Genomic DNA, 144179 nt, shown 5'->3' on the forward strand with positions numbered 1-144179 from the left:
GCATCACACAGTGGCAGACAAAAAAAAAATTATCACTGTCCACAAGAGGGTGGTTGGCCTCTGAGACACTCCCAGGGAAAGTTACCCTTTCCACTGCATTGGACAGGACAGCGATTCAGCCCTGCGGCTAGGGCCATGGAGTGGACTAGTTCTCCTGTTGCTTAGGGTGGCAACAGGGAGAGTTCTGGGTAAAAGGGCAAAACTGCCGCATTAAGCGGCATGACAGAAGGTGAGTTGAAGCAACCGCTGCATTCATTCCTTCCTTCCTTGTATTTATTGAGTGCTGAACTCAGCACTGTACTACGCACTTGGGAGAGTACAATGTTCTTTCAATCGTATTTACTGAGCACTTACTGTGTGAAGAGCACTGTACTAAGCGCTTAATAATGTAACAGGCATATTTCTGTCCACAACAAGCTCACAGTCTAGTGAGGGAGACATATATTAAAATAAATAGATAATAAATAAATTACAGATGAATACAGATTCAGACATATACACACAGAATCTGGCTACTGAGAATTCTTCTGGTTGTTGCTCTCCTTGCTGTAATGACAGCTCTGAGAAGTTAATGGTAACTGCACTCAGTTCTTGCTATCAGTGTATGCCAAGCACATGAGCCTTTGTCTAGGAATCAGTTTCTGGCTCAGGGAGTATCTTCTCCCAGACTGGCTACCTGTGTCTTTCTCTGCCTCCCCCTGTGTCCATTGCTCCCTTGCCTGACCACCTGGACATACCTGGTTCTCTCCCTCTCTTCTCACCTGCCCCACTTTTGCACCAGAGGAAATCTCACAGACTTAACTCCTGGGCGACATCTATGGTGTTTGCTGCTTGAATGGACTTTAAAACCCTCTGGGGTGGTGGTGGGAATTTCTTCCCTGCTCCCAGGCCCACAGCACTCATGTCCACAGCTGCAATCTATTTATATTAATATGTGTCTCCCCGCCACCCCTCCACCTAAAACTATAAGCTCATTGTGGGCAGGGAATGTGTCCGTTTATTGTTGCACTGTACTCTCCCAAGTGCTTAGTACAGTACTCTGCACCCAGTAAGTGCTCAATAAATATGACTGAATGTCTGATTTACAGGGAGAGAGGTGGCCCACCAATGGGAGGGCTACAGGCTCCAATGTAAAATGGGGTGGGTGGGGTGGGGTGGGGTGGGGTGGGGTGGGGGGTCACCTTATAGACTTGCAAACCTGTACAGTACACACAGACTTGCCAGCTTTTTCTTTGGATCTGTAGAAACAAAAAACTTGAGAAAAATCAAATTGATCAATCAGTGGTATTTATTGAGAGCTTACTACGTGCAGAGCACAGTACTAAGCACTTGGGACAGAGTAACAACAGAGTTTGGTAGACATATTCACTGCCCACAAGGAGCTTACAGACTAAAACGCTCAGACAAGGCAGCGTTCCTTTTTTTGTCCCACCGCTCAAGGAAATTAAATTCCCAGGTTAAAGTGACCCAAAATAGGCAAGTCTAATTGTTCAACATTCTGTTTATTTTACAAAACATGAAAATTGATAAAAAGAATAAAGTGAAAAAGTAGCACACGAGCAGTTTTTGAGGTGCACTGAAAACCACACTAAACTTGCCCCCTTGTTCATATCAGCTGTTAGATTGGCCAAACTGTCCCTTTAACTCTACTTTCTTAATGCAAAGTGTCATCTGAATAGCTAAGACAGGGGAAAATGCAACACAAACGGACATTCAAAAACCTCTGAAAGTACTCTACATAACTCCGTTATCCTAGTACAAAAATAGTGCCCAGAAACTATATATTTGTTCAACTATTTGGAAAAGGTAAAAGAATAAAAATCGATACCAACATGGCTAGTGATGGATCATTAGGATTCTTTTCATCCAACTATAATATAAATTTATTCATTAAAACTATTTACAGTGTTTTCAGCTACGTTCATTAATATATGAATACACAGGCTTTTGGTAGTCCAAAGGGAGGGGACGGGAGCAGAGTGCTTTTGTTCCTCCACTCTTTTACAGTGGAGCCAAAGGGCCCCGGCAAGAGGATTCCAGGAATCCACCTTCATACCGGGTAGCTCAACAGTTTGAGAACAGTTTTTCTTTCATGAAGGCCTCGGCCCTAGGTGACCCTGAAATATAAAAATCTACATGGTGGAACAGACAATTTCACATGCAAATCTGTTCAGCTAATCAGCTAACCTTCAAATTATAAATCGCCAGAGCCCATAATTAGTGGCTCCATCGCCAAACAGCCCATATCAGTGACCCCATCGCCAAGGCCGCTTCCATGATCAACTTATGAGTTCTAGGAAGCCCGGTCTCTCCAAATGCCCAAGGTTGATAGAGGTGGGGAAACTGAAAGGAAGCGACTTGCCTCAGGTTCCAGAGCTCCAGAGGATTTGGGACCAGCCAACTGTCACCTAGCCTGGGAGCTCATTCTCTGGATCAGTTTTCCTCCCTATTGGCCTACTGGCTCAGATGCCATCTGGGGCTCCAGGGACTGGAGTGGGATCTGCTCAGAGCCCACCATTTTGGCTGCTCGTTCCTCGTCTTTTAGGGAACCCCACCACAGACAGCAAATATGGACCCTCTTCTACCCCGTGGCTCACTTTGGATTTTCGTCCATAGTTAAACCTTTTGTGCCTGTATTTTCCTTTACACACTTATGTACCCAAACACACTGAGACACACTCCTGCAATATCTTATCAGTGCTAGCAGACCTGTGAGTCACCTCATCACAACCCTTGGCAACTGCACTGCACCTTTTCCACTAAAACTCTGCCAAAGGAGTAATTATTACTCTTATTTTCAATGGGAATGGAAAGGGAACTAGGCCACCATAATTTCCCACAGCTCCCTTACTGGGAAAGTGACCTTGCAAACTTCCAGACCTGACTAGATTTTTTTTTTCGATTTCTTATTCTTGTTTCAAAATAGCTCATCCCTCCCAAGGTGGAAAATTGAAAGAAAATAGCCTTCTGAAAACTGGGATAAGAACTGGGGATGAAATTTGGCTTTGGGCACATAGCAATCCCGCTGACACTTGGAGGCGGATGTATCTGGGGGCTCCCCCTTGCCCTGACGATGCCCTGAACCTCCAAATTCTCTAATGCTCCAATCACCTAATTTGGAAAGAAAACAGCTTTCCCCAGGGGGCATCTTCTAAGCTTTTAATACTTAACTAGTACAGGAAACACATATGCTATATAAACATAAACCAAATTCTACTTCTAAGATGAATATCTTGCTTTGGTTTCTGAAAATGAGAAACATGTGAACTTTCCACACTCGATCTACTCTACGCTCTTCAAAAAGTCTTCGGGGAGTGATTTAAAAGGCTAGTGAGGAAGATCTGAGTTATTGTGAATGACCACCACTCTTGTGATAAGAGGATCGTGCTATAACAAGGAACAACACCCCCATTCTCCATTCCCAATCCCGAGGCCAACTACTAAATTGGGGAGGCCAAGAGTCCACTGGCCAAGTAGAGAGCTCACTGCAGTTACACAGCTACTTCTACCCTTGGTGGCCCCTTCCCGGTTTGGAAGTGGGACCCAGTTGGTAGCCCGACTTCACTGCAGCCATCAGGAGCACGAAAGGCTGACAGGGAGCTGACCTGCACTGGGCAGTGGCTCGGAGCTGAGCCAGGTCACCTGTAAGGGGGCTGGAGGAGTGCACACATGTGTGTGTGTGTATATGTGTGTGTGTTGTGTGTGGTGTGCATGCTCTCCCAGTGTTAAGGAACTATTCACTCCTTTGTCATCAAAAAGTGAGGTCACGGCACCTGACTGTACAAAATAGAATAAAAGTAAAACAGTCCAACAAAAAGGTTACATATTCTCAACAAAATGGTGGGGAACTTAATATCTGAGCTACATGCAGATAAAGTACCAGTTGGACCCGCGTTTAACAAGCCTGCTGGTGCCAACTCTGAACAATGGCAAGTCACAAACAGAGTCCCGGATCTGTACTGCAGATAGGCCTGCTCTGCAGAGGGGACCCCTAAAGCCAGTGCTGTCCCCTCTAGGAAGGGTCCAGAAGGGAGACCCCGAGATAAACCAGAGGGGAGCCAGGGACAGGGTTGTGGAGTGAGGGGCAGGAGTGGGAGGTGTTTCTATGTGAGGCTTGGTCAGCAGGGAGCCCAGGTCAGTATGACCAGCTGGTGCCCCGGTCTACTGCACCGACTGGGTACCTTTGGCCGCTGCCATTCCACCCGGCTGAGCAGATTTCTCCCGGAAACTCTGTTGGACCGGGTTCGTGCTCTCAGGTTGCCTGGCTGGACTCAGGGCTCCCTAGAATTCAAGCCTGAGCCAGGCACGAGTCCCGTCCTAACCCGATCTCATCCTCAATTTGTTAGATCAGGTAGCAATCGGTGGCTTACACCTGGCAAGTGAGAGCAAATTCACATTACACATACATATACGTATGAAATATATATACGCCTATGGTACCGACATTTTTACGAGAACAACAGAACTTTATGCAAATGTGAGTGGTAAAACAGCTTTGGAAATAAGTATATTAGTGAAGCTACTATTTCTTCAGCTCAAACAGCGATAGGAGCTCTTGAGGAAATAAGGAGTAGTTGGTTTGGGAAAACAGGCCCATTGGTTTTCCTCCTGCCTCTCCTCCCCACCTCCTCCTGCCATCGCCAACACAAATGGATCCTCGGGAAGGTTACCGACATGCTTGGCTGAGACTGTTCATAGCCCTGTGCACATCTGAGTGCGGAGGCCTGGCTATAGAGACAGACCTCCCCCCAGCAAACCTAGCCCAAGTCCTCTCCCCAAAGTCCTGCCGGGAGAACAGGGCGGTTAACCAAACTAGGGGACCTCAAGATGTCGGTGTGTGTTGGACGAATTCCAACCTGCTTTCAAGTTCATTCCAACTCCAACTCGAAATGGGGAGGTGCTTTCAACTCTAAGGAACACCCTTCAAATCCCGGGAACAAAAATCCCAGCCTCAGAGCTGCTCCAGGTTTGGTTGATTCCCTAGTTTAGCTACCCAACTTGAGGGTTTTATCCATGCCGGGGCAACTCTTTTATTTTCCTGTGCATTGTCAGCAATGCCATCAGTTGTCCCCTCGGGTCTGCTTAAGGGCCTTTCAGCCCATTCCAAAGGGGCATAAAGAGCACAGCTTTACATCGAACCTAAATGCCCCATCTCATACGGGACCGTCACTTCTCCCTGTTGTTTCACAACTGCGTTCTGAGCTGCAAGCCATAAAACCGCACAGTGCGGGGAGAGGAAGAACTGAAAGGCGGGAGGATGGATTATAATCCCTCCCACAAAAGACAGCATCAACATCTCTGCTCCCCAAAGTTCGTGAAAGAGTATCTTTTGCCCCAAGGGAGGCCTCCTGAAGAAATGATTCCCTTCTCCACCTGCAGAGGACACAGAGAAATCCTGCCTTTTGCCCTGAATGAATTGGCTCATATCGCCGACTACCAGCAATAGCTTGGCCTCTTGAGCTTTCCCCTTGTATTCTCTCCAGTGGTTTTGAAGCCAACAGCCTGGATACTGTACCACAGATACAGGAAACTTGCTGCTCTGCCCTTCTCCTCTGCCCCTTCATCCCAGTTGAAGCAGCATGGCATAGTGGATAGAGCTTGGGCCTGGGAGTCAGAAGGTCATGGGTTCTAATCTCAGCTCTGCCACTTGTCTGCTGTGTGACCTTGAGCGAGTCAGTTCATTTCTCTGGGCCTCAGTTACCTCATCTGTAAACTGGAGATTGAGACTGTGAGCCCCATGCGGGACAGGGACTGTGTCCAACCAGATTTGCTTGTATCCACCCCAACACTTAGTACAGTGCCTGGCACATAGTAAGCACTTAACAAATGCCATCGTTATTATTATTATTAATTCAGTCCTCTATTTCTATGCTCACAGTCCTCCCAGATGCCAGCTGACTCACAGCACAGTCTTCAACACTCCAAAAATTTCCAAGAGGGGCCAGTGAAGATGCAGGTGTGCACGAAAGGCAAGACTGGCAGGAATATCCAGAATCCCTGCAGCATGTCAATCAATCAACTCCTCCCCATCTCTCACACTTCAATCTATTCAGCAGGAGAGAAGAGAACCTGGCTTTACATCACGAGGAAAAAAGATGCTCAACATTCATTAAGACAGTCGGCAACAATTATACATATGCAGAATTCAAAGGCAAAGGTTTCTCCATGGCAGCAGACCAACTTAACTCGTACCTTTCCATATGACATGATGATGCGAACTGCCTTCTCTTGACTGCGGTGAGTGCACTTTGCACTCAAGTGGCAAAAGAAATATACAAAAGACTTTGCAGCGGTTACCTAAAAATGGTGCATGCTCTGCTCTTAAAAGGTTGTGCAAAAGAGAAAAACCAGGGGTAAAACAAATACAGCAGTGACAAAGTATACACCAAATCTGCTCAGTGTTCCACAAGGTTTAGTATTACAAAACTATGGCATCTTCTCTGTAAACTTAAACTCTGAGTTATCTTTCAACAGTTTCCTCAGTTCCGTTTGGGCTGATTGCTTTCTCCGTTGATCAGATTCTTCTCCTGCTGTTCTGCGAGAGCCTGCCACTTCTGCCTGTTCTTTCTGCAGCCATCCAACAGAGGCAAACAGCCCTCGGATACGTGGGTCAGGGCCTAGAGAAAGGAGAGAGACTCAAACGATGAACGGGAGAGCTTGAGGGTGATTCTAGAAGTTTGGCGAACTCAAAACTAAGTCTAAGGTTTCGGGCCTGGTGGAGGAACCTTCAACACGTGAAGGCTAATCTTGACAAAGGGAGACAGCTCTCTCCTTACTGAGCTAGGAATATTGAAATTAGATGCTATTTGTTCAAAGCAGGGGGCCCCCACTTCTGATCAGAGGAATTGTGAATTCTAGGAAGTTGAAGGATAAGCAAAAGAGCATAACTCAATCCAAAGGAAGTGGGCCCGGTGTATGAGTAAATCTCTCTTGTAAATAATCTCACACAATTTACTGTTATTAATTTCAATTCAATACAAGGCTAGACACCTCTGGGAAAAGAGAAAATAGATCCTCTCTCACACCCAGCATAATGGTCAAAATTGGACACATCTCTGTCAGTAGAAAAGCCCAAAATTCCCAGGAATAAGGATGAATATCTCCACAAGGGATGGGGCAATCAAGAAACTGAAGATTAAGGCCATTATTAGACTTCACATTGAGAGTGGTTTAAAAATGAAATTTTGGAACATGATTTTTTGCATTTTTTTTAAATTTACCCGTGGCTTGTTAAAATAATTCTGCATTGTAACTGGTCAGTGTGGTCTACCTATCTTTGCAGCAAGTTGAGAAGCAGTGTGGCCTCATAGATACAGCATGGACCTGGGACTCAGAAGGATCTGGGTTCTAATTCTGGCTCTGCCACTTGTCTGCTGTGTGACCTTCTTTTCACTACTCTAAGCCTCAGTTACCTCATCTATAAAATAATGATAAAGACTGTGAGCCCCACATGGGGCATGGACTGTGTCCAACCTGATTATCTTGTATCTGCCCTAGCACTTAGGGTAGATCTATATAAGTGTACGAATTAATGAGCAGCTTATGAAATGGGCTATCCATAGACTCAGTAATAATAATAATAATGATGATAATGATGGTATTTGTTAAGTGCTTAACTAAGTGCCAAGCACTGTTCTAAGCGCTTGGGTAGATACAAGGTAACCAGGTTGTCCCACTTGGGACTCACAGTCTTCTTCCCAATTTTACAGATGAGGAAATTGAGGCACAGAGAAGTTGAGTGACTTGCCAAAGTCACACAGCAGACAAGTGGCATGAAATCTATCTTCACCACAAAACATTTCATCTGTTCCAACATGAGATAAGTAAACTACATTCAATTTATTCTGCATCTTTTTGATCAGGGCTAGTAGCAATCTGCCAAGATGACAATGATTCATGGTGTAATCTGATCGTGTGTGTTTGTGTTCTCTTGCGTACATGTCCCATATAATAATAGTGGTATTTGTTAAGCGCTTACTATGACAGAAGCAGCATGGTGTACTGGAGAAAGCAAGGGCCTGGAAGTCAGAAGGTTGTGGGTCCTAATCCTGGCTTGGCCACTTGTCTGCTGTGTGACTTTGGGCAAGTCACTTCACTTCTCTGCACCTCAGTTACCTCATCTGCAAAACGGGGTTTGAGACTGTGCGCCCCATGTGGGAGGGGGACTGTGTCCAACCCAATTTGCTTGTATCCATCCCAGGGCTTAGTAGAGTATCTGGCATACAGTAAAGGCTTAACAGATATCACAATTATTATCATTATTATCATTACCTACCTCGTAGAGTTGTAAGCAGATGGCATCTATGAATCCAACTTGCATACTCGGGATTTTATTTTTCTTCTCTCTGTTCATTAGGTCCTGAAAACAGAAGAAAAATCTGCATTCATTTAAAGGACACGATGGGTGTTAGCTCCTCTAAACTGAAGGCAAAGCAGCAGTTTAGCAGAGGCGGCCCACACAGCCACTGTGCATAAAGAGATCACATCCAATTCTAACTCCTGGAAATGGCCTATTGGAATGATTCTTTGCCTCTTGCTGGGGTGCCTTGAAGTTATCCTTAGGGAAAACCAACTGCAGTGAGGGAATAAAGGGAAGGAAGGAGGAGAGGTTGGTGCTGTCTTGGGAAACAAACCAGAAAATCCATGTGTCCCCAGCTGCGTGTTAGGGCTTAAGGACCACCCACAAGCCTCCCCTACTTACTGTTGGCTCGATGTTGAGCTCTTTTCTCTCCTTGTCTCCTTGGTCAAAAAATTCAGCAGCTACCAGTTCCGCTATCTGCAATAAATAGCACTGACTGATTTAATCCTTTGACAAATGGAAAATCTGCCTGCTTTGAATTAAAAAGACATACAGAAGCAACAGATTTGACAGTCCTAACGGGAAGAGGGAACAAAACCCTCCCAAGAAATAATAAAAAAAAGACTAGACCAAATTTGTTATTTAAAAATAGCTAGCTGCTCAGCCTAAAACTGAAAAACTTCAAGTTTAGCTAGAAAATTCAATGAGACTGCCATTTTATTACATTGGTTCTAAATGAAATTGCAGCAGTGGTCTCTTCCAAGCCAGTATTTAATAATAATAATAATGGTATTTATTAAGAACTTATTAAGTATCAGGCACTGTACTAAGTGCTGGGGTGGATACAAGCAAATTGTATTCGTGTCCCATGTGGGGCTCATAATCACAATCCCATTTTACAGATGAGCTAAATGAGGCACAGAGAAGTGAACTGAATTGCCCAAGATCACACAGAAGACAAGTGGTGGAGCCGGGATTAGAACCCATGACCTCCTGACTCCCAGGTCCATGGTTTATCCACTAAGCCATGCTGCTTCACCTGCTTCATCTGCTGAACCTGCTGTCTGAATATCAAAGTTCCTTTAATGGCTAAACCGGCCCAAAAACTGTTTGCAAGTGATGGACATCAGTGTTGCTGGCAAATAAACAGTAAATTAAGAAAGCAACCCACCCGCTGCTGCACTGGCCACGGCTTGGTGATCGCAGACAAGTCGCACGCAGTCATCAGCATGGCTCTGTTGAGACAAAGATGCAGATGTTTGCAGCAATGAGATTGTGTGTTCTTAGGAAATTTCAACATCACATCAAACATCCTGAAGTTTGTAGGGGTGACAAAGTTAGGAGCAAAGACACAAGGTTTTGAGAAGCAGCGTGGCCTAGGGGATAGAGCATGGGTCTGGGAGTCAGAAGGACCTAGGTTCTAATCCCAGCTCTGCCACTCATCTGCTGTGTGACCCGGGCAAACCACTTCACTTCTCGGGGTCTCAGTTACCTCACGTGTAAAATAGGGACTAAGACTGTGAGCCCCATGTGGGACATCCACCATGTCCAACCTGATTAGCTTATATCTACCTTAGTGCTTAGTACAGTGCCTGGCACATAGTAAGCGCTTAACAAATACCAATAAAAAAATGGGGTTGCTATGAACATGCCTGTCAATTCTGCAGGACTTGGTATAGTACTCTGCATACAGTAAGTGTTCAGTAAATACCACTGATTAACAAATACCACAATTATCATTATTGGAAATTATCCCACATCAGCAACCCCCTGTCTTCAGCAGAGCCTTCGGTCTTTGTTTCCAATTTTATGTCACCCCCTTTAAAGCCCTTACTATACGCTACACATTGTACTAAGCTCTGGAGTAGATACAAGATAATCCACATGGAGCTCACCTAAACAGGAGGGAGAACAGCCATGTACCAGGCTGTCCCTGATTACCCAAATGAATATTCCCCAAACTGAGTCCTAAAATCAGCTCAAACGTTATATTGAGTTTTCCTTATGGAGCTCACTCTTTGGATGAGGAAGTCTAGCTGGTATTTACTCAATGGTGATCTCCAAATGGTTCAGTGTGAGCTAGTCAAAAGAGCTCAGGCCAGGGAGTTAGGTGACCTGGGTTCTAATCGCGGTTTTGTCCCTTGCCAGCTGTTTGATCTTGTATAAGGCACTTAACTTCTCCATGCCTTGATTCCTCATCTGCAAAATGTGACTTAAACACCCGTTTTTATCTCTCCCCCCAGACAGTGAGACAGAGGCTATGACTGACTGGATTATTTTGTATCTATCCCAGTGCTCAGCACTGTGCTTTACACATAGTAAATGCTTAATACCACAATGATTATTATTCTTGTGAGACACATGCACACCTAAGTACACCATCAGTCAATCGATGGTATGTATGAGTGCTTATTATGTGCAGAGCTCTAAGGGCTTGGGAGAGTGAAATACAAGAGTTGAGAGACACATTCCCGGATCACAATGAGTTTATAGTCCAGATGGGGAGGCAGACACTAAAATAGTATGGACTAGGGAAAAGAGCACTAGCTTGTGAATCAGAGGATCCAGGTTCTAATCCCGACCCCAGGAGCTCCCAGCTGTATGACCTGGGGTAGGTCACTTAATTTTGCACTGCCTCAGTTGCCCCATCTATAAAATGGGGATTCAATAGCTGTTCCCCTTCTATTTGGTCCGTGAGCCCCATGTACGACAGGGACTGTGTACTACTTAATTGACATATCTACCCCAGTGCTTAGAACAGTGCTCGACACTTAGTAAGTGCTTACCAAATACCAAATGCTCATAACCGCTGAGTGGGGTGACTATCAAGTGCTTAGAGGGTAAAGATCAAAATGCAAAAAAAAAAAAAGGGAGTCAGAAGGGAAGGGAAAGGGAGTAGGGGAAATGAGGGCTTAGCCAAAGAAAGCCTCTTGGACGAGATGTGATTTTAATAAGGCTTTGAAGGTGGGCAGAGTGGTGATCCATTGACTATACAGGGGGAGAAAACTCCAGGCCAGAGGGAGGATGTGGGCTAGGAGTCAGCAGCGAGATGGACATTCAGTGAGTAGGTTAGTATTAGCGGAGCAAAGTGTGCAGGCTTGGCTATAGTAGGAGATGAGAGGTGAGGTAAGAGCAGACAAGCTGACTGAGCGATTTAAAGTCAATGGTAAGGGGTTTCTGTTCAGTGTGGAGGTGGATGGGCACCACTGGAGGCTCCTGAGGAGTGGGGTGACATGGACTGAATGCTTTTGTAGAAAAATGCACTGGGCAGCAGAGAGAAGTAAGGACTGGAAGAGGGAGAGCCAGGGTGGTCGGCAAGGAGGCTGATGCAGTAGTCAAGGTGGGATATGGTAGGTTCTTTAATCAGCATAGCAGCAGTTTGGATGGAGAGGAAAGAGCAGATTTTAGCAAGGTTATGAAAGCAGAACCGGCAGGATTTGGTGACAGATTAAATATGTGGCTTGAATGAGAGAGATGAATTGAGGATAATGCCGAGGGTATGGGCTCATCAAACAGGGAGGACAGTAATGTTGTCTACCGTGCTGGGAAAGAGGGGGAGGACAGTGTTTGGATAGGAAGATGAGCAGTTCTGTTTTGGACATGTTAAATTTGAGGTGTCAGCAGGACATCCAAGTAGAGATGTCCTGAAGGCAGCAGGAAATGTGAGTCTGCAGAGCGGGAGAGAGGTCAGGGCTGGAGAGGTAGATTTTGGAATCATCTAGATTTTGGAATCCTCTAATCATCTACGAGGAGGTGGTTCCTGAAGCCATGGGAGCGAATGAGTTTTCTAAGGGAGATCTATCATTCATTCATTCAATAGTATTTATTGAGCACCTACTACATGCAGAGCACTGTACTAAGCGCTTGGAATGTACAATTTGGCAACAGAGACAATCCTTGCCCAATGACGGGCTCAGAGTCTAAACGGCGGAGACAAACAGCAAAGACAAACAGAACAAAACAAAAACAAGACAACATCATCAAGATAAATAGAATCAAGGAGATATACACCTCATTAACAAAATAAATAGGGTCATCACCCAAAATGGCCAATGATGTTGGTACTGGCCACCTTGGCAGAGAAACAAACAAAAAAATGACTGGGAAAAGTGAGGCTTCAATTAACTTTCTTTTTCTGCAGGTATCAGCCTCTCTAGGGGGTCAGACTCTACAAAACCACCACACCTGGATGTAGAGGGTTAGTATCTCCAGCTTGGTGGTCTTCCCTAGTATTTTCCCAATGCTCTCATTTTTTCATCCAGATGAATGAAATACACAAGGGACACAATAATCAATTGTAATCACTTACTTCCCCTGGGCAGAGTACTGTATTAAGTGCACGGGAGAGTACACCAACGAATGCATCTATCTGCAAGCTGTTAGCCTATTTACATCAACCTCAAGCACTTGGTTGGCCTAGTGGAAAGAACAAGGAACTAGGAACCAGAAGGGCCAGGTTCTAGGCCTGGTTTCACCACTTGCTTGCTGGGTAACTTCTCCATGCCTCTGTTTTCTCATTTGTAAAATGGGGTTAATCTACCTTGCTTCGACCGTGAGCCCTGTGAGAGGCAGGGACTGGGTCCGATCTGATTATCTTGTTTCTACCCCAGAAATCAGCAAAGTGCTTAGCACATAGTAGGCCTTTAATTCACAACACGATGAACATGTTAGTGGGCTCGGATTCGCTATTTCCTCTCCAAGACAATGAGAGCAGCAAAAGGATGATGAGATTGTCCTACCCACCTTATGAGACCATTTCTTGGACAAAAGCTGTTCACTGGAGTTCAGCAAACCAACCTCTCACAGATGGATAGATCAAAGGCTCTGCCGTCAGAATTGGGCCAGCCTGATATTAAGCCTCAATCCTATTAAATGCCAATGCTGTTGGACTAAAACTGGAAAAGGAGAAAAGTTTCTTGTTTCCAAGACCCCCAGCTTCAACCAGTCACTTACAAAAACAGTTCCTTTTGCAGGGGATCTTCCAAGTTAAATTGCTTCTTCCGTATAAGTTCAAAAAAGTCTCCCCGTCTCCTGGAAAACAATGAAGGCAATACAGGTTAGAGGCCACCTTTCCCTAAGCTGCCATCCTGTTGCCTAACAAAAATTAAAATAACCCAGGAAAATAAAAAGTGCTTGTGGATTTCTTTTTTTTTCTGGAACTAGTTGTGGCCAGACCACCTGAAAAACATTTCCCTTATACGTGCAAAGCAATGGGAGATTTGGAAACACAGATGTCATTAAGTGGAACGTCTTCAGGACGGGGACCATTTTAAAGAACTCTGGCTCCGAGTCATCTGTGCTTACACTCACTTATTCTTATTCTCACTTCTCCTCTGAGATTTCTTTTTCCCAGAAAAAGCAGGACATTTCACCTAATCTGTAGAAGACTGTTAATTAAGAAAGGTCATAAATTTTTCTCTCATCCGGAAGAATCCCAGTAGGTCCAAAACTCCATAGATGTGTTATTGCCCAAAAGAGATGTACATCGTTGCCCGCCTCTAAAATTGCATGTCAAATAACATCTGCCACACAGCAGGGATGCAATTTACGGCCAATTGCTTGGGATAAAGCATCCTGCTTCCGGCCTGCGGAGAACAGGTACAGTATCTTGGGTGTGGGTCTCACAGGGAATGCATGGTGTGTTTTGAAACCTGATTTCGACTGCTGAAAAGGCATGAGGAAATGTTTTAAGGGCCATATGGTAGCCAGAAACCCACACTGGTCTTTGAGAGAGAAACACTCTGCATTAGAATGCAAACAGATTTCACTGCATCCCATTGGTGATGATTAGAAATCACCAAACCCCATTTTAGTTACCAGCTTTAATGTCCTATGTCGACACCAAACCTTTTGCCAGAATGATAAGAAAGGACCAAAGTGACCTGCTTTGAATTTCCTCTCATTCCCCTCTTTAAAGCTGGTGGAGGAGGTAGTAGACGTGAACACCAAAAAGACCAAAAACCTGGACCCGGAAGGAAAAGGAGAAGGAAAGGGCCTGGGAAACACATAAACCAAACCCTCAGCCTCCAAACGGACACGCATCGATTATGTTTGTTCCCTCTGCGCTCCTGGAAGCATGGCAATTTATCTATTTTCAACTATAGTGACTGTCTTGCTCTTTTTATACTTAATAGGGGCTTTTTTGATTCTTTGTGTTTATTTGATCCTGATGCCTCTCTCTCCTGAGATGCTTTCTCCTTTCAACTTACTTAATGTACAGTGCTAAGTCAGTTGCTAGGATGGCCTGCTTGATCATTTTCAGTGTGGTCTTATATTCTTCAATGGAAAGGCCGCTGAGAATTTGGTTACCCTGGGCAGAGGAAAAACAGCATTAGCACTTTGCTGAGTAACAACCTGAGTTTGCAGAGAATAAATAACCATGAACACACACACACACACTTACTGGACTATTCAGGATCATCAGGCACTGGTCAAAATGATGGTGCTCCATTATGGAGTGGCAGTAAAGCTGGGCGAGTGGGTGGTCGCTCCTGAGGAAGAATGTGGTGAGGTGGGAGGGAAAGGGAGAGAAACACCATGTTAATCATCCCCTCCCACTCAGCAAGAGTCAGCCCCTTTATGGACCCCTCCTGCTGGCAAGGAAATTTCCAGAGAGACTGCCCCCAACCCCGCCCCGACTACCTCCTCGAGACACTCTTCTCTGGCTTCCCCATGGAAGAGGTGGGGAAGGAGGTTGGTAGGCTGCTTGAGCGAAATAAACCTAGCCAGAGAGATGGGCTGTGGGACATGACTGCTGTGATAGTTGTTTTGTCAAAATGGAGGCAACGTCATGGGCTCTGGTTTCCATTTCAAACCATTTGTGAGGAAGTAGGCAGGGCATAAGGAACTGGAGCAAAAAGCACAAACACTAAAAATGCAAATATCCTCAAAGAGAACTATCGACACACAGGTACGCCTGCTTGGAAAAGCTCCTCAGAGTGGCTTCTAACCTGAAAATCATGGCCTGCAAGAGGCACATGGCCTGTTCCCCACTGCTCATAGACCACTGGCTCACAGATAATAACAATAATAATAACTATGGCATTTGTTAAGTGCTTACTATGTGCCAGGCACTATACTAAGCGATGTAGGTGGATTCAGGATAATTGGGTTGGGTTGGGGGTTGGTCCCTGTCCCACATAGGGCTCTTGTACTCAAGCCCCATTTTACAGATGAGGTAACTGAGGCCCAGAGAAGGGAAGTGACTTGCCCAAGGTCACACAACAAACGGTGGAGCTGGAATTAGAACCCATGACCTTCTGACTCCCAGGCCCGTAGTCTATCCACTATGCCATGCTGCTTCTCAAGCAGATGGAACAAAGCTGCTGGAACCCGCAGCTACTCACTCTCACCTTGTAAAATCCTTACAGCATCCCTAAGCCATTTATTTGCAGGATTCAACTTGGGAAGGTAATATTTTTCTTGTTGAAAATGGACTCTCTCTCTCAACAGTTGGCCTAAACAAATCCATCACCTTAAACCTACAGGTAATTCAGGCCAAAAGAGAGCTTTCGGGTTAAATTTTCTGGGTAATCTGCTACGTGAACCCTCCCGCTCACCCTGAAGAGCACACTCTTGAATGAAGCTTTATGTCTACATTAAGAGTTGAAAAAATTTGTAGGAACTGATATTTGGCTCCTGTTAGTTCCTCTGGAACTATAAGCAAGCAACAGAGAAGCCATTTTTTAACAAATGCACAGGGTGCCAAAAGATCCTGGTCCCTTACCAGTTCCCTCGGCTTCACTTGCACTCACAGATGGTGAGTGCTGCCGGTAGTGATGTCTTTGGAAATCCTCGTGGGCAGGAATCGTGTGTCTTGCTTCTATTGTACTTTCTCAGGAGCTTAGTACAGTGCTCTACATTTAGTAGGTGCCCAATAAATACCATTATTACTACTACCTTGAAGGATAGATGGGGGTAGGAGGGGTGAGTATCCACACACTTAAACTTTCCTCTCATTTGCAGCAATTTTACCATCTGAGATGCAAAGGCCCAAACCAGAGAAGGCTTGAGGCCGGCTCACTGATAGCTGGAGACATCTGTCAAATTTACCCTCGAAAGTAACATTTCAAGTTCCATCATCTCTTCTACATGGGGCAGCACAGGGTTAATTCCAAAGTCCCACATGCAGTGTTTTGCTGCTTGTTAGGAGTCCTAAAAGTAGGTGGCCCCAGATGGCTAACAACCTTTCCCTTATCAGGCAACGTTCAGTTAGGTTCAGGAACTTTCGGGAGAAAGACTAGGAGGATTTCAAACTGTTTGTATTTGCCTTCCTTACCCAAAAAGGAATAAAATATGTTTAAGAATTTATAATGTTAGGCACACATCCAAAAACCTAAAAATAAAATTGAAACAAACAAGCTTTCCCCAACCGCCTCCATTGAAGAAAGAACACCCTAGCATTTCATGCACATTTGCACATTAATTTACACTTATTTATCTAACTCTCCCAGCTCTAGTGTCTGTAAGCATTTTGTTTGTCAGTCTCTCTTCCCTCCTTCCTCTACTATTAGATTACAAAGTCCTTGACAACAGGGTGCCAGTGGTGATTTACTCAAAAGTACTTTCCCAAGTGCTTAGCATGGTGCTCTGCACACACCACACCCTATTGATTAAATGTTGCAGACTTAGGAAGACAAGGTTAGGGATGGCATAGCTATTAATTGAAAGAAAAAAAGAGGGATAGTGAAAGGTCAATCTCTGATCTTTGGGATAGTTGATGGAGACCAACCATTACAATTTCCTCCAGGCATCCTGCGTGGCCATGGTTGGAGACAGACTGTAAGCTCGATGTGGGCAAGGAATGTGTCTATTGTTGTATTATACTCTCCCAGGGTCTCAGTACAGTGCTCTGCACACAGTAAGTTCTCAATAAATCCAACTGAATGAATGACCAGTGGTCTGGATGGACCATTATTCTGACCCAGGATGACATTTCTTATGTTCTTATTCACCCTAAGGAGTGTTTGCTCTTTTATTATTTTTTCAAAGTCCATTGCTTAAGAAAAAACCTCTTACGCCAATTCTCACTCCCTCACTACCAGAAAAAGAACTCATCCTGGAAAACTTTCAGTCTTCACTAACCATAGGGATTTAGAAAAGAAAATCATCTCCTGAACAGCTTTGGTCAAAGAAGATGTTATTATTGAGCTGTGCTAATCTCTACTTTGTGGCACGTGTGAAGGCAGGATTTTGCTGTGTTTGACTTTTTCCCAGGACATTTTTGAAGAGATGACATTTCTCCAGATGTTTTCCGGCAATTTTTTTTTTTAAATAAACAAAGTAAAAAATAACTGAATGGGCTCATTCTCTGGGAGGGAGCTGCAGCCTTGTCTGGGGGCTTGCGTTTATATCTTCAAAGTTATCAGTCACTCCCCACAAGGGTTGTTTTTTTTTAAATTTAAAGTTATGCATCACAGATGACTCATATCCCCCAAATTTATAAATTTGAAAAAAGAATGTCAACACTGGCTCAAGATGAAAAGGTAATCACATTTTGCTCTACAGACCTTTTCTATTGCTTTTCTATCATTTTCACATTCTTTCTCCTATCTCCCCTGTTGAGATACGAGGGGTCATAGGCCATAACTGTCTTTGGGAAAGCAAGCCTTAGGAGGCCTCTTAAGCCACTTTTTGTCTCAACAGCAAAGACTTGATCTTTACCTCTCAAGCAAGGGCCTTACATCTTTATTCCCAATCCAGACTCAGCATAAGGCACTGTTGCTGCTTCAATACTACACATTTTTTTTTAACCTGAAGCTTTTCATTTAATTAGTCACCAAGGGAAGGGATTGTCAGACCTACCCAGAATTTCACTAATTTGAAAAACAAAAAACAAATCAAAAATGGTGCTTCATAAGAAAATCTGACCACTGATATCTAGGGTTTTTAAGTAAACTCTAGCTGTTGGATTCAATTTTAGATTTTAAGTTTCTTTTAAACCCATAATTTTAAAGCGGACTCTCTGTACGATGTAATGAATTATCCTATGGAGAGGCAGCCTTTTAGCCCTGAATATGTCAATGGAAGTTTCGCTTTGGTAAGTTGAGAGTGCTACTGGAGCCTCTCTTTGAAGGGTTTGGAGGCAGCTAATGCAGGAGATGGATGAGTAATCAATTCAAAGGCAAGTCCTGCTGGCGGTAGGACACTTGTGTACCCTCAGAGTCAGTGACGTCCGAGCAAAGTTCACCTAATGGCAAGGGCCAGAAAGAGTCCATCACTGTATTTTCATGGACAGTGTATGCAGCAGAGTCTCTCTCAAAGCCCTCAGGCTTAACGGGTTCAACCTCAACAGCAACTGCATTCTTTACTGCTACTAAGGAGTGGATTTTCCACCGTAGCTTCTCAGGGTGGCGGATCAGGCTTTGAGTCTAGGCTCATTCTCTAGTCCTTGCCTCTAGTCCTCTAGATTGTAAGCTTGCTGTAGACAGGGAATGTGTCTGTTATATTGCTGTACTGTATTCTCCCAAGCATTTAATACAGAGCCCTGAACGGAGTAAGTGCTCAATAAATACCACTGATGGATCATTCTTGAGATGATTCAGAAGGAGCATAACTACTCCTCCCAGGGAAGCAGCATGGCCTGGTGGATAGAGCACAGGCCTGGGAATCAGAGGACCAGCGTTCTAATCCCAGCTCTGCCACTCGTCTGCTGTGTGACCTTGGGCAAGTCACTGCTCTGGGTCTCAGTTTCCTCATCTGTAAAAATAGGAATTAAGACTGAGCTTCATATGGGATGTGGACTGTGTCCAATCTGATGACCTTGTTCCTACCCCAGCTCTCAGTACAGTGCGTGGCACACAGTAAGAACTTAACAAAGACCAATAAAAAAAAAATCAGGAAGAGTATTCCTACTAGGGAGAAAAACAAAGTCATCCCCCAAAATGTGCTTCTCTCTCCAAAGATCAGGCTTTTGGGTTTTCAAACACTTCAATATACCTGCAAAAACAATTTAACACATCCTTTGAGGCTGTAGTTATCATTTTAATTTTTTTAAAAAATATTTAAGTGCTTACTCTGTGCCAGCTACTGTACTAACTGCTGGGGTAGCTACAAGCTAATCGATTTGGACACAGTCCATCTATGTCCCACATGGGGCTCACAGTCTTAATACCCATTTTACAGATGAGGTGACCAAGGCTCAGAGAAGTGAAATGACTTGCCCACGGTCACACAGCAGATGAATGGCAGAGCCAGAATTAGAACCCAAGTACTGCTGACTCCCAGGCCCGGGCTCTTCCCATTAGGCCACACTGCTTCCCGTGACCTACTGAAAAAAGACCTCCCTCCACCACTGAGGGAAGGAATCCAACTTGTTTTTGTTTGGGAGAATGACTTACCGTTGGATATATGAATTGTTCACACCTCGGTGATCCAAATCGTGGCTCAGGGCCGCAATCAACAATGCCAGGATCTCCAGGTCGGTCAGCTTGTTCTGCATGAAATGACAACAAAAAAGATTTAAATCTCAACAATGCACTGCGTGGGAAAGGGAAATGTAAAGACTAGCAGAGGGGTTTATGTGGCACAGTGATGGTGTTATAGTCTTTTCAGTAATGACAAGTTTTCCCAATATCTGGATCCTATTGTTAGTCACAAAAGACATACATTACAGTAACATTTCCCTTTTCCAATTAATTTGGTTCATTTGTAGGTCACACTTCACTCCAAATGGGAGCAGTAAAAGAACATCAGGAAACATGCAGCACGTGAAAGTGCTTTCCAACATTTTGAACTTGACTGGGAGCTACTGATACCAGTTTTCAATAAATTTGCCTGCTGGGAAAGAAAAAATCTTTACCTTCCTGTTACAAGAATGGTCCCTGGGGAAATGGTCCCCTGGTTGCCAATAGAGTCAAAGGAACACATATGCATCCTTCTTTTTCCCAAAATCATGTTTTGCTTTTCTCTCCATAATCCCAGTTAGGGACCATACTGTCAGAACGTTTCCAAAGAGAATGAATAATAATGTTGGTATTTGTTAAGCACTTACTACATGCAGAGCACTGTTCTAAGCGCTGGGGTAGATACAGGGTAATCAGGTTGTCCCATGTGAGGCTCACAGTTAATCCCCATTTTACAGATGAGGTAACTGAAGCACAGAGAAGTTAAGTGACTTGCCCACAGTCACCCAGCTGACAAGTGGCAGAGCCGGGAGTCGAACTCATGACCTCTGACTCCGAAGCCCAGGCTCTTTCCACTCCCTATCCTATGCCCCATTTACTGAGTTTAAACCGTGTCCCACAAAACCCCCCAAAATGAAGACCGATATGAAGACATCTTTTGGAAGTGAGAATCAAGGCTGGACCAAAAAAAGGAAGATAGTTTTGAAGCAAGCAGATGCCTAAATTAGCAAGGGGCAGAATCAGGGTTCAGTCTCTCGCCCTGTGAAATATTGATCAAAGGAGTAAAATCAGCATCCAAGGGGTACAATCCTGCCCGATCTTAAAATCCGGGGTCTGGGGCTGGGAGGGGATCCCATGTGATATCCCCCACACTGACATCCCCATCTCTGACCCCTTGCTCATGCTGTTCCTCCAGCCCAGAACTCATTTTCCCCACCCACAGCCCAAATCCACCACATCTCGGCCCTCCCCAACTTCTACATTCTCCTAAGATTCCTACCTCTGCTGGCAAACCACTGATTAATTCCCAATGTGCTATGTCTTATTAATCCAATGGCCACCTCTAGGCCCAAGACTTTTATTTTTACCTATCCTCATCAGTTGGGTCTACATGCATATTAAACTGTTCATTACATGATTTATTCTACTATTTGTAAAAATTTCTATACTGGTCTCCATTGGACGGTACTCTCATTGCAGACAGGGAATGTGTCTGGGACTCTGCTGTCCTTTCCTGAGGACAGGGTTCAAATATCATGACTCCTGCTGCTAAGGCTTCATAGGCAGTCGATTTGCCGCATAAGCTCCTGGGATTGATGCCAGTGAAGACACAAGGGCTCTCTTCGCTGTGTGAATGCACTATGCTAATAAGGCAGTGCCTCAACCATTAAATCTGTTGGGGTCACAGTCTCTCCATTACCGAGGAGATCCAAAATGGGGCTGGGGTTGGGGATCTTGCCCAAGCTTGACCCTGTCCCACTTTTCTCTGAACTTCTTAGTACTGAACAAAGGTACACCCTGCTGTAGAATCTGACAGCAGCATTGGCTCTCTGATCGAAGACACAAACCCCCAAAGGGCTTCACTCTGTGGAACTTGGATTCTCTGCCCCTGCATTTCCATATGATTTGTACAGAAGTCTAAGGTCTGCGTTTCATCCACTAGATTTTTGTCACCCATTGTAATCTGATGTCATTCGATCTCCCTCTCTCTCTCTCCACAGAGATATTGCTAGTAGAATGGATCGGCTACTTAAAATGTTGGTCTCAACCCGAAGCTTCCAAGACTTCCAATACTTTAGCTATGAAGGTTTGCATAGCTATAAGTGAGATGTCCAAGCCTGTAGCCCATACCTGAATTTTGCCTGATTTTAAAGCAGCAAACATACACTGTGCTGTATTAAAAGCATGTCTCCAATTATGGTAGGCTACATTCTTCCGGTAATTCTTCTTCACACTTAAAATCCATTTGCAAAGCACCTTAAGGAAATAAAGTATAAGGAAATTTCAAGTTAAATAGGTAAAGAGCTGAAAGAAAACCCACAAGCCATTTAGCTGAAGCATAGGCCTCATATTGATGAACTTCATCTACAATTACACACATGCACACACACACACAGAGCTATTCTGATTATGCACAACACCGAAGGAACCCCCTGGATTAAGGGGGTGACACAAACACCAAGGAAGGGAACATTTGTTGACAGTTTGCCTCTGGGGGGCTGAATGCATTCTACAGGCAGTAAGGTGGCAGTGTGGTCTCGTGGTGAGAGCTAGGAACTGGAAGTCAGGACATGTAGTTCTAGTCCGGGCTTCACCCCTTGCCTGCTGTGACACCTTGGGATGAGTCATTCAACTGCTCTGTGGCTCAGTTTCCTAATCTGTAAAATGAGAAAATAATATCTTTTCTCCCTCCCTCTTAGACCATGGGCCCCATGGGAACAGAATCTGTATCCGATCAGCTCGCATTTACCTCAGTGCTTACAAAAGTGCTGTCTCACAGTAAACGCTTGACAAATGCTATCATCATTCGGGCCAAATGAGGAGATTCAGAAGCTGTCTTCAATCAATAGCCTCCCCTATCTCCCTCTGCCCTTCACCTTCAGGGATGCACCCATTCCCCAAAGGTGGGTGAATCATGGCCTGCCAGCTAGATCCAAACAGTTGATTTGACCGATACCCCGGTCCCAACACTGACCAACAGTTCTGGAGTCCTTGATAGGCAGCAGCTGACGACTGTACCGATGCCAGGCTCAGAGCCATTTATGAACGGCAGAGGCCTAAAGAATCTCCACTTTCGTCTCTCAGAACTCCCCTCTGGTCTCGAGGATGTTGGCCAGGGGCTCTCAGGGTATGCCCTCGATGCCTGGCGGTCTTCCACCCTAAATAACTGTCCCCCTTTGCTCTCCACTGAAATCATAGGCTGGCAGCAGGGCTACCTCCCACAGAGCATTTTCCTTTGAATTCATGAGGAAAGGAAAGCCTCAATGTCTGTTCTAAAAATGCTCCGCTGCCCGGCTCATCTTCCTGCAGAAACGATCTGGGCATGTCACTCCCCTTCTTAAACAACTCCAGTGGTTGCCTATCAACCTCCGCTCCAAACAAAAACTCCTCACTCTAGGCTTCAAGGCTCTCCATCACCTTGCCCCTTCCTACCTCTCCTCCCTTCTCTCTTTCTACTGCCCACCCGGCACGCTCCGCTCCTCTGCCGCCCGCCTCCTCACCGTCCCTCGGTCTTGCCCATCCCGCCGTCGATCCCGGGCCACATCCTCCCGCGGTCCTGGAACGCCCTCCCTCCTCACCTCCGCCAAACTGATTCTCTTCCCCTCTTCAAAACCCTACTTAAAACTCACCTTCTCAGAGGCCTTCCCAGACTGAGCTCCTCTTCTCCCTCTACTCCCTCTACCACCCCCTTTCACCTCTCCGCAGCTTAACCCTCTTTTCCCCCCATTTCCCTCTGCTCCTCCCCCTCTCCCTTCCCATGCCCTCGGCACTGTACTCATCCGCTCAACTGTATATATTTTCATTACCCTATTTATTTTGTTAATGAAATGTACATCGCCTTGATTCTATTTAGTTGCCATTGTTTTTACGAGATGTTCTTCCCCTTGACTCTATTTATTGCCACTGTTCTTGTCTGTCCGTCTCCCCCGATTAGACTGTAAGCCCGTCAAATGGCAGGGGCTATATCTGTTGCCGACTTGTTCATTCCAAGTGCTTAGTACAGTGCTCTGCACAAAGTAAGCGCTCAATAAATACTACTGAATGAATGAATGAACTTGGAAAAAGGGAAAGTCAGTGCCGGGTCTCAGAACTTGAATTTATTTCAACCCCTGAGGAGAGACTCAATAAAATGTCCAACGACTGACTCATGGGCATGAGCAGGGCTACTTTCTGTCTGGATTAGCTGATACGCGCGATGGCAGTCTCTTTGGAGTCTGCCTCACCGAATCCGAATGATTCATGGCAAAGTAGGAGTAAACAGAAAACAGACTTGTGCTCTTCCCAAGCACAAATCCCTCTAGAAGCAGCACAGTTCTTGTAAAGATGGGAGAGAGAGATTAAAAAAAAACCCAAAACAAACCATTTTTTTAAACCCAGGTTCAGGGGCTTCATAACCCCTGAGATAAAATGAGATTCTGCTGTGTTATGTGAAGCTCACTGATCTGGGGTTGAGAATGGGTACTACACTAATAACATCATCTGTTTCATATCTAATTTCTTGTTCCACAACTGGCGTAGTGCTTGTCACATAGCAAAGCCTTAATAAATGCCATTGCTATCATTACTATTCTACCCCAATCCTGGAGGCCTGAGAACCTCTACCCTTTTTGCCCCCTGCAGCCATTCTGAGAGGGCCGACTATGCGGCCTTTAATTCGATATGAAGAATGCAAAGTTAAGCTAGCTACGGAGGGATTGTGAACTATTGCATCTGAACTTTTCTGATGCTTTGCATTAATCACCATCTTTATTCTGAGAGTTGGCGGTTTTCCGCATATGATGCCTCACTCCAATTTGTGACAGTGGGCACCTATGGGAAATTACCGAGTCGGTTGGTTGTCACTGCATTTTCCTTAATTCCTAGGACTCTGCAGTGCCTTTAACTGTGAGAATAATAATAATAACAACGATGGCATTTGTTAAGCACTTACTAAGTGCAAAGCACTGTTCTAAGTGCTGGGGGGGATTCAAGGTGATCGGGTTGTCGCATGTGGGGCTCACAGTCTTAATCCACATTTTACAGATGAGGTAACTGAGGGACAGAGAAATTAAGTGACTTGCCCAAAGTCACACAGCTGACAAGCGGCAGAGCCAGGATTAGAACCCATGACCTCTGACTCCCAAGCCGGGGCTCTTTCCACTGAGCCATGACATTCCTGCTGCTATTGCCGCTGGAGAGAGTGGCGTTGGGGTTTCTGAAGGTGACGTCTCTGTAAAGAGGAACCTCAAAAGTACCGGTCTCAAATCCAGGACAAGATGTTTTGGACAAAGACTATGATCTTTGGGATTTTGACCTCTCAAATTGCTTGGCACTGGGGTTGGGGAGGAAGGAAAAGCTGGGGCGGGAGAATTTACAACTTGGCATGCTGAGCTGCTCCTGTCAGAAAGTGAAGAGAGAGGGTCAATGAGATAGAGTGAGTAGATTCGGAAACAGTGAGATCCAGCAGTGAGAAAGCACAATCCCCTCCTCTCCTTGGGAAATTCCCTTCTTATGGCAAGGTCTTCCCAGCACCCTACATTCAGCCAACACTTCTATCTTTTGCAAACCCTTCCTTCCTCTGGCTGAATTCTCCCCCTCCAAACTTCTCCTTTTCCAAGTAAACTTACTCAGCAATGCTCATTTACATCAAGTGATGGATATTCACCCTGGATCTCCTCTGCACCAGGCAGCTCAAGGAACATGGGGTTGGACTGGCTGCCAGACAAACCCCACTGACTCCTGACCTTTCCCACCTACAAGGGAGGGCAGCAGGGACACAATAAGACATTCCAAGTGGCCAAAGACCTTGATCATGGTTCTGTCTGGACAAAAAAATCAACTAAGCTAATCTGGGGAAGAAATGCCTTAGGGAAGGATGGGACAAATCTTTATGTACATTTTACATTCAAATTGCCAAGGTGGTTTGAGGGGTCAGGGCAATAACTGCTACAGGTAATCATATACTTTAGAATTATATAGCTCAGGATACATACCTCACTGTACCTGATGAAAAATTACTGAGAAATGAGTATGAGGATTTGGAACTTTGCTTCATAGCCACATCAATTTCAAAACAAGCAAGTTTCCAAAACAGTTTAAGACCAAAGGAACTGGACATCTAATGATCTTAATTTTAATAGGATATAAAATAACAAAACCTAATTTTCTTCTCTGACGAAGTGATGGGTTTGTTGGGCTGGGGTAAAGCAACAATTGAAATACACATTAGCAATGACCACTATATGGAAAAGGGGCTCTATTATAGAAAAACAAGGCATTTGGGATTTTTTGCTTGGAGAAGAGGAATCAGAGGGGTGAGTCAATTGCCTTCAAATCTATGATAGATTTTTATATGATAGAAAGGAACTAACAGTCCTGTCCTAAGTGAAAATGGAAAGTAAGAAGAATGCAAAGAGGATTTAGGTTAGAAAGGCTACTGGGTACTTTTGTTGGTTAAACACAACAGATTGTCTCTATCTGTTGCTGAATTGTACATTCCAAGCACTTAGTGCAGTGTTCTGCACATAGTAAGTGCTCAATAAATATGATTGAATGAATAATGGCAGCAAATCTCCCCAGAGCTTTTTAGTCTGCATTCCTAACCTCGCTCGAAGCTGGGATCTGACAAGACCTAGCCATTTCCAATCTGGGATGAAAAGACCCCAAACTGTGGCTTTCTGACCTGTTACTTCTTTGAAGTAAGTCTCCTCCCAGACCCACAGTCCCTTAATTCCCTGCCACAAACGGGTGTCTGAGTTTTTGAAATCTCCAGGAGATAGATTAGACACCCAGTTCACCAGCATGGGTTCGAAGTAGCCCTGATTAGTATTAGATGACTTCCCATAATACCCAGCCTAATGATAATGATATCCAATGTTCTAACAAGACTGGCAGAAAGCAACAAATGTGCACCAAACCACTCAATATCTTGGGGCCTGATTCAAACTAATCACCTACAGGTGGCAGGGCCAGTATAAATTTTCTGGGTGGCTCCGCCGAGTGTCTAAGAACGCTTCCTCTTTTTGAAAATGTATGGGTCGCTTGGCAGAGGACGGAAATGATATCTGACTGTCCCAATTGGGTTCTTGTCCAGCTTTGTCCCTTCCATTCACCAGCAATCCTACCTCATGTTTCATCTGGAAATTCTGGACAAGGTTGAGGTCAGTGAACATTCGAATCGTGCACAGTGTGGTTTCCAAATCGGAGAGCTCGAAGTCACTGAAGCTGAAGTCGATTAACTTGAGAGACTGGGCAGATGGCACAACAGCGGCCTTATGTAGGAAAAAAAATGGAAACAAACAAGGAATTAGTCATAGCAACAATAAAAAGAGGCATATCTCTCCATCATTACAGCAGGCAAAAAAACAACAACTTGGAAACATTCTTTTATGCTATTCATTGCAAATGCTCGTTTCATTATCCTACTCCTTCCTCTCTTGCTTCTGGCTCCCTTTAAAGATCAACGAAGCTTCGCTTGTTCCTGAAACTTATGGCAACTCCCTCTTGGTCCAAAAGAAGAATCCTTCCCAAGACCAAAATTCTCAGGAAAATATGCATTCTAATAAGTCATTTCCTTAGGCTGAAGCAGAGGAAGGGAGGAGGATTTAAGTTGTTTAGATACATAACCTCACTGTTTACGCCAGCGACAAACATCAGAGACGAGAGGCAATCAACACCAGCTGAGCCTGGAAATCTGGAGGTGGGAACGGACCCACCTTATAACTCAGCATACCACTAACAGCTGCTTTAGTTAAACACATTGTGCTCTCCAAGGGAACAGATGTCTTTTCCTTGGGGCATCATTATTCTTAAAGCAGGAAGTCTTTTTTTTCTCCCTCCCTTTGACAAAAGAATATTTTAGAACATACTGAGCCAACACAGCTTGTGCCGCTCTTCATAAACACAACCTCATCCCGAATGTCCAGGATGGCTCTTTTCAGCTTTTCTCCTAGTTGTCACAAGAGAGAAACTTTCCTTTTCTCTCACTCAACCCACCCCACAACCTCTCGGAGCTGACCCACGAGAAGAAAAGAAAACGGTGAAGGGGCCTCGGTTTAGCTCTTGATTCTTGTACAGGCCATGTGAAACCCAGCAAATCTTTATAACTTTCTATGTCTCAAATTCTTGATCTGTGTCATGGGTATTTTGAGCCTTTCACTCTGCCTCAGACCTACTGTCTTCGAAGAGGCTGTAAAGTACGTGGAAAATCTCAGATGAAATACAATGAGGAAATACCAAACTTTTATCTGAACCCTCATCACTCTCTACCTCGTGAAACCTACATCACGTATTCACTCAGTCTGTGTAACTGCCATCAACCAGGGATAAATCAATCAATCGTATTTACCGAGTGCTTACTACGTGCAGTGCAATGTACTAAGTGCTTGGGAGAGTACCATGCTTGCAGCTCTCCACAAGAAGGGTCTAAGAACAAACTTGGATACCAAATCCTCTGATTCTAATGCTGACTTGCTCAACAATCCCCCTAAATAGCCTTTCCAGCCAACTGGGGTGCATTTAAATAGGTGGGGAAATGTTTTAATTCACCATTGAAAAAGCAGCATGGCTTACTAGAAAGAGCCCAGGCCCAGGAGTCTGAGGGCTGGGATTTTAATCCTGGATCTTCCACTTGTCTATGACCTTGGGCAAGTCACTTAAATTCTCGGGGCCTCGGTTTCCTCATCTGTAAAATGGGATTAAATCCTGCTCCCTCCTGCTTAGACCCTGAGCCTCATGTAGGACCTGGATTGGGTCTGAGCTGATTATACTGTATCTACCCCAGTGCTCAGTACAGGGCTTGACATGACTGCAGTAACCGCTTAACAAATACACTGGAAAAAAAAAGATTGTCTTAGTGGCCACATGGCCTGAAGGAGACTACATTTTCACACAACCCACATTCTTCCTCTTCCTATGGTGCAATGGCCCGGAGAACCCAGTTTTTGTGGTTTCTGGGAAAACACCAAAACCCCTCTAGCTCCAGGTGGTAAGTTACTGGAAGATGAGTCTGGGTTCAACCCTGACACTGAATGTGCTAAGCAACCTAGGGAAAAACTGTGTTATTTGAAAGTATGTGGCTCTTGCCTTCTGGGGATTGTCTATCACTGACTGTAAGCTCCGAGGAAGGGGTCTAGGCCTTGACTCTGAGTGTATGTCCCTAAGCGCCTAGTTCATAATTCAGCATGCAGTACCTGCTCAGCAAACAATAGTAATAATAATAATAGTGGTATTTGTTAAGCACTTATTATGTGCCAAGCACTGTTCTAAGCACTGAGGTAGATACAAGGTAATCTAGTCAGACACAGTCCCTGTCCCACATGGGGCTCAGAGTCTTAATCCCCATTTTACAGATGAAGTAACTGAAACACAGAGAAGTTAAGTGACTTGCCCAAGGTCACACAGCAGACATGTGGCAGATTCAGAATTAGAACCCACATCCTCTGACACCCAGGCCCGTGCTCTTTTGATGAGGCTACGCTGATGATGGAAAGGCTCTCTTTACCCAAAACCTGTCGATCGGGGTCAAAAGGGAGTCAGTTTCAGGTTGGTGAAGCAATACCTGGCCCTATTTAGGTGATTCTGCATTTGACCTAGTTTTTCAGCTTATTTTCCCTGTAGCTGTTGCTAAATATTGGAGAAATGGACTCCACAATGAAAACACCGAAACTCCTCTGTTCTAGCAGCAGACATGGGTGTGCCTATTAGATTAGGGAAAGTTTAGTTGCAAATAGAAAGCTGTACTGAGAATTTCAGGAAGTTTTTTAACATCTCCCTGCCAGTGCCAATAGAAATTAAATGAAAAAAAAAAGAAAAAAAGGCTACATCCTGGATGCAGTTGAAACAATATTAACTGCATTAAATTGGGTTTAGTTCAGCAGGCACTTTACTGGTGAACACCAATATAATTGCACCTCTGATCTTTTTCATTCATTCAATAGTATTTATTGCGTGTTTACTATGTGCAGAGCACTGTACTAAGCGCTTGGGATGAACAAGTCGGCAACAGATAGAGACAGTCCCTGCCATTTGACGGGCTTACAGTCTAATCGGGGGAGACGGACAGACAAGAACAATGGCAATAAACAGAGTCAAGGGGAAGAACATCTCGTAAAAACAATGGCAACTAAATAGAATCAAGGCGATGTACAATTCATTAACAAAATAAATAGGGTAACGAAAATATATACAGTTGAGCGGACGAGTACAGTGCTGTGGGGATGGGAAGGGAGAGGTGGAAGAGCAGAGGGAAAAGGGGAAAATGAGGCTTTAGCTGCGGAGAAGTAAAGGGGGATGGCAGAGGGAGTAGAGGGGGAAGAGGAGCTCAGTCTGGGAACGCCTCTTGGAGGAGGTGATTTTTAAGTAGGGTTTTGAAGAGGGAAAGAGAATCAGTTTGGTGGAGGTGAGGAGGGAGGCGTTCCAGGACCGTGGGAGGACGTGACCCAGGGGTCGACGGCGGGATAGGCGAGACCGAGGGACGGTGAGGAGGTGGGCGGCAGAGGAGCGGAGCGTGAGGGGTGGGCGGTAGAAAGAGAGAAGGGAGGAGAGGTAGGAAGGGGCAAGGTGATGGAGAGCCTTGAAGCCTAGAGTGAGGAGTTTTTGTTTGGAGCGGAGGTCGATAGGCAACCACTGGAGTGAGTGACTGTAAATGGAGAACAGAAGAGGGCCAAGAACTGACCCTTGAGGAACTCCAACAGTTAAACAGTGATCTCTCACACACACTGCTTCTCTGTCCTAGAACTCCACTCAGACCCTCATCTGCAAATTGGCCAGACCATAACTCTCCCCATCTTCAAAAGCCTCCTAATATCCCACCTCCTCCAGGGAGCCTTCCTGATTAATAATGATGTATTTGTCTTACTATGTTCAAAGCACTGTTCTAAGCACTGATTAATTCAAAATATTTCAAATCACGTGACTCCAAAAGCCACCCTCAGCCCTTATGTATTTTTTACCCATCCTCAGCACCTGAGACCACATGTATGTTCCAGGTTCTACTCAGCGATATCATCTTACACATGCTCACCATCATCTGCTGTACCGTCGTCCTTTGCCTAAATTCCCATTAGACTGTAAACTCCACAAGGGCAGGGTCCACTTTCACGGGCCTCCTGAGTCCCTGTACCCAGAGGCTCTGAGGAGATGCCCGTCAGTCACAATTGTGTTAATCTTATTAAAAGATTGGATCACCTCCCTCGAGAGGAAGTTGAAACTACTAGCTAAAAGAGTAATCACAGTACTAACTGTGCACCTAAAGAATGCAAGACACTCTACTCAGTGCTTGGAGAAGTTGACCAGAGTCCACAGAGGGAGACAGAGATTAATATAATTACAGGGATGTACATAAATGCTGTGAGGCTGAGAATGGAGTGAATACCAAGTGCCCAAAGGGAAGAAGTGAGTCCTCCCCCTTAGCCTTCCTACAGCACCAGCTCCTCTGCCTCACGGGATTCCTAGTTGGTCACCTCCCTCCCCTCCATACACCACCCCAGGCCACCTGGTCTCATGCTACATGGAAGGATTAACCTGAGACGGCTTTATGTGGCTGACTGATTGATGTGACTTGAATTTGGGGAGTTGATCAAGGAGGCTGGTTGCAGGAGGGGTGTTTTTAGGAGGGCTTTGAAAGCGGGAAGAGCTGGGGTCTGCTGGATCAGGTGGGGAGGGAGCTCCAGGCTGGGGAACAGAGGCAGGGTAATCGAAAGCAAGGGAGAGCTGGAAAGTAGGCTTGGGAGGAAAAAAAAAACAGGCTCAGCTGGAAAGAACCAGATGAAGAGGTTGATACAAATTATATATTTTCCACATCCAATTTTACAATGACTCCTAAGATATTGAGGGAACATCTGCACTGATTTAATGCCCTTTTAGAAGGTCTTGGCCTATTGGCACCAGTATTTCTGAAGTCACAAAAACCCTGGTTGAACTATACCAATGCCCAGATTTATTGGATAAATACTACTCACATCTCCCAAGGATCCTTCTTTTTGAAGGGATGAGCATCCTTATCTCAAATTTAACCCCCCAAATGTGGGGATAACTCAACATACAACTGTAGACATATGAAGGTGACTTAGAGAAAAATTAAAGAAAATATTTGTATCATGCATGTTCTTAAAATACAAGGAGATTTTTCAAGTCTTATATTAACAGAAAACCACTCTCACTCAAAGAGGTTTGTGAGGTAACCAAAGAAAAATATTAATTCTACTTGTTCATCTGAAATTCCTGAGTTTTATTTTTGGTGTGAAGTACTCATAAAAGTCTATATTTAGCCCCTAGTAGTTTGATGTTTGTCTTTGGACCTCAGGCAAAAATTCAGAAATGTAACTAACTGCTACACTTCTGTCCAGCCAGCTACAAAACTCAATCTTGCCATCAGTGGAAGCTCAGCTAGGCCTGAAGGATCAGGTCCCAGGAGCAATCTTAAAAACTATGGAAAACTGGAAGCAGCCCTCTACAGCTCCCCCAGAAAAATGTAATTTGGAAGGGGTCCCTAAAAACATTACCCGGTCAAGAAAGTTGAGTTACTAAAGAGCGGCATCTACTGAACTTTGTCCTCTATAAAATGTCAAATTCTTCCACTTAACTGCAGTGTTTTATTAGGGAATGTTACACTGTATTAAATAAGCATCGAATATTAACTGCAGAAAGAGGAAAACAAGGGATTGCAAAATCAGAGCAGTCCTGAGACTCTCCATCTTGGTGATTCTTTTCTGGACTCAACAGGTCAACAACCAACTTCAGGGGTTATGGATGAAGAGCAGTAATTTTACCGTTCTGGCTTTTTATTGACAGTGCCATTGGCTGGAACATGAAGTGTGCTATAAATGTGGCCAGCTCCCAACCAGGGAGACTGTCTTAGGGTGCAGGATGGATCCTTCCCAGACTGTCAGCTCCTCTGATTCCCCACGGGTCTGGTCCGCTAACTAATCCTCTGAGCCGTCCTTCCACAATACACTGGCTCTTCACTGAGGAAACACTTGGAATTTACATCACGAGGGCCTTACAACCTCTTCACAGGCAGGCAAGCTGGGGGTCCTGGGGTGGGTTTCGGGGTGGGCAACCAACTGAAAAATACATTCTACTAAGGAACGAAACATTTAAGCGTCTGAATCAAATCCTGAGAGAAGTTATATGATAGAAGGGCCAAGATTCCGAATAATGTACATTTTCTTTCCTCACTTCTTGCCTTATTTCTCTTGAGGTTCCTAGACCTCATGTGAACTGTCAATTAGGATAGGGTTATTCTGATTTTACTGTTGGCAAATATTTCAATTTCTGTTGCCCCCAGTAGAATAAAAGCTCCTTGAGAGCAGAGAAATGGGCACATATGTCTGTTGTACCTTCCCATGCACAAACTGCATATAATGCATTCCACTCAGGAGGCTCGCAGTAAATACCATTCCTACCAGTGGTACTCAATGCCTTATTAAAAGCACATCTCCCCCAAGAGGCCTTCCCCAACTAAGCCCCCTTTTTCTTCTCCCACTTCCTTCTGTTACCTCTGCGCTTGGATTTGCACTCGTTAGTCACCCCTCACTCAGCCCCACAGCCCCATCATTCATTTCCATTATTATATATAATATATACATATATTATTCATCATGACATCTGAATGCACCTCTAGGCTGTATGCTCATTGTGGGCAGGGACCGTGCCTGGCAACTCTGTTATTCTGTCCTCTCCCAAGCACTTAGTTTAGTGCTCTGCACACAATAAGCACTCAATAAATCTCATTGATTGGTACAACTACACAGAGATCTCATTTTCACGTCATTCTTTGAAGATATCACAATCATGACTTAAGGAATGTGAATTCTGAGGTACATTCCTTCAGGTTCCATTACAGAACAAGCTTATTTGGGGACTGAATTGATAGTAAATACTGAATTTTAATCAATATATGTTAACCACTTGAAGCTGAGGGCTCAAAGATCCTAACTTTCCTAAAGTGGCTGTCAAAGGTCAGTTATCAGACACAAAAACAGATGATTTCAGATTAAAAGCAAAAAACAGAATGAAACCATTTTCAGCCACTTTATGTTCATTCATTCATTCAATAGTATTTATTGAGTGCTTACTATGTGTAGAGCACTGTACTAAGCGCTTGGAATGAACAAGTCGGCAACAGATAGAGACAGTCCCTGCCCTTTGACGGGCTTACAGTCTAATCGGGGGAGACAAACAGACAAGAACAAAGGCAATAAATAGAGTCAAGGGGAAGAACATCTCGTAAAAACAATGGCAACTAAATAGAATCAAGGCGATGCACATTTCATTAACAAAATAAATAGGGTAATGAAAATATATACAGTTGAGCAGACGAGTACAGTGCTCGTCTGTATGGGATGGGATGGGAAGGTAGAGGGGGAGGAGCAGAGGGAAATGGGGGGAAATTATGTGTTTTATGTGTTTTTCTGTTGCTGAAAATCATACTGCTGCATGAGAAAACAATTTGCAGAATGATTTGCAGTTTTTCTAAGGGCTCTATGGTACTTTTTTTTCCAGTGAAGTTGTGTGATTTTATAGCCTAGTGACTTCTCGGGATTGAGAATTTATATATTAATTCTCATTTAGACTATGGGGTTGAATGCAGCCACCTCCTCAGCACAGTGAAATTTAATAATCACATGGGTTTATGAGTACTTCAAGGCACCTATGTGGTGCATCTCCCCTGGGTCAATTTTCATTTCCACCACCACACTGGAGAGAAATTTCATTATTTACTTCACAAGGTGACAAGCAGGAGCACTGAAATCTCAAGATGAAGAGACAGAAAGATTTATCCAAAGTGTGTTTAAAATAATTACACTCAGTTCTGCCACAAACATATTTTCATTACACTTTTTGGCTATACCACTGTTAGGGAATTAGGGAATGTTTACCGGAGTCTACTTGGATACGGTCATATGAAATAATCTGAACTCATCCCTGGTGTGTGTGTTTAGGGCTGGGACATTGTGAATGCTACAACCCAAGTTTTTCTCACCCCGGGGTTTGGCAAGAATACAGTCGCCACTTTATAGGAGGACCAGGTGTCCTGAAGTCTGCTTGCAATACAATAGTTAAGAAATACAGTATCCCCAGAGTTACTGAAGAATGAAACAACCTTATTTGTGACCCAGGAGACTTGGCTATCACAAGCCAAGCCCGATAGATTTCTCTGTGGTTCCTTCACCTCTTTTAGCAGAAGGCATGCTTTCCAGACGGCTATAAAGACAACTCCCACAGAAGCCAGCATGAGTCCTATTCCTAAAACCGTAAAACACATTAAGTTTAGGACTAACCAAGTCAAAACCAGGTTAAGAGTGAACAAAGGCCTCCCGCATAAGGCCGAGTTGTGAAAGAGCGAAATCTGGGGAGATGGCATTACGGTTCAGCTCTCCTGACATGCTACACCTCTATTTGCATTCTCTGCCTCTCTCCTAATTGCACCCGGCTCATGTGTTCCCCATCTGACTACTTGCTCTTCTTGTTTCCAGACCTGGAACTTACTTTCCTCCCCAAATATACAAGATCTCAGACCTCCCAACCTCAAAAGTCTCCCTTAAAGCCCATCTCTTCCAGGAAGCCTAATTTCATTTCCAAGAGAAACAGCATAGCCTAGTGGTTAAAGAACGGGCCTAGGAATCTGACAGACATGGATTCTAATCCCAGCTCCACCACTTAACCGCTGTGTGACCTTGGGCAAGTCATGTAACTTCTCTGTCCCTCAGTTACCTCATCTGGAAAATGGGGATTAAGGCTATGAGCCCCAGGTAGGACAGGGACTGTGTCCAACCAGATTATCTTCTATCTACCCCAGTGCTTAGAACAGTGCCTGGCACATAAGTAAGTGCTTAACAAATACCATTAAAAAAAAATTACCCCACCTTGTATCTAGCCCTGAGCCACCTCTAGCACTCATTTATGAATTTTACCTACCCTCAACAGTTGGGCGTGGCCTAGTGGAAAGAGCACAGGCCTGGAGTCAGAGGACCTGGGTTCTAACCTCAATTCTGCCACTGGCTGCTATGTGACACTGACAAGTCACTTCTCTGTGCTTCAGTTTACCCATCTGTAAAAGGTGGATTAAATATCTGTTCTCCCTCCTACTTAAATGTGAGCCCACAAGGGACCTGATGAACTTCTCTCTACTTCAGTGCTTAGTATGGTGCTTGTCACACAGTAAGCACTTAACAGAAACCACAATTATTGTATTATTATACATGCACTCCATCTCCGGTGTGGAGGAAAGTAAAGAAGCAGTGTGGCCCAGTGGGAAGAGCATCGGCCTGGGAGTTAGAAGACCAGCGTTCTAAACCTGGCCCTACCACTTGTCTACTTTGTGACCTTGGGAAAGTCACTTTACTTGTCTCAGCCTCAGTTTCCTCATCTGTAAAATGGGGATTTAATGCTTATTCTTCCCTCTTACTTTGACTGTGAGCCTCATATATAATTGGCATTGGGTCCAACTGGATTAACTTGTAACTATCCCTGTATTTAGGACAAGGCTCGACACATAGTAAGCATTTAAATTCCATTATTATTAAATAAAAATCAAACAGTTATCACAGAAAGAGTAGTCTAAAGTTCTCTATCATTTACACCACTACTTCTTGCACTGTTAGAGTTGCGAATGCTGAAACTGCCACGAGCAGCCCTTGTTATGCCCGCAGAAAACACAGAGTCATCGCCGTTCATTCTGCACAACTGTCTTCCATGTAACTGTAGAAGAACCTTTTACACACCTCCTTCTGTTCTACCCCTAAGCTGAGACCTCTCTGCGTATCCAGCACTTGCATCACCCTTTTTGTTTTTCTTTGATTCATTTGCTTTGTATTTGGAAACACCTTGGTTACAACTGATTGATCGATACCATGTCTAGAACATAAATTTTTTGTTTAAAAATATTTTCAACTGTACTGCTGATTTTGAGGAACTTCCTGGGCAAAGACTGGTGAAAGGAGTCCATAAAAGCATTGTAAATTTCTAACTGTTTTCATATTTATTTTCCACCGAGTCCTCGGAATGATCCCTTTATATATCCAACATTGTGTGAAGGATCTAAAGAGTGGTTTAGAAAGAAAGAACCAACCTTGGCTTTCATCTGAGTCTATTTCATATCTGGGGCCTCCAAACCTCACCCATCACCCATCCTGCTTCCCCATCAGAGTAAGTCCAGTGAGGCGAACATAATGATCAACATAGCCGTCACTGTCACCTGGAAGTAGCCCTCAGTATCCCTGACATCTGGGGAAACAGAAAGAGGAGAAAAGGTGGGCGAGAAGAGCATGGGGGTAGAAGGACACAGCTTTCTGGGGGCTTTTTCTCCATAAATTGTGTTTTATTTTGGGGGCTAGTTTCTCCCCTTTGCAAGGAGCAGTTGCATAGGGAAACTCCAAGAAACTGACTTTCAAATAAGCTCAAGTTTACCACTGCCGGGGATGGGGATGGGGGGAACATCTCTGGGCAATAAACTGACAGAGAGCTGACTGGGATTTAAACAATCATCAGTTTACTACAGCAATCAAACAAAAATACTTATCTCTGCCACATGCAGCTGGCAAATACCATCTAAGAGTTATTGCTTTGGTGTGCTGTATTCGATATTGATACCTAGGATTGCCTATTTACTCAGTTACCTTGGTTTACCTCCTCAGTGAGTAAAAAAGACTATTGGTGGACTGCAGTAATGACAGTTTGCAATACATTTGGTCTTACTGAGAGGTGGAGGTTAAGTCTGCTTAAATGGGGCACACAGTAGATTACCAACTAGTGAACTGTTAAAGCCATTGGAAGAAGGGGATTAGGTTCCCTCACAAATGGCTGTCCAAAAATTTGGCTTGCAAAATACATTTTGGATTGAGTTTATGTTATTTTATCCTACTGTGCAAAAGAAAAGATTCTGAGCCAAGGGACTATTTTGGGGGAAACTAGCTTTGAGTTCATCTTTATGTTCTGGGGCATGGATCTTTGGAGGAAATTAATTTGTTTTGAACAATTTTGTAGGAGAGAAGGCATTTTTGTGAAGGGAACAAACAACACTGGAAGGATGTTGACGAGGGAACCTTGTGAGAGTCTAGTATTTTTACAATATATAAGCACCAAATGTGAGATGGACACAATGTGGCTTTGTAAAATGACTTGTGTCCCTTTGCCCTTTCTATACATCATCAAATGGTATTTTAAACCTATAAATTCACAAGGAGGAAAATGAAAATCAGTTATTGCTCATTATCTCAGCCACAAACGTTTATCAACCCACATGAATTTTAAATCCTGAGAACTGATGGTGGTATGCTTACTTGTAAGATGTCTTGAGGTATTTGATAATAGAGAAGAAAACTAAATTTACCGCTAGCGACTGCAGCTCCCTAGTTTCCTCTTCTGCAGCTGAAGCATGATACGAGAGAACCTACAGGACAAGAAAGGGAAAAAGTTTAAGTGTAAAACTGCTCTGTTGGGGGGTATCATGTCACGCTTCAGAACTGTTTTGAGAGCGGTGGGTCTGCTGCTGCTTCAAATGCAGAGGACAATGCCGTGAGGCCAATTTCCAGAAATGCCCATGTCAAGAGAGGTGAGTTGGTTTCTACAAGCAAGTAAAACGCCCAGGCAAGAAATGAAACAGTTCCTCTCAGCAAGAAGAGCTTAACTCCCTAACATTCAAGGAACAGCTCACAAAAGAAATTACAACTTAACTTTGGGTCTGACATTGTTGAACTAACACACCAGTGCAAAAGGGTTTATAAGACAAACAAGGAAAAACACCCTCCTGGTGGAAACGTGGCACAACAAGCTTTTGCCTTAATGGTGATTTTTTTTTTTTCCAATTTGAAAAGCAAACATAAAAACCCCAAGGAAAACCACAACATCTTTCTGTTTTACACTGAGGAAACTAATGAGAAAAGATAAGAAAATCTTAATGGTATGCATGTGAGTTACGGGGAAAAAACGATCTTTGGTAACGCTATTTTCAAGTTGGAATTCGGCAACACGTAGCATATTTTAAAAGTAATATATTCTGGTTGAATGGTAAGTGATATGTGAAGATCCTGAGCTTACCTTAGGAGAAAACACAAGAGATGCATCTGTAGAGGTTAACTATTTATTTCCTTACAGGATTTTCATGTTGAACATTTTCCCTGGGCTCTATTACAGACTTTTTTTTCAATGCATGTTTTTGCTTTGCATACGGAAAGCTAGGGAATGTTCTTCCAGCAACACATGTCTGTCCAGAAAGAACTTGATGTGATGATGGAAGAAATGCTAAAAGGGTATGAAACCTCCAAGTTAGGTGATGTGGGTAAGTCACTTAACTTCTCTGTCCCTCATTTTCCTCATCTATGAAGTGGGGATTAAATACCTCCTCTCACTCAGACCATGAGCCTCACATGGGACAGGAACTGTATCTGATCCAACTGTATTTTCCCCAGTATTAGGCATATAGTATACATTTAATAAAGGCCACAATTATTATAACCTTAGGTTCCTGGGCAATCTGCTGAGCAGATGGGATCAAAGTTGCCTGCCACTTACCTGCTCTCCCAGACCCAGATCAATTAATCATATTTATTGAGCACTTACTGCATTCAGAAGACTGTACTAAGAGCTTGGGAGAGTATACTACAGCAGAGCTTGTAAGCACGTTCCCTGTCCACAAGAAGCTTACAGTCTAGAGGGGGAGACAGACATTAAAATAAATTATGGATGAACACAACTGTTGTGGGGGCTGAGGGTGGAGTGAATATATAGTACTTAAAGGGTATAAATCCAAGTGCAAGGATGATGCAGAAGGGAGAGGGTGTGGGGGAAATGAGGGCTTAGTTGGGGAAGGCCTCTTGGAGGAGATGTGACTTTAATAAGACTTTGAAGGTGGGGAGAGGGGTGATCTGCTGGAATGAAGGGGCAGGGAGTTCCCGGCCAGAAGCCTGATGCAGGCAAGGGCTTAGTGGCGAAACAAATGAGATCGAGGTAGAGGAAGGAAATCTACGAGGTAGGATGGGGTAGGGTGATTCAGTGGTTAAAGCCAATTTTAAAGAGTTTCTGTTTGATGTGGAAGTGGACGGGCAACCACTGAAGGTTCAGATTTTCTAACCTCAGCCTTCTCTCTTATCCCAGGAAAACATTTGGAAGACTTGAGGACCCCAGGTGGGCTGGCAGCTGAGGCAGTAGCTGTCAATTATATGATATGCTCTCCATAGAGTAAGCATATAGTAATTACCACTGATTGATTGCCTCCCAGGATAAGGGAGAACACATCCAAGAATGGAGAAATCCCCCCCCCCACAACCCAATGTTTTTGAGGCCCACCATGTTTCAAACTGCTGCTAAAGTTAGGGTGGTTAGAGGTTGACTATCATTGACACTTTTCAGACCCAAATGATTCTGATAGTTTTTATTGTTGTAGGCAATTCGTATAATTGTCCAGAGAGGATGAGCTCGTGACTTCCACTGTGTTTCAATACAGACATATAAACAGCAGCACTGCATATTATAAAATCCAGTTAACAATTCAACTCAACACGGGCCAAATTCAGAAATAAATTCTACTAACTCTGTTATTGCTATGTTCAAGTCAGTAATTCATCTTAACCATAAAAACTCCAGAACATTTTGGTTCTCATACTTCTAAACAATGGCATCTCCTCTTGGCTTTTATGAACCATGGAGCCTCTTCCCACTTTGGTCTGAGGCTGTACAAATTTACTTCCTTTTGGGGCACACTGATTGTGTCTGTAAAAGACAAGTCATTTGGTTTTGGGTTTATTTGTAAGTTTAAAAAGGAATTTTCCAGTGGAAAATTGCCTTTCTGGCCCCAGTCTGCCCAAGACAACCCTAGCTTTAATCACCCAGCTAACATTAGGAGAACCTGCACCCCGTGAAGACAAGGCTGAAAATTTATTTCCACTCACTGCATGCACTTAGTATAGTTCTCTGGACACAGTAAGCACTCAATAAATACAACTGAATGAATGAATGATTTGCCTCATAGCCTACTCCTGGAATCCTGTGATCCGCATGTCCCCCTGACTACTAAAAATAAATTATTTATTTAGATTAATGTTTGTCTCCCTCTCTAGACTGCAAGCTCATTGTAGGCAGGGAACCTGGTGTACGGCTCTGTTGTACTTACTCTCCTAAGCACTTAGTACAGTCCTCTGCACACCATAAACACTCAATACATACTTCACGGCCATCTGGCCCCCTCATTCCACCCTCCTATCCCTCTGTTCCAGTCTTGATCTGTCCTTAGTGTCCAAGGAGTCTGCCAATCACAGGAATTATGAGACCAATCAGGAGATCTACATGAAGATGTAATATTAAAGACAAGATGTAATATTCACGGCCTCAACTAGATATTTTTCTGCTCTTCGATGACAAAAAGTGACAAAAAGCACTAGTTGCAAATCATTCGAACATCAGCTGACTCTCAATGCAGGTTTCATGAAACAGAGGGGTAGTGTCACGTTACTGCTATCTTCCTGGAAACCTTAAAGTTGTGAGTCTACAGAGATGAAGGGAGGCTGAAAGCTTTAGACTCTGAAAGCCTTAGACTCACCTCTAACGTTACCATCTGTTTGGCCATTGCTCTCTCCACTGCTTCATACATCTGTGTGTTCTGGATTCCCAAGCCACAAAAGATGACAAAAGCTTCCAGAAATTGTTCGTCATTTCTGTTGAATGGCTTCAGTTTGCCAGAGTTTTCTTCCATTTTATTAACAAGCTGGCAAACCCCTACAATGGAAATTTTACAAGCATATTATTAATAATCCATTTTCACAACGAGTTTTATATTTTTGCTAGATAAAACTTAAGGGTCTCTAAGCAAACTAAAATCCCACAGAAAAAGAGATGTAATACAAAGTAAACAGATTAATTTAGATTAGAACCATGTTCTCATCTGTCTTAAATTGATGATAAGTATCTTGCAAAACCCTACAATATAGTTCTGACTCTGAAGAGCACTTTAGGATAGTTTGGTCCCTAAAGACAATCTGCCCTTCAGGGCTAATTAAATTTTTGGAGGTTTTCCAAGAGAGCAATTATGATACATATCAGACTACAGGGGCACAAACTTTGCTTTTTCCTACAGTCGAACTAGGAAGAATAAAACAAAACCATCTAGAAAATAAAGGGGGGCAATATTATCTTTTGCACATACAGACTCTAGATTCAAACTGGAATCTGTGGCTTAGCATCACGACTCTTAAAAAATAAATACATGACTTATGGGCTGTTAGCCGGACCCTGGTTATCTCATGCTGACATTTATGAATAAGAAAGATGACTGGATAATTTTATATTACTTTTGATATTGAATTAGGCAGTCTGAGCAAGAAGACTCTGGGGCTCTTCCTGAGATAGAGACTTTAACCTTTCTCTCATCCTCAACTCTGTCATCTGAGAAATCAGAATAATATGAACAATTGGTATCCATTAGCGTTTTGACTCGGGTGGAAGTACTGCCAAAGAGCCCTTCTCACTCTAACCCATACCTTTGCCTGAAATCACTTCTCCCTACTTTTCCAAAGGCTATCTTTTATTCAACTCTATTACTTCTCCTTCATTTCCTTCAATCTCCTGATCCACAATAGATGGTTAATGGTGAAACATACCCCATCCAACACCTGTAGGTCATACACAGTTATGCAGTCAGCTATCTTTTTTAGAACAAGTTCTCTACTGCTCAGAGCTTTTGATTTGTTATGTGTGAATTTTTGCTTAGTTTAGAATAGCAACCTTAATTATCTTGCCTGTAACTGTTTGAACAGCGTGAGCTACCCAGTTGACACTTTCTCCCACATATCAAAAATTTTAAGGTATTATATGTCTTTATTCTTACTGCATGAAAAAACAACAACAAAGAAGATAGGTGTATCTAAGGCCGTTCATGAAAAACAAGAGAGAATAAATCACATTATAAATGCTTAATCATGTTGGGATCACTACAGCACAGAGCTTCTCCCACCTATATTGCCTGTAGGTCCTGTCCACTATTTAGGACTAATAGAGTTTATTTTTTTCTTGTGTTTTTTTCACCTAGGTGTTACAGAAAATTTATCATAACCAAAAACATCGTCTCCATTTCTCATTTTCATGACTTATTCAGCCAATTTGTGAGGATAGTCTTAAGTCCCCTTCTACTACTAAGTGCTGTGATTTTATGTTTACTTTTTGATCTTATTTGCGGAACATCTCTACTAATTTTTTTTGTTGTGCAATTAGAAATTTTATATAGAGATTGCATGACCTTCTGAGGTCTGTTCAGATGTTTATATTATTATTTGGATTATCCCTCACCTGCAGGCCACATCTCTGTCTTTCTGCCTACTGCTACCTGTCCTATAGAGTTCACAGCCTGGCAACACCATATCCCATCTGTTTTCTTCCCTCTAACAAGTTTCAGAGATGCCAACTTGTATATCTAAACTAGAGAAGCAGCATGGCATAGTGGATAAAGCATAGACTAAGGAGTAGGAAGGTCATGGGTTCTAATCCTGGCTCCACTACTTGTATGCTGTGTGGCCTTGGGCAAGTGACTTCACTTCTCTGGGCCTCAGTTTCCTTATCTGGAAAATGGGGATTAAGAATGTGAACCCTCCATGGGACAGGGACTATATCCCACCCAATTCACTTGTAGCTATCCCAATACTTAGTACAGTGCCTGGTACATAGTAAGTGATTAACAAATGCCATAATAATCATTATTATTATTAACAAAATAACCCAAAAAATGTCTAAGAAAAAATAACCCAAGTTTAACACAATATTTAACACAATATTTAAATCACAAGTAAGTAGCAAAAGGCTTATAAAGAATAAACTATGGGACTGAATGGCAGGACCTGTGAGCTCTGTCACAAATTCCTTTATTTTATTTCATTACCTAAGGATTCTGTGTCCCCAAAAAATTATATGTGTGATACTAACACCTTAATCCCCACCAAAAGAAGCAAACACAGCAGCTGACACAGGCAAACTAATTTGAAAAAGAACCTTCTTTCCTGGCCAAGAAAAAGGAATTAAGGAATTTCAGGTTCTAGAGCTGCTTTTGAGAACTTAAAGGAAATCATGCAGGATGCCATCATTCCAACAGCTCTCAAAGCCACACCACCACAATTCTCAATCAACCAATCAACTGTATTTATTGACTGCTTATAATGTGCAGAGCACTGTACTAAGCTCTTGGGAGAGTATGTTATAACAGTGTAACATACACATTCCCGGCCTACAATGAGCTTATGGTCTAGAAGGGGAGACAGACATTACTATAAATAAATTATGGATATGCACATAAACGCTGAGGGGCTGAGACAACTAATAAGAGACAGTGTGAGGGAGAGAGAGGAGATAATAGGAATGAGAAAGGGCAAGAGAGATAGAGAAGACAGCGGCAGTGTCAGTAGTCAAGTGTCAGAGGAGAAAGGTGCTAGAAGAGAGACAGGAGAACAGAAGGCAGAAGTATGGAAAAGAAACAGACATAATAAAGAAACAAAGAGGCCGAGAAAGATAGCAGAGTAATGAGAGTCAGAGAACATAATACTGAACAGCCAAAACACAGGGATGTCAATCTGAAAGGCCGAAACAGACAAAGATTAAACCAAAAAGAGTTAAGGACTCAAGGGATTAAGTGAACTGAGTGTTGTGATGACTTGTTGAATGGGAGCAAAGGGGTTTAGTGGATACGTGGGAGAGGTTGGGAGCAAGTAGAAAAAACAATTTTAAAATCAATTGTTAAATTTTCCTACTTGACATCTTCCCTAGTGAATGGGAAAAATGCCTCAAAAAATGAAACTTAAAACTAGTAAATTAAGTGGCTTCAAAAACACTAGTAAGATTCCAAAATATATACTGCATTGACCCTATAGAAGGAAATCTAAAGTAGTTGTATGTAGGGAGTAAGTGGCTTGGAGAAACCATCCTAATATATAGACTGAAATAAGAAACAAAAGTAATCACTGGAAACATATTACAAGGAAAAAGTGGGCATGGGAATGTTGGAGGAGACCCTAAAAATGAAAGATCTCAATCTTTTTCTAGGGCTGCTTCATTCATATATTGGTTTGGGCTAAAAAAGACCCTTTTTAATTTTCATTCTTATTTATATAGTTTTGGACACACTGTGAATTTTTCATTGTTCTTCATCAGGCCAATTAAACTTTTTCTATTTCTAAAGTTCGTACTTATTTCTTTTTCTTTCCTATATACTCTTCTTTTCTTTTCTGAGTCCACCCTTCCTTTCTCATTCCCCAGTGCCTGACAAAGAGGAACATACACAAGCAGTGAGGGCAGACAAACATTTCCAAGACATGGTATGAACCACTTTCAAACAATGGGGTATGGCATTCCATCTCTGGGAGACAACGGCAGTAGACAGGCCAGCTTGCCTTGCGGCACTCCCTGAGCAGAAGTTCTGGGAAAATCTCAACTCCGAAAGGCAGATTCAAAAAGAGCCACAGAAGTTGCAAATAGCAAACATATTTATTTGGCAAAGAACTCTCTTAACATGCCCACTATGTGGAATGGATTCTCAGCCTCTTATTGGTCTTTTCAGCCACACTCACGGACGGGCTCTCACCACCACAGAGTTATCTGCAAACAAAGAGGATGAGAGGAAAATAGGTAGGTACTAATCCCCATTGGGGAACCCTATTGCGGTTTCAGAGAGTAAAATGTCTAGAATTCCAAGAGTAGTGGACTAGAGTTCAATAAGAATTGCTTTCAGACTTCCTAAACAAAAGCCGTCTGAATAGCTAACAGAAAATGGGACAAGTGTTGCAATATAATATTGAATGAAAATATAGTCAAAACAAAGTAGACATTATAATTTGAGAGCGCTTCTTCCTAAGCCATCTCATTACAAACAAAGAATTGAGTGTTCCCACCACATCCTCCTGGGAAGAGCACTATGGTTCTGTTTTGGGTGATTTGTTACCAAAAATTTGAGGAACGGAAAGAAATTCAAGACTAGAAGAAAAGAGTGGCAGAGAACACAGACAAGTGGATTTGAGGGCAAAATTAAAGAATTTAACTTAAAGAAGTGCTGAGTGTTGATGAAGAGGCATAATATAGAAGGAAAATTATTTAACCTAGAAAGAGAGAGGGGAGAAGGGATGAAATGGATGTGACCACATAAGATGTCAGATCTGATGGTTTTGGGGTAGGCTGAAGGAGAAGTTAGCATAGGAGAAATGGGGTTTAGTACCTTTCCTAGTCTTATTCCGAATGCCTTGCGAAATATTAAATATGGGAAAGCACTGATGTTGCTAATAAATGGAAAATCAATAGGATGAACTAGAAATAAAAGAATCAGATGCTGACCAGGAGAAAAACTTCCAGAGAGGGATGAAGTGAAGTGGTGAAAATCTCCATTGCCTGAGATATTTAAAACTCAGGTTGGGCAAAGCACTAGCAAAACTCTGGTATGAAACAACTCTGCACTAGTCCATGGGGAATAGATGAGATGATCCAACGCACTGAGTGGTCAAATTTCTACATTTCATTCTAAATATCAATAGTGAAGAAAGAGGGAGCAGAGGAGAAGGAAGAGAACACATGCCTTCCCGACCTCTCCCCCTTCCCAACCCACCAGAGTCTCTCAGCATGAAACTCTCTGGGAATGTGCTCTCAGAAGGACATAAGAGATGGATACCAAGACATGTAAGAAAAATGGTCTATAAACAGGATCTTTCTCAAAGTTTTCCATGAGGCATTTGTGGGTCTCTAAGGAGGGTGTAGAGTTCAAATTCCCGGTTGTGTCATACTAATAAAACAGTAGGACTGTTCCGGAAAGCTTTTCTAAGTATCTGAAAGGTGTATGAGCCACTTGGAGGAAAGAAAAAGCCTCTTTTTAAGGACACAAAGGAATCCACTCCCTTTAAAACTACAATCACTAGTAAGCGACTACAATCACTAATAAGTTAATGGAGATGGAGGCATTATTTTTTATTTTTTTAAAACCAAAAGAATGGTGGGAGTAAATTCTATTTACCATATCTCTTTTGCCAGTTGTTGACAGATGCAAAGACAATAGGAGAATAAAGGATATCTTCGTAATTGGCTTCCACCCCTATTTCAATTCTCACTCAAAACAACTTCTATGAGAAAAATGGGTATAGAAAAACTGGGCACTGAAATTTGAGATATTTTCTACCCCCCTTCACTTAAAATTAAATCATCCATTCTCATAACAACTGGTACAGATTAATTAATGAGATTGTTGGGTGAGATCAAGTAAGATAGTGAAAAGAATACCTTCATTTTCATTAATTCCCTTAAACAGGGCAGTTTTATAACACAATTATTTACTGGACAGAATGTAACAGCTCTCTGGAAGCCTTTATGGGAGTCAGAGGTCATGGGTTCGAATCCCGGCTCTGCCACTTGTCAGCTGTGTTACTGTGGGCAAGTCACTTAACTTCTCTGTGCCTCAGTTACCTCATCTGTAAAATGAGGATTAACTGTGAGCCTCACGTGGGACAACCTGATTACCCTGTATCTACCTCAGCGCTTAGAACAGTGCTTTGCACATAGTAAGCACTTAACAAATAGCAACATGCGCTTAACAAATACCAACATTATTATTATTATTACTAAGAAAGCCAGTATTTGAATGATGCTTAAGGGACTATTTGTTTGGTGGTCAGTGTTGGGCTCCCTGGAGCAGTTTTGTTCCTTTCTGTAAACGAACAGTGCAGAACTTGCTGATAAGGACTTGCTAGTATTGTACACCTGAACTGAATGGCCATTTTTTCAGTCTTTTAATTTTCCATGGGAATGGTGATAAGCACCGAACCAGAAGCAATGCATGGTGTTCGTTTGACACTTAAGTACAAAGAGGGGGAGGAATCAGTGGGCCAATATGGCCTCTGTGTATTCTGGACAAGAAATTTGTTTTCTATGGCATATTTTGAACTCCAGAATCAAAGATTCTTCGGCCCTGAGGTCCTACAACTGAATTTAAAGGCTCCAACGAGCTTGAAGATTGGCTCTCCGGCCCAGATGTTACTAGAAAACATGTCCACCAGCTCTGTTACCTTGTCCCGTTGTATTCCCCCAAGCGCATAGTACAGTGCTCTGTACACAGTATAAGTGCTCAAAAAATACGATTGATTGATAGAAAATTTAATTCCCAGCCTGGAAGTGCTACAAGACCAAGTGTCTTTCTTTCCCTTAAGTTGCTTGACCTCACTTCTGCCTCTGAACATACTGAAGTGAAATAGCTTCCTTCAACAGGTTTAATGAAGTCAGGAAACAAGTGCTTTCTAAATAGTTGACTTTAACCCTTTTCTGAAGGGATCATTTGTGATCAGTGTCTTGGTCTTGTGGATATCACAGTGGTGTGGGACTTGCATACTCCCTGAGTGGCTTTTGGTAATAGTTTATTTCTGTCTTTGAATCAGTATCTCTACCTGTAACCTCACCCCCTTCTCTAAATTCCTCATAGATGGCAATCAAATACTCTAGTCTCCTAATTTCTAGACTCCTTCCCCCAGTGTTCTGTAATTCCTAATTTGGCCCTCTTCCTAACTTTATCCTTCTCTAGTTGTCCTGAATAAGGAATTTTTTTTGGAAAGAAACTGAAGGGAGACAAAACAGCCCTGTTTTCAGTTGTCATCATCAGTCTGGGTAAATTGGCAAGTCCCCCTTTCAAGAAGAATGTCTAAAGATAAAAGGTGAAGAGAATCCAGAAGAGTGAACAAACATTTTATCTGTTACTGGCACAGAACAGAGAAGGAGTGGAAACACTGGGCATTTTGCAAACCTTGTAAGATGGATTTGAAAGTAGATAATAAAATATATTTTCTGGAAGCAAATACACTTTTGATTATGGTACTTTTAATGTATAATCTTTTGTTTAAATAAAAACAGTACCATGGTTTAATATCTGTGTATCTTCATGGGGGGAGGGGGAGCACTAATGCATCCCTTTTTCACTATACACTTCATTTTTGAGAACAGAAATTTTGCTTCCACCCTGCAATAAATCCCTGCAGGTAGCATTCGGTGTGGACTTTCACATACATATGGAAAAGTGACTGCTGTGGCATACAAATTACAGATTATTTTAGTGGCATGCAGAATACAGGTTAAAAAAGTAGTAATACCTATCACTTTATTCTTCTTTCCATTTTTTATGGGTGTACAAAGCAAACTTCTAATGTGCTGGTTTGCATTTTCTGTGTTTTCATTCTATTGGACAAACAAATGAGACAGTTAAAAGCTACAGAGTTTCACTGATTAGCTTCTGCATATTTAGTCATCTTTCACCCGAATGCAACAGCTAAACAGATGATATGCACACTAATAAGCAACATTACTACTAAGCAAAAAGATTCAAATCCTGCCCATCTCTCTTTTTGCATTTTTTAACCTAGAATGGTCAAAAAAATACTCAGTTTGTCCCACAGGTAATAGTTAGGAATAAGAAGTTTGATTAAAGGTGCTTAATGAAAACAGATGTTCCCTTTAATTACTACAAGCGTACAGAAATCAAAGGAGATTAGTTGCTTGAAGAATACACAGTCTAGTTGCTTGAGGAATTCACAAACTAGACCCTGAAACCATGAGCCTTTGGATTGTGAGCTCCCACTCTGAGGGAGAGGGACGACCATATCTAATTTTCACCGGTGAATTCTTTCCCAGCACTTAGTATAGGCATCTGCATGCAAAAAGTGCTTAGTGAATATTACTACTAGTACTAATGAAATCTAGGAAGCTAAGCTTGTCTATGGAGACATGAACTGCACAGAGAAATCCTGCATGCATTGGCCAGGGAGTAGCCATTTCAGCACTTCTGCAACACCTATATGCACACATACGCTCCTGGAGCTCTTATTATTATTATGGTATTTATTAAGCACTTGCTATGTGCCAAGCACTGTTCTAAGCACTGGGGTAGACACAAGTTAATCAGGATGGACACAGTCCACTACTGCACATAATGACTAAAATACCCTACTATTTATGCACTTACTGCTTTCCAGATCCTCTTTCTTCTATCTCTAAATGCCTGTTTGCCTCCACTGCCAGAATGTACACTTTCCAAGGGCAGGAATCTGATTCCCTAACAGTACTGTAGTGTAGGCGCTCAATATATACTAGACTGATTTTTACTTATTGAGCGTGACCAGGTATTCTGCTATACGTACAGAAAAGTGATTGCTCTGGCAAACAAATTATTTTAGTGGCATTCAGAATACAGGTAAAAAAATAGTAATACCTATCACTTTATTCTTCTTTCCATTTTTTATGGGTGTACAAAGCAAACTTCTAATGTGCTGGTTTGCATTTTCTGTGTTTTCATTTCATTCTGCCATTGTAGTCTAGTCAAAGTGCATAGTGAAAACGGGTTCTGACAGAACTGACTATATCTGCAAATTACAAGCCCCAAATTTGGAAATTCCACCAAATCCAATGGCCTCTTTCTATCTCTTTTACAAATTAAGCATCAGCTCTACAGTGGCTTCCAAAGTAGAAGGAGGGGAACAGGGATCTGGGAGCAAACTCTTCAATAATTGTGCCTGTCTCGCTGACTGGTGTTTCAACTCATAGGATGCTGGTGTCTTCCTCCCAAAACCTTGCCAGAAAAGAGAGGGGATGAAGCAACCACACTTTTTGAGGACAGGTACTAATGTCTGAGCAAGGGTCTGGGAGTCAAAGGACCTGGGTTCTAACTTCTGCCATCTGTCTGCCGTGTGACTTTGGGCAAGATACTTCACTCTCTTTGACTCAGTTCCCTCACCTGCAAAATGGGGATTCAATACCAGTTCTTCTTACTGCGACTGTGAGACCCAGGTGGGACCTGATTATCTTTTATCTACACCAGTGCCTAGTACAGTACTGGACACATAAGTGTGCAACAAATACCACAATCATTACTATTACTTTGGCTCTTCCCTTCCATGCAACTCGTATAGTGCACATTGCTGGGGCACAATGAAAATACCTGATGATTAGGGAGATGTACACTCTTCTCGTGCCCATGACAGGCCTCCGGGAAAGTGACCTGACCCTTTAACTGTGAAAGCAGCGTGCCACGGGGAGTACTTCCTAAGGAAAGGATGGGAGGAAACTAACAAATGGTCTTTAGGGACCTAACCAACTTGATCCCTTGAGGTGGAACATGTGCAGAAGTGTGGCCTTGATATCTAAGAAAAATCCATCAACTGGATGTCACTCCCAAATAACTGGGAATCTGCTGTTATTTCTCAATCAATGGTATTTATTGAGCACTTACTGTGTGCAAAGCACTGTGCTAAGCACTTAGGAGAATGCAGTACAATTGAACTGGTAGACATGATTCCTGCCTAGAAGGAGCCTATAACCTTTTGGGTGAAGAGAGGTGTCCCCAAGCCAAGATAGTGGCATATTAACAGGAAAATAGTAATACCTCTGACCTAGTGATGAACACCTGATAATAGAACAGTGGCTCATAATCCTGATAAGGAAGGCAGAGTGGCTCAGTAGAAAGAGCAGGGGACTGGGAGTCAAAGGACCTGGGTTCTAATCCCAACTCCACTACTTGTTTGCTACATGAACTAGGGTAAGTCACTTAACTTCCCCGTGTCACAGTTTCCTCAACTGACTATGAGGTTCATAGTCTAAGTAGGAAGGACAACAGGCTTTGAATCCCCATTTTCATAGGGACCGTGTCCAACCTGATTATCCTGTATCTACTCCACTGCTTGGTACATTGCCTGACACATAGTGAGCACTTAAGTAGCATAATTACAATAATAATAATTGTGGTATTTGTTAAGTGTTTCTTACGTGCCAAGCACTGTTCTAAGCGCTGGGGTGGATACATGCACATTGGATTGGACAAAGTCCCTGTTCCACATGGGCCTCACACTCTCAATCCCCATTTTACAGATGAGGTAACTGAGGCACAGAGAAAGTGAATTGCCCAAGGTCACAAAGCAGACAAGTAGACAAGTGTTAGCATCAGACTTAGAATCCAGGTTCTTCTAACTCCCAGGCCCATACTCTATCCCTTAGGCCATGCTGCTCCTCTATTATTAGAGGTCAACTACTGCCCCTGGCCTGCACTATGACCCTGGGCAAGTCACTTAACCTCTGTGGCCCTCAATTTACTCACCTGTAAAATGGAGGTAAGATACCTGCTCTCCCTCCTACATTCTGAGCCCCACTTGGGAGACCAACCATGACTGATCTGATTGCCTTGTATTGATCCCACTGCTTAGCCACTGTAAGCAATTACTATAGATCCTTATTATCATCATTGGCTACTCTGATGCCCACAGTCAGTATTAAGCTATAAAATGAATGAAACCTTGGAGAGAGACCAACCCTGAGCGCCATTAAAATTAAACGAGCAAAACCTTGTGACAGTTACAACTAACTGTAGCCAAAATGCTCTATTAGGATTCGGGTTTTAGCAAGAACAGAGAAGAATTTTGGCCATTTCACCATTAAGAACAATTCCTTGTTAACTTGATTCAGCTTTTATTGACGATCATGGTGATCATGTCCAAATACCTAATCATTCACTGGTTTTTCTCTTCTTGTCAGCCATATTTCCTTGAAACATCTCATTTGTTAATATATTCATTATGGAGGGCCTGGTACGATTGTATACAATTTTGCCTTTGATACAGTGAGCAGAGCATACTTTATAATCTTTTTAAATGGTACTCTTGACAGTTACTGCTAGTGCTCAACAATTTCACAGCAGAGAGTGCTGATGTTGCTAAATTCCCGTTACCCTCAGGTGGGCCAAAGAAGTCTCCTCGTAATCCTTTGAGGAGAATCCTAGGGAACAAAAGCTACGAAAGAAAATCACTATTCTCTCTCCCAATTCTAAATTCAGTCTACTTACCGTCCAAGGAAATCGTCTATCTTGGCAGACATCTGGAATATTAAGAGGCTCCATAGTGTTCTTGACATACTGTGCATACATGTAATTGATTTTGTTTGTGTCATAGTCCCTGTTAAAACAACATGAAAAAAAAGAGTCTTTTGGGGAAGAAAACATGTCAGATACAAGTATATTAAAATAACGAAGGCAACATCAAACCTCCATAGTTGACTTAGTAAAGTATTCTTAATAAAAAGATTTTAATCTCTAGGAGGGACTTGTGCAATGTGAATTCTTTTAAAAAATGAAATACATCATAAACTGAGAAAGGAACATTTGAGGAAATATGCAAAATCAGGGAGGGCCTCAAGTCTGTACTTAAGACCTCATTTATCCTTGAGCTATTCATTGTAAAATCCTTGTTTCTGGACTGCTTTCAGCTTCAGCAACTCTGGGGAATGGTGCCCATTTGTACATCATGTATTGGAAATTTTTTAAAAGTTCTTTCTTACTCGCAGCCTAATTTCTTTGGGACTCTGCTAATCCAGATGGCTGCCTTACCTCGCCATTTCTGCATCTCTTTAATTACACCTCAGCGGGAATTTAACTTTGTTGGTGAACTCAACAAATATTCGATTCTAGACATATATGGTAACATAATGGGAGTGAGGGGGAAAGGATGAAGGCTGATGGGGAAACAGGGAGGGGAGAGGAGAGGCCCCACTCAGACAGCTGCCCCTGGACCCAGCAGATGGAGGGATGAAGAGGCAAAACGTTTTGTGGCCTCAAATTTCTGGAATATAATTGAAAGCTAATTCCACTCATTTAATCAAATTTTATGGTCTCAGGCACCTGGGGAAGCCTCCTAGATGCCAACTTTGTTCTGTTCCCAGCAGCTGAGCCAGAGGTCGAGGTAAGAGTCGGCCTGACAAGGAATGCGAGGCAAAGGTACCCAGGGGCTGAACATGCTTCGGCAGAAACGAGAAGTGAGAGGAAGGAGAGGAGAGTTGAGCTGTGGTTCTGTGGTTCTCTCTTATTCCTTAAGTGCTGCAGCAAGGGAAAGCCCGCAGCCCTCAGATGGAACTTCCTTTCAAATATATTCCAGATATTTGAGGCCACAATTTTTTTTTTTTACTGAGCTTCCAGGCTAGGCCCTTTTCTGCATCCCATCCCTCCATCTGCTTGGGCTCAGGGCAGGAGCCTGCAAATCAGACCCAGTTGCCTCAAGTGAGTTTACGAAAAGCCTGTGGCATAGGGTTCTTGATAAACAAGGCAGTTTTTGCCCTTATCTTTCTTTCAGTCACAGGAGAGTTTAAGCCTGAAGAAGGAGTAACTGGAATGGAAATACAAAATGTTGCTTTATGAAAACACCAATGGTGCTTTCACTGAAAAAGTATTCTTTAAACCTGCTTAAAATGCTGCAAGGAACACTGCAAAATCCAATTTATGAACGACTTGTTACATGGCAGTGGTTGAATGAATGAATAAAGGATGGGTATTAATTCATTCATTCATTCAATAGTATTTATTGAGCGCTTACTATGTGCAGAGCACTGTACTAAGCGCTTGGAATGAACAAGTCAGCAACAGATAGAGACAGTCCCTCCCCTTTGACGGGCTTATAGTCTAATCGGGGGAGACAGACAGACAAGAACAATGGCAATAAATAGAGTCAAGGGGAAGAACATCTCGTAAAAACAATGGCAGCTAAATAGAATCGAGGTGATGTACATTTCATTAACAAAATGAATAGGGTAATGAAAATATATACAGTTGAGCAGACGAGTACAGTGCTGAGGGGATGGGAAGGGAGAGGGGGAGGAGCAGAGGGAAATGGGGGGAAAAGAGGGTTAAACTGCGGAGAGGTGAAGGGGGGGGGCGGTAGAGGGAATAGAGAGAGAAGGGGAGCTCAGTCCGGTAATAATAATGTTGGTATTTAATCGCTTACTATGTGCAGAGCACTGTTCTAAGCGCTGGGGGGGATACAAGGTGATCAGGTTGTCCCACGTGGGGCTCACAGTTTTAATCCCCATTTTACAGATGAGGCCACTGAGGCCCGGAGAAGTGAAGTGACTGGCCCAAAGTCACACAGCTGGTAACAGGCGGAGTCGGGATTTGAACCCATGACCTGGGCCTCCCAAGCCCGGGCTCTTTCCACTGAGCCACACTGCTTCTCAATGACCTGTGGTCAAGAAATTTGCTTATTAAATCAAAATGATAGAGAGTTAATGGTGGTCCATTAGATTTGTTTTGCTCAATGGTCAACTGCCCAGTAAAACACTGACCCTTACTGAATTCTTCTTCTTGTAAATGCTAGTCACAAGAGCCAAACTGTCTGGATTTGTACAAACTGATAGATATTTATACCCTCAATAAGTAATTTTTCAATGAAGTGGTCCACTGGTACTGAAGGCTGTAATCTCCTTGAGGGCAGGTAGTATGTCTACTAATTTTATTACCCTCTCCCTAGTTCTGAGGACAAAAATCTAAACCCAGTAGGGGACAAGCACATATTATTGTTTGGTAAGTGTCCATTCAAAGGAAAATAATGCCCACAGCGCTGACAGTGTAAGGGAGCACTAGAAGCCCGATACTTCAGAGTCAAGTAAATCACTGAAGCTAACAGAGACAAGAGAGAGAAAATTAATGTCAGCTGCTGAGGCATGTCTATAGATGTAAACCTTAATTATGAATTTCAAATTAACAGAAAACACACACATTGTCTAATAAATCTATAAATCAGTAATAGATCAAATCTCCTTCCCCTTTAAGAAAACCAGAACAAGAGCTCAAACTTGTGAATTGCATCTCACCTGAAAAATGTGCTTTTTTTTACGAACAATTGAGTTATTACATTGCAATTATACCATTAAAACATCTTTTTAGTCAAAATAAAGACCTAAAATAAGCCACACAGCAACAAAATCTCTTTTTCACTCCCCTAAGTAGGTGGTGCTTTTGCTGAGACTTTAAAAACCACCCACACTCTGGGCCAGGACTACTTCCATAAAATTCTTACTTAAAACTCTCTGCCAAGAGGCTTCTATGGTTTTTGCTAGAACATCTGCCATTAAGTTTTCTATGTTACTTTCAGGTATCCTTAAGTTCCTCGGGTAAGCTAAGAAGTCAAAAGTAATTTAGACATTTTTTTTAATTAAAAGAGAAATTCATGTAAACATGTTGGTTTGGGGGTGAATAGCACAAAGAAATACCTACTAACTGGCTAACTAAAAAAAAATTACCATATTCAAATTTCCACATGTCCTCTGTCTTTCAAGAGAAGCTCCCTTCCCCTGTGACTGGCTTTGTTCGGGTTGGACCACCAGGAAACTCACTGTCACCTTATGTGGGGGAGTTTTCCCTTTCGGAGATGATTCTCAGAATGAGCGACTTCCAGTTCCGTGAGCTTCAGAGATTGTTTCCCTATCTCAGGTGTGGGGCTAGTCTCGCTCAACCATCACAAACTTACATGAAAGTTCTTTGGGAAAACTGAAGTGGTAGACTCAGCCTGGGTATAATTATTAAATACCATTCACAATTCAAAGAGGCTTTTGGTAAATTACTGTGCCTTACCTGAGTAGCTGGCATCTATCCCAGTGCCTGGCACATACCAAGTGCTTAACAAATACCATTAAAAGAAAATTAGCACTAAGTCTTTGATATCAATTATCAGGATTTCTTTCAGCACTCTAAATGATGAATTTATTGGTTATGCATTTAAGCATTTTTAATAGTCAAACACACTAACCATATATCTTAATTATTGCTTTTTGCTTCTCTAAGATTTACTATCAAGTTGCTATGGTGTATGGAACAGTAAGTGAATTAAAGATGTTATTTGCTTTGTTCATATATCTCATTGATGAATGTCTGAATTTATCACTTTAGCAAGGAAAAGAACAGTTTAATATGAAATACTAAAGCACAAACCATTTCCAGATTTCTAATCACCAGGAGAGGTCACTGTTACACAACGGCACAAAATTTTTTTAGCTGTTACCCAAAGAGAAATCCTCGGACTATCAAATGAAACTGCTGCAGTCTGCCTGTGCAAGCCCAGAGACGTTTTTACTTAGTGAATAGGCAAAAGTAAATGACTCCAAATTTGCATTATGCTCTTCTTTCATTCATTAGTTGCTCCCCCAAAAAATAGCATGAAGAAATACCTATTAATTAGCTAACTTCTTAAAAAATAATATTACCATGTTCAAATTTCCACATGTCCTCTGTCTTTCAAAAGTAGGAATTATCTAGTGAACAAAACCCAAGAATTACTCTACTGTATCTCTAATTCTAAATAATTCTAAACAAAAGGGTGATTTTAAATCACTCTAAACATTAATTACTCTAAAAAGTACTTAAGAGGACGAGAGAGGGACAAAGAGAGAGAGAGATCCTACATGGGCCACCAGTACTTTCCTTAATTCCTTTAGCCGGGTGCTCAGTCCTAACAATATAGGACCATTCACTCATTCGTATTTATTGAGCACTTACTGTGTGCAGAGCACTGTACTAAACACCTGGGAAAGTACAATACCACAATAACCAGTAACATCCCTGCTCACAACGAGCTTACAGTGCAGAGGTGGGGAGAAACACATCAATACAATTCAATAAAATTACAGATATGTATACAGGAGTTGTGGGGCTGAGAGGGGGGAAGAGCAAAGGGAGCAAGTCAGGGTGATGCAGATGGGAGTGGGAGATGAGGAAAAGTGGGCTTAGTCTGGGAAGGTTTCTTGGAGGAGATGTGCCTTTATAAGGCTTTGATGGGGGGAGAGTAATTGTCTGTTGGATTTGAGGAGGACCAAGGCTCATCCATCATTTTGGATGGGAGGCTCCATTCAGAAATTTGCACTACAGCCATTTTAAAAAAAATGTTTCTGAAAGAAATGTAAGAACATTTACTCCCCTGTGCAAATTATTATTTTGGACAGCATGAATACAACTAGGATTTATACCAGAAACCATAACCATAAGGCTTATTTTCCCAGATCTTCCCAGTGTTGTGAATCCTTTCAGAGTGACAAATCCAGAATTACATCAAAGATCTCAAAATATCGCTTACATGTATTTTTTATAGAAATTACAACTAGAAAGGAAATACTACAAAACAATGTTAACGTTAATTTCTTGAAAAGATGTTTTCAAAAATAACACAAATGCATTTATTACTGCATTTTTATGGGGGGAGGAACAATTCAGAATAAAACATTTTACCTCTTTAAGGCATCAGCAGAATCTTCTAACTCCTCAAATTTCATGTGAAACACACTAGAAAATGAGTCCTGAAAAACATCATGAAAAGATTGTATGAGAGATTAAATTCTGTGAGAGCAAAAATAGTTTTTTACTTTTATTGCACTCTCCAAAGCATCTACCTGTGTACTCTGACTCAGTAGATGCCCAATAAGTATTACTAAATGCACAAGATTTCTTTAGTCAGGATGTATAAACAATACACACACACAAAGAAAAAAAAACCTTAAGATGATCAGCCTTAGTACCGAATCAGGAAATAGGGACAATTAACTTCATTATCTTTTTTCCTATTGTTTCTGAGGCTCAAATTTTGTCAGGTGCAGGTTGCCATACTGAGTAAAATTGTTTTCAGACCTTCTTAATTCCCAGGACGCAGAATGCCAACTTCTGTCACCTTCATTTCCACCAAGTTTTCCTCACCAGAATTTCTAAGTCCTCCCTTTTTTGGGAAGTCCATTGGGTTCTACATTTTCTCTCACAAATGCTTATCCTCCACCCTCACTTTCTTCAAATTAATTGCTCCCTTGCAATAATGGAAAAACCTGTCAAAAATACTCTTATTATTACTATTAACACAGGTGTTTTGGGCCTGTGCCTGTTCCCACCTTCTCTTTTCGCAGGGCACAGAGGCAGATTCTTGGTGAAGACGGGAGGTTTGGGACCCAAGAAATTGTCTCAACTGTGCTTACCATAGTGACAGCCCTAATTCTCAGATAGCAAGAGAATCAGCCTGCAGAAAGAACAGGGAGTCCAGGTAGCACAGTTCTACCCAAGACCATGCTTTTCTTGCTCTCCCCTTGACTAGTTTTCTCCTCAGTCCCCTTATCTCTTTCTAGTGCTTGGCACATAGTAAAGCGCTTAACAAATACCATAATTATTATAATTATTATTATTAGACTTCAGCCACAGCTTTCTCAACCCTCTCCTGACCAGCTGTCATTTCATATCCTTTCTTCCCCCAACCATGGCCTGCCCTTTCACCAGCCCTCACCTACCTCACCATAGCTTCCACAAGTCAAGTCCTTCCCCCACCAAAGGTCACCACTTACTTAACTCATGAGCCATTTTGATGGAAAACAACCGGTAAGCTATCATTGGCTTTGTGTTCAGACGATCTTGTTGCATTCCAAAAGCAGTGGGCCAGCAAGGTTCAGAAAATACCCAAGGGCAATTACCACCCCAAGTTAGGGGGTAAAAAAAAAGTCTCGCAATGTTTGCTAGGAAAAATTCACTAAGTATTTTTGGAAAGGCATAATCTTACAGTTGTCCCTGATTGAAAAACATTGTTGGGATGTCTCTGGGCTTTTAATCATTTGCAACTATGTCCCATTAATATTCTTCAGTCCTGGATTTGCAATAGGCAATAGCTACTGTGGATTCTATATAGGAAGCAGGTTACTGCCTGCATCTCTAAAACACAAACCAAGAGTCGTACTCAGTACTCACAGAGCAATCTTCGTCCACTATGAAAATGGTGCACTCCTGCACCTGCATAAAAGAGATAATTGTTGCTGCTATCTTCTTCAGAATGACTTCCAGTGATTGCTGCTCTTCAAAAATCAGGCTAGCAAGGTCAAGCAGCACCTGGACAAAAATGAAAACCCTATGATGACATCTGCAATAGTTTTGGGAAGAAATGAAACAATACATCAATGTATTATATCCTTCTCAAAAATTATTTTCCATCTGCAAGGTCAAACAGATCACCTCCTCCCATGGAAACAGGTGTGTAAACTGACTGGACTTCAATTTGCCAGTTCATTCAATTCTCCTATAACACAGGGATGGTATTCTTGCTAACCATGACATTAAGAAAAACTCGCCCTAAGATATATTCATCCATTCTTATGCTACAGACATGTGCACAAGGAGTTTCTTTGAGAAATGGCACACCAAGCCCAGACTGGCACTGTTAAAAAATGTTCCCTAGTTCAGTTTCCTACTCCCCAGAGTTATTCGGACCTTTTCCTCAACTAATGGGGTTCAATTAGATGTATGTGCATCAAGTATAAATCACCTGGATATTTGTCCCATAATCCAAGTATTTGATGCAGTGTAGTTGTGACCTGAGAGGTCCATTTTTCAATATTTCACCTATGAAATGTTTTTCTTTTTATTAATAATAGAATAGAAACAAATATGTCAGAAAATGAAAAGCTACTTAGCCATTTCTTTTTAAACAAGATTTACTCAGCTGTCCTAGTAAGCAGGAGTTACATTCTTGAAGAATGCTGCCTTAGGAAAACACATTACAGTGTGTTTGGCTTAATGTAAGCAGCGAGGATGTGCACAAATGACTTCTTCAGACATCACAACCAGACAGACACATTTTGTTGAAGGAAATTTTCCTAATTCCCTAGCCAAGTTCTATCCAAAAAGTAAAGTAAAAATATGAGGTACAGAAGACTGAATATTTTCTGAAGAATAGATATGATCCAAATCATTCAGTTCATATGCTTTTTCTAGACTGTTAGCCTGTTGTTGGATAGGGATTGTCACTATTTTTTGCCAAATTGTACTTCCTAATTGTACTAGAGAAGCAGTGTGGCTCAGTGGAAAGAGCCCGGGCTTTGGAGTCAGAGGTCATGGGTTCATATCCCAGCTCTGCCACTTGTTAGCTGTGTGACTGTGGGCAAGTCACTTCACTTCTCTGGGCCTCAGTTACCTCATCTGTAAAATGGGGATTAAGACTGTGAGCCCCACGTGGAACAACCTGATTCCCCTGTGTCTACCCCAGCGTTTAGAACAGTGCTCTGCACATAGTAAGCGCTTAACAAATACCAACATTAATATGCTTCAAAAGGCAGCGTAACTAGAGTTACTTATAGAAAAGAAAAAGAGATGTCAGAGAAAAGCCAGTGAAGCGAGACATATGAACGGAACTGCAATTCAAGATGCAGCATGCAAAGATATCTCCACCTCCTCCTTCCCCTCCTCACCATTCATTCATTCATTCAATCATATTTATCGGGCGCTTACTGTGTGCAAAGCACTGTACTTTGCGCTTGGAAAGTACAATTCGGCAAAAGATAGTGACAATCCCTATCCAACAACAGGCTAACAGTCTAGAAAAAACATATATTGAGTGCCCTTGAGATGTGGACTACACATGACATTGTTCAAAGTGAATTAAGTACATTTTGTTACAGTCAGTAATAATAATAATAATAATGTTGGTATTTGTTAAGCGCTTACTATGTGCCGAGCACTGTTCTAAGCACTGGGGGAGACACAGGGGAATCAGGTTGTCCCACGTGGGGCTCACAGTCTGCATCCCCATTTTACAGATGAGGTAACTGAGGCACCGAGAAGTTAAGTGACTTGCCCAAAGACACAGCTGACAAGTGACCGAGCCGGGATTCGAACCCATGACCTCTGACTCCAAAGCCCGTGCTCTTTCCACTGAGCCACGCTGCTTCTATAGTAGGTATATACATATACATATATATATATAGTAGGTATATACATATATATATATAGTAGGTATAGACATTGTAAAGCTTGTATAAAGATAAAGACTACACAAATAACTGACCATTAAAACCATACATAAGTTAAACAGTTACACTGGGTAAGTACAAGCTGGGGGAATTAAAAGAGGGAATCCTGGAACTAAAGGAAGTTCTCAGTTCTAGTATTCCAGTCCTTTCCTTTGAAAGAGTGGAGTTTAGAATAACACATCACCAACAACAGTTGGTACTGTAGGAGGGAGAAAGGGACTAGGAGTAGGAAAGTTCTGAGAGAGATCTAACTTGAAAAATTACAAGAACCAAGATGCTAAACAAGTTGTGATCAAAACCCCTCAGTATCAGCTTAGTAGCATCTCAGTATCATCTGCTGTTGTTGACAGTCACTCTCAGTCCTGCAAGATGAATGAATGGTCTCTCTCATTCCCATATACATCAATGGCTAAGCTTGGAATCCAACAACATCAGGCCAGAGGCTGACAGAAGTCAAAGTTTTTTTTAGGAGATGGGATGGGGGCGAATTCTTTTAACTTTGTGAACCTAAGTCAGGCAAACTTTCTCATCCTATGTCTTGGGAATACATCTTCCGGACACAGTTATATACATATCTGTTACTTTATTTACTTGTATTGATGTCTGTCTCCCCAGCCCTGGGATTGTGAGCTCGTTTTGGGCAGGGAATGTTATTTATTGTTGTACTGTACTTTCCCAAGTGCTTAGTACAGTGCTCTGCACACAAAGAGCATTCAATAAATACAATTGAATGAATGAATGAATGAATGAATGAATGAATGAATGAAAGTCAAACAGCAAAGCAATCTGGGAAATGGTCCTGCTGAGTTGTATCCATTCTCCTTTGCCTGAGAAAATAGCAGCATTTATCTTATGAGATTACCGGATTTATTAGTGGAAAATGGGTGCAATTTCTCAGGCTCATTTACTATTAGGAGGACCTACAGGGCATTCCTGTACAGACAGACTGTAGCAAATGACAAAAAATCCACGTGAGTACATAGGACACACTAAGTCCCATTTGACTTTTACCAGTCTCTTTGGCCCTTGCTTAGACTCGCAGGCTGTACCTGGTTGCGTCTGTTTTCAAGCAGGGATGTCTCATACAGTTGAGCATTATGAAGAACGATTCCACAAAATGCCAGATAAGCAGCAAAATCCTGAAAAACATATAATTAATTAGGAAGAAGATAATGAAGTACCATAGCAAGGTTTCTAATTGCTTGCAATCTGGAAAATGAGAGAACAAATGTTTGCTTTGAGTCAAACTGGCAGCAACTATACAAAGGTCAATGAACAACTGGCACTCAAATTGAACTCCACCAAACATACCCACAGAGGTAATCACACTTTATGGATACTGGCTGCCTCTTCAGTTGGTGTCATTTCATCAATCCATCAGTCTTATTTATTTAGCATTTACTGTGTGCAAAGCATTGTTCTGAGTGCTTGGGAGAGTGCAGTATAACAGAACTGGTAAATATGTTCTCTGCCTATAAGGAGCTTACAGTATAGAGGGAGTTTCATATGACTTATACTCAGACAAATCTGAAAATAAGAGGAAGTTGAGTATTAGAAAGATGAAGTTTATATCAGGCACCATGCAAATCTTGTAAATTGAAAACTCTGAAAGATAGTGACTTCTACTCATCCAATTCCTCAGCTCCAAGAGGAGTCAGGAAAACAAAACAAAAATACATGGATGATATGCACATCTTATCTCCCTCCCACGTCAGCACATAGGTCATCTAATAGCTGAGGTGACTGCTAAAAGAGCAGCATGGCTTAGTGGAAAAAGCACGGGCTTCGGAGTCAGAGGTCAGGAGTTCTAATTCTGGCTCTGCCACTTGTCTGCTGTGTGACTGTGGGCAAGTCACTCCACTTCTCTGTGCCTCAGTTACCTCATCCGTAAAATGGGGATTAAGACTGTGAGCCTCACGTGGGACAACCTGATTACCTTGTATCTACCCCAGCGATTAGAACAGTGCTTGGCACATAGGAAGCACTTAGCAAACACCAACATTATTATTATTATTATTATTATGTGCTTACTATGTGCCAAGGACTGTGCTAAGCGCTGGAGTTGATACAGAATAATCAGATCAGGCAAGGTCCCTGTCTCACATGGACACACAATCTAAGTGACACCTAAGCACCACATATATCCTATACATGTATCTTTAAACTCTATTGCTTCCTCCTACCTCTACTTTATTTTGGAGTCTGCTTGTTCCATTTAACTGTAAGCTCTTGAAGGCAGGGGCCATGTCTACTAATTCTATTATATACACCTCACACTGTTAGTAAAATTCATCAGCAGGACACTCATTTGGTTATATTAATGTCTTTCTCCCCCTCTAGACTATAATCTCGTGGTGGGCAGGGAACGTGTGTACCAACTCTGTTATACTGTACCTTCCCAAGTGCTTTGTACAGTGCTCTGCACACAGTAAGTGCCCAATAAATACAAATGATGGATTGATTTAGATGTAGGGTTATGGAACTGGAAAATAGCTTTGGGCAATGGGCAGTTGAAGTAGGTCACTTCTGAGCCTCCTTCTTTTCCAAAGAGAACTTACACTGGCTGTTGGGGAATCAGGGCTTTGGATATGCAAGGTGAGGCTAAGGATATTGCTGATTAATCAATCAAGCTGTGGTAATTATTAAGCGCTTACTGTGTGTACTAATCACTTGGGAGAGTAGAATACAACAGAGTTGGTAGCCACATTTGCTGCTCACAATGAGCTTACAGTCTAGAGGGAGGATCTATGCATAAGGACTAACAGGGCACAATGTTCAGTGATTAGCTCTGTGTCTATTTCAGTTTGTGTCCAGTTAATCTATAGGATAGATTTTCTTAGGTTCTTATTAGTAAATATGACATTAAGAGATGCACTGAAGCTGTAATGCACTAATGGTTCTGTATGACCCGAGAGAGTAATCTGCCTCTCTAAGCACTTAAAGTACAATACTGAAAAGAACAATTCTCCGTTTTCTGTTTCACACAGAATTCCGGGAGTACAATTAAGCATGGAAATGGAAGACCTGTAGATGATCCCGTTATTGAAACAAGTGTTATATTACACAAGCCTTATTCACAAATAGATTACTCTGCTGATTAAAATAAAATCTTAGTACTTAGTGCCGTAGAGTTTGTTCTCCTATTTGCTGATATATCTGGTCTGTCCAATCCAGAGATTTTTTATTTGATTGACTCTCTGATTCCACCATTGCTTAGACCATTTTCCACATCTGGGGTGTTCCCCCCACTCAATTTTGTCAACCCAAACAGCCCACCCACTTCTTCGAAGTCCCTCTGTACAAAAACAAACAAAAAATCACAACCAAACACACTTCCTCAAGAAAGTATTCCCCAGCAATCCTTCCCCATTTCCAATCAAGTCATCCCTTCGGCTAATAATAATAATAACTGTGGTATTTGTTAAGTGCTTACTATGGGCCAGGCATTGTACCAAGTGGTGGCGTGGACACAAGAAAATTGGGTTGGACACAGTTCCTGTCCCATATGGGGCTCACAGTTTCAATCTCCATTTTACAGATGAGGTAACTGAGGTCCAGAGAAATTAAGTGGCTTGCCCAAAGGTCAAACAATAGACAAGGGGCAGAACTGGTTTTAGAACCCATGAACTTGATTCCCTGGCCCGTGCTCTATCCATTAGGATATGCTAAATCAGCACATGTCACTCAAGGAACTTTTTGTTATTTAGTCATTTATTCACTTGAGCTTGTCATTTTTACTTATGATCACCCATGAACTACCTAATACTCATTGCTTACATGTGTAGGGATCTGAATTAAACATGAAGATTTAGAATCTTAAACCTGGGGTGAGGGGAGGAGTCAGTAGCAACCATTCAAAGTCAATTCAGAATATATGGCACACCCATTTTCATCAGTATCAATAATAATACTTGTTGAGCATCTACTGAGTGGAAAGCATTTCAGAAGGGATGTGGGGAATATACTGAAAGGTATAATCAATCAATTATATTTATCGAGTGCTTACTGTGTGCAGAGCACTGTACTAGGTGCTTGGGAGAGTACAATATAACAGACATATTTCCTGCCCACAATGAACTCAGTCTAAGAACCTCCCCTTGAAGAGCTGAATATATAACAAGACAAATCATAAGGGAAGCAACATGGGCTAGGGGAGAAAGGATGGGTTTCGAGGTCAGGAGATCTGATTTTTTATCTCAGCTCTGGCCATGGCCTGATGTGTGACCTTAGGCACATCACTTAACCTTTCTAGACCTCAGTTTCCTGATTTCTCAAATGGGGAGAAGTTCCCTGCTTCCACTACCTCATGTGGGAAAAGGACTATGTCAGGTCTGATTACACTGTTTCTACCCCAGTCCTTAGCACATAGTTTAATGCCTTATAGGCACTTTACAAATACAATTGTGATCCAAAGAGCAGCAAACTGTGTTATTTTAGCCCACAAGGTAATAACCACGGGGAAAATTCAAATACAAAAATTCAGCATTGATTCTGGGGTACTTCTAGTTTTGGTACTGATTGAACTCATGCACTGTCCTCAATTCCTTGTGCCAACTGAAATGTCAGGTAGGGGAATAAGAGCCTCATAATCTGACACTGATGCAAAAATATAAGTAAATAAGTCAAAAACAAAAGTAAATAATAGAATAATATTTTAATGTCCTTCAGACCACCAGTTCAGAGGAGCCCCACACTTGGGGGAAGGAAAAGCTATCACAAAAAACATAAGATAAAAAAGGTAATTTAAAAAAAAATCTAAATAATGGATATAAGCAGATTTAAAATCTTTCCCAAAATAACTACTGTTTGCACTTGGAGTGAGTGATGAGCAGAAGCACACATTAATTCGGATGGTGACTGCCTATCTTTCAACTGATTCAGCCTGAAGTAATAATAATGATTACAGTATTTGTTAAGCATTTACTATGTGCCAAGCACTGAAATGACTCCAAAGACCTCACCATCTATGTGCTAAGTCTGTACAATCATTCTGGAACTTCAGATGTCTACTCCGAGGTCCTAAACTTGAAACTGTTCTGAGAGACTTATTTGGGGTATGAGTCGTTCCAAGTTAAATGATACTGTAATGGTTAAAGCACCATTTAAAAGTCACTTTGTCCTGCTCTTCCTGAGCAGCTGGTTCCATGTAGAATGCCTGACAGATAGAACACATCCTCATGTCAATAAATACCACTGATAGATTGATCGATTCCAGAGACCCTACTTTAATTTGGCAAGGAAACTGATTACACATGGAGTCTCCCAACAAAAGATTTCAAGATCGAGAACCAGCATGAAGCAATTTATTGTGGTGCTAATTCACGCAACACCACTCACACTTTCACACCATCAGTTGTGTTCCTGCAGTGGCACGGAGTGTAACAAGTGATTAGGAGGGCATGAGTACGTTACACTGAGAAATGCCCACAGGAATTTTATGCACCAAAACTATTTGCAACCAAAATGACCGCAGCATTAGCCAGCTGTTTTCAAGATTCCTACAGAGCCCGTCCATCATCTGAACTGCCCTGGTTGATTTCTCAATAAGAGGCCTTCATCTCCAATGGCACAGACCTAGTAGAAGTGGCTGAACAGTAAGTATATTTTTGTTTTACTTCAGCAAAAGCATTGGCCTAATTCTTTTTCTTCTGCTTCCAGTTTAAAAAGCATCAAAAACTGTTGGTTCCAACCAACTGCACAAATAAAGTGAGAGCTCACCCATAAACGGACTCAAAAAGAGATACACCCTCTGTTGTACCTTTTCATCTTTTTCTGTGAATGTCCCACCATTTCCGGATTTCTTATTGATAGCTTGAGCCACACCAACAACCTGAAGAAACAAAAGGATAAAAGTTCATCCAGTTTCCAACAGGTGAAGAAATTCTAATAAGAGAAAAATATTGACTGAACACAAGGAGCTCTGCTTACCTGTTTTTAACACTTTAAGTAATCATTTTTACTACATTTAAGACTGTTCCTTAGAATTTATTGTGCCATTACCCCTCATTTGAGATAATATATATTTAAATTCTAAAAGCCCCGGGTGGAAACTGTGAGACTGTATCCAATCCTTTCTTTCTGGGTATGGAATCTTTGAGCATTCATTTTAACTTACAGCAATCTAAAAGCTCTCTAACATTTTAAATTCACCTTCACTTACAGCACCTCGTTTAATTTGCTTTATACAATGCAGTTCATCATTCTGATTCAGATCAACTAACACCATTCTGAGGATGGCAGTGACCACACTTGCAGATACCAGACATTCTGTTGTGTGATATTATATGTGTTCTCTTGACAGTGAGCTCATTGGAGGCTACCAACTCTGTTGCACTGTACTCTCCCAAATGCTTAGTACAGTGCTCCATACACAGTAAGTGCTCAAGAAATACCATTGGGGACAATGATTACGCTGGGCCCACAGCATAACACAGTAACATATGTGACTTTTTGTGGTCATCTACCTGAGAGTCTGAACACTGAACTTCCGCCGACCCTTTGCACTAGAGCCATTGCGTTCTGGTCCCTGTGAACCCAGGCCTCTCTTCAGGACTAAAGAACATGGTAGCAGGAGCCAAGGCAGAGGAAGCCCATGAGGCTAAAATAAAAACTGCCAGCCCCACAGTTGTCTGGTATCACATCCACACTGGACAGAGAAAAGTTGATGATGGGTCACTCTAAACTTCACAATACAGTGCTTAATAGTCTCCAGAACTTCAACTGGGGCTCGGTACAGTGCTCAGCATAAAGCAGGTACTAAGCAAACACTGCTAATATTGATCCTTTTCTCTGTTTTTAACACTTTAAGTAATCATTTTTACGACATTTAAGACTATTCCTTAGAATTTATTATACTATTCACCCTCATTTGAGATCATTTAAATTCTACATATTTAAATTCTAAAAGCCCCGGGTGGAAACTGTGAGACTGTATACAATCCTTGACAGTAGTCAAAAGGACTATCTTCCAAGCCATGGGTAACAACCCCACAGCACATCACTCTGGAGAGCTGCCCAAAAATAAGTTGAGCAAATGAATATGAAATGCTCAGAACAGACAACCTTATTAAAACACCAATCGTTCTCAAGTCAACATTCCCCTCCCTACTCAAGATATTAATAAAGTGGTTATGGTATTAGACTGTGAGGCAGGGACTATCTGATCTGATTAATCTGTATCTACCCCAGCACTTAGAACAGCGTTTGACACATAATAAATGTTTAGTACCATTATTATTACTACTCAGTGTCCACTGGGTGCAGTTCACTATACCAAGCTCTTGGGAAAGTACAACTGAAGAATGAGACAAGTTCTCTGCCTACAAGGAGCTTACACTCCAACGGGGGCATGGGAAGGTAGACATAAAATAACAAGTTAACTACCTAATTAAACTCTTTTCATCCTAAAATAAGCTCCTTCAACCACTTTAATTTTCTCAGATTCAAAATACAGTGTTTACATTTTATGTATAATAACATAGTACTTTAAATAGTTAAACTGTTCTATTTTAAAATAACGATACCAATTACCTGATGAAAAGACCATCATATTGTATCTCTAAACAGTATCTGGGGCCTGAATCAAATCAGCTAATTCTTTATATTGATATTACTTATTTTCATATGACTGAAAGGTGTCCCACTACCTACTGGAGATGCTGGCGTGGGGACAATCTTCCTGACATGGCACTGTTTCTTAGCACAATACGTTGATGAAAATTCCACATTTATTTTCAGGTTCCTTTCATGTACAGTCTGAGACAGTTCATTTTTTAATGGAAAAATCACAATGATCAAATTATTCATTGTAACAGCCTCCCTCAGTGCTTAATGTCATAGCTATCAGGCACTGTGATTGGGATGATCAAAAAAAAAAACAAACAAAAACCTGAAAACAGATGGCAAATTCACTGAATTAAGGCTCATTCTAGAAAATAGCAAGGGGAACTCTGTAGTAAGAGTGTGGAATCTATTTTCCAAGACTGAAAACCATATACCCTGTGAGAACCTCAATACTGATGCAAGGTCAAGGACAGAATTTTAGTGTACAAATGTAATACTTAAAATCCCTCTCCCCCTTTCTTCCTCAGACTGGTTTGCTGATCTGTCAATGTTTCATTTTGTTTTATTTTCATTTCCAAACTGAAAAGGTCTGCTTTATGTCACTTGGAACCATTAAAAAAAAATTCTCTAAAGATAAAAGGATAGTTGCGGGTTTGTTCAATCCATTGGGGCCAAATCAAACAGGAACCATTTTATCTGAGAAGAATATGATTAATTATTCCCTAATGTGTCTGATTTCCAAGAGTACATATAAAAATACCCTTTCGTGTTTAAAGAACTTCCCATCATCTAGTAAACTGAAAAATCAGTGATTGGTTACAGAACTAAATCAAGGAAATACTTGGAATTGTCTTCTATTCCCCAGAATACTCATTATCATCTGATTAGATCAATTTTAGCAGTAAAAATATGAGAATGATACCATATGTCTTTTGATAGAGACATGTTATTGTTGCACAAATTACGTGACAGAGCTGGTGGAAACTTTCCTTCCAAATGTTAGGCTTGAAATATACAACCCAAAGGCACTATGAAAATTGAAGATATCAAAGATCAGCTACAGTGTATCATGCAATCTGACTGCCCAGAAAGGAAAATACAATGTGTTTCATAATCAATTTCACTCAGTATAATGACTGGAAAAGAGATCTCTCCTAAAATGTTCTAAACAACCAAAAATCATATTAATGTTCCACGACAAATTACCAAAATTTATAAAATTTAAAGATAAAAGAAAAAAGAGCCAGCGTATGTCCATTATGTTTAGGGTCTTTCACATGATCTTCCTCAATGGTACTTGAGACAAAATACTCTACCTTAATGCCATCAGTTAGTAACTATGTTTTTCACATTAATTTGGGATGGAAGCCTGGGCACCACACTGGCTTACAACATTCCAGTTTAAATATATAATTTAATCTATTAATCGATATTGTACTATCCCAAGAGCTTGGTAATGTTCTGCACACAGTAAGTGCTCAGTAAATACAATTGACTGATCGCTCATACTCATCATATTCATTCATTCATTAGTATTTATGGAGCATTTACTATTTGCAGAGCACTGTACTAAGCGCTTGGAATGTACAAATCGGCAACAGATATGATCGAGTGCTATGAATTTGTTTCAAGGTTAAGAAAATCTAGTTTGGATTCTCCACAATTTCAATATTACAATGGAGCAATAAGCAGTAGGGAATTTGTCCATTTTGTTCCTCCACAATTTGGCAGGAAACCAGCACAAAGCAACGTAAAGAGACAGCTTCCAGAAAATGACCCTGACTTGCAAACTATTTCCACAGTGTGAAATTTCACCTTTGATATATCCAAAACCTGGAGTTCACAGTTCCTGTTTTGAGGTTAAGTTTACTTAAAGGAAGGATACACCAAAGAACCATCCGTGGAGCCAAGAGGATCACCAGTCAGGCCAGGAGAAGGCATCTTGGTACCCCAAGAAGATCCCCTTCCTTTCACCACCCTAAAGAGCATCTCAAGTCCCCATACTGCTGCACTCACTGCTCCATGGCGGTTCTGCTAATTTCTTCGTAGAAGGTGATGTCGCTAATTAGTCACTAATTAGGCTTGGATACGATGTTCACTCAGCAAACTTGAACTAACTTCTGCACAGATTGTAGTTTGTATTATCTTCCAGAGCTAGAAACTAAGATGCAGTGTTAGCTGACAATATGAGATGAATGAACTAAATGACTTACCTCCTCCCTGTGGTTCTTTATTGGCATACAGAGAATACTCTGCGTCTTGTAACCGGTGATCTGGTCAACTTCTGCATTGAACCTGGGATCCTGTCAAGGGAAAAAATATATATAAATACCTGTTTGCTCCAATATTGATTTGCTTTTGTGGTTTATGAGATTAGCGAAATCTAACCTTCTGCTTACCTTGTTACTAACAGAAAATATTTTCATTATGACCTGCAACAATGGATATATAAATCTGTATCCTTCTTGACAGGTAGAAATTATTTATCAAACAAGGTCTGTGGGAAACATACCACCGTGGTGGGCTGAAGTCAATGCTGACTAATGCACAAGTTCCAAACCCAGTTTCACATACTACAACTCTTAATGCCCATCCTGGCTGCTTCCTTTGTCAAACTGCAACCATTCGGCATCTGCCAAAATAGATGAAGGGATACTGAATCTGGCAAAGGGTAAACAAGCCCTTTGAATCACCAAGTTAACAAATCAATCTGATTTAACCTTTATTTGGCTGGCCTTCTTCCTTCCCCAACATTATCGGTGATTAAAGTTGAAATACTGAGACTGTGCAGAGACGCCACTGGAACTGATTCGGAGGCATCACAGACCAGCCTCTCATGACATTTCTGTAGACTTCGTCTGTGCCCAGCCTGGGAAATCATTGGCAAACCAAATACCACGTCCTCCATGCAATGTCACCCTCTTGATTGAAGTCAGGGTCAGTAGTTGTGGGACTCTGGGTTTGAGTCCAAACCCAGGAAAAAGGAAAGAGAAAAGGAGGGAGGCAACACTCAGGTAGAGTAACGTATCATCATTGTGGAGAGGCATTTATTATAAACCAACCCCCAAGCATCTCGACATGAGTGAATTAAACCAACATGAATCATGCCCTCAAGGAGGCAGTGATATAAAAATACAATCGGTGCAGACAAACATAAAACAGTCATGCAGATAAAGATGCACTCACATTAATGTGTAAAAGCAAGTATTAATTTTGAGTACAGGTCTCCCAGTGACTAAAGTTACTTCCCGGAATGTCAGCACTTTGAGAGCATCATTAGCTCTTTCAGACCTCTCGTGAGAGTTTAGTACACTGCTACATTAGTGTGCACATGTGAAGTGACACCCAAGGTATTTCCCTAGTGGCTTGACCAAGTTAATGCTCCTCCCCAAATGCTGCAGATGTGGAAGAACTGGGTTCATCCTGAGAAAAGCCTACTGTGGTGTATTTTGTTGGAGTTGTTTTCAAAACAGTGGCAGAGCGGAGGAAAGAGGATCAGCATTTTACTGTTTCCTGTGAGACTGGGAAGATTTCAGAAATACAGTGTGATTTCAAGAGCTCCTAGAAAGTTGCAAGGGTATAGATTTCAGGTGTTCTACAATTAGGACATGGATTTGGAAAGATCACTGGCTATATTAATATTAAGGGATATCAAACGCCAACACCACTGCCATACTTCTGTAGTCACTCGAGGCCTCAGTCTTAGTTGTCTCTGGTCAACGATGTGTCAGATAAACAGCATTTTGCAGAAAGTAGATCTGAAAAAACTCTGCACTCACCTCAGATACTGACTCACACTGTACTTCTGAGAAAGTCATTTATCCCTTCTTTGTTTCTTTCCCTTCCTTTTTAAAATGGAGATGGTTGCTGTTGGACATCTGTCAATACAGTTCTTGAGGAAGAGAACAAATTGTTGTTTGGGAAAGAATTTCTCTCAAGCAACTTGCTTTTCATTGTATATACTACTTTATGCTTTCCATTTTTGCAATCTTCAGCTACCATTTCACTTGTCTCTTCTCCTCCTCCCAAACTAAGGCTGTTATGTTTGGGATCTGAGCATGCCAGAGGGAAATTTGTTTTAGGAGAGACAAGCTTAACATTACCCAAATTGAACTATGAGATTTAAAAATCCTTCCTCTGTCCAGTGCTAAGCATTAAGGAATGCCAGAATGGCATTAAATTTCAGAGTTTACAACTGGGGTTCCACACAACACACCCCAATGGCCTTTGTTATTCTTCCAACAGGGTCAGATTACCTTTAAGCGACAGGCAAAATTCGTTTCCCCTAGATTAGGCAGAACTTCCAGGGAAGAAGCTTCTGGGAATTGGTGACATCTTCTATTACTTCACTAGGGGATGGGGCTCAAGCCACAGCGACTGTGGCTTCCCCTGCTTCTCGGGGAAAAATTCACAAAGTGTGGCTTGCCCCATATTTCCCCCAGGGAAACAATCCAAATTCCTCTGGAGGAGTTGCAGAATTCTGGGCCCACCATATTCAATTACATTATGCATGTGGGCACAATCGCAAACTTGGAACCATTTTAGTTCCACGGTCCAATGAAGTCAGGAGGAGAGGTCCTTGAACTTTCTACACTCCCTCTCCTCTGACAGTTCCTCATGTCTTGGAACACAAATGGTTAGGAATCGATGCTCCTCAGCAATTAATAGGAGACAGAGACCAGCTTGGCTGGTAGGTTTCAATCAGACTGTTAATAAAGAACATACTGTTCGGCACATTATTTCAGCAACGGAATGAGGAATAAAGTACCGAGACAAAGAAAATCAAACTCAGAGATGAAATTCCAGGAAACAAAGAACTAAAGTAAATCACACTATTTCTGATCAGGTGCAATTAATAGAACTAGTCGTTCTCACACATCTGAATCCAAAAATCTTAGAAAATTCACTTTCTAGAGAGGAAGGTCCTCTTACCCTCCAAGTACTCTAGCAGTTTTTGGAAATTATACCTGATGTGGTTATTACGGCTACTGACCAACCACATCTATTCTTTACTTGCCCAAGTGCAACTTCATTGTCACTTCTGGACTTTCGATGAAAAGTGAGTGGGAGTGGAGTAGCATCCTCAGGATCATTTTATATGAGACTTCAAAATCGTGATTACTCAGCTTCCCACCACCCTTCCACGCCCTCCTCGCCCCAGGCAGAGACAATTTTCTTCTGAAGCTGTAATTGCTGGAAGAGTGTGAAAAAAGAAAGGAGCATTATTTGGCTTGGGACTCATATTTGAGAACCAAAACCATTCCGAGGAATATTTTATGAAGATTTTCAAAGCTTTAACATGAATTCTTCCACTCTAGAGGACTGGTGGGCAGATAGACAACCTTATTAGGGAGAAACTTAGCTGAGCAAAGAACTTGAGCTAAAGATGAAAGTTCTCAGGACTCTAAGGAGACAAGTCAAGCAGACAAAGAAAATAAATATGAGAAAGTAACTTCAACAGGCTTAAGCAGGACCCAACTGAAAAAAAGTCTAAGAACCAATCAAATCCAAAAATCTGGAATCTCTCTAAACAGTTTGGCAGAAATAAGAACAAATGGAGCCTAGTCAGAGTTACACCCAGAATTATAAGTGGGGAGGCTTGAATGAAGTTGAAAGCCACAATAAGTCACTATGGTGGAATATACAGAAATAGCAAGAGGATGATCAAAAGAAAAATGAGGTTTATTTTATAAGACAATAGAGGAAAATGTGGCCTCCAGCAGAGACTGGAAGGGGAGTTGAATTGCGATGATTCCGAACGGTAGAGGCCTTAAATCCTTTTGTCTGTCTTTTTTAAAAAAAGAGTCCCTTTCAGGTTTGGGCTAATTCGGGGAACATTCAGCCAGGAACCTGTGAATGTTTCTTCTTGCGCAGGTGGCCAGAGTGGGAGAATGGGAACACAGAGTAGTCTTTTGCCTGTCCCACACTCTTCTATCAAACAACTGGACAAAAATCACTCTCAATGACCTCAACCATTCCAACAGCACTGAAGCTGTGCTCCCAACAAGTGGGCAAAATGGAATGACACCATGATATCGAAAGAGCTGCTGTCAGGTGAGCTGATGTGTTGGTTCTGCAAACATAAAAGGTCGAAGAAATAAGAGACCATTCTGAAGCCAACGTCTGCATTAGGCAGCAGAGGCACTGCCTGCTAGGAAGCAACAGCAGCTGACTGATTCGTCTGCAAGGAGAAGAAGAAAGGGGATGGCTCTCTGCAAGCAGAGACATCATGCGGCCCATAAGGTAGAGAAGCAGAGCTACAGCGAAGATCTGCCAGCACAGATGTGGTAACATCTGCCACCCAGATGTATATTTAGAAGATGGTGACTGAGGATTAGACTTTTCAGCACTTTTGAACACATGGATTCTAAAAACCACAGAGTGACATTTTGAAAAATAAAGGGAGATAATATAATGCAATAATCACTGAACTCCTATTGATGTTTTAGAAGCTAAAATGGCTTAATACTATCTCTATTAGCACCTGAATACAAGACCTCATTAAAACAAAGAACTTTCAAAAAAAACTTCATAAATTAAATAGTTCATGTCTATACATTACATTAATTGTCTAAATGCATAACCATCTTCAGACTTGCAATATTCAAGGTTTTATAAGTATTTCCATTAGCAATATTTGTTTTAAAAGTATTTTTCTTTTTTTAACTAGAATTTGGTCTTAAGGTATACTGATAAATATGTACACTTATACACCATAGTCCTAAACAAATTTTTAACCACTGCCATTCTTGGATTAAAAAAAAATGGGACCAGTTCCCCACTAACAGCTCTTTGAAGCAGGGACCATGTTTTATTTCTATTCTAGGTTCCAGTATGGAGCTTTCTGCGTCGTCCCGACTAGCTCCCTTTAATCCTCCTCCAACCCAGCCCCACAGCACTTATGCACATATCTATAATTAATTTATAATAATGTCTGTCTCTCCCTTTAGACTGTAAGATCACTGTGGGAAGGGAACATGTCTGTTATATTGTTATACTGTACTCTCCGAAGCACTCAGAACAGTGTTCTGCACACAGTAAGTGCTCAATAAATGCTACTGACTGATTGACTGGAAGCTCAATAAATGCTGCTGTGGATGGTGAAATTTTTCAAAGTTTCTTTTGGCCCTATGATTAAAAGAAAGTAAAATTTAATCCTAAAGTTAGGAACAATTAAGTTCTAAGGTTACTAACAACCCCCATAAAGGCAATATTAGCTCTCAGTTAAGTACTAAGTGAAAACAGTTTGGCTCCAAAGAGTACAAAAGAAATTTTCTTCTGCCTTTATTTCATTCTATTGTAGATGACAAAAATGCTTAGGAAGGGTTTCTATCAATTCTGAGGCTTTTAAAGGGAAAGTCTGAGTTACAGTGTAGATAGAGAAGCAGCAGGGTGTAGTGGATAAAGCATAGGCTTGAGAGTCAGAAGGTTATGGATTCTAATCCCAACTCTGCCATTTGTCTGCTATGTGACCTTGGGCAAGTCACTTCACTTCTCTATGTCTCAGTTGCCTCATCTGTAAAATGGGGATTGTGACTGTGAGCCCCACATGGGACAACCTGACTACCTTGTATTTTCCCCAGCATTTAGAACAGTGCCTGGCACACAGTAAATGCTTAACAAATACCATAATTATTGTTATCATCATTATTACAAGGAAAAATTATTCAGATTGTTGAGACCACAGAGAGCAATACATTCATTTTGCACAGTTCCACGTCATTTAAATCCTAACCTCAGAGCCAAGTTAAAAAATATGCAAACATCTTGAGATATATCACATACATACTGATTGGTACCATGTATGTACAGAGCAGCTCATTTCTTACGACACACTGCTTTAAGCTACATTGTATCTGGCTGTTTTAAATGGTGGATATTTTGGTGAACTGAAAAGCTTCTCTTGACAAGGGATGGATTTAGTCATTGCTCTGTCTGAACATAAATTTAAGGGTCATGCAGAGGTCTGAGAATAGAGTGTCAGAGGAGTATCACTGCATAGTTTGCTTATATACATAATTAGAATGAAAATTCAATTTATTTATTAATAGTAATAATATTGATGGTATTTGTTAAGTGCTTACTATGTGCAAAGCACTATTCTAAGTGTTGGGGGGGGTTAAAAGGTTATCAAGTTGTCCCACATGAGGCTCACAGTCTTAATCCCCATTTTACATATGAGGTAACTGAGGCACAGAGAAGGTAAGTGACTTGCCCAAATGCACACAGCTGACAAGTGGCGGAGCAGGGATTAGAACCTATGACCTCTGACTCCCAAGCCCGTGCTCTTTCCACTGAGCCACACTGCTTCTCTAATTATTCTTTATTATTGTAAATATTTTTAGGAATCTGTTCCTTAGAATACAAGCACCTTGTGAGCAAGCAACATATACTGTACTTCCACTGTATCTTCCCAAATGCTTAGTTCGTACTTACTATATATCGGTATTATTACTACTATTATCTTATACGGGTGAAGACCCTCACCTGTGTCTTTGGTGTGGGATAAAGGCACCGGATATGTTTACAAGTGAGGCTTTAGATCCATGATGAATCCTTGATGCACCAAGGAAACGGACTTTCCTATTTCTTTCTTTGTGCTTTGAACTTCTTAACCTATGAGAACTCTGGGCTGATAGTAACAACTAATTTTCATGCTTATTCCCCTAGAGAACCAACACTCACTTTTGAGGTTCTGCACTGGAATCCTTGAGAAATAACACTATCGCACCCACCAACCACTTGGGTCCAAGTAGAGAAACGCTCCTTGGTGACCCATTAGGCAGAAGATGACACCAGACTGTCCCAGTTCCTCAAAGGATAAATTAAAGAGGCAAAGTGCACAGCAAAGATAGTCTTCAGTTCCTCGAAGCATTCCACTACTCAAAGAAAATCTAATTCTCCATTTAGAAAAACTGGCAACACTTTACTAGTACATGACATGAATCGCAAATGGACTGTCCATTGCCCTGCTGACATAGAACTGTTCTCTACAGTGTTGCCCTGGGATCTGCCCAATATAGATGAGAGGATTGAAGATTGCCAGAAGGGATGGTCAGTGGATAGAGCAAAGAACTAGGAAGACTTTCTGTTCCCTGACAAGCTCCAGCGAAGCACTTTTGACTTTAATATCAAATCCTAAGTAATGACAGTATATGGCAAAAGCCTTCATATCCGCTACCCAGCAGACTAGCCCTCTAGTTACTCCCTTGCTTTTAATAGTTTTCGATGGCCCATCCATTCGACCCAATGCTCCCATTCTCTTTCTTCCAGACGGTCTATAGTTACCTCATATGCATCTTTGATGTTCAAAGGCTGACCAAGAGCTGCCACATGGCCCACAATCCCCTTGTTCCACTCCAATCGGATACAGTTATTGGACGCTTCTTCCAACGTAGAGCCTTCTGCAACATCAAACAGCCGGCTGATGAGAAATTTCTCATTGGAGCTATCCTCACAGACCAGGAAGAGGGAATAACGGTCAGCGGAAATGAGCCCGTGGATATGAAGGAAGATTTTGTGGCATAAGGCCGTGACATCCAAATGACTGGAAATATCTTTCACTAATTCCAGCAGTCTTGAGCACTGGTCGCCGGCGTCCGGTCCGAACCTGGGGGGCTGCAGAGGCATCTGCTCCTTCTTTTCAGAGTCAGAGAGGAAGCTCACCGTCCCAATGGAATCCTTGACCACGATGGGCCTAAGAGGTCTGTCGAACTCAGAGGCAGAAATTTTCCTCACCGGGGTCCCGTGGGCAGTAATTTCTGAATGGGGTGTCTGCTGTGTAGGACAAGAGGAGGACTCGGGGTGACCTCTGACTCCCTCTTTGCAGGCTGGGATGGTGTGAACTCTTTCAGCGAACCAGGCATTGACCATTTCTCTGAAAAACAGAGTATGAGAAGTTATTCCAGATTTCAACGGGGGAACAAGTATTGAAGGACCCTGAATGTGGACTTCAAGTGGTCCCCCTAATGAACGAACACTCGCCCACCCCTTTACAAGTGGTAAACAAAGCTGTGCACTCAGTGTGGGCACCTGTTTCTGCTTGCAATCCCCCCTATCTAGGCAGTGATGATGTTGATTTCAGGGAAAACTAATTGCCTTATTCATTTGAAATATACACAAAAGGAGAAAAAGGGTGTTGCTGAGAAATTAAATGACTGGTTATTGTGGGTGATTAATTGGAGGAAATAATGGCTTATTTTCAAAGCTGCAGTTTTCATGGCATAAATCTCTAATTCTTACACTTTCCATCCCTACATTCCATTGTTTTTGAGTTCATTTTAAGGGGAAAATGGGAAACACACTTTGGCTCTTATGTGATCAAGTGACATGAGAATTTTCTCTAAAACTTGTGGGAGAGTTCTGCTCAAAAGTGCCCTCTGCTTTTATTGGAAAAAGGTAAACTGGGATAGTATGGAGAGAATAGGTTATATTTTCTAAGCAAAAAATGACAAATACATAAGTTTGGTCTGTTTTTTATGGCCTATAGTCAAATAGCACAGATCACCTACAAAACTAAATACTCATTGATATGTAAAACCTGCTCAGAAAGACAACTGAGACATTCAGTTTTTCTGGAAAATTACAACCAACCCTCACCATTTTAGCAGAATTACCTCAAAAAGGAAAATGGTGGGTATACATTCTAGAATGCCCTAAGTATCCTGGGGCCTTGATCCAAACTTGCCTTGCACAACTATGGCGAGAAGGCCAGAGGCAACCACATCATGAAGGCTCCACAAAATAATAATAATGATAATGTTCGTATTTGTTAAGCACTTACTAAGTGCAGAGCACTGTTCTAAGTGCTGGGGTAGACACAGGGTCATCAGGTTGTCCCACGTGAGGCTCACAGTCTTCATCCCCATTTTATAGATGAGGGAACTGAGGCACAGAGAAGTGAAGTGACTTGCCCCAGTCACACAGCTGACAAGGGGCAGAGTCGGGATGCACAATGTTGTGTGGACCATGGTGGCTGCTGGGACTGTGGTGGTCACTGTGGCTACCGTTGAGAATGATAGACTCTGAGGAGCCTAAACCTCTGCTTTTCTAACCATAGTACCCTGCTGCTTTTTAACTTTCATTTTATATATTTGTTTGTCGTGTCGTCTCTCCTTATGTATGCCTGTGGTCAGTCCCCCTTCCCTACTTCAGTTCTTAGATTGTGAGTCCTTTGAGGGTCAGGGACCATGTTTGACTAACACTCATGCATGGAAGATTTCCCAGGAGTTGGTATAGTGCTCTTCACCCAGAAAACATTTAATAAATACCATTACTTCTACTCTTAACTATGCTAATTATCTTGACTACAGGCAGTGTGACATGCAAATTCTAGAGGACCTCCTATGTCCAAGAGATACAAAAGTTTCTATTAAAATCTTTTGCAAAGCAGGACTAGACACAATTTAAAGATATTTATTTATTTTGGCAGGGTGATTTCAATAAAACTTTGAAAGAAAAAAGGGAAAAAAATTGAGAAAAATCTACCACAAAAATATCTCCTTTCCTAGCCTCTCAAGTGATAGAAAACACTGTCAAGGGTAGGTCTCCTTTAAGCCTCCAAATCTGAACTTGGAATTCCGAGCAATCTCTTGCGACAAATACCCAAACTTTACTGTTGGGGGTTTGGGTTTGTTTATTCTTGGGAAGAGTTTCCTGTTTTTAAGAAGAAAAAAGAAGTTGACCACCAACTTCCTCTGAGTCGCCCTCCTCCACCCTTCATCATGGCCACGCAAGTTTCAAAGAAACTCCCTATTTTTCAAACGGCTCATAAAAATTAATCATTTGATAAGTCGCTATGGGTCAGAGACGACTCGACGGCATATGACAAGACAAAACAAGTTACAGGAAAAAGATCCAAGACATATCAATTCAACCTGTATTAAAACATACAGTTTGAATTATTAAAAATAAAATGGATTTATTCCATCTAAGTTTTGCTGGACCACGGTATTTGAAAGAGTATGTGATACCTTGAGAGACCCTTCAGTCCCACTGCCCATTATATAGACGTTTAACTCCAAAAGATAAAGGCTATTGGAGTAAAACAAGGAAAACAGGCCCTTAGCACCACCTCAGGAAGAAAAGCCTTCCTTCTCTGCCTGTCACATAAGATGAAATGCTGAAGTAAAGCAACAATTTGGTCACATTTTTCAAAGGCCTTATTTCAGTCTCTCCGTTCACATAAGTAGCTCAAAATCACCCACGGTGGTAAATCAGAGAGTCTCCACATGTTCAGTTGGCTAAGCAGAAGCATTAATTCAACATGATGAGCAATTCTGTCCCCCTAGTCTACTGCAAGATAAACAATGTGAGCAAAAAAATACAAATCTGCTCTTTCAAAAATTGGCTTTATAAGTTGTTGTTTTTTACATTTTTAGACATATTTTTAACCAGAGATAATCATCCTAGCCAGTACCTAATGATGATGCTTAAAAATTCTCTTGAATTTGGGTAAACAACTTTTGAAAAGTAATCATTCCAGAAATTCCTACATTTTTTTCCTGATCACTTAGGTAGTACTGAACAGATGCACTAATCCTGAAAGAATGCAAACTGGAACATTAAATTACTTCCTTTTTATGCAAGTAATAGAACACCTTTCTATGGAACTTAAGTACACCATAGATGGTTCCATTTTCTTTCACATCCTTCCCACATCTTTCTAGCTCTATGACATTCTTGCACTTTAATTTATATAATATATATGTGCATATATGTGCATATGTATATATATGTGCACATACACACACACACACTGTGTATCTACACAAGTTTACATAATTCTCCCCCTTAGCGACTGAAACAACTAGACACAGAGCAGTGCATGCAGGAGCTATGTCACCAGTTGTACAAGGTTTTGAGCCCAGATCTACCTGGAAGAGAATTTTTCAGGTTGCCAGGGCTCAGCTGGCCTCTGGAAAATGACCTGTAAGCATCTGGGAGGTGAAGACCACAGAGGCAGTCTACAGTAGTTACTCTGGCTCTAAGTGGGTCTTGCACCTAAGACTCCCTCTTGCACCTCACAACGTCTTATGCGTCTGCCAACCTACTTGCTAGCCACCCTGGATGTCCCAGCAGGAACACGACCAGCAGAGACCAAGGGTAGAGGCAGGGGCGGCATAATAATAATAATGTTGGTATTTGTTAAGCGCTTACTATGTGCAGAGCACTGTTCTAAGCGCTGGGGTAAACACAGGGGAATCAGGTTGTCCCACGTGGGGCTCACAGTCTTAATCCCCATTTTACAGATGAGGGAACTGAGGCACAGAGAAGTTAAGTGACTTGCCCACAGTCACACACATTCCTATTGCTGCAACGCCTTCCTCCATAACAAGTCCTCGGTCCTGAAATCTTTGAGACCAGAAGGAGGGACACCTGGAATTTTCCAAGGGAGATTCCGCATAATTCTAGCCAACATGTAAAGAAGAGCAGGATTCCCATCCTGACCACTCATTGACATTACTAGTAAGACATTCGATTAGACTGTAGGGCCGTCAGTGGGCAGGGACTGTCTCTATCTGTTGCCGATTTGTACATTCCAAGCGCTTAGTACAGTGCTCTGCACATAGTAAGCGCTCAATAAATAACTACTAAATAAATAAATACTATTGAATGAATATTTACTGGGTAAGGAGGGAAACGCAGAAGGTCAGAAAGCCAGAGAGGATCGGATGGTGGGGAGAAGGGTAAGGACTGTGACACCCGGAAGGAATGAAGAGGAGAAGGGGTGAATGACAAAACAGTTTAGGGTGGGAGAGGCGGTGAGGGGCTGACACGATCTGCCCTAGTGGGGAGGGGGAGAGGGGGAAAAAGATATTTAAAGAGGATGGTGGGTGATAATTGTGATTTGTTAATTATCAAATTAACAAATTGTAGGAGGGTGGAGAGATATTTAAAGAGGGGTGGGCAAAGTATGCATTCTGTGTTAAAATAAAGCCAGAGGGGAAAAAAGGATGTCATATGACTTGTTTCTCCCCCAGCACTTAGAACAGCACCGGGTACATAGTAAGCACTTAACAAATGCCATCATAATCACATATACTAAAAAAGCAATCCTGGAAATAAGCAACAAAAACAAAAAATTCAGAATACACAGGAGAAAGAGAGGGAGAGGCCACTAAGTAGGAGAAGGGGAAAGGAATAGAGGAAAAGAGAAAGATGCTTTCTAAGCAGTCTGTGTGAAGAAGAGACATTTCTACTAATAGACCTCCAGTCCGATTTGCAAACAAAGATTACAAACTTTCCACCTGGCTTAGAATTTTAGCAAACCGAAACCATCACTACACTATGGTAAGAATCCGAAATGGTGATGAGGTGTCCCATCGCTAATAAAAAATAGGAGTTTCTTTTGAATTTCAGAAGCACCTAATCCTCATGGGCTTTACTACAACTAGTTCTCTTATAAAGGATGGGTTGTGTATTATAAAGGAGCCCGGTCCGCTCCCAGACTTCTCCATCACCGTGGATGGCACGACCATCCTTCCCGTCCCGCAGGCCCGCAATCTCGGTGTCATCCTTGACTCGTCCCTCTCGTTCACCCCACACATCCTATCCGTTACCGAGACCTGCCGGTTTCACCTCTACAATATCGCCAAGATCCGCCCTTTCCTCTCCACCCAAACGGCTACCTTACTATTACGGGCTCTCGTTATATCCCGGCTAGACTACTGTGTCAGCCTTCTCTCTGACCTCCCTTCCTCCTCTCTCGCCCCGCTCCGGTCTATTCTTCACTCCGCTGCCCGGCTCATCTTCCTGCAGAAACGATCTGGGCATGTCACTCCCCTTCTTAAACAACTCCATAGTTGAACGGAGAAGCAGCGTGGCTCAGTGGAAAGAGCACGGGCTTTGGAGTCAGGGCTCATGAGTTCGAATCCCAGCTCTGCCACTTGTCGGCTGTGTGACTGTGGGCAAGTCACTTAACTTCTCTGTGCCTCAGTTCCCTCATCTGTAAAATGGGGATTAAGATTGTGAGCCCCACGTGGGACAACCTGACTCCCCATGTCTACCCCAGCGCTTAGAACAGTGCTTGGCACATAGTAAGCGCTTAACAAATACCAACATTATTATTATTATTAACTCCAGTGGTTGCCTATCGACCTCCGCTCCAAACAAAAACTCCTCACTCTAGGCTTCAAGGCTCTCCATCACCTTGCCCCTTCCTACCTCTCCTCCCTTCTCTCTTTCTACCGCCCACCCCGCACGCTCCGCTCCTCTGTCGCCCACCTCCTCACCGTCCCTCGGTCTCGCCTATCCCGCCGTCGACCCCTGGATCACGCCCTCCCTCCTCACCTCCGCCAAACTGATTCTCTTTCCCTCTTCAAAACCTTACTTAAAGATCACCTCCTCCAAGAGGCCTTCCCAGACTGAGCTCCTCTTCCCCCTCTACTCTCTCTGCCATCCCCCCTTTACCTCTCCGCAGCTAAAGCCTCATTTTCCCCTTTTCCCTCTGCTCCTCCACCTCTCCCTTCCCATCCCCACAGCACTGTACTCGTCCGCTCAACTGTATATATTTTCGTTACCCTATTTATTTTGTTAATGAATTGTACATCGCCTCGATTCTATTTAGTTGCCATTGTTTTTACGAGATGTTCTTCCCCTTGACGCTGTTTAGTGCCATTGTTCTTGTCTGTCCGTCTCCCCCGATTAGACTGTAAGCCCGTCAAACGGCAGGGACTGTCTCTATCTGTTGCCGACCTGTTCATCCCAAGCGCTTAGTACAGTGCTCTGCACATAGTAAGCGCTCAATAAATACTATTGAATGTATTTGCAAAATACCCCACTAAGGAAAACTCACACTGTCCTCTTGTGGACAGGGAATGTGTCCCTTTTTTCTTCAGGACTTCCCAAGGGCCTCGAACAGCGTTCTTGACCTTGACAATAACAACCCGCTTTGATTCCAGTCACTTGGGCTCAAATGGTTCCTTCCAACAGTGCAGCATACTGTCAACAGGCTCACATTGTTGTACAAACATTTCCTTATTCCGCTAATAAGGCTCTTAACTAAAAAGGGTAGGAAAAACACTCAAGTGTTCCAATTATAAAAGAAGCACCGTGACCTAGTGGATAGAGTATGGGCCTGGGAATCAGAAGGACCTGGGTTCTACACCCAGCTCTGCCACTTGTCTGCTGTGTGACTTTGGGCAAATCACTGCACTTCTCTATGCCTCAGTTTCCTCATCTATAAAATGCGGACTGAGACTGGGAGCCCTGTGTGGGACAGGGACGGTGTCCAACCCATTGATCTTGTATTTACCCCAGGCTTAGTACAGTGCCTGGCACATAATCAGCGCTTAAATACCACAATTATGATTATTACAATCAGAATGGAAACTGAGAGTTCATCCAATCAGCCTTCTACTTCCATGATGACAAGCACTGAAACTGTCTCCCTAAGCTAGCTGTCTCCCTAGACTTGAAATTTTGAACAAGGGATTTCCATCCATGAAAAATAAATCCCCTCTGCTGAAATTTAAGGCCGTTCCCTCAATAAATACCACTGTGTGACTGTTTTGGGCTCTCAATTGAAATTGTCAGGATAAGTCCTCAACTGAAATTGTCTGCAAAAACTGACTAGCCTCCCTACTTAGAAATAAGAGTTCACCACTTACGCCAGTCCCTTAGCCACTACTGCCTGAAGAATAAAACTGGCCATAGCATCAATTCAACCCTACCCTTCCCTAGGGCGAATGAGTAAGGGTCACGCAATCCGAGAAACACTGAGGGTAATATTTAATGGAGAAAGGCCAAAAGAATTAGAACTGTTTAGCCTGAACAAGAAGAAGAAGAAAGGTAACTTACTAGCAATACAGAAATACAGTATCTGAAGGGTTACTTCCCAGAGGCTTAGTTTTCTCCATTTCCCCTAAGGGTATAAAGAAGGAAATGGAGTAAAATTAGATTAGGACAGATTTAAATTAGGCGCATGGAAAACTTCCTGATTACAAGGGATATTGAATAGTGCATTGCGTGGCTGAAGAGAAGTGTCCTTTCAGAAGTATGTTTTAGGCCCTAGACTCCTGCTCAGCATCTCCTGAAAGGAAGGGGTTACCTAGAAAGGGCTTCTTGGAGAGTCTTTCTAGATTAAAAGAATCAAAGTGAGTATAATTGCTTTGTTAATAACAACTTCCCTAAAAAGTTTCATTATAAATATTTTTTAACTAATCGTCGTCATGCCCTTTTGATGTAATTACAAAGACAGGATAAATCCAGTGTCAATTTCACATGGGTGGACCAAAAAAAAAAAAATCACCAAATAAGAACATTAAGGAGTAAAGATTAGAACTCAGATATGTTTCTCTAATCCCAATTGTAGTGTTTCAGTAAGAAGCTGCTTATGGGATTGGCAAATAAAGCTTTTATGCTGTTTTAAGATTTGTTTTTTTTCTGACAAAATGGCACAGTCCACATGTTCACTGTTTCTCTTTTTGGTAAACATGAAATAATGGGTCCAAAGAATTCTTAAGAACACCTCCTCAGATACAATTAATGCATAATAATTTATATTTTATAACATATTGGAAACATTTTTATAATCATAGTTAGTGCATACTGGCACATGTAAAAAATTACCATAACACATTTTAGTATATTGTCCAAAGGAGGAAAAAACTTATGGAATGTATGGATAGGGGATAAGGATAAAAGAACTTCTTGATACTGATGAATACAATATTACATAACCCTTTAACCACCATTTGGTAATATTTTTAACATTTTGCTCATGCTTCAAATTTGGCATTGTTGTAAATTCTACTGCTGGAATACATTACTAAAATCACAAGCATCAAAACCACCACTTGCTAAGATACAACATGATTAGGAAAGCAGATGTAACATATCTTCAGTAAAGTGGGTGATTTAATTTATTGCAATTTGTCATTTATTTTAGCATCTGTTGTTCTCATTAAATTGTAAACTCCTTGATAACAGGAATCACATCTACTAATTCTGTTGTAATCTCCGTAACAGTACAATGCTCTATACCAAGTAGGTGCCAAATAAATATTTATGATTGATTGTAAAAAAATCTTATGGTTTTTAATTCAGAGCAGTATTGAATTTTGCCTTAGTTTATGACTTGTGCCTTAGTTGTTCAATTTTTTTTTAAATGGTGCTTGTTAAGCCTTTACTATGTGCCAAACACTCTTAAGTGTTGGGATAGATACAAAAGTCAGGTTGGACACAGTCCCTGTCCCTCTTGGGCTCAGAGTTTAAGTAGCAGGGAGTAGGATTTAATCCTCATTTTACCGATAACTTAAAGTAACCTCAGTTACTTTGAGTGACTTGCCCAAAGTCACAGAGCAGACAAGTGGCAGTCAGAATTAGAACCCAGACCCCCTTCTCCCAGGCCTGGGCTCTCTCCACTCAGACCCACTGCTTCAATAAACCTAAAAAAATATATGCTTACGTGGTTGGTTGCAAATACGAACTCGCGGTTTAAGGAACATGACTCATTTTGATGACATTACAAAATGACTAAAGCAAACAAAAGAATTTAAACTGGAAAATTCTGGAAGTGATAAAGAATTGTAATTTTTAAAAGAGTTTACAAAACTGTTTTCTCAAGGGTTTGGAAGATTCACTCTTTGTTGTATTTAGTACTTCCTCATTCTTTTTTTTACCGAAAGTAACGTCACAAGCATAAATCTATTACCATCTTACTGATATTCCATCTTTACTTTAGGTTCCTTTGCAAACAATTAAGTCTATATTTCCAAATCACTTCATTGTGAAAAATTTACAATATTTGTACCTCATAATTTTGTCTTTATAGTCACCTTCTCATACATGATACAATTAGGGTTTTAAATAGACCAGAGAGATAACTTATACCCAGTCCTTAAAACTTCACAAAAGACAAACTTTAGAGCAACTTCAGACTTGTAATATTACAAAAGATTTTTCTTCCTTTTGAATAACTTGGAACAATCAGAGCTTTAGTGCATAATTATCCTCCACTTTCTGGATTATTTCAAGCATCCTCCTTATCAGCAGCACTTAAGTCTACACTGCAAACTCCTTGAGAGCCGAGAACATTTGTCTTGTTCCCATTCTCTCCCAAATGCTCAATTCAACACTTCAGACTCAGTAGGAGCTCAATAAATACCACATCAGATATTTTAATGGCTCTAAAAAACATAAACTGATTGAATGACTGATTTCTATTTGTAGAACAGACCTTAAGTCCTCGGGGGGCCTTGAAGAGAAGTGAAAGACAAGACCCCCACTCTTTGGAAGATTGAGAATCTAACAGAATGGGAGCACACACAAACTGCCAAATCCCAAAGATGGGAGGTCAAAGTGGGAGAGCCAACCCTGTGACAAACACTGTGGGTATATAAACAGATGTCTACAAAATAGCCCAACGGGAAGCAGCGTGGCTTAGTGGAAAGAGCCCGGGCTTGGGAGCCAGAGGACATGGGTTCTAATCCTGGCTCTGCCACTTGTCTGCTGTGTAACCTTGGGCAAGTTACTTCACTTCTCTGTGCCTCAGTTCCCTCCTCTGTAAAATGGGGATTAAGACTGTGAGCCCCACATGGGACAACCTGATTACCCTGTGCTTGGAACAGTGCTTGGCACATAGTAAGCACTTAACAAATACCATCATTATTATTACAGAAACAGCATGGTTTAGTAGAAAGAGCACGGGCTTGGGAGTCAGAGGTTGTGGTTCTAATCCCAACTCTGCCACCTGTCTGCTATGTGACCTTGGGCAAGTCACTTCACTTCTGTATGCCTCAGTTGCCTCATCTGTAAAATGGGGATTGAGACTGTGAGCCCCACGTGGGACAACCTGAGTACCTTGTATCTCTCCCAGCGCTTAGAACAGTGCTTGGCACATAGTAAGCGCTTAACAAATACTATCATGATTATTATTATTATTATAAGCAGACAAGACAATCAGGGAATGCCTGTTCACTTTACTGGGGGTATAGGGGAGGGGAGCCTGTGAGACAAAGCTGTGGGAGCCCTTAGACTTTGCGATTCAAATTCAAATATTTTCTCAAAAAATATCATTTTGAGCTCAATTCTCCCAAGTTTAGGAAGGGTGTGTGGGTCTGTAAGTGATGTACACTAGACCAAAATGGTGAGTTGCGGTAAAATCCTGTAAAGCTATCCAGACCAAGAAACAGGTCCCAATTGGTGTTGGAGAAGGAATTGGCATGCAAGGACACATTGTACCCTGCATTCTAAACTCACTCTAAACTCATTTCAGAAACCTAATGACATCTCCAAAGGGGTAAAGCACGGAGGCATCTGTCCTGCTGTTTGAAGGAAGCCAAGCAGTTGGAGAAAAAGGAAGAGGAGAAGATTAGGGGAAAAGGGCACTTTCTTATTGAGGTGGGCATTGACTGAGTGTCTAATGACTGCAATGCTTGAGAAGTTGTGCACCCTGAATAGTCAACAAATCCTCTGGGCAAAAACATGGTTTAGTTCAACCTTAGAACATCTGCTTTTGCTGAAGTCCAGTGATTACACTTTTGTTGGAAAATAAACATTACCTTCATATACTTGGTAGAGAAGTTGCCACAATTAATCACTAGTTTCTCAGTAATTTAAGGACTTGCCATTTTAAGAAAGTATCAATCGACCATATTTACCGACCGCTTCCAGTTTGCAGAGCACTGTACTAGGAATTTGGGAAAGTACAACACAACAGGGTTGTTAGACACATTCCCTAAGGGTTATCTTTTTTCCCCCTGCACAGTATGGCAGTCTCAGGATGCTGCTCCTTAGAAACCCAGTATACTTAAGCTGCACAGGGCTGCTAATGAAAGGCAATGCTAATCATAAACATGTCAAACTAACCCAGTCTCAAAAATAAATCTAACGAAAAACGTATGCAAAAACTTGAATCCAATCCGGACTCTGACGGTTGGGATCCCATCCAAAACATCCTCACAGAAATCTAGTCTATTTCATTTTATAAGAACACTAAAATGAATACAATCCGTTATCCTACACAAAAAGGGGCAGCTAATACTTGAAGCACAAAAATTCCCTTGCCATAAATGAACCTTCAAAGTGAAGTAACCATTTTCATTCACTGGGTTGCATGAAAGGAAATGACAAGCCAAACAGACATCTTAAGGAACTGACCCACTCGGCTTGTTGTGAGATTTATATTTAGAAACTCATAGCTGCTTTAAAAAATGTTGGTATTTGTTAAGCGCTTACTATGTGCCGAGCACTGTTCTAAGCGCTGGGGTAAACACAGGGGAATCAGGTTGTCCCACATGGGGCTCACAATCTTAATCCCCATTTTACAGATGAGGGAACTGAGGCACAGAGAAGTTAAGTGACTTGCCCACAGTCACACAGCTGACAAGTGGCAGAGCTGGGATTCGAACTCATGAGCCCTGACTCCAAAGCCCGTGCTCTTTCCACTGCGCCACGCTGCTTCTCGCTGTTTTCTAAACAATACATCCAATCAGAGAAATATTATTCCTCACTCCACTTGTTTCTTATGCAACAACAACAATTTGATATGAAAAGCATTATCAATGGAAACAATGCTTAATGGAGTAATTTCACAAGGCATCTTTATAGCACTAAGAATGCTTAGCTTTCTGGGGTGATGCTGCAAGGGGTCGGGTGTGCACTGTGAAAATAAATGAGCTCGTGCTCTTGAAGGGACATGTCATCTTAGTTCTACCTAACAGCTGCTTTAGGGCAGGGCCACGCAGACAGCATATTTCCAACGCTGAAAAAAACAACAACCCACACAGAAATCCCAGTTCTTCAGTAATGGGAAGACAGAGGGAAAAGGTCAAAGAGTAACTTCCCAAGGGAATGATGGAAATGGCTGAAAGAATCTACAGAGCAAATATGCTTATGAAACAAAGGGTAGTATATTCTTACAGTAGGAACACTGAACTTGTCACTGTATCACGACTACAACAGAGAAACATACGTTACCAACAGTTTAACTACCAAATCCAAAATAGATTCATGTTCTTGAGAGGAATGTATAATAAAACATACCTTAAAAAGATCAGTTTTAAGAGCAATAACTATGGTGAAAGATTCTATTGCTGCAAACTCAAAGTTAAATTGGTCTTCATATAATACTTTCTATCTAGCATGTCAAAACGTTCTTGACCTAGTAGTACCTGTACTCTTCTATGATCTACAATACTGAAAACAAGAGGCAGTGAGATTACAGGTAATAAGTAGTGAGTTGGTTTAAAAAAACCCAACTCAGAACCTGCAACACTTCTAACCCAATTTCTACTTTCATTATGTGGGTATAATAGGAATTGGAAGCTCATGGTTTGGTACTTAAATAAAATGGACAATTTTTAACTAATGTAAAAAAGTAGCAAGCAGTTAATCTGGTAGATTTTCAACTAACCTAGCCTAATGATTTTGCCCTAACACTTGAGCTTCAAGTATTTTTCTTCAAAAAATAGCATAAAATGCAATATTCAAGGTCTACTAACATGGTTGATCAAAGCTAGCATCACTAAAAGCCAAGACAGATTTTATTTCCATTTTCGACAATCATCGATATAGTAAAAGAATGAAACAATATGCTAAGGGGGCTTAAAACTAAAAATGACTAAAATCCCCTAAGTGATACCCATTCAGCATGGAATGCCAATTACTGAAGAACAGGTTAAAAGATTTATTGATTTTTTTTCTTCCAGACTTTTGGCAGAGGAAAAATATTTATGAATCATTTTTACATCTGGCTCTTGTGGGCAGTGAGGACAGCTAGAGTAGGGAAATCTTTGTGAATGGAATAGAGGGACTCAGTTGATTGCTGGTGTACCTTATTTTTGTGGCAATTGATAATGCAATACTTCTCATTTTACATTCTTGTGGAAAATTTTGCAAATGAACACAGTTATTTCCTTGAACAATCTATGGGGCAAGAGATATTTAGGGTGAAATTTCCAAGTAGCCACAATCCAACATCCAAATATGCCCTCTTTAAAAAAACAAAAAAACCCCAAAACATATGTCCTTGGGGTCTGCAATTTCCCACACTCCAAAAGACAGGACTCACCAGAGTAATTAAATAGTTAGCCTCTGAGAGGCAAGGAAAATTTGGGAACATAGAAGAGTACCCTTCAAGTTAAGAGCCTTTGTCAAACATTCCTTAATGTCTCAACACACCCTTGTTACTCTTGAATCTCTTGAAAAATCTGGCTTAAGTGGTTTTTTTTTGAGCTAGAAATGAACACTGGTACTGAATGCGAGGAGACGCTACATTTGTTGTTGATTCTAAAATTCCATTTTATTTGAAAAAAATCTGACTCATAACTGATTTCCATGGAACAACCACTAAATGTTAATAACTGTCATTTTCAAGTCAGCAATTTCTCAGTAGAAACCATTGACATGAAACGCTTGGGGGTTGTTTTAGAATGAGCACTGCTACATACAAGGCCTCAAAGCATGGCCTCTTCACCTTGGAATAACATGAATTTGAAAACAAGATAGAGAAAAAAACCAGTATTTTGAGTAACAAATTAAAAAATTGGGGGCCAAATACCAGATTAAAGATGGATCAAACTTTTACTGAAGAAAATACAAACCCATAAAAAAATACTATTTTCTGTATACAATTTTAGTCATGGCAAAGCACTTGAATGCAAAGCTGATACAATATTTATCCATGTAACCACTTTCCAAAATTTACATAAACAAAAAACAATTTGACTTGCAATGTCACTTTTTTCCCCCTCGCCTAATTACAATACTAGAAATAATGCAAACTGCTAAGCATTGGGTTAGTCATGATATACGACTGCCTTTCTTTTCTTGAAACCCCACCAAAGAATCCCTTTTACTAATGTAGTGCTCAGCTTAAATCAAGCTTTTAATTCTCAACCACAGTAAATAATTGGTAATTAATAAAATTACCTGCCTTGAATGGGATACCATGATCTGTAGAGAAAACACGTCCACAACAAAAGTAAAAAAATAACCCTTTAATTCCACTGAAATATCGGACACATACTGGCCTTGACCCAGGAGGCATGCTGTGTGCAATTGGATCCCTCACACAATTCAACTTCAAAAATGCATCTATGTGCACATAAAAACCTATTAAGACCCTGAATCCTCAGCCACAGCCTGAAATCACTGAAATCAAATGACTGGAGGTTTTGTCCAGTGCTTAATGTGTGCCTCCACTAACCTGGAAACAGGCCCAGAATACTGAGCCTGTCATTTCATTTAACAATCAATCATGCGTATTAATTGAGCACTTACTGTGGGCAGCGCATTGTACTAAGCGTTTGGGAGAGCACGACACAACAGAGTCAGTACAAACGGTGCCTGCCTATAACGAGCTTACATTCTAAAAAGGGGAATTTACTGAAATTGAAAATAAAGCACTTTGATTCCTGCACATATCTACTCTACATTTCTTCTTTACAAAAAGAGGCTTTTGTACAAAAGGAAAATATTTGATTGCTGACTTTTGGATTGTTACTTTAAAATACAGCTAGAAAAGAGGTGGGAAGATGTGATATTTTAAAATACTTATTCATTCAGGGGTTCCTACCATGGGAGATAAGATAAAACGCTACTTCTTGTCAACTTAAGCATGATATCATTTCAAAACTGGTCTAATAGCAGCAAAACCCAATGTAAGAGTGAATGATCAAAATCACCTTTACACCTTACAAATTATCCCCTGGAGGTAAACTCCTTGTTGGAGTACATTACTTGGTCCTCTTCTGTTTTACTCCTCCAAGCACTTAACACAGTGCCCTGCACATAGTAGGAACCCAATAAATACTACATAGGCTACTGAAGTGCCTTTCAGTTTATCAGAATATGTATAGATCTCATTTAAAAGAGAAGACAATATTGATTAGGCACTTACCCTGTGCCAAAGTACTCTGCTAAACTCTGGGGTAGCTGCAAGCTAATCAGATTGGAACCAGTTCCTTTCTCACAGAGGGACAGATAGTAGATATTTTTTCCCCATTTTACAGATGATGAAATTAAGGACCAGAAAGCAATATGGCCTAATGGAAACGGCACATGCCTGGGAGTCAGGGAACTTGAGTTTGTTCATTCATTCATATTTATTCAGTGCTAACTGTACGCAGAGCACTGTACTATGTGCTCACTAACAACCACACAGGCTACAGGGGGGTGGGAGGGGATTGTTCTAAACCTGCCTCTGCCACTTGTACCCTGTGTGACCTTGGGCAAGTCACTTCACTTCTCTAGTCCTCGGTTACCTCATCTGTAAAACGGGATAAGGACTGTGAGCCCTCTGTGGGACAGGGATGGTGTCCAAGCAAATCATCTTTTATCTACACAAAGCACTACTTGGCACATAGTAAGTGCTTAACAAATACCTTAAAAAAAAGAGTGAGGTAAGTGAGTTGCCCAAAGTCACAAAATAGAGCAGGATAAGAACTCAGGTCTTATTACCTTCCATGTTGGTTATCATCAATAGCTCTAGTTTGGAATAAATCAAGTTTTAGACTTTTAAAAATCATGGTTTCCAATGACATTACATATGAAGCAACACAAAGCAGTATACCTATGCTATGTACACTAAATACACAGGAATCGAGAGGGGAAAAAAGAAACAACAACCAAAGTACAAAACCAACTTTACAGTAGTTTGCAAGTCCTTACCTGGCCTGAAAAGAGGGGGTGTTAGACCTAGCTAAGAAAATGGAGGCATCCCCAGGGATAATGCTGCCTCTCTCCCAACACTACCAGCTCCCCAAAACACTCCAGCCCTTACCTGGGGCCCCTGAGGCACACTTCGCTGCTCTGAGGTAAGGAGTGGCTGGGAGCATTGGCAGAATGGCTCTGAATTGTCTGCTGGGAAGACTCCCCAGGCCCCAAAGCAGCACTGCCCACTGACTCCGCTGCTCCACAGACCCCACCAGCCTAGATTCTGGTGCATTCAGCTACTGCCTGCTTCCCCTGAACCCACAATAGCAGTCAGGTTGGGACTGGAATGACTTTCTAAGGCATTGAGCTGTGCGATGCATGTCACTTGGATCTTAGGTCAGATGAGCCATTCCGCAGTCACACACCAGTACCCACTTGCCTGAGGCCATGAGAATGGTGACTTCCCCATTCTCATGGTGACTTCTATGGCATTTTGAGCTAGACTCCCAGCCTTCCTCATCGCAGGTCTCTGACAAGATGGGAAGTTTCCAAACCGTGCTGAAAAGACTCAAAATTGCAGCTTTCACAATGAAAAGTTGATTCCTCTGGAGACATGCCAGCTCTGACTACAGGCGGCCAGAAGAGGAACCAAAGGTTGTCTGCTTATAGAGCAAAGGAAGATGGTTATGTTTATGCCTGGATAATTTTTCTACAAAAACCTTCAGTCCACGTCTCCCCTTTCCTCAAGAACCTCCGGTGGATGCCCATCCATCTCCGCAACAAACAGAAACTCCTTACCATCGGCTATAAAGCACTTGATCAACTCGCCTCACCTCAGTGATCTCCTACTACAGGTCAGCCTGCATACTTCATTCCCCTAGCAGCAGCTTGCTCACTGTATTCCAATCTCATCTGTCTCACTGCCGACCCCTGTCCCACATCCTCCCCCGGCCTGCAATTCCCACCCCCTGCATATACACCGAAACATCCTTCTTCCTTGCTTCAAAGCCTAAGTAAGGTCACATCTCCTCCAAGAGGCTTTGCCCAGCTAAGCCCTCTTTCTCCAACTCCTTTTCTCTTCTGCATCATCTATGCCCTTGGATTCACATCCTTTGGGCACTTGATATTCACTCCACCTCCAGACCCACAGACATTATGTACCTATCTATAATTTATTTATTTATATTCATGTTTGTCTCTCACCTAAACTCTAAACTCTAACTCTATGTGGGCAGGGAACATGCCTACCATCTGTTTTATAATATACTCTCCCTAAGCACACAATATGCTCTGCACAGATTAAGCATTCAATAACTACCACTGATCAATGGATTATGTGAACAACCAAATTATTAAATAGGCTGTCCTTGTTGTTTTGCCTGGAAACCAGGGCACTGGTTTCATTAACTCTAGCTTGAACACCATTCTCATCCCTCTCAGCACCTGCTAAGGATTTGCCCATACTTCAGGCTTCTGAATGCCATGAGACTTAAAGTGAGAATGTACAGGTGATGCTCCAGTCCAGAGATGGACCATCCAGTCTATTAAATTGGAAACTTCTCGAGAGTAGGAACCATGTCTTTTAGGTCCATTTATCTTTCCCAGTGTTTATTATTATTATTATTATTAATAATAATGGCAATTGTAACAATGTTATTTGTTAAGCACTTTGTGTCAAGCACTGTTTTAAGTTCTGGGGTAGATACAAGTTGAACAGATTGGACATGGTGAGCACTTAATAAATATTACCATTCCTTGAGAGCAGTGACCATGTCTTTCAGGATTGTCTACTCTCTCCAAGCACCTTTTACAGTGCACTGCACATAGCAGGTACTCAAATTGTACTGATGCTGATTTAAAGAGAAGAAGAGCCCCTGGGAGTTAATCCACAGTAGGCTGACCAATATAACCAGGGCAGCCCCAATCTGGGACACTGGAATTTTCTTTTCACTTACTAGGGTCACCTACAAAAAAATCCTATAACAGTCCTGGAAAAATTGGGCCACAGGGACAGTCTATCAATAGCACAAATAATGTTTTGTGTTGGATCTGGTCAGCAAATTAATTAATTAAATCATACCCTGTCAGGGTTTCTTTACTGTCAACATTCACCATGACAAGCTTGCCATATCGTTCTTTCAACTGAAAGTGAGTCATAAAAAAAGATTCTGAAACAATGGCAGAATTGTACATGGGCTGGAAGATTATTCTGCCTGTGACAAGACCATTCATTCATTCAATTCAATCACATTTATTGAGCGCTTACTGTGTCTATATTCATGGACGTTTCTGAAGCAATCTCTTGCAAGTTCACCAGTTTGGATCAAATGCAAAAGCACACTCAGTTCTACTCGAAAGTGTTCATTTTGACTAAAACAGAATTAGGAAGCTAGGTAAAGTCCTTCCATCAGCGTAAGTCTGTTTGGACTTGGTTTCCTGCATTATCAAAGCTGCCTGGGCACATTTGAGTGGCATCGGAATGTTTGAGTGCTACAGGATGGGTTTTCCTTAACCTAAAGTTTCACAGTAACACCAAACCTCACATTAATAATAATAATAATGTTGGTATTTGTTAAGCGCTTACTATGTGCAGAGCACTGTTCTAAGTGCTGGGGTAGACACAGGGTCATCAGGTTGTCCCATGTGGGGCTCATAGTCTTAATCCCCATTTTACAGATGAGGGAACTGAGGCCCAGAGAAGTGAAGTGACTTGCCCACACAGCTGACAAGGGGCAGAGCCCGGATACGAACCCATGACCTCTGACTCCAAACCCTGGGCTCTTTCCACTGAGCCCCGCTGCTTTTCCTACAGAAGACAGAGTGTGAAAGGTAAACTTAAAGTAAACAACATTAACCTGCTTTGAACTATATCCTCTCCTTTCCAACAAGCCTTTGGCATATTCAGATGATTTTAACATGGAAAACCATTTTAAAAACTTTTAAGTGCTTTAAAACAGAGGGGTCTTTGGGAACTAAAAGATTTTTCGAATTGACTTAGCACAGATCTGTGTGGGCAGGAATAAAGTTTTGCACGGAAAACTAAATGAGGGTTTTTTGATCACACTCCCCTAAGGGTTTCTGAACTTTGAACCAACATGGTCATAAAAAGTTATCTATACTTAATATCTGCCACTTCCATTATATGCCAAACCTACTCTAGTGCTGGACTTTATTGCTCTGTTTTGTACTAGGTGGGCACACCATAAACCATGACACTTAGGGATCTGAAAGATTCCCAGCCACTAAAGAAATGAAAAGCAACCTTCTTTTAGTTTACTTTAGATTCAGAGCAAGCTACTATCAGAGCTCTCAGGGCTTAATTTCCTGATGTATGAGCAAACTTGAAAAGACAACCACCATAAACACTGTCCCTTAACCCTTTCAGCCTGCAAGTTGACTAAGAAAATAAAAAGGATGGCACAAATAGCTCTCTCTGTGTTCTGGCTGATTTAATCTAAATCACTGAGTTAATCATCTAATCACCCTTAGTTATAGTTCCGGTCAGACTGTTTATTTTGTGTCCAACCCAGTGCTTATCATAAGTGCTCAGCACAAAGTAAGCAGCTTAATAAATACCACTATCAACCAATGACCTTAAAATTGGCAAACTCACACAAGCAGGTTTGAGGCCCTCCATAAAGGAGACTGTTCCTCTTCCCCTTGAAACCACCTCCTTATCCGAGTCAGTTGCAAGACATAAAAGAAATTTGCCCCACATGCGTCTTCCAGGAGGTATTAAAAAAATTAGCCATCTATTAAGAGGAGGGATACATATCATGCCTTAACTCTGCTCTCTCCTCTGCCTGGCAAAATTATTTTGCCATCCTTATTGCCATTCATGCCACTGCCTTGGCCAGTTGTTCCAGATGTTTAACTCTCTCCAACTCCTGTCCTCCCATCTCCTGCCCCTGAGCTGGCCACCTACTTTATTGAGAAAACTGAAACTATCAGGCATATCAGAGAAGTAGCATGGTACAGTGGAAAGAGTGCGGGCTTGGGAGTCAGAGTTCATGGGTTCGAATTCCGGCTCCACCACTTGCCAGCTGTGTGACTTTGGGCAAGTCACTTAACTTCTCTGTGCCTCAGTTACCTCATCTGTAAAATAGGGATTAAAACTGTGAGCCCCACGTGGGACAACCTGATTACCTTGTATCCCCCAGCGCTTAGAACAGTGCTTTGCACATAGTAAGCGCTTAACAAATACCACCATTTATTTTCAAAATCTGCCCTGCCCCTCCCCAGCCCCTCCCTCCTCCTGCCCCTCCTTCAACTCTCCCACCTTTCCCAGCAGTATCTCAAGAGAGGATCTCCTATCCCCTCACCAAAGCCACCCCCTTCACCCGTGCATCTGACCCTAACTCTTAGCATTCGATCAAAACACTTGTCCCCTCCATTTTCCCCCTCCTTAACTGCCATTTTCAACTGTTTTCTCTCCAATGGCTTCCTCCCCACTGCTTTCAAACATGCTCATCTCTCCCCTAGCTTAAAAAAAAATCCTCCTTTTACCCCACGCTTCCCCCCAGTTATCGCCCCATCTCCTTCCTACCATTCCTCTCCAAACTCTTTGAGCAAGCTTCTGTCTCAAGTTCCTCTCGCCCTATTTTCTCCTTGAACCCTTCCAATCTGGTTTCCATCCCCTCCACTCCACAGAAACCACCTTCTGAAAGGTCACCCATCATCTCCTTCTTGCCAAATCCAAAGACCTCTACTTGATCTTAATCCTCCTTGACCTCTCAGCTTCCTTCTCCTGGAAATATTATCCAACCTCTGCTTCACTGACACCATCCTCTTCTGATTCTTCTCCTATCTCTCTGGCCACTCATTCTCAGCCTCTTTGATGGGCTCTGTCTCCCACCCCCCAACGGTGGGGGATCCCTCAAGGTTCAGTTCTGGGTCCCCTTCTATTCTCCACATTCATCCACTCCCTTGGAGAACTCATTCGCTTCTATGGCTTCAACTAGCACTTCTATGCAGATGATTCCCAAATCTACATCTCCAGCCCTGATTTCCCTCTCCCTCCCTGAAGTCTTCCATTTCCTTCTGCCTTCAAGACACTCTACTTGGATATCTTGCTGCCACCACAAACTTAACATGTCCAGAACAGAACTCCTTATCTTTCCACTCAAACCATGTCCTTCGCTGTAGGCGGCCCCACCATCCTTTCTGTCTCAGGAGCCTGTAATCTTGGTGTTATCCTAGATTCCTTTCTCTTACTGAATGTACACATTCAGTCCATCACTAAATCCTGTAGGTTCATCCTTTACAACATCACTGAAATCCACCCTTTCTGCTCCATCCAAACAGCTACCACATTAATCCAAGGATTTATCCTAACCCGCCTTGATTACTGTATCAGCCTCCTTGCTAACCTCCCTGCCTCCTCTCTCTCCCCACTCCAGTCCACTCTTGGCTTTGCTGTTCAGATCATTTTTCTCCAAAAACATTCAGTCCGTGTTTTCTCACTCCTCAAGAACCTCCAGTAGTTGCCCATCCACCTCCACATCAAACAGAAACTCCTCACCATTGGCTTTTAAGCAATCACCTTGCCCCCCACCCCAACCTCCTCTGACTGCTCTCCTACTACAAACCAACCCACACACTTTGCTCCTCTAATGTTAACCTACTCACTGAACCTCGATCTCATTTATCTTGCTGCCGACCTCTCGCCTACATCCTGCTTCTGGCCTGGAATGCCTTCCCTCCACATATCCAACAATGACTCTCCCCACCTTCGAAGCCTTATTGAAGGCACATCTCCACCAGGAGGACTTCCCTGACTCTAAGCCTTCTTTTCTTTTTCTTCCATTCCCTTCTGTGTCACCGTGACTAGCTCCCTTTACTCATCCTTCCACCCCGCCAAGCCCCGCCCCGCAGCTCCACAGCGCTTATGGACATATCTGTAATGTATTTATTATATTAATGTCTGCCTCCGCCTCTGGTCTGCCAGTTGCGGTGGGCAGGGAATGTGTCTGTTATATTGTAATGTTGTACTCTCCCCAGTGCTTGGTACACAGAGTAAGGGCTCAATAAATACAGCTGATTGATTGACTCTGTCAAACAATTTCCTTTGTGGAGCTATGAATTTTAAATCAAGAATTGTTTATCTTGAAGACATAAACTGAGTGTCAACTGACAATTAAACCTCTTAAGTAAACAGGTATTAGAGTCATACATCACTTGTTTCTTGGAGAAGATGGACTTCTTGAATAGGTTTAGATTTAAATGTACCACTACATACAAGCCCAATCTTAAAGCTTGTTTTTTTTTTTGGCCTCATAATTCATTTAACCAATTAGTAAATTAGTATATGCATCAGTTTCTGGAAAGTTTAACCACCAGAATAAATGAACTGAGTTATCTTTTAAAACCTAATTAGCCTAAAATTGGAATTTTATTATAAATTATCACCTTTGGACAACATATTTTGCTCTAAAAGCAATTTAGACCCCTCACAATACAGGAATTAGTACAGGGTTTTACTTCAATTCATAATCATTCTTCCCCCAGGTAAATGACAATCCATTAATAAAATACCATAAAGAAAATCCACTACCAAAACTCTTCAACTTAGACAACTGACCACGCACGCTTGCTAGGCAGCCCTGTTCGGCACAAACAAATCTTCCAAGTCACTTTTACTTTTATGCATTTTAAAAGAGTTCAATTTTTCAATTCAAGCCATTTCGCTTTTGGGGAAAAAAGGGCACATTTCTAAAGGAATGGACTAAAGCTCTCCCTTTCATTAAGAAGTCTCAGCTCTGCATCCAAAGAAGAATGAGAATGGGGGTCACTATTCTAAGTCTTTGACAGAATGGAGAGCTTTTCTAGGCTTAGGGAGTAACTTTGGATTCTCTCTGGGAAGCGAACCATTGGGCACTTGACATATTTAAATGCCTAATGGGATCTCTGATCCTGGAGGAAAAGCCAAGGAAAAACTTGACATTTTCACTTTCCCACCCAAATATTTCTTAGTGAGGCAGCCTCCAGAAAAGCAATGCTACTTCTTCCATCTGGGCAGAGCCCAACTCCAGTACTCACAGATAATCTGTCTCCCAGGGAAGATGATACAAAAAGACAACAGTTCCAGTTAGGTGCTATGGCATTTGGCGACCAGAAACGTTGAATTTCCCGGGAATCCGTGCAATTTGGCCACCATATTTGCAGCGTGTGTGAGTCGCTGCCCAGGACTAATCCATCCAGGGTGGCTCGGCCTCAACAATCACAATAATGATATCAGTGACATTTGTTAAATGCTCATTAGGTGCTAAGCACTGCGCTGGGGGACACACACTGTACAATCAGATCAGACACCAGGGGCAGTCAAAGGGGAACGGTAAATAATCCGTGTTTTGCACCAAGGAGTCAAGTGCCTTGACTTTGGTCACCCAGAGGGCACGTGATGGAGCCGGGATGAGGACCTAGGTCCCCTGACTCCCACCCTGAAACCCTCCTCCTCCTCCCTCCCCCTCCCCCCGCCCCGGGGGTTCCTAAGAGCAGCCAGGAGGGAGAATCTGCTCCTTCAACCATGTCAAGAGTTCACCTGGGGCATTTCTGGGGAGGGAAAGCCAGAATAAATACCTTGTTTTGTCTCCAAAGGGCAACATGGCCAAAGCGAGGGGTCGGAGGGGCAGGACCATGCAGGCGGCTGCCACGCCCGCTCTGGCGCCCCCTCGCGGTCAGGCAGCGGCGCCCCCCGTTGCTCGGTGGCCCGTCGCGGTCAGGCAGCGGCGCCCCCTTGCGGTCAAGCAGCGATGCCCCCCCGCTTGTTCAGCGCCCCATCGCGGTCAGCGGCGCCCCCCGTTGCTCAGCGCCCCCTGGCGGTGAGGTAGAGGCTTCCCGGGCGGTGCTGCCCCCTGGCGGGCCCGGCGGTAGTGGGCGCCGCCCCGGTCGGTCCTGGCGGGGCCGGGCGTCCAGCACGTAGCCTCCCCCCAGCTCGACCGCTCAGCCAGCTCCGTCTCGGTGCCGCTCGGAGGCTGCGGGCTGGACGACTCCCGGCCGGACAGCGGGAGCGGAGGCTGTCCCGCCCCGCCCCGCTGATGCCCAGGGGACGCCGGGCACCCACCCAGCGGGCACACCCTCCCTCTGCCAACCGCAAACCCGGCCCCTTCGTCCCGCCCCCAGGAACGCCTCCCTCCCCTCCCCCTCCCCCCCCCCCCCCGCCCCGCACTATTTATTCAGCGCTTTGGGGTACTGTACTGAACTGTACTGAAGGCTCGGGAGAGGGCACTACGGCCAGAAAGAGGAAGGAAACCTTTCGGGCCGGGCGGGACCGGCTGGGGCCCGGGGAGATCGTTCATTCACTGAGCGCCCAGGACTGTACTGAGCGCTTGGGAGAGGACAATAGAGAGCAGTTGCAAGCCGGAATGCCTTCAAAACCGACTGGAAAACTAAGGAAGGGGGGGCGGGAGGCGGTCCTGAATCGTCATTCGTTCAGTCAGTCCTATTTACTGAGCGCTTCCAGCGCGCAGAACAGCGTACTGAGCGCTTGGAAGGTCCAAAAGAGCAATAATGGGAGACGATCCCTGCCCACATTAAAACCTACAGGAAAACTGGGGGCGGGCGGTCCTACCTTTTCATTCATTCAATGGTATTTATTGAGCGCTTCCTGGGCGCAGACCACTGTACTGAACACTTGGAAAGTCCAATAATGATAGACAATCCCTGCCCACATTAAAACCTACAGAAAACTGGCGGGGGCGGGGGGTGTTCCTACATTTTCATTAATTCAATGTATTTATTGAGCGCTTCCTGGGCGCAGACCACTGTACTGAACACTTGGAAAGTCCAATAAAGGGAGACAATCCCTGCCCACATTAAAACCTACAGGAAAACTGGGGGGGGGGGTCCTACATTTTCATTCATTCACTGATATTTATTGAGCACTTCTTGTGCGCAGAGCACTGTACTGAGCACTTGGAAAGTCCAGCAGAGCAATAGAGACAAACCTTGTCTGCATTAAAGCCTACAGGAAAACTAGGGAGAGGCGGGAGGCGGTCCTGCATTGTCATTCATTCAATGGTATTTATTGAGCGCTTCCTGCGCGCAGATCACTGTACTGAGCGCTTGGAATGTACAACAGAACAATAGAGAGAGATAATCCCTGCCCACAAGGGGCTCACAGTCCGGCGGGGGAGGAACAGACATCAGTACAGTAAACAGGCATCACTATCAATAAATAGAATTATTCATTCAATTGTATTTATTGGGCGCTCCCTGCCCGCTGAGCACTGTACTAAGCGCTTGGAAAGTATAATAGAGCAATAAAGACAGACAATCCCCGCCCACAACGGGCTTACGGTTTACGGGAGGGGGGAGACAGACATCAATACAAGTTAACAGGCATCGATATCAATAAATAGAATTACTCATTCATAGTACGGTGCGCTGCACACAGGAAGCGCTCAATAAATACGATTGAATGAGTTCCATCATATCCATTGAGCACTTCCTCTGTGCAGAGCACTGTACTAAGCGCTTGGGAGAGAAGAAGAGACTGTAAGCCCGTCAATGGGCAGGGACTGTCTCTATCTGTTGCCGATTTGTACATTCCAAGCGCTTAGTACAGTGCTCTGCACATAGTAAGCGCTCAATAAATACTACTGAATGAAAGAAGAGAGGAGTAAAGACTACAACCACGAGAGAGAGATAAATAAGGTGGTAAGGGGCGGGCAGGGATCGTCTCCCTCTGCTGCCGAGGGGTGCCTCCCAAGCGCTTAGTACAGTGCTCTGCCCGCAGGAGGCGCTCAATAAATACGATGGAACTCATTCATTCATTGAATCGTATGTATTGAGCGCTTCCTGCGGGCAGAACACTGTAGTAAACGCTTGGGAAAGTCCAATAGAGCAGTATAGAGAAGCAGCGTGGCTCAGTGGAAAGAGCCCGGGCTTGGGAGTCAGAGGTCAGGGGTTCGAATCCCACCTCTGCCACTAGTCAGCTGTGTGACTGTGGGCAAGTCACTTCACTTCTCGGTGCCTCAGTTCCCTCATCTGTAAAATGGGGATGAAGACTGTGAGCCTCACGTGGGACAACCTCATTACCCTGTATCTCCCCCAGCGCTTAGAACAGTGCTCTGCACATAGTAAGCGCTTAACAAATACCAACATTATTATTAAAGATGACTACGCTCTGCAGGCAAGAAGCGCTCAGTACAGACGATTCAATGAACGAATGAGTTCCATCGTATGCACTGAGCACTTACTGTGTGCAGGGCACTGTACTAAACGCTTGGGAGAGGAGTAAAGATGACGACAACCACGAGAGAGGATAAGGTGGTGAGGGGCGGGCAGGGATCGTCTCTGCTATCCAGTGGTGCTCTCCCAAGCGCTTAGGACAGTGCTCTGCAGGCGGGAAGCGCTCAATAAATATGATGGAATGAATGAATGAATTAAATCGTATTCACTGAGCGCCTCCTGTGTGCAGAGCACTGTAGTAAACGCTCGGGAAAGTCCAACAGAGTAGTAGGGATGACTACGCTCTGCACGCAGGAAGCGCTCAGTACATACGATTGAGTGGATGAGTTCCATCGTACTCACTGAGCGCTTCTTCTGTGCAGAGCACTGTGATAAGCGCCCGGGAAAGTCCAACAGAGATGACTACAACCGAGAGAGAAAGTGCTGTGGGGAGGGATTGTCTCTGATGCTGCATCGTACTTTGCCAAGCGCTTAGGACAGTGCTCTGCGCGCAGGAAGCGTTTAATACACAGATGGAATGAATTAATGAAGGCGAGGGGGCAGGAGGAGTTAGAAGTCCTCCCACCCCCCCGTTAGAACCGAGGCGGAAAGGAAAAGGGAAATGAGGCGTCGAGGCAGTGTTGCTGTGCAGTGCGGGGCTGTGCAGTGCGGGGCTGTGCAGTGCGGGGCTGTGCAGTGCGGGGCTGTGCAGTGTGGTGTCGCGCAGGGCGGTGCAGGGCAGTGCGGGGCCGCCGGCTCCGGTCTTACCTGGTGGCTTTCCTCGAAAAGTAAGAGGCGGCGAAGTCTCCGTGATCGTCCAGCCAGGCTTCCACCGAGGGCACGGGGGGCACGGGGGGCACAGGGGGCACGGGGGTCCGGCCCAGCCTCCGCTCCATGCTCCCCGCCGCTGCCCGACCCCCGAAGCCTCCCTCCTTCATCCGAAGCAAGCGCCGCCCGGAGACCCTCCTCCTCCCTCCTCCTCCTCTCCCTTTTCCTCCCTCCTCCTTCTTCCTTCTCCCTCCTCCTTCCTTCTCCCTCCTCCTCCTTCCCTCTCCCTCCTCCTTTCCCTCCTCCTCCTTCCTTCTCCTTCCTCCTCCTCCCTCCTTCTTCCTTCTCCTTCCTCCTCCTCCTTCCTTCTTCCTTCTCCCTCCTCCTCCTTCCTTCTCCCTCCTCCTGCTCCTTCTTCCTTCTACCCCCTCCTCCTTCTTCCTCCTCTTTCCTTCTCCCTCCTCCTCCTCCCTTTCTTCCGCCTTCTCCCTCCTCCTTCCTTCTCCCTCCTCTTCCTCCTTCCTTCTCCCTCCTCCTTCTTCCTTCTCCCTCCTCCCTCCTCTTCCTCCTTCCTTCTCCCTCCTCCTCCCTTTTCCCTCCTCCTCCTTCTCCCTCCTCCTCCTTCCTTCTTCCTTCTCTTTTCTCCTCCCTCGGCGGTGCCGGCGCCCAGGTGTGGTCGGCGCAGTTCCCGCCTCCACCTCTGCGCGCCGATTCCGCCCGTCCCGTTCTTCCCGTTAGTCCTCGCCCCCGTCCCGTTGGCCTCCGCGCCTCGCTGGCCCGGGGCCATGGCGGGGGTGGGTGTCATTCATTAATGTTAGTATTTGTTAAGCGCTTACTATGTGCAGAGCACTGTTCTAAGCGCTGGGGTAGATACAGGGTCATCAGGTTGTCCCACGTGAGGCTCACAGTCTTCATCCCCATTTTACAGATGAGGGAACTGAGGCCCAGAGAAGTTAAGTGACTTGCCCACAGTCACACAACTGACGAGTGGCAGAGCCGGGATTCGAAACCATGACCTCTGGCTCCCAAGCCCGGGTTCTTTCCACTGAGCCATGCTGCTTCTCTATCATTCAATAGTATTTATTGAGCACTTACTATGTGCAGAGCACTGTACTAAGCACTTGGAATGGACAATTCGGCAACAGATAGAAACCATCCCTGCCCATTTACGGGCTTACAGTCTAATCGGGGGAGACAGACGGACAAAAAACAAGACAACTTGATCACGATAAATAGAATCAAAGGGATGTATACCTCATTAACTAAATAAATAGTGTAATAAAAATATATACAAATAAGCACAGTGCTGAGGGGAAGGGAGAGGGGGAGGAGCAGAGGAAAGGGGATTTAGCTGATGGGACGTGAAAGGGGAGCAGAGAGGGAGCAGAGGGAAAAGGGGAAGCTCAGTCTGGGAAAGGCCTCTTGGAGGAGGTGTGCTCTCAGTAGGGCTTTGAAGAGGGGAAGAGAGTTAGTTTGGCGGAGGTGAGGAGGGAGGGCATTTCAAGACAGTGGTAGGACGTGGGCCAGAGGTCTATGGCAGGATAGGCGTGAACGGGGGACGGTGAGGAGGTGAGCGGCAGAGGAGCGGAGCATGCAGAGTGTGGAAAGAGCCCGGGCTTTGAAGTCAGAGGTCATGGGTTCGAATCCCAGCTCTGCCACTTGTCAACTGTGTGACTGTGGGCAAGTCGCTTAACTTCTCAGTGCCTCAGTTACCTCATCTGTAAAATGGGGATTAACTGTGAGCCTCATGTGGGACAACCTGATGACCCTATATCTACCCCAGTGCTTAGAACAGTGCTCTGCACATAGTAAGCGCTTAACAAATACCAACATTATTATTATTATTAAAGAGAGAAGGGAGGAGAGGTAGGAGGGGGCAAGGTGATGGAGAGCCTTGAAGCCCAGGGTGAGAAGTTTTTGTTTCGTGCAGAATGTCCCTGACTCGCCTAAAGTGTGTCGCCACGGGGGAGCCCCCTTTTCTCCTCCCCTCCCGCCCCCCAAGCACTTTCCCCACCCTCCTGCCCTCTGTGGCCCCCAGCCCTGAGTTAGGGGATGAGGGCAGACACTGTGAGGTCTCCGGCCATGAGTGAGGGGACCAGGGCAGATGCTGTGAAGACTCCCCTGTGTGGCCCTGGATTTTGATGGAGGGGATGAGGGCAGATGCTGTGAGGACTCCCCTGTGTGGTCCCTGGCCATGAGTGAGGGGATGAGGGAGGATGCTGTGAGGACTCTCCTGAGTGGCCCCGGGTCTCGAGTGAGGGGTGAGGGAGGATGCTGTGAGGACTCCCCTGTGTGGCCCCAGATCTCGAGTAAGGGTATGAGGGCAGATGCAGTGTGGCCTCCCCTCTCTGGCCCTTGGCCCTGAGAGAGGGGATGAGGGCGGATACTGTGAGGACTCCCCTGTATGGCCCTGGATCTTGAGCGAGGGAATGAGGGCAGATGCAGCGAGACTTCCATGTGGTTCCAGATCCCGAGTAAGGGGATGAGGGCAAGTGCTGTGAGGCCTCACCTGTGTGGACCAAGAACCCTGAGAGAGGGGATGAAGGCGGATGCAGCGAGGCCTCCCGTATGTGGCCCCGGGATCCCGAGTGAGGGGGTGAGGGCAGATATCTGTCTCCCCACTTCTAGAATGTGATCCCGTTGTGGGCAGGGATTGTCTCTGTTGGTTGCTGAATTGTACTTTCCAAGCACTTAGTACAATGCTCTGCACACAGTGAGCGCTCAATAAATACGATTTAATTAATGAATTGAATGAATCGAGGTCTTCCTTGTGTGGCCCCGGATCCCAAGTGAGGGGCTGAGGGTGGATCCAGTGAGGCCTCCCTTTTGTGGCCCCAGTTCCCGAGTGAGGGGATGAGGGTGCAGTGAGGCCTCAAACAAGCAGTCATATTTATTGAGTGCTTACTGTGTGCAGAGCACTGTTCTAAGCGCTTGGGAGAGTACTATATAGCAGAATTAGTAGACATATTCCCTGCCGACCACGAGCTTATACAGTTTTGACAGGGGAGGTCCCTGTGTTGGCCCCAGACCCAGAGGAGAGAGTATGAGGGTGGCTGCAGAGAAGCCTCTTCTAATAGGGGCGCACATTCACCAACCATCTAATTCTCTCTCAAGTGAAAAGATTTGGTGCCTTCCTGGAACCCCTGACTTTTGGGGGCTTCCTGTAAGGGTGTACACATTGATGATGTTGATGATGATGATGACGGTATTAAGCACTTACTGTGTGTCAGACACTCTACTAAGCATTGGGGTGGATACAAACAAATCGAGTTGGATGCAGTCCCTGTCCCACCTGGGGCTCACAGTCTCAATCCCCATTTTACAGATGAGGGAACTGAGGTACAGAGAAGTAAAGTGATTTGCCCAAGGTCACATAGCAGACATGTGGCGGAGCCGGGACTAGAACCTATGACCTTCTGACTACCAGAATCCTTAAAAACCTTAATTTTATGGCTAGAAAATGAAAAGCAAGCAGTGTGTCTTTCTGGATAGAGAGGATGGGCCTGGGAGTCAGAAGGACCTGGGTTCTAATCTCGGGTCTGCCATATGTCTGCCATGTAACCTTGGGCAAGTCACTTCTCTGGGCCTCAGTTCTCTCATCTGTAAAATGAGGATGAAGACTTGGGAGCCCCATGTGGGACGGGGACTGGGTCCAACCTGATTAACTTTTACCAACCCAAGCGCATAGAACAACGCTTGGCATAAAGGAGGTGCTTAAGAAGTACTAGTATTATTATTTCATTTTACTAATTTTTCTTCATCTTTTGAAACTTTGAGATTCCAAGTCAAGAACTTGGAAGTTTAAAAAGTGCCACATTTTTAGGCAGAACCTTCACCCCAGACCTGTTCGTATTGAGTGATTTTTTGCCAGGAGAAGAGAAAATTTCCAAATGACATAATCCTGAGGTCCTTGGTTTATGCAAGCCTCATCTTCAAGGTCACGGTTTACCAACAGATATGTATGGCTCTACCCATAGTAGATGCTCAGTCAGTATTACTGATTGTTCAATTTGGGGTTGAGAGTTCTTTTTATTAGACTTGCTACCAATTTGAATATTATTTTGTCTAGAAAAATTACATTGCTATACTTAAATAGCTAAGTAACCTGCCCACGATTTATGATTATGATAACCTAGTTTCAGAAAGATTTGGGGCAGTGGTGGGAATTGGAGTCTTTTAAAAAGCCTATATAAAAAACAAGGGCATGTTCACAGAAGATCTGTTCCTCAGATCAGAACCTATTGCCTCTCTCTGGGGTAGTTGCTACTGCAGGAGGGTGCAGTTTGACAAATTCTTAGACCTTTCTCCAGTTTCCCTAAACTCTCCCATCTTGCAAGTCAGAGTTCGTTGGTTGTTGGGGCCTGGACTGGAGAGGGCCTAGTTTGGAGGCATCTCTATGGTGCAAATTGACCCCAAAAGGAAGAAAATAATTCAAATCTCATTTCCTTGGTAATTATTCAAAGACGTTGATCTTACAGCGTGGCCTAGCGGATAGAGCATTGCCCCGGGAATCAGAAGGACCTAGGTTCTAATCCCGGCTCTGCCACTTGTCTGCTGTGTGACCTTGGGCAAGTTACCTCACTTCTCTGGGCCTCAGTTACCTCGTCTGTAAATGGAGATTGAGACTGTGAGCCCCATGTGGGACGGACTGTGTCCAACCTGCTTTGCTTGTATCCACCCCAGCGCTTAGTACGGTGCCTGGCACATAGTAAGCACTTAAATGCCATAATTATTCTGATGCCCTCCCTTGCCCTCCAAGCCTGGAAGCTGAGAGTTCATTGGGGCAGAAAGTTCACTAAGCATTTCCTCACATCACTCCTCCAACTACACCCCTTGGCCTAAAAAACAAATAAACATAAAAAGAAAAAAAGTCTTTGGTTTGCTTTTTTCTTTCAATCAGAGCAGATCATAAAATCTAGGGTAGAAGAGGGTACCAGAGGAAAAGACCTGCCTATTCGATTCATCAAGCCACTGTTTGCCCCTGCCATCACTAAATGGTCTTTCCTGACTCCCTTGGACATTTCCCGTCACCGTCACCTTCCGGGGTTCTTGGCTTGTGTCTGAGATGTACTGCCTTATTTTATCTGAACATACCTCTCTCTCAAACTAAACCCCAGAGGGGTTTCCATCCAAGGGTCTTGCTTAATGTAGCAGACAAGGATAAAGGATGCTGAGACCAGACCACAAGAAGGAATATCGTACAGAGGATGCTGAGCTTTTCCTTTGACGGTGGAACAAGAACAAATGGGGTTAATTGGCAGCAGGAAAAATTAGGGATGGATCTAGGGATATATGCCTAGACACATTGCTAAAATCTGTGGAATCTTTTCAGTCAGTCAGCTGGATTTACTTCTCTCTGAGCACGTTCTCTATGCAGAAGCAGCGTGGCTCAGTGGAAAGAGCCCAGGCTTGGGAGTCAGAGGTGATGGGTTCTAATCCTAGCTCCACCGCTTGGCAGCTGTGTGACCTTGGGCAAGTCACTTAGCTTCTTTGTGCCTCAGTTACCCCATCTGTAAAATGAGGATGAAGACTGTGAGCCCTACGTGGAACAACCCGATTACCTCGTATCTACCCCAGCACTTAGAACAGTGCTTGGCACATAGTAAGTGCTTAACAAATGCCAACATTATTATTACTAAGCACTTGGGAGAGTACAACACGACAATATAACAAACACATTCCCTGCCCACAATGACCTTTAAGAACAAGACATAAACTTTACTGGGAGACTTGTCAGTTGGGTCTAAAGGGTAATTGATTAAATTATCCTCTGAGATCCCTTTCTGCCCCGTGGTTCTAACACTAGAGCTCCTCTGTGGAAAGTATGTTCTTGGAGTAGTGGGTGGTTTATTATCCAGTGATATTTAACAGGCACCATAGCAGCGGAGAACTGTTTGGCTCCTTATAAAACATACAGAAGACGTGAGCCCTGCTCTCTGATCTGTTAGGACAGAGAAATGCAGTCTCTAGAGCAGTCAGTTGGCATTGTTCACAATTTCTAAAAATAAAATAGTTAGGGACAAGTGAAAGAAGTGAAATTAAGGATGATCGGCTTCTCCACCAAACCTATCAGGATGTGACATACTTAAATTGGGCATCTCAGTGTAACTAGGTCATTTTAAATAGACTTCTTTTTTGGGGGAAAAAAAGCAAAACAAATGGAATACAAAGTTCAAAGATATACGTTGCAAGGAATCTAGCCACTGCCAACTTATTTGGTGCCTCTGGTGAAGATTCTGAGGACTTGTAAAGTAAAAAAGGTTTTGATAGCTGAATTGAATCAGTTCATTTAAAGCGATCATCACTGTAGTACTGCAGGATTTTTTTTTTAAATCAATAGTCATAGCAGTTTTACTGCTTCCCCTGTAAATGATATGGAATATTCACCTCACGTCAAAGCTGGCTCTGTGAAAATGCCAACTTTCAAAGGCTGGCAGAAAGTAAGATGAAGGCACATCTGTAATGTCATCTGCATCCAGATGCAGTGATTCTACATTTTCATCTTTCCATATCAAAACGGAGACCATAGATGTTGAACAGAAAATAACTGTTTGCCCCTCTGCCAACATGCAGGCTCCATGTTATGTTTCCTCCCACTGTTGTTACTGATCCTGCTGCCTTTATAAAGTGATGCTTACAAGAAAATGGATCAATACTTCAATAGAAAGGACTGCATTCACAGTATTTTTAATTTCATGTTCAAACTTTACGTTCACTGCCTTGAATGCTGTTGGTGCGAAATCACAAAAGAGGTGCCAAGATTGAATTAGTGTCAAAAAAACTATTCCATTCTAAACTATTAAAGCATAAACCAGGTCAGCATATTACTAAGGATGCTCTTCAGGTTGCTAACATAATCAAATTTCAGAAAAGTCATCTTTTATTTGAACTAAAACACCATCTACTATCTAAGTGTACAAATGAGCCCGGTGTTCTTGCCATTAGGCCATGCTGCTTCTAATTTAATTAATTTAATTAACTATATTTAGTGAACACCTACTAAATGCAGTGCGTTGGGCAGTACACCAGATGTGAAAGACAGATTTTGCAGTGTGCCCTCTGCTGCCTTGCACTAAACAAAACCCTGTGGTCTGAAACGAGTTAATGCTCCTCCCAAAGTGCTGAATTGGGTTTCAAAACGTTTGACCATGTTTTGACCGTTTTTCTCTGGCCTGGCCGGTCCTCCATTTGAGGCGCTGTGAAGTCCGGAAGGAAGAGATGAATCTTGAAGGCCTAGATAAATTGGCAGTTCCTGAATAGTTAGCCGTTACTGCACACTAGTCCATAGTTCAACATTCAGTTTTGTGGTTCATGATTTAAGAGTTAAATAATCAGGTTCGCTTTCATGAAAACATTCATTGCATCTCCTGGAGGGCTGTGCAATTGTTACTCATTAACTATATTATGGTATTTAACACTTCAAATTCTGCAATGGGGCTTCACAGTAGTTTAATCTTCATGTTTCCTGACAACCCCCTGAGGTGGGAATTAAATCTGACAGACTGTAACTCTCCCTACCTTCAAAGCCTTATTGAAGGCACATCTCCTCCAAGAGGCCTTCCCAGACTAAGCTCCACTTTTCTTCATCTCCCACTCCCTTCTGCATCACCCTGACTTGCCCCCTGTGCTCTTCCCACTCCCAGCCCCACAGCACTCATGTATAAATCTGTCATTTTATTTATTTGTATTGATGTCTCTCTCCCACTCTAGATTGTGAGCTCCTTGTGGGCAGGGAATGTGACTGCTTATTGTTGTATCATACTCTCCCAAACGCTTAGTACGGTATTCTGCTCACAGTAAGTGCTCAATAAAGACAATTGAATGAATGAATGAATGAATACAAAGTGAGGAAATTGAGTCACAGAGGGGCCACGGAACCTTCTCCAAATCAGATGGTGAGTTGTATTTAAAGCACTCTGAGTTCCATAGCCATTAGGGAACATTTTCTACTTTTTACAGTTTGGTAGGAAAGTCAGCAATAACATATAAACTCTTGTGAAAACCATTGCTTCTGACTCCCTCAGGAGAAGCCTTGAATGCAGATGGGAGACTTTATGAGTTAGCTGACAGAAACCAGGAAGCAATCAATAACAATATCTACTTTGAATCCAGCACATTCAAATAAAACTGAATTTCAGAGGGCAATGTTCAGTTAAAAATGAAGCTGAACTTGAGTTGTCTAGCTGCCCTCTTCAAAATGATAATGGATAATTTATATAATTCCCTTCCTCCTAAAATATACTAACGGCCTTCCAATCAGTATTAGTCCCCAACTCTTGAAATATATCTACTTTCCAATGTATTACTATTAGCTTTTATGCTTGAACATTGGCCCCAAATTTTTCTTAGGGCAGTGAGGGAAGGATAATTTCAATTAAAAGTTTATAATCATTTGAACCAGTCACTCAAGTTGTGCTACTTTTAAACTATGAGGAAAAAACCTAACTATAGCATGCATTTGCTTGCATTTATTGCAGAAAGGATATTTTCAGAATAAATATGGTGGTTGCTTTAAAAGCATCTCAACAATCCTGGTTCTATTTCAACTCTGCCCAGGTTTGCCATGGGACTTCAGCATGCAGTTAACTTTCCTGTGATTGTTTATCTTTAGGGTGAAAATAATAAAATTTGTCCCTGCCTTTTAACAGAGCATCGGTAATAAATTAGTGGAGTCCATTCTGTGTTGCTGGCTCTTAGAGAAGTCAGCTATTTGTGTAGAATTGCGTACCTGTAATTTACCTTACTGTGTGCAGAGCACTATACTAAGGGCTTGGGAAAGTATGCAGTCAGTCTCACCCACTAAACATTTAGGTCTCCCAACCAATAAATATCAATCACTGATATTTATTGAGCATTTACTGTTTGCAGAACACTGTGCTTAGCCCTTGGGAAAACAAAGTAAAGTAGAGTTGGTAGCCACGATCCCTTCCAAAATGAGCTTACAATCTATGGGGATCCCCACAGCGTTTATGTACATGTCCTTACACTTGGTTGCTTTCCATCTTGGTTGCTTCCCATACCTGTAATTTATTTAATGTCTGTCTCCTCCTTGAAGAGTCAGGGATTGTATCCACTAACTGTCTACTCTCCCAAGCCTCCCAAGCACTCAGAACAGTGGTCTGTGTAAAGTCAGAGCTCAAAGAATACCACTGATTGATTAAAATAGAAAAATATAAATACATTTTCACAACAACTCTAAAATCTGCCCCTTCTTTTTCATCCAAACCATGACCACAATGATACAAGTACTTATCATATCCCTCCTTGACTACTGCATCAGCTTCCTCACTGACACCCGCTGCTTCCTGTCTCTCCCCACTCTAGTTCTTAGTCTGCTACCCAGATCATTTTTAAAAAAATGTTCAATTCTTATCTTCTCACTCCTTAAAAACCTCCAGCTGTTGCCCATCTAACTCCACATCAAACAGAAACTCCTTACCAATGTCTTAAAGGCATGCAATAATAATAATAATTATGGTATTTGTTAAACACTATGTGCCCAGCACTGTTCTAAGAGCTGGGGTAGATACAAGTTAATCAGGTTGTCCCACGTGGGGCTCACAGTCTTCATCCCCATTTTACAGATGAGGTAACTGAGGCACAGAGAAGTTAAGTGGCTTGCCCAAGGTCACACAGCAGACAAGTGGCAGAGCTGAGATTAGAACCCATGTTCTCTGACTTCCAAGCCCGGACTCTTTCCATTAAACCACGCTGCTCAATCAGTTTATTCCCTCTTAACCTAACCTCTCTGATCTCCTAGTGTAACCCAATCCATAAACTCCACTTCTCTAATGCCAACCTACTTATTGTGCCTCAATCTTGTCTAACTGGCTTCCAACCCCTTACCCACAACCTCCCTCTGGCCTGGAACTCCCTCCCTCTTCATATCTGACAGACAACAACTCTCCCCATCTTTAAAACCTCCTAAAACTCACATCTCTCCCAAAGAGGCCTTCCCTGATTAAGCCCACCTTTCCCCTACCTGCCCTCCCCTCTGCATTACCTTTGCACTAAGCATTAATATTCACCTCCGCCTCAGCCCGAGAGCACTTGGGTCTGCCATTTCCTTTATCTGTAATTTATGGTGATGTTTCTCTCCTCCTCTAGACTATAAGCTCCTTGTTGGCAGGGATCCTCTCTACTGATTCTACTGTATTGTACTTGCCCATAGTAGGTTCTTAATAAAAACCATAAACTAATTGATACACTGGGATAATGCAGATTTCAAAGAGGCTTTAAAAATACTGTAAACCTACGATCTGCCTGCACAAAAGGCTTTTGCCAAACTTTTCTAGCAGCACAGAGGGAAAGTATAAGCCTATGCGTGACTGAACTGTGTGAGTGATGTGCAGCATTTCACTAATGGTTTACAAGGCAAGCTGCAAAATCATTAGTCCTAGAAATATTTCCATCTTCCTGCCATCTGACAATGGTGATAATCTTGTTTGTCTTGCTGGAAAAGAAATAATTAAACTTTTAAAAATGGTCAGTACCCTGAGACCGGCTTCATGACCCCATTTCACCTAATCCTGAGATGCACATCGGCTAATTTGAAAACCATAGAATTTCTTTTCCAGGATCACTAGGATTTCAACATGACAAGACAAAAAATGGTATTCACCTTTGGTGTCCATTCTAAATCACAGGTTGCATTCTAAATCACAGGTTGCAATTTATTAATTTAAACAGAAATTCTCATTTTCACTTCCTAACATGATTTCAAATTCTGCTTGCCTTCTTTTGAGAATTTCTCGTTTACTTTCATTTGCTTATCTTCTTTACCACTAATTTTTTTACATTCCATTCACCATTGGAAAGTATTGTCCTAATTCGAATAACTTTGATGAAAACATCAGGTCTCTGTCCATGTTCCTCCATTACACTTTCCCAGTTGCCCGAGTAATGGACAGTGCATGATAGCACAACACATCTCTTGGCTTCTTCCTCCTCCTCCTCCTCCTCTTCCTCATTCTCCTCCTCCTCCTCCGCCAGCTGTTATAGGGTTAGGTAATATTTTAAGGTTCAAGTATTTCCCTTCCCTTCCTCCCACACATTCCAACATCTTGGCCTTTGTTACCAGATCAAGCCCACAATAGACCCAATGGTATGATTAAGGACAATTTTGTGGTTCACGACATCTTGGGGCTGTCTGTCCCACACTGATATTTTCAGGCACCCACTTACCTGTAGATAAACTTCCCAGTCAGTGGCATCGGTTCCAAATATGTATGCGTGTGCTGTTGTGACCGATAGCGCATAACAAGTACCACAATGATTATTATTATTATTATTCATGCATTAGTAGTAATAGTAGTATTCATTAAGTACGTGTGCAAAGCTCTGTTTTAGACATATTTTAAGCATGTTTTAAGATATCTGTAATTTATTTATATCCATAATTTATATATTTATATTAACGTCTGTCTCCCCCTCTAGACTGTAAGCTTGCTGCGAGCAGGGAACACGCACCAACTCCGTTATATTGTACTCCCCCAAGTGCTTAGTATAGTGCTTTGCACACAATAAATGTGATTGATTGATTGATTGATTGATTGATTAAAGCACTGGGAAAAAGCATAGGTGAGAACTAGACATGGTCCCTGGCCCCTGATCTAAGAATAAAAGAGGAGAGGGGCTTGGCAACAGACATTTCAGCGTGGCTCAGTAGAAAGAGCTTGGGCTTGGGAGTCAGAGGACATGGGTTCTAATTCCAGCTCCGCCACTTGTCTGCTGTGTGACCTTGGGCAAGCCACTTCACTCCTCTGTGCCTCAGTCACCTCATCTGTAAAATGGGGATGAAGACTGTGAGCCCCACTTGGGACAACCTGATTGCCTTGTATCTACCCTAGCTCTTAGAACAGTGCTTGACACTTAGTAAGCTCTTAAAAAATACCATGATTATTATTATCATTATGTATAGAAAATTTAAACAATAAAACACACATACACACAAGACAAGAAGAGAGATAAATAGAAGAAGAGCAGTAGGATACTGTGCCTAATTGGACAGCATTTCAGGCTTCTTGTGGCTAAGAGTACAACAGTTTACAGTCCCAGCCAACTCCTTCCTAAGAGTTGAAAAGTCCTCAGACTACTGGTTCTCTCACCTTTCCTGGTCTGGAATACAGGCTGATGGGAAATCCCGATGGGATGGGGAATGTGTAGCCGATCTTCCCGGCTGCTGGGCTCTGCTCTGGTGAAAGGGGAGCAGCTGGAGCCTCCACTCTGCTGCTGCTGCTGCAGTCTGGGTTTCTCCCCCTTCCACATCCCGGAGATAATGTCACAGAGAGGGACCAGAGTACTGGGGAGGTGGGATGCCAAACACCACTGACAAAAGACAGGGATGGAAACCGGCTATAACATTAGATACAGTGTCAAAACAGCACAGGGGGCAGGCAGCCAAAAGCCTATCTGGCAAGACTAGAAAAACGTTCTTTCATATTGAAAATTTCATTCATTCATTCACTCAAGCATATTTATTGAGCACTTTCTGTGTGCAGACCACTGTGCCAAGCGCTTGGAATGTACAATTCGGCAACAGAGACAAATCTGCCCATTCATTCATTCAGTGCCCAACGGGCTCACAGACCAAAAGGGGAAAAATGCAACACTCACCAGTACACACTTCTTGTTTCTCTTCGGTTGGGGAGAGAAGAGTGAGGAACCTAGTGTGAAAAGCCATGAGTAAATTTCTGTTCTAAGTCAGTATGTTTCTAACCAGCCAGAAACTAATATTTGAGAATTTTCTGACACCAGAGAGGGTAGATCAAGTGTTATTTTGCAGAGCCTCTGGCTTGGGTTTATTCTCTCTTCAGCAGCTCCTTCTCTTCTTGAATCTGAAGCACCAGAGAGTCTCACTTGGGTTAGAGAGAGAAGGATGGAAAAAGAGTCACTTGATTAGAGGGGAAATGTTAAGTCAGTCAATCTAAAGTAGGCATTGAGTGCCTTCTGTATGCTAAGTGCTTGCGAGAGTACAATAGCATTAATAAACCCGATCCCTTCCCTCATGGTGTGAAAAAATCTAACAGTTTCCAGATTTAGGCCACATCTTTACTAGCGAATTATGTGGACAATTCTGACAACAAAAAATCATCTTTTGACCTCACAGACTTGACTGTTTCAGAAGCCTGAATTATTATAAACACTGAATTGTCTGAGTAATTTGCAAGGTTTAACTTGGATTTAAAGTGAACAAATTATTTTGCCTAGCTTTGCCCTGCAAAATTCAACTGATTTTAGTGGTTGCCAAAGTTCCTTTATGGAAGCCTTCCTTACAGGTGCTAGGTATAAAAGTAACCACACATTCTCTTCCTCTTTTTGTAAATAGTGTTTTTCATTTTTCCACTGGAGCAAAGATAAAAAGATTCTTCCCAAACCCAACTCTTAAACATGCCTTATAAAACTGATCATGAGAAAAGCAGCGTGGCCTAATGGAAAGAGCACAGGCCTGGGAGTCAGAGGACTTGGTTTCTAATCTGGCTTCGCTACTTTTCTACTGTGTGACTTTGGGAGTCACTCAACTTCTCTGGGCCTTAGTTATCTCATTTGTAAAATGGGGATTAAGGCTGTGAGTCCCACAGGAGTGGGACTGTGTCCAACCCAATTATCCTTTATCTACCCCAATGATTAATACACTGCCTGGCAATTAATAAACGCTTAACGAATACTGTAAAAAATAATGCACACCATTTCCTGATGAATAGCCTAAAGTAGACCAAAACCTGGTCCTTTATTCAAAGGAAACTGCAGTCGAAGATGAGTTTGCACTGCCTCCTGCAGGGACTGAATGGACCATTGGAGGGAGAGACGGACAAACCGATACTCTAAAACATGCATTAGTTTGTGCTATAGCTTGTGCTAGTGGACTTGGGAAGTGGCCCGTCTGTGACCCTACCTTTCTTGAGGAGAAAATGTATATTGCCTCCATTATGGATCCTTTAAAATATCAGGTAATGTGGCTAGCGTTCTCAGGCTCCAGAGTGTATAGTTGGAAGAAGACACATGGCATTCATATGAAGCCATATGAATATGAATTCATATTCATTTTGAAGCCTAAATCCTGGGGATGGGAATGGCATTAGCAGAAAGCTTTCAATAATAGTCATTAGTTCTCTCTGAGGCTCATAATTTCAGGGAATCCATTTTCCATTCCCAGACCACAAAAGTCAAAGTCACAGCAAGTACAAATTTCCACCCAGTCACATTGGTAGCCGAGGCCCAAAACAATTAGCCAAATCTTCATCCCTTTTCACTGGGAAGGAATCTACAACTTCAACCCTGAGGGGACATGATTTGCTAGAGGTCACATGTGACCAAGATGGAGCAAAATTTAGCCTTCACAGCTCCAGAGGGAGAATGGTCATTAAGGAGAAAAGGACAAATGCAGGTGTTCTTTTTTTTCTTCCTCTCCCCCACCCGCTCCCACAGCCGCCGCTAGGAATGTGGTTCCCTTTTCAGTCCTTTGGGTCCAGAATAAAAAGCAGAAGGGCAGTGAATCACTTACATCTGCATAGCCTGTAATTTGCTAAATCCCCAGCGCATTGCAGACATCTCTAGAAGTCACAAGAACTGGGAAGGTTGGTAGGGGGAGTTTTCATTTTCATCCATCGGATGATACTTTCTGAATCCCAGCAGCTCTCGGCAAGCATTATCTAAATTTCAAGTTATCATTTTTTGTCCTTCAGTGTGGTAATGCTTTCTAATAAACTCTGTCATCTTTTAACTCATTTGTCCTCCATTGTATATGAGAAACCTCTCCAAGAGGAAATGAAGACAGTCTCTTCAAAGTCTGGAGCTGCGAAATATAACAAACCTGCTACCTAAATCAGCCCAGACCTCAATGATATCAATAGAAACCAAACTTTCTATAACTGTAGATGGCTTTGGAAGTGCTTTGGAGGGAAGAAAATAATGTTGATCTGGTAGGTGGTTTTCACTGAGTAGCTGCATCATCAAGTGTTATTACTTTCTAGGAACTTCTGGCAGGGTAAGGGAAGTCCATCCTGACTCCAAAGCCATTTGCAGACTGACAGTTCTCACATCTCAATTGAATAACGGGTTCTTTCTCTTGGCCAGCCCACTAGATCGCTCTCAGCCCTTGCTCCACACCTCTTCATGGTGAGTCACACGGATAGTGAAAGCCACACAACACAGAACATTGAAGGTTTGGTTTCTGTCTGGCCATAGAAAGACTGCAAGCTCATTGTGGGTAGGGAGCTTGTCTACCCACTCTGTTGTATTGTGCTCTCCCAAAAGCTTAGTACAGTGCTTTGCACACAGTAAGCATTCAGTAAATGCAACTGATTGATTGACTGCCATTGGAAACATCCATGGAGTCATGGAGACAAATCCGACCCCTGTTTCTACCTTTTCGATATCCCGTTGCCTCTGAAGGACTGTTTGAAGGATCATGACCTTAAAAAAAATAGGAAGTTCCATAATTGGGGGAGGGGGTTAGAGGAATAGAATTCTGGAAGAACTTCATACTGTGGGAAAATTAGTAACCATGGATTCAGTGGGATTTACTAGATAAGGAGTGGAAGGTTTGAAGATGCCACTGTGATTGACATGACTGTGGTATTTCTTAAGCACTTACTGTGTGTCAAGAACTATACTAAGTGCCAGGGTACATATAAGAAGATGATCAGGTCCTGCATGGAGCTGCCAGTGTAAGGAGGAGGGAGAACAGGTATTGAATTCTCATTTTGCAGATGAGGAACTGAGGTCCAGAGAAGTTAAGTGACATGCCCAAAGTCACACAGCAGGTAAATGGTGGAGCTGGGATTAGAACCCAAACCCTCTGACTCTTAGGTCTGCACTCTTTCCACTAGGCCATGCTGGTTTTCAACAAATTCCTCTATCACTGTTATGTCCACCACTAGCAGAGCATGGGCCTGGACGTCAGAGGACCCAGGTTCTAATTCCCACTTGTCTAATGTGTGACTTTGGGAAAGTATTTTAACTTTTCTATGCCTCGGTTACCTAATCTGTAAAATGGGCTTAAAGCCCCATGAGGGACATGGACTGTGTCCAGCCTATCTTGTATCGGCTTACCTGGCAAATAGTAAGTGTTAAACAAATATCATAAAAAATGGGCATTCTTCCTTTTTATTCATCAGAAAAATATACTCCATTATTTTAATCATTGTAAACATTAGTATTATTATTCAGGATTCAGTGTAGTGAATAAATAAGTAGTGATTGAATGATCAGTATGCAAGCTTAAAAGCAATAACAAAAGGTATCAAGAAAACTAGCTTAGTACAAAAATACATTTTTTCACACTTCTTTGTATATTAAATTTTATGTTTGAAAGGCAAATTGTATCTTATCAAAGTTCTTTAATCAGTTAATCATATTTATTGAGTGTTTACTGTGTATAAAGCACTTCACCAAGTACTTGGGAGAGTACACTATAACAATATAATGGACACATTCCCCACCCACAATTAATTCTAAATTTTATTCTATTTAAATTAAAAAATAATTCTCACATGAAAATAACTGTAATTGTTGATTTTACCATTAGGGAAACTAAGGCTCAGAACAATGACTTGAATTTCCCCCAGGACACCTGAGGTGATCTCTTACACTACCCCCACTGGCTCCTCAGTTCAAACTTTTAGTAAAAGGACAAGACAGAACCCCCAAGTTTGCATACAAGTACCTATCTGTATGTACCCAAATACAAAGGGAAAATGATAACCAGACATTTCTGTTTCTTGAAACCACAACTTGTGCATGAAGAACCATCCTCGCCCCCCACTGCTGCCCCCTGAAAAAAACCTGGGCTAAACCAGCATCTCAAGTATTACAATCTATATGTTCATTAACCAGATCTATCAAAGCATGTAGCTTGTAGAAGTAGCTGACAAGCCTATAAAAGGAGACAAGGGAGAAGCAGCAAGGAAAGTGTGGCCTAGGCTTTTTTTCCCCTCACCCCTCCTCATGCCTCCACAATCTAGCCTGGAAATCCTTCCCAGCCCTCCTGTCAAGTAATTATTTGGAGCCACGCGCTGTCAACCAATCAGCAGCTGCACACATCCTGATGGGCCTGTCTGGCAGGCGGATATCCTCTGGCTCATCTTTCTCAGAGGGGCAGCATAGAGAGTTCTTGTGGAATCACCCGCAAATGTTACCCCAAAGACTTGACGTGGTCCAGTTCGAAGTTATTAATAATTCATGCTGGAGTATTGAAGTCTAGCTTCAAACTGTACAAACATTTCATTCCTTCTGTCAGTGACGGTGGGCTTTGTTAAGTTACACCTCATTATCCAGAAGGAACTCTTCAGTGACCCAGAAGGATGTTAAATTCTGTGAACTCCTCCAAAACTCAAAGTTGAAGAGGAAGTTTAAAAGAAGTTAGGGTCTCTCCTTGTAATGTATTTATTGCAAGCACAGATGCTTGCCTTTCCAAAAATGTGCATGGATAGGGACGAAGCCAGTTGGGTTTTCTCGAGGCTCCCTGAACTGTTTTTCTGATGCTTTATATTCAATTTGGCATTTTTAAAAGCAAACAACAACAACAAAAAAAAAAACAAGTCCAAAAGCATGAATAATAATTAAACTTGGTTTCAAGTTGAGTTCTTGGTCTCTCAAATCCAGCTCTGAACCTGAAAATGAAGACGGGGCTGGTGGTGCCATTTCTGGAGAAAGCCATTGAGGAAAGAGGTCTGGGTACCAGACAGGGCAAGGAGAGGCCCAGCCTGCATTGGGATTCTCCACTGAAGATAATATGTTTCTTCCATTCTCCCTTCTTCTTTTCTGTCATTCTTCCAGAATTGGAGGGATGGGGCAGAGTTCACCAAAGTGAAATCCAGCCTCATTGCTTTAAGCTATAAGTTCCTCCTTTAGCTCTCTGAGGGCATGGATCATGTCTACCAACTCGGTTGTATTTTTCTCTCCCAAGTGCTTAGTGTGGGATCAACACACCAACGGCACTTAATAAATATTATTGATTGAGGTTATCCAGAGGCATGTGGAAAGTAGAAAAACCATGCTTCTTCTCTGCTAGAAAGAACAGCAATGCATGACATTGCATAGCTTCTTTTTCCAATCCCAGAGGTCTTGGGGAGTGAGCAGCAAAGGAGCCAGCAAAGGAAATTTGGAAGGAACAGTCAGAGACCTAGGATGATAGTAACTGTGGTATTTTTAAACACTGTGTGCCAAGCATTGTACTAAGTTGTGGGGTAGATACAAAGATAATCATGTTGGACCTATAATCAGGTCCTTTTACTCCCAGGCCCATGTTCCTTCCATTAGACCACACTGTTCTGGGTCATTTATGACTCCAGGTCTTTGTCTGTTGGAGCTCTTTCTCCTTCTGTCCAAATATCATGGTTTCTTCTCCCTTCATCCTGGTTGAACATACTCTAGTCCTAGAAAAGAGGATTAGAAGAAAGAGGAGACCATGACATTTGGGCAGAGGAGAATGAGCTCCAACAGAAAAAGGCATGGGTTGAACAGATGTTGAACACAAGTCTGACACAAGTCTGACCTGATACCCACCCTAGTGCTTTGCACGTAGTGCCTGACAAATACCATAATTATCAGTATTATTTCAAGTCAGCAGTGCAGCACTGTTTTCAAAATAGGCAACACATTACTAGGATCTGTCATGCAAAGTAAGACATAGAAGATTTGGGAATTCTGCTCTATTTTATCTCTGTCATGCCCTTATTAGAGTATTGTGCCTAATTTTGGGGGCCACACTGTAAAAATATGTAGAGGGAAATAAGGGAGAGTGTACTACAACAGAATTAGCAGATAAATTCTCTGCCCAAAATAAGCTTACAATCTAGAGGAGCTTAAAGTCTAGAGGCCCCAGTGGAGAAGCAGCATGGCTTAGGAGAAGCAGCATGGCTTAGTGGAAAGAGCACGGGCTTTGGAGTCAGGGCTCATGAGTTCGAATCCCAGCTCTGCCATTTGTCAGCTGTGTGACTGTGGGCAAGTCACTTAACTTCTCTGTGCCTCAGTTCCCTCGTCTGTAAAATGGGGATTAAGACTGTGAGCCCCACGTGGGACAACCTGATTCCCCTGTGTCTACCCCAGCGCTTAGAACAGTGCTCGGCACATAGTAAGCGCTTAACAAATACCAACATTATTATTATTATTATGTCGGAGGTAGTCATTCAAGCAAATAAAGAGAAGCAGTTGACCTTTTTCCTGGATTAAGTTGCCACCACAGATTAGGAAACAAGGACCTATCACAAATAAGAAAATTACAAGTGCAGAATTACTTAAAGAGAGAAAACTATTCAAGGTACAATATAGATATGAGAATTTGAACTTCTGAAAGAGCTCTAGGAAAGTAAAGAGAAAAAGATGCGGTTTTCTGCATTGCATTCACCTAGAAACTAAAAACTCAAAGGAGAGAGCCAGGTATCTCTCCTTGCTTGAATCCCCAATGTTTACTCAAGGTACCGAAAACGTTAATAGCTGCATTCTATCAGAGAAAAGGTTTTTTCACGTAGGAATAATTGGGACATTTTTATAGCCAAAGGAAGATATCTTATGCAGGAGATTTTATTTCACCAAAACAAGATACTCAGATGCATTTCAAAATAGCTTTCAAAGTATGTTGTAATAAGCCTTTCATAACACAAATACAGGGATTTTGTGTAGTGCTGCATATCATTTAAAGAACACATTCTGGCATTTTCAAGAACCCATCAGAAGCTACACTGAAATTCAAATAGTGTCTATTCATAATTATGGTATCACACCTTCTTCTAAATGGATTCAACCTTCTTTTTTATTCCATCCTTGAAAATTGCTACTCAGAAACCAGAAACACAACTGATGTTAATAGCAGAACCTGGTTCTTACAGGTTATGCTACATCAATAGAGCTCATTAAAACAAGTAACTGAAGAATGAGCTCTTGCAGTGCCAGGATCTGAGTCTAATTCTGCCCAGTGTATTTTCCCCAACTCTTAGATTTTTTTTAATGCTATTTACTAAATGCTCACTATGTTCCAGAAACTCTGTTAAGTGCTGGGGTAGATAGAAGGTAATCTGGTTGGACACAGTCCCTGACCCACAAGGGGTTCCCAATTCCCAGTTTACAGATGAGGTAACTGAGGCCCAGAGAAGAGAGGTGATTTGTCCAAGGTCCCATAGCAGACAAGGGAGTGATCTGGGATTAGAACCAGTTCTTTCTAACTTCCAGGCCTGTGCTTTAAACACTAGGCCATGCATACAGAGAAGTTGCTTAATAAATACTATTATCCTATTTTTACTTTTCTTGTCACAATTCTTAATTCATTCTTAACCAGCATCACTGGAATTTTGTTATTTTAATCTTCTGAAAGAATTCAAAATCAGAGAGAGTCATGCTAAACCTGTTTAATATTTCAATTGAATATCCCAGATGGGGTATCCTGTCACCTTAAAGTGGTTTGGGTCAAATGAGGTTTTGGACGGTTGAAAGTGATTACATAGAAACACATAAAATATCTGAACTTCTCAGTCGAAAATAACACCATACTTATGTAAATATTCTTATACTCTATTTCCCCTGTCCCTAATCCATTTCAATATCTATTTGCCCCTGTAGACTGTAGAGTCTTTGTGGGCAGGGATCTCATCTAGCACCTCTGTTGTATTGTACTTTCCAAAGTGCTTAATATCACCCTGTATATGGCAAAGCATCTATCTCTCATTCCATGCATGTAGAGCACCTTTCTGGGGAATGTTTGGAATGGAGAAGCTGATTTTCTATGTCTTCTGATTGCAGAAACCCTCAGGGAAAATCTATGGAGGGAAATCCTCAAGCCATAATTTCATCTTTACAAGTAACGAGCAAAAAACTGTAGTTCTTTACCCCCAAGTTTCTCTGGCCATCAGGGATAGTGTGCAGGCCCTGTTAATCAGTACATCATAATTACTGAACATTTAGTGTTGTTATTTGTTAAGCGCTTACTATGTGCCGAGCACTGTTCTAAGCGCTGGGGTAGATACAGGGTAATCAGGTTGGCCCACGTGCTGAGGTAGTTGCAAGGTAATTAGGTTGCACACAGTTGCTCCCAGGCTTAATCTCCATTTTACAGATGAGGTAATCAAGCCACAGAAAAGCTAAGTGACTTGCCTAAGGTCATAGAGCAGACAAGTGATGGAACTAGCATTAGAACCCAGTTTCTCTGACTCCCAGGCCCGTGTTCTTTCTGGTAGGCCATGCTGCCTCTTCTCCAGCATTTAGAACAGTGCTCGGCACATAGTAAGCGCTTAACAAATAGCATTATTAATATTATTCTCATTTACTGCAAGCAGACTATTGTACTAAGCACTTGGGAGGTTACAGTAGTTAGTTGTAGACATGATCACTGTCTGCAAGAAGTTCTCAATTTATCAGAAGAAAGTAACCTTGGGAAGTGGGATTTGAACTTACACCCTCATATGCAAAACAGGCCACCCAGTACAGGGAAGGAGAACCCTGAATCTGGTGCCTTAGAACCACCTGGGCATCCTGACTGTCCTCAAGAATCATAGTCGACGCAAGTGACCGTTTGGTTTCCTTTCCTGGACCTGCTGGGAAAAATGGCACTTCTCCAGGAAATGTGAAATGAAATGTGGTTATTTACCTTTCGTTTTAGAGGAACAAATTCACTTTTCTGGAACATAAGCTATATTCCCCATTTTGTAAACTATAGCAACTCTTTTAGTTAGAATCTTGGACCTAGTATCCTCCTGCTTTAGCAGACTGAAAGACTTGCTACAACTTACAAGTTAATTTATTGTTATTATTATTTTTCTCAAGATTACAAGTGAACAATCTCTTCAACTGTTTTCTAGTTTAATGCTTTATTTTCTTAAGACATTTAAATTTTAAAATTCTTCCACTGAATTCATGTCTGTCTTCCTACCTAGAGTGTAAGATCTCTGAGCATGGGGATTGTATCTCCCTGCTGCACTGTTCTCACCCAAATGCATGTTCTGCATATAGTAAGCACTCAATAAATACCTTTGACAGATTGATTGATTATGACAGTGTTAAAATTTTCCCTAGTTTCTTAGGAGAGAGAGTAAACTTTCAGCATGTATTTGATAGCTGACCTATTTTGTAATGCAAATTACTAAAAAGGTGCTAGCATACATTATCAGTCAATAGCATTTACTGAGTGCCTTTTGGGTGCAGAACACTTTACTAAACATAGTACTAAGCATTTAGTATTAAGAATACAAAAGAGTTAGAAGACATGATCTGTGCCATCCAGGAGTTGAAATGGTAATCACCCAAGTCTAGTGTGCTTTTAATTAATTATTCACAGCATTTCCCAGCAGGCTAGTAAAGGGAATAAATAGCCAGTGAGGAACAGATAACAAATGAGAAGTGACAGATAATTTCAAGATCTAATTTAGATACTAGTGCCAACTTCTTTATCCTGACTCTTTCCCAGAGCTGAGACCAAGTAACCTGGGAAAAGATTTAAGGGTTACACTTACTTCCATCTTTCTTCCTGCCCCTGGAAGAAGGTCAAATGACCCCCAATGTGCCCTAAGTGGAGAAAAAACTGGGGAAAGGAAAAGGAGAAAGAGGGCTGTCCATGATAATATGGAAGCTGGATATCCTCTAGACTGGCCAGAAAACACGTCTACCAACTCTGTTGTTGTAATCTCCCAAGTGGTTAATACAGTGCTCTGTATAGAGTAGGTGCTGTGAAAGTCTCCCATCTCGGTGGCAGTGAAACATCATATAGATATCCTGTCTTTCTAGAAAATCAGTGACTCATCCCATCTCCCTTCCTCTGTCTCTCCCTTCTTTTCCCATTAGTGCTGATCAGTTACACTGGCTCCAAATTCTCACAGTGGATGGGATGCATTATTATTGTTATTGTTATATTTAAGGGCTAACTGTGTGTCAAGCTCTGTTCTAAACTCAGGGGTAGATACAAATTAATCAGGTTGGACACAGTCCCTATCCCCCTGCCCTACACAGGGCTCACAATCTAAATAAATAGAACTAAGAGCAGAGATTAAATCCCTATTTTACAGATGAGGAAACTGAGGAGCAGAGACATTAAGTGCTCTCTCAAGGTCTCAGCAGGCAAATGACAGTGCTAGGTTATGAACCCAGGTCCTCTAACTCCCAGGCCTGACTCCATTAGGCCACACTGCACCCCTGAAGGGTTTCAGGAAATACCCCGGTGCTATCCATTAGAATATTCCAGAACCTTTCATTTCCACCATAAATAAATTCTTACCTAGTACCTTGCTGAACCAATTATAGGTCATAGTAATTAGCACAGTCATCTTCCTTTTTTCCAAGTGGCACAGTAAGTGTTTGAAGTCTGTATCTCAAGCCTCAGTGTATTAAGCATTGGATCCCATAATTTTCACAGGCAAGCTGCATTTTTCAAAGGTGTGTGATACTTGAACAAACTTTGAAAAACATAGGGCTGCCTTATTCTGTATATTTCATCTATAAACATCTAACAGCTTTTCTTGTCATCATGTAAATCACTCTGTGGTTTGTAGGCAAAAGGTCTACAAGGTACTAAGTCTTCAATTACTATTAAATGGTATTCTGAGCAATCGCTCAGGGGAGCAGCAGAGGGAACGGGGGTGTGTGGCTCCGAGGATACCCCTGGTGGTTATGGGTTGGGAAAGTACCCTCTTTTCCCTGGTAATTAGACCTGCCTCAGGAACCCTAGCACTGTGAAAGCGTTCCTGGCAAATTTCTGAAAAGAACTCCCTGCTGAACACTGAGAATATCTGGAGGACTTTGATTGCATTGCTAGACTGCAAAACACATAGCCAATCCTCTTAGTTTTTCATGTGATTTCAGATGACTTGTGTGCACTGAAGCCCAATGGATTGCTAGTGAAGGTGGTGATGTTCAGAGACAATTCCCTTAATCGTTTTTCCTTTGGAAGGAACTCTAGGAGGACGTTATATGGATTAGGCTGTCTGATGCCCCTTGACTGATTTACTCACGTGAATAATGATGGTTTCTGTAGGAAAAGGAAGAGGAAAAGGATGTTCATGGGGCAACATCTATTGACACATTTCATATCGACTCATTTGTACCCTTCAAATTCATTGAAATACAAACAGAGGTTGAGGAATAGCTGCTCAAATGTTTCTACTCCAGAAAAAATGGTTTTAAAATAGATTGCAAGGGAAAAATGTCTTGACCACTGCTTTCTTGCTGCTTCTCTTTTCCTTTCTCTCTCTCTCTTTCTCTCTATTTCACACACACACACACACATAGATTTTCAGTTCTAACAGCTGTCATTGCACAGTGTTCTCACAGATGGGGAAGGCACAGATGGCTTTCTAAATACAAAAGTGAAAAAACAACATAATTTAAAGGAAAAAACATTATTTTGATATTTGGGTGTGCCATTACTGATCTGAGCACAGTCTGCAAGAGGTGAGATAAAGGGCTCTCACTGGCCACCAACCACACTTGACCAAGTCCTCAAACACTGTGTCAGGTTCTTGTCCTGCCCTTGTGGTTGTGGGTGGCTCCAAACGTTCACATGGCAGGCCCTGCTTATGACATTGGCTGGAGAGTCCTCTGGTACCCCCAAATCTCCTACCAAGGTTTTGTAAGCAGTGTGGTCTAGTGGATAGAGCACGGGACTGGGAGTCCAAAGGGCCTGCGTTCAAATTCCGGCTCTGCCACTTACTTGCTGTGTGACCTTGGGCGAGTCACTTCACTTCTCTGTGCCTCAGTTACCTCAACTGTAAAATTGGCATTAAGACTGTGAACCCCATGTAGGACAGGGACTGTTTCCAACCTGATGTGCTTGGATTCACCCCAGAGCTTAGTACAGTGCTTGGCACATAGTAAGCACTTAACAAATACCATAATTATTGTTCTTAACTTCTGTCCAACTTCCATTTGAGGCAGGAGATGGCTACGGGAGAAGACTAATGGAACAGAGAGGGAAGGGAATGTAGCTACCAACTCTCTTATACTGTACTCTCCCAACAGCTTAGTACAGTTCTCTGCACACAGTAGGCACTCAATAAATACAATTGGTTGAAAAAAAAGAGGTGATAAAGCATGCTTTATGTTCAGGAAGAGCAGGGACAGTGTATGAAACCCTCTAGTGGGCATTTCATACATGATTTTGCACAGTTGCCTCCTCCCTCCTCAAGTTCCACAGCCTCCTGCCTCGGGCTAGGTTTTCTATTATTTCCTAGGGCTCCCTGCAAGACCAGGGAGGCATCAACTAATGGCCAACAGCCAAGTCTCTAAATTCTATTTCTCCCTCTTTATGTTGCTTTGGTTCCAGAGAGTCATTTGAGCTCTTCATTAAATCTCACTTAATTAATAGGATCTTTCCCTGGAAAGGAAACCGAGGGTAACAACTGCAACAGAATTGTCAGCAAGTCATCAGAAGTCAAAGAATCGTGTAGAGAAGAGAGGCTATTCTGGGGCAATGGAGCCTCATAGTTTCAATTTGTGATCTGAACTAAACTATTTTGGTCTCATCTTGCATAGGCTGAAGTCCATTGTTGGGAACTATCTTCACCGGGGCTGTTGAAAATCTCATCGGATGGAGGGTGGCTCAGGGACAAGAGACTTCAGCTACCACCTTTTGCAGATGATTTCTGAATTCATAACTCCAGGCCTAAACTTCTTGTTTATTTACTCTTTTCTCTGAAACATTTCCACTTGAACGTCTTGTCATCCCCTCAAATTCAGCATCGCCCAAAATAGAATTTCTAATCTTCTCTCCTAAGCCCTTACTTCCTCCGAATTTTCCCATCTCTGTCACTAGCATTCCCTTTTCCCCCAGCTTGGGACTTTAGGGTCAACCTGAGAAGCAGTATTGTTTAGTGGAAAGAGTATGGGCCTAGGAGTCAGAGGACCTGGGATCTTCTCCTGGCTCTGCCCATTGCTTGCTGTGTTACCTTGGTCAAGTCACTTAATTTCTCTGTGCTTCAGTTTCCTCAACTGTAAAATGGGGATTGTATCCTATGCCATCCTACTTAGACTGTGAATCCCATGTGGGACAGGGACTGTGTCCAACCTGATTAACTTGTATCTACCCTAGTGCTCAGAACAGTGCTTGACACATACTAGGCGCTTAACAAACATACTGATATTAATAATGATAATCTTTCATTTAGCCATTTATCTGTAATCCATTCCCAAATCTTATTACTTTTTCCTGAAAATATTTAGCATGTGTACTGATTTTCCTCAGCTGCTACAGTCACGATGGTTGAACATGCCCTTGTGTTTCCTTACCTTGTGCCTATATGACTTCTGCAACTTCCTTTCTGGTCTTTCTGCACCTGGAAAAAAGCACCAAGACTCATCTTTGTAAACCGTCCACCCAGTCATATCACCTGTCTTCCCCAAAGCCTCTGGGGATTCCCTACTGCTGTCCATTATCACATTGAGACACCTGGCCAAGAGGGTCAAAGCTCTAGGAACCTCCATCCTGACTCACTTTCCGTCACCCTGATGGGATGAGAAAAGCAGATGCAGCCTGGCATGCCTCCAAAGAAACTCAGTAAGAGAATGATGGCTTCTGTGGTAGTGGACGCTGTGACCACGGTTCTGATACCGGCACCACCACTTGTCAGCTGAGTGACTTCGGGCAAGTCACTTCATTTCTCTGTGTCTCAGTTACCTCATCCGCAAAATGTGGATGAAGACTGTGAGCCCCACGTGGGACAACCTTATTACCTTGTATGTACCCTAGTGCTTAGAACATTGCTTGGCACATAGTAAGCACTTAACAGATACTATCATTATTATTATTATTATGACTATGACACTGAGCAGTGAGAAGCCTGAAATTCAGTTCCTCAAGCCACAGCACTCTAGTGTGCTTTGTTTTTGTCTTTAAGGTGTTTCAGTGTTTTGTTTCATCTCTCCTTATGTCTGTCACCAGTACCCTCTCCCACTTCTTGTTTTTAGATTGTGAGTTCCCGCAAGGGACAGGAATTGTGTCTAATTCCCAACTGTGTTTTCTTTCCCAATGCTTAGTATAATACTTCGGCGTGGCTCAGTGGAAAGAGCCTGGGCTTCAGAGTCAGAGGTCATGGGTTCGACTCCCGGCTCTGCCATTTGTCAGCTGTGTGACTGTGGGCAAGTCACTTCACTTCTCTGTGCCTCAGTTACCTCATCTGTAAAATGGGGATTAACTGTGAGCCTCACGTGGGACAACCTGATTACCCTGTATCTACCCCAGTGCTTAGAACAGTGCTCTGCACATAGTAAGCACTTAACAAATACCAACATTACTTTGCACACAGTACACACTTAATAAATGTTCTTACACTATGTATACACATATACATTATATATATCTATATATCTGCAAAAAATATTTACTCCTTGAGACATTCATGGGGCTTACAGTTTAAGTAGGAGGAGGGAAAACAGCTATTGGCTCTCCACTTTTCAGATGAGGGAACTGAGGCACAGACTTGCCCTATAGCAGGTAAGTGGTAGCACCGGGATTAGAACCCAGGTCTTAATAATAATAATAATAATAATGTTGGTATTTGTTAAGTGCTTACTATGTGCAGAGCACTGTTCTAAGCGCTGGGGTAAACACAGGGGAATCAGGTTGTCCCACGTGGGGCTCACAGTCTTAATCCCCATTTTACAGATGAGGGAACTGAGGCACAGAGAAGTGAAGTGTCTTGCCCACAGTCACACAGCTGACAAGTGGCAGAGCTGGGATTTGAACTCATGAGCCCTGACTCCAAAGCCCGTGCTCTTTCCACTGCGCCACGCTGCTTCTCTGAGAAGCAGCTTCTCAGAGAAGCTTCTGAGAAGGTCTTCTGAGAAGCAGCGGTTTTCTGAGAAGAAGCAGGTCTTCTGAGAAGCAGCGTGGCTTAGTGGAAAAAACACAAGCTTGGGAGTCAGAGGTCATGGGTTCTAATCCTGGCTCCGCCACTTGTCTGCTGTGTGACCTCGGGCAAGTCTCTTCACTTATCTGGGCCTCAGTTACCTCATCTGTAAAAATAGGGGTTAAAAAATGTGAGCCCCTCGTGGGACAATCTGATTATCCTGTATCTACCCCAGTGCTTAGAACAGTGCTCAGCACATAGTAAGTGCTTAACAAATACCATAATTATTATTATTCTGATTCCCAGGCCCATGCTTTTTCCAGTAAGCCATGCTGCTTCTCACACTTGTTTACCATGTGACCTTGGGCAAGTTCCTTAACTTCTCTGTGTCTCAGTTTCCTCATCTGTAAAATGGGGAGTCTATTTCTGATCACTCTCTTACTTAGACTGTGAGCCCCATGTGGGACAGGGACTGTGTATAACCTAATTATCTTGTATCTTCTGCAGCACTTAGAGCACCCAGCCATAGTTAGCGTTTAACAAGTACCATAAAAAAAAATGATGCAAGTTTGTACTAGGTCTCCTGAGATGTTCCTTTAATTACAAGGGAGAGCTGTTTTTATCATTTTTTTCAACAAAAAAGTCTCATTGCATAGTTGATTTAGTACAAAGGTGCTAGGGTGGGTTTTCCCTGTGTCTTCTGAGAAATTTTTCCCTGCTTAGGGCAGCAAAACACCCTTTGCTCCAGTTCTTACTTTTCACTTTCCCAGTCCAATCGGAAATATGTCCCTGGCTCTCAAAACTCCCAGCTTTTGTATATACAGACCAGGCCCTCTTTCTAGAATGCCCAATCGACTTTCTCTTCAAACCATGACTTTTGTCTCCTTCAAATCTTTATTGACTCCCCTTCTCCAGGAACTTTTCCTGATTATCACTTTTTGACAACAGTCATACTGATTACTCCAGAAACCATCAAAACGGATAGATTGCATACCTCATGGTATCCTTCTTGTGTGCTCTTATGAGCATGCAGTTGCCATTTTTCTTATTTTAGTGTTTTTCCTGTGTTGCAGTGTTTGATTTGGAGCTCCTCGGGGGTGGGGATCTTTGCATCGTTTTTAGTCTGTGGCTCTCTCTTCTCCTAATACAAATCACACCTCGATCAAAGCAAACACAATAAATCATACAGTAAAAAGGATCATGGGCTGTTTTGCACAGTCAGTCCTGAGAACAAATCCTTGAAATGATATGACTGAGGAAATTTTACAGATGAGGCAACTGAGGCTCAAAAAAGTAAAGTGACTTGCCCAGGATCGCACAGCAGGTAAGTGGCAGAGCTGGGATTAGGACCTATAACCTTCTGACTCCCAGACCTGTGTTCTGGACACTATGGCCTCTTCTCATTTCTCTTGGAGTAAAGCTTGTGCACTGGGGAAATCCAATTCATTATTTAACCAAACACTTTGAAATTATTGGACAGACTTTGTCAGAAATAAAAAACCATCACTCTTGATCTCAAACACACCGGCTATGTCTTCCTTGAGGTCTTATATAGTGTCAAGGACTCGGAATCACATGTTCATTTAACATGACAATTATCCTAAAGAGAATGTTGGAGATTTTGGGGAAAATCTTAGTAAGGAAATTATATTGTGGTAATTTGGTGAATCCCACCTCCCCTTATCCACCTTCATGACTAAGCAAATTGTCAGGTCAGGTACTCAATCAGTGGTATTGAGTGCTCACTGTATGCAGAGCACAGTACTGAGGGCTTGAGAGAGCACAAGTGAGTTTGATAGACACCATCCCTAGCCACATGGAGCTCATTGTGGGCTGGGAATGTGTCTACCAACTCTGTTTTTTTGGCCTCTCCTAAGAGCTTTGAGCAGTATTTTGCACACAGTAAGTGTCCAATAAATATAATTAACAGAGCTTATAAAATGCATTCAAATGGCTTTGGGCCAAAGCATGTGCACATTGCCCAGAACCACAAGGGGCGTGACTTGGGGCAGGGCAGATATGGCTCCAGGAAGAGCTGTCACACCTCGATCCTGTGAGTTAGCCACCTAGATCCCCTTCACATGAGTGGGTGCGTGCCCCACTCTCTTTCTCCCAGGCTCATCAGTTCCTCCTTCCCTTAGACTCAAAGAGAAATCTGGAAAAGGGGTAGATAAGACTTCCCAGGTGCAGAGTTGAGAATCTAACTCAGTAAGACTTGGGCGGGATTTGAAAATGAGATGGCTGTCCACACTGCTCCTCTAAGCAGCCTGTTGATCCTTTCAGAGATAGAATACCCAGCTGGATGGGAAGTTGATCTGGCTAAGTAATGGAATTTGCTTATGTTCTTATGTAAAATAATTCCATACTAAAACAATCCTTTAGAAGCAGTGTGGCCTAATGAATAGAACACGGGCCTGGGCATCAAAAGAACCCGGGTTCTAATCCCAGTTCTGCCACTTGTCTGCTTTGCGATCTTGGACAAGTCACTTTGCTTCTCTGGGCCTCTATTACCTTATCTGTAAAATAGGGATTAAGACTGTGAGCTCCATGTGGGACATGGACTGTATCCAACCTGATTAGCTTGTATCTACTCCAGCGCTTAGTACAATGTCTGGCACACAGTAAGCACATGACAAATGCCATAAAAAAATCCTTTCATGGAATGGAATTTTTATCCTTTTGGGAATGTACTCAGATTATTTTTGGTTTAAACAATGTTCAAGTGGAAATAGTTATCTCTTCAAAAATATGCTTGCAACTAAGGATTTTTAGTAACAAAAGCAGGGAAACGTGCTGAATTTATTATTTGCTGGAGGGAAATTCACACCTACTGAGTGCTCATGGAATTATACCCCTGGCTAAAGACTGATTGCAAAAATAAGTGATAGGCAGTCTTGTGAAACAGAAGTTTGAGGCTACTTAGAATAAATAAGCAAAAGTAGAATTCACATTTGATATGCAATATTGTGACAGTTTCCCAGGACTTGCAGGGATTGGGACAGAAGAGGAAAGCCAAATGTACCATTATTAAAGGATTAGATGGAAGTTACATAAAGTAAATATCTATGTATTTGTAAACTCAGGTTTTTATTCAGCTATCTTATGCTGCTATATTTGTACTGCTTCCTGCTATATCCTTGTTCTTCCTGCTCCTGCTGCAGGATTTGTATATAATTTTATGTGTCTTTTCTCCCCAAGTAGGATGTAAGTTCCTTGAGGTTTCACTGCTTTAGAGAAGCAGCATGGCTCAGTGGAAAGAGCATGGATTTGGGAGTCAGGGGTCATGGGTTCTAATCCTGCCTCTGTCACTTGTCAGCTTTGTGACTTTGGACACATCACTTAACTTTTCTGTGCCTCAGTTACCTCATCTGTAAAATGGGGATTAAAATGTGAGCCCCTGTGGGATAACCTGATTATCTTGTATTCCCCCATGTGCTTAAAACAGTGCTTGGCACCTAGTAAGTGCTTAACAAATGCCATCATTATTATTATTGAGGGCCAGGGACAGGCTTCTTTGTTCTGTTGAGCATCTCCAAGCATTTCACCAGCTCAGAGCATAAAACATTTGATGGTTTGAATGTAGAAAAAATAAAGGAGATGAAGGAAAGAGGAAAGCAAGTTTCTATTAAGTAAGGATCAAGTGACACTCTGGAGTTGGTTCCCAATTGCCTGACCGTTGGAATATTTTGTTCATTTTTACTTGAATATGTTGTGGCACAATAAAGTCCACAATTGTGGTACTATCATCTAAGAAGTCCCATTCTATCCTGTTTCTGACGTGTGAAAAGATGTGCACTTGTTCCAACTAGAAGTACTAAGATCATGTGACCCGAGAGACATTTTATTCCCAATGACTAAATGCAGTTTTCTGTCTCAAACCTTTACAAAAAATGAAATAAATGGTCCGACTGACCACACAGATATAGGGCTGACCTATTTCCTAGCCACTAGGAGTTGTCATTTCAGGTTGTAAGGCAGGGAGTGAGGAGAAAACATCCACATCGTTTGGCAGCAACTCATCTAATTGATTGTGATTGGTCTTGCTTGAGCCCGAAAGAATGTCACTGTGTCACGAATCATCTTTATTACTAAGGGATCCCTGGGGATATGAAGTCATAGGTTGATTTGTTTGAAACAAGTTGGTGCGGCTACACTTTTTGTTTTGCTTCTCTTTGGATTTCTTAAGCAAAACTGCTTACCCTTACTCTTTGTTCTAAGGGGCTGGTAGCATTAACTAGCATGCAGCATGGCTCAGTGGAAAGAGCACGGGCTTGGGAGCCAGAGGTCATGAGTTCGAATCCCAGCTCTGCCATTTGTCAGCAGTGTGACTGTGGGCAAGTCACTTCACTTCTCTGTGACTCAGTTACCTCATCTGTAAAATGGGGATTAACTGTGAGCCTCACGTGGGACAACCTGATTATCCTGTATCTACCCCAGCGCTTAGAACTGTGCTCAGCACACAGTAAGTGCTTAACAAATACCAACATTATTATTATTAACTCAGTTAATCATTCGGTGGTGCTTACTGAGCACTTACTGTTGGCAGAACACCATATTAAGCATTTGGAGAAATACAATACAGTTGGTGGACACGATCCCTGCTTTCAAGTAACTTAGATCTTACAGGAGGAGACTGATATTAGAATAACTTCCGTGTAGGAGAAGTAGTCAAGCATTGTTGAACTGGAGGAGTTGTGACCTACAACTGACCCACCTAATCGATCTTAAGGAGGACTTGGACTAGGGGTGTTCTAGCATCATCTGGAGAAGGACACTAAGTCATTCCGCTGGATGCTTCACAGGCTTCACGTAGTCTGGAAGGGTAATAATAATTAATAATTATGGTACTTGTAAAGAACTTACAGTGTGCCAAGCACTGTTCTAAGCTCTTGGGTAGACACCGGTTAATCAGGTCCCACAAGGAGCTAACACTCATCCTCATTTTACAGATGAGGTAACTGAGGCACAGAGAAGTGAAGTGACTTGCCCAAGGTCACAGAGCAGACATGTGGTGGAGCTGGGATGAGAACCCAGGTCTTTCTGATTCCCAGGCCTGGGCTCCATCCACTAAGCCACGCTGCTAGATGAGCCTCACAGTCTGGCTGTGCTCATCAGCATCCTTCCTAGGCTGGGGGCAGAAGGTGGCAGGAGCCCTGTGGTGAGAAATGGTGGCCACTTAAGGAGCTCCCTGGAATGAGCCATTTGGTTAAGCCAAATGTCTACTAGGCAGTGTCATACAAATTGAATATGATCTTATTTAAGTCCCCTTCCAACCCTAATCCCCCTGCACCCAGCTCCTACACCCAGGTTTTATGCTCAGATGCTTTTACGTTTGATGATTAGACTATGAGCCTGTCAATGGGCAGAGATTGTCTCTATCTGTTGCCGAATTGTACATTCCAAGGGCTTAGTACAGTGCTCTGCACATAGTAAGTGCTCAATAAATTCTATTGAATGAATGAATGAATGAATGAATGGATTGTCTCCTCGGACCCATGATTTTTGCATCCTGTTTTGGAGACCTGTGCTGGAAGTCTTGGGAAAACCTAAGAACCTTGAATATCCCTGCCAAGGTCAGCCTGCCTGTACAAACCATGTTCACATCAACGCTATACTCTCTTACTGATCTGACAGATGAAAAGCTATTTGAAACCTCTCTTGCTAAGACACTAGTATGGAACTCTCTGTCAATAGACAATGATGGGCCTATTTAAAACTACCAAAAGCTTACAGATATCCAATCAGTGCAAGTGTTTCCTTACTTTGATGTCCCTATTTTTTAAATAGTTTAAACATGACATTTGAAAGAACTCATCACTGTTCTCTTTTCCCTTTTCATAGACCAATGAAGAGGCAGTTCTATCAAAGATTCCACTGCTCTCCTAAAAAGGTATTATAGTATATTATTTCATTATTAAAGGGGGGATTTGATCATTAAACCTTTTGAAAAATTTCCAAAGATAATTCCCCAACTCTGCTGGGTAATGAGACCTGAAACTCCCAATTGATATTTCTATTTATTTTTTCCTTCACATCTTCTTCTCTCTTAGGAGATCCAACAGATGCAATCTTAGGCCATTCTGCTTATCATAATTTTAACAGGGTCCCTGATGTTCCTGTTCCTTTATGCTAGTTATTTCAGAACTATAGGCAATATTTTGAAGTACATTAGTACTCTGATATCCTGTAATCCCTTTGCAAAGTAGCCCCCTTTATTTCTCATTGTTTTACCCCATTATAAGACATTTTTTCTTAATTCTATATAGAAAACTTTCCTTCTTTTTGTTTTCTCAGAAGGAGGAAACATCTCCTCAAAAAAAAAAAAGATATTGCTGGTTCCCTCAAAAAAGTCAGTTCTCCTGGAAAAGTCAGTTCAAATCTCCTTAATGGTTCCTTCCACAACTGGAGGCTCAAGAAAAGACACCTCGAACAGATTAACAAAACTTTTTGATTATTTCAAGTGTGTAGATTGCACCATTTTGGTAAGTGATAGTAACCTTGCCATTTGAGTTGAATGCCAGGGCATGAATTAGCTTGGGATGTGAATTAATCACCTTTCAAGGTTTCAATCAATTCTTTCAGGTTGTTAGTAGTTTAAAGCACATGGTAATGGTGATTTAATTTGCTCCTACTTAAAGTTCCTGCTTCTGGGCAGAGAAGGTCACCTGGAGGTCTGGGAGATTTAGTGTTAAGCTTTCTCTCAGGATATAGGAAGCCGAGGCTGTATGCTGAGCTGAAAGGGAATCTACCAAACAAGAGAGCAGAGCAGACATTTTAAAGACATAAATGTCTCTAGGACACTTCTGTTCATGTCTTTACATCCTGTTACTTTCCCTTGCAAGTAATTTATTTTATTAGATCTCCCTGCTAAACTATGTCTACCAACTCCACTGTACTCTCCAAAGTTCAGTGCTCTGTGCAGGATAACCACGCAATGTTCATAGATCGAAGCCCTGTCTTAAACCATGTGTAAGAGGAAATCTCCCCTCTGATGAGGGAGACTTCAGGATCGAGAACATGCACTACGGAATTGATGACAGTGTGAGTGGCTTTAGCAGGGTTACTCCCCGTTTCTTTCCTGCCCTTCTTCCCTCTGGAGCACAGAGTGCGATGACCGAGTAGGCAAGCAACTGCGAGCCCCACGTGTGACCTGATTATCTTGTTTACCCTGTTGCTTAGTACAGTGCTTGGAACATGGTAAGTGCTTAACAAATATTATTCTTCTTCTTAATAGTAGTAGTAATAATGATAATAATAATAATATCAGTAATGATCCCGGCCTGTAGTTCTCTGGAGATGGTTTGTTCTACTGGAAAAGAAGCTTGGGAAGCTCAAGATACAATGATGTGATCTTGAAAGCAATAACAGCTCCTACTGACACAGACACACACACACACACACACACACACACACACTCTTTAATTGCTTACAATGTAGAACAAAATGTGGGTGTGAATCATTCTTCCTAGAGAACACCAGCACACATGATATGATCTTTCTTTCAGTGGTCACTGTCATCATCAGTCTGTGTTAATTGTTTCACATTGCAAAATTAGGCCGATAACACACATCATGCTTGCGCTGTTTTCTTAATACAGTACTTTTTAAAGTTAGTTATTGAAAAGCAGCATCGCACAATGGAAGGAGCCCTGGCCTGGAAGTCAGAGGACCTGAGTTCTAATCCTGGCTCTGCCAAATGCTTGTTGTGTGATCTTGGGCCAGTCACTTAACTTCTCCATGCCTCGGTTCACCTGTTGTCCCTCCTACTTAGACTGCAAGCCTCATGTGGGACAGGGACTGTGTCCAACCTAATTCATCTGTGTCTACCCCAGAGCATAGAACAGTGTTTGACACATACAAAGTGCTTAACAAATACCATTGAAAAAGGAGCAAATGTGGATCTCTTTGCATCCTAAATTTTTCAGATAATATGTTAGTATAGACCTGATTTTAGTAATCACATACACACATAGTTCTCCTAGAATGGAAGGGTTGCATCTGTGAAAGAGTAAACAGAGGGTTTCCCTGGTGTGGACTGGAACATAACTTTGGTTGCCTTCAGCGGTACTGTGAGGAGTTGTGGAATAGAAAATCTGTGGGATGGAAAGGGGAAGAGTGAGAATAAGAAGGGTTGCTAAGGTCAAAAACAGATGTTGCTTTGGAAAAATAAATGTGAATGCTTCTTGGAAAAAAGCCCACACATTTTATGCTTTTGCTGAACTCTCCAAAAGTTCAGTTTTTCATGGATTGCTTAAGCATCTAGTCCCAAATTTTTATTTCACGAGAGAATACTCCTGTCACAGTTAGTACTAGGCGATTCTGACAGAGGTCAAAGTTCACAGTCAGTTTGGAGAGCCCCCAACAAATTCAAGTCTTCCCTGAGCTGCAAAGCCCCCGCAATTTCTGAGATTGGGCTGGAAATGTGACAAGAAAGTATTTTCTCCTTAAGTCTGGAAACCTCCGAAATACTTTAGTTCTTCCATTTTTTGCATGTGTGGAATTGGAGAGATACTTAGACTATGAGAAAAAAATAAAGGGACTTCAACCACTGAAATCGCCTGAGTTGAGTTTGGGGTCAACAGAGTTCTTCATCACAAGTGGCTGACCATTCCTAAATAGGCACCTTATATAAATAGTCTTCTTGCTTGGCTGCCTCAGTGTTAACATTGTTCTGTCAAATATATCCACCAACATATTTATCTCCAGAGAGCAGTCCTGCCCAGCATACCACTAAAGCTTGCCTGTGAGTCAGTCATATGATTCACCATTGAACCCTTCCCAAAAGGTCAGGGTCATCAGGGACAGGAGTCCCAATCTTCTCCAGTGGGACATGGGACACACCAGAAGACAGTTTTGTTGCACATTCAAACCAGTCACTGAATGGTTCCTGAAAACAGCAATTAGTTTATTTCTGGCGTTAGTTTATATCCAAGCACGTCTTTTTCCGCTACTGCAGATGGACTTTGCAAGCTCTCCCTGGCCCTCTTAAATAGTTCTTCCTAACCTCTTCCCACTTGATATCAAATATTGATATTCTAACATTCGTATGCTTTAACATCTTTCAATTGATCCTTGGAGCTGCCTTCTGATTTAGTTAATGTTCTTAGAATATCTTGCTCTTCCCTCGCTACTGGCATTCTTCCTCATTTTGTTTCCCACATTCTGGCGTTGTACAGGATATCTTCATCTTCAATGTACCTAGTTTTCCCCTGATTGCAAAGATGTATTGTATCCAGCTCCTCAGTGCGTAAAATGTTGGTTTTTAGTGTTTCCTATTTCTTTTGTAGGTCTTTCCTTCTAAATGTTTGCTCTCATTTGATCTTGACCCCATTTCTTGTAAAGCTTTGTTTCCTAATACTTTCTACCGAACAATCCAACTTTATCATCCATCTTTAATTTAAGGAAATTCTGAGAATTTCCCAACTTCATTTTATTTATCACTCATTATCATAGTCACTTATCATTTATCAAAATAATCCACATTTTGCCTGTAATAGCAATTTTAAAAATGTATCTTTAAGTGTATAAATCCAGACTTCAGTTTGCATACTTCGATCATTTCTCTAGATTATGCATCTACCATAATTAACCATATTCCTGGAATATAACTCAATTTACTGCACTATAATTTTGTTTGAAAAATAGCCTAATTGCACAGGGATTTGCTTCTCCTTTGCAATTAATAGTAATGGTTTATATGATGTGTAAGAAATTAATATCCATACCAAAAGACATCACATTATATATATATTATATATATAAAATACATACACACACACCAATAAAGACTAAAGCAATTTAGGACTTTTTGAGGATAATTTCCATCTTCATTGTCACTGACCTAGATTTGTATATGACTGGTCATTTTTCCAAGCTATATTTCTGAATGAGGTTTTTTGATTGTTTGTTTGGATGGTCAGCTACTCTACCAAGCGCAGAGGTAGATACAAGATAATTAGGTTTGACACAGTCCCTGTCCCACACAGCTATCACAGTCTTAATTCCCATTTGAGGTATGAGGTAATTGAAGTTCAGAGGAAGGGAAATGACTTGTCCAAGGTCACACAGCAGTTAGTCAATCATATTTATTGAGCACTTACTGTGTGCAGAGAACTGTACTAAGTGGTTGGGAAAGTACAATGTAACAATAAACAGACCCATTCCCTGCCCTTAGTGAGCTTACATTTTGGAGGGGGAGACAGACATTAATATAAATAAATAAATAAATAAATAAAAAATAAATAAATAAATAACAGATATGTACATAAGTGCTGTGGGGGTTTGGGGGGGGAAGAATAAAGGGAGCATTCATTCATTCAGTCACATTTACTGAGTGCTTACTGTGTACAGAATACTGTAGTAAACACTTGGGAGAGTACAATACAACAGTAAACAGACACATTCTCTGCCCACAACGAGCTTACAGTCAGGGGTGCGGGGAGGGGGAGGGAGAAAGACGTTACTATAAATAAATAAATGACAGGTATGTACATAAGTGCGGTGGGGCTGGGAAGGGGAAGCAAGTCAGGGTGATGCAGAAAGGAGTGGGAGAAGAGGGAGTGCTTAGTCAGGGAAGGTCTCTTGGAGGAGATGTGCCCTCAGACAGGTGTGGAGCCAGGATTAGAAAGGCCCTGTGACTCCTAGCCCTGTGTTTTTTCCACTAGGCCATACTGAATATTACTCTTAGTTCTGTTTTGAAGCATCTGTGAGAATCAGGTTCCAGTTAGAATCAAGTATTAGTGCTCTTTTAGACAGTGGTTTCAACTTGTCAAACAGTTGCGGGTACTATGTCTTATAACACCACCACCACCACAATATTAAATCAAATGCCATGTCCAAATTTAGAAAGTATGTTCCAACAAAATGAAATACCCCAATGCATTCTGCAAGTTTTATTTGATTTTTCAAATAGATATGTTTGTAATCAGCTATATTCTGCTATGCTGTCTCTCCTTCAGCAGATATTTCCCCAATATGATTTTTTTCCTCCTAAATTTACATTTAGTTATTATTTATCATTGTTTCAAGTCTATGCTGTTGAGTCATTTCCGACGCATAGCATCTCTATGGACATATCTTCTCCGGAATGTCTTATCTTGTGCCATTATCTGTAGTCATTCTAGTATGTAT

The 144179-nt window shown here is 42.5% G+C and overlaps 1 protein-coding gene across 3 annotated transcripts; it reads right to left on the reverse strand.

Moving 5' to 3' along the window:
- Nucleotides 1–5781: 5781 nt before the first annotated feature.
- Nucleotides 5782–105386, reverse strand: PDE5A (phosphodiesterase 5A). 3 transcript variants are annotated; one of them, XM_001512530.6, is made up of 21 exons: nucleotides 105286–105386; nucleotides 78037–78625; nucleotides 70962–71051; nucleotides 66944–67015; nucleotides 62235–62324; nucleotides 59132–59269; nucleotides 57644–57711; nucleotides 52445–52553; nucleotides 48711–48795; nucleotides 41162–41337; nucleotides 37958–38017; nucleotides 26748–26894; nucleotides 21775–21900; nucleotides 19639–19733; nucleotides 14703–14790; nucleotides 14509–14609; nucleotides 13253–13330; nucleotides 9471–9534; nucleotides 8702–8776; nucleotides 8276–8359; nucleotides 5782–6617 (listed from the first exon to the last, which is right to left on the reverse strand). In XM_001512530.6, the coding sequence occupies exons 2-21, from the start codon at nucleotides 78619–78621 to the stop codon at nucleotides 6480–6482; spliced, it is 2469 nt and encodes an 822-aa protein (XP_001512580.4). In that variant the 5' UTR covers nucleotides 78622–78625; nucleotides 105286–105386; the 3' UTR covers nucleotides 5782–6479. The 3 variants fall into 3 exon arrangements, with proteins under 3 accessions (XP_001512580.4, XP_007671179.2, XP_039769676.1); XM_007672989.4 differs by lacking the exon at nucleotides 48711–48795 and adding an exon at nucleotides 49826–49910; XM_039913742.1 differs by lacking the exons at nucleotides 48711–48795; nucleotides 105286–105386 and adding exons at nucleotides 49826–49910; nucleotides 101926–102026.
- Nucleotides 105387–144179: the final 38793 nt, after the last annotated feature.

Source organism: Ornithorhynchus anatinus, chromosome 12 (genome assembly GCF_004115215.2).
Source record: "Ornithorhynchus anatinus isolate Pmale09 chromosome 12, mOrnAna1.pri.v4, whole genome shotgun sequence".
Taxonomy (NCBI): Eukaryota; Metazoa; Chordata; class Mammalia; order Monotremata; family Ornithorhynchidae; genus Ornithorhynchus; species Ornithorhynchus anatinus.

Bases quoted from the DNA above. Each gene is read 5' to 3' on its own strand.
- PDE5A (XM_039913742.1), bottom strand. From the start codon at position 101,984: ATGGTCCTGCCCCTCCGACCCCTCGCTTTGGCCATGTTGCCCTTTGGA. The intron at 52,554-57,643 runs GTAAAATGTTTT...TTGTTTTAACAG, and splicing joins TCTGCTGATGCCTTAAAGAG to GGACTATGACACAAACAAAA. The intron at 6,618-8,275 runs GTAGGTAATGAT...TCCTTTCTCTAG, and splicing joins TCTGCTTACAACTCTACGAG to GCCCTGACCCACGTATCCGA.